General features: G+C 33.7%; 8 protein-coding genes, 1 long non-coding RNA gene and 1 other non-coding gene across 16 annotated transcripts; 6 read left to right on the forward strand and 4 right to left on the reverse strand.

The window, feature by feature from the left end:
- Nucleotides 1–6,114: 6,114 nt before the first annotated feature.
- On the forward strand, nucleotides 6,115–10,567 carry LOC108467812 (notchless protein homolog). 2 transcript variants are annotated; one of them, XM_017768598.2, is made up of 13 exons: nucleotides 6,115–6,667; nucleotides 6,945–7,026; nucleotides 7,149–7,238; nucleotides 7,554–7,679; nucleotides 7,879–8,006; nucleotides 8,193–8,392; nucleotides 8,597–8,660; nucleotides 8,802–8,912; nucleotides 8,996–9,133; nucleotides 9,234–9,376; nucleotides 9,460–9,514; nucleotides 9,943–10,026; nucleotides 10,129–10,567. In XM_017768598.2, exons 1-13 carry the CDS (start codon nucleotides 6,515–6,517, stop codon nucleotides 10,210–10,212), a joined length of 1,458 nt encoding a protein of 485 aa, XP_017624087.1. In that variant the 5' UTR covers nucleotides 6,115–6,514; the 3' UTR covers nucleotides 10,213–10,567. The 2 variants fall into 2 exon arrangements, with proteins under 2 accessions (XP_017624087.1, XP_017624088.1); XM_017768599.2 differs by having other exon boundaries at nucleotides 6,121–6,667; nucleotides 9,970–10,026.
- Nucleotides 10,568–25,672: 15,105 nt separating this feature from the next.
- Nucleotides 25,673–28,916, reverse strand: LOC108470234 (50S ribosomal protein L1, chloroplastic). The gene is made up of 7 exons (XM_017771516.2): nucleotides 28,387–28,916; nucleotides 27,749–27,928; nucleotides 27,598–27,652; nucleotides 27,145–27,272; nucleotides 26,885–26,968; nucleotides 26,210–26,335; nucleotides 25,673–26,080 (listed from the first exon to the last, which is right to left on the reverse strand). Exons 1-7 carry the CDS (start codon nucleotides 28,753–28,755, stop codon nucleotides 25,943–25,945), a joined length of 1,080 nt encoding a protein of 359 aa, XP_017627005.1. The 5' UTR covers nucleotides 28,756–28,916; the 3' UTR covers nucleotides 25,673–25,942.
- Nucleotides 28,917–38,037: 9,121 nt separating this feature from the next.
- Nucleotides 38,038–41,001, forward strand: LOC108468100 (protein RETICULATA-RELATED 4, chloroplastic-like). Its single transcript, XM_017768958.2, has 9 exons — nucleotides 38,038–38,586; nucleotides 38,668–38,883; nucleotides 39,073–39,141; nucleotides 39,228–39,359; nucleotides 39,473–39,526; nucleotides 39,616–39,660; nucleotides 40,289–40,428; nucleotides 40,522–40,647; nucleotides 40,744–41,001. Exons 1-9 carry the CDS (start codon nucleotides 38,248–38,250, stop codon nucleotides 40,790–40,792), a joined length of 1,170 nt encoding a protein of 389 aa, XP_017624447.1. The 5' UTR covers nucleotides 38,038–38,247; the 3' UTR covers nucleotides 40,793–41,001.
- Nucleotides 41,002–51,682: 10,681 nt separating this feature from the next.
- LOC108469730 (uncharacterized) lies at nucleotides 51,683–54,929 on the forward strand. The gene is made up of 5 exons (XM_017770742.2): nucleotides 51,683–51,961; nucleotides 52,068–52,403; nucleotides 52,704–53,615; nucleotides 53,990–54,223; nucleotides 54,375–54,929. The coding sequence occupies exons 1-5, from the start codon at nucleotides 51,944–51,946 to the stop codon at nucleotides 54,549–54,551; spliced, it is 1,677 nt and encodes a 558-aa protein (XP_017626231.1). The 5' UTR covers nucleotides 51,683–51,943; the 3' UTR covers nucleotides 54,552–54,929.
- An 816-nt stretch (nucleotides 54,930–55,745) lies between these two features.
- LOC108469731 (F-box/WD-40 repeat-containing protein At3g52030) lies at nucleotides 55,746–59,298 on the reverse strand. 3 transcript variants are annotated; one of them, XM_017770746.2, is made up of 10 exons: nucleotides 58,954–59,298; nucleotides 58,659–58,845; nucleotides 58,432–58,486; nucleotides 57,710–57,808; nucleotides 57,365–57,468; nucleotides 57,148–57,237; nucleotides 56,900–57,039; nucleotides 56,713–56,797; nucleotides 56,267–56,626; nucleotides 55,746–56,177 (listed from the first exon to the last, which is right to left on the reverse strand). In XM_017770746.2, exons 1-10 carry the CDS (start codon nucleotides 59,027–59,029, stop codon nucleotides 56,141–56,143), a joined length of 1,233 nt encoding a protein of 410 aa, XP_017626235.1. In that variant the 5' UTR covers nucleotides 59,030–59,298; the 3' UTR covers nucleotides 55,746–56,140. The 3 variants fall into 3 exon arrangements, with proteins under 3 accessions (XP_017626235.1, XP_017626233.1, XP_017626234.1); XM_017770744.2 differs by having other exon boundaries at nucleotides 58,659–58,853; XM_017770745.2 differs by having other exon boundaries at nucleotides 56,256–56,626; nucleotides 58,659–58,853.
- Nucleotides 59,299–64,163: 4,865 nt separating this feature from the next.
- On the reverse strand, nucleotides 64,164–67,387 carry LOC128279384 (uncharacterized). Of its 3 annotated transcripts, XR_008269441.1 has the most exons (3): nucleotides 67,024–67,387; nucleotides 66,262–66,339; nucleotides 65,821–66,150 (listed from the first exon to the last, which is right to left on the reverse strand). XR_008269441.1 is itself a non-coding variant. In XM_053018017.1 (2 exons), the coding sequence occupies exons 1-2, from the start codon at nucleotides 67,144–67,146 to the stop codon at nucleotides 64,236–64,238; spliced, it is 507 nt and encodes a 168-aa protein (XP_052873977.1). In that variant the 5' UTR covers nucleotides 67,147–67,387; the 3' UTR covers nucleotides 64,164–64,235. The 3 variants fall into 3 exon arrangements, 1 of the variants encoding a protein (XP_052873977.1); XM_053018017.1 differs by lacking the exons at nucleotides 65,821–66,150; nucleotides 66,262–66,339 and adding an exon at nucleotides 64,164–64,619; XR_008269440.1 differs by lacking the exon at nucleotides 66,262–66,339.
- Nucleotides 67,285–76,875, forward strand: LOC108468718 (putative disease resistance RPP13-like protein 1). 2 transcript variants are annotated; one of them, XR_008269439.1, is made up of 3 exons: nucleotides 67,285–71,626; nucleotides 75,415–75,499; nucleotides 76,534–76,875. XR_008269439.1 is itself a non-coding variant. In XM_053018016.1 (2 exons), exon 1 carries the CDS (start codon nucleotides 67,643–67,645, stop codon nucleotides 71,606–71,608), a length of 3,966 nt encoding a protein of 1,321 aa, XP_052873976.1. In that variant the 5' UTR covers nucleotides 67,285–67,642; the 3' UTR covers nucleotides 71,609–71,626; nucleotides 76,534–76,875. The 2 variants fall into 2 exon arrangements, 1 of the variants encoding a protein (XP_052873976.1); XM_053018016.1 differs by lacking the exon at nucleotides 75,415–75,499.
- A 13,919-nt stretch (nucleotides 76,876–90,794) lies between these two features.
- Nucleotides 90,795–90,901, reverse strand: LOC128280178 (small nucleolar RNA R71). The gene has a single exon (XR_008270358.1). It is a non-coding gene; the product is annotated as a small nucleolar RNA R71 (small nucleolar RNA).
- A 13,516-nt stretch (nucleotides 90,902–104,417) lies between these two features.
- LOC128296532 (uncharacterized) lies at nucleotides 104,418–104,971 on the forward strand. Its single transcript, XR_008287150.1, has 2 exons — nucleotides 104,418–104,519; nucleotides 104,744–104,971. It is a non-coding gene; the product is annotated as an uncharacterized LOC128296532 (long non-coding RNA).
- A 5,014-nt stretch (nucleotides 104,972–109,985) lies between these two features.
- Nucleotides 109,986–111,352, forward strand: LOC108468717 (DEK domain-containing chromatin-associated protein 2-like). Its single transcript, XM_017769585.1, has 5 exons — nucleotides 109,986–110,165; nucleotides 110,248–110,364; nucleotides 110,458–110,532; nucleotides 111,099–111,163; nucleotides 111,247–111,352. Exons 1-5 carry the CDS (start codon nucleotides 109,986–109,988, stop codon nucleotides 111,350–111,352), a joined length of 543 nt encoding a protein of 180 aa, XP_017625074.1.
- The last annotated feature ends 7,510 nt before the right edge of the window (nucleotides 111,353–118,862 follow it).

A 118,862-nucleotide genomic window follows, 5' to 3' on the forward strand; every position in this document is an offset into this window, starting at 1 on the left:
ATTTTTAACATTATTATTATTTCTAATAGGCGTATACTATGTAAATATTTTAGTCCTATAATATATATACATGTTTTATTATATATATTTCGTACATGTATCTTTTAATATTATATCTTTATATATGCAATGTATATATTTCTAATGCTATATTACATTTTTACATATTATCTTATGAATATATATTATTTTTAATAACTACATTATGCACGTATTTTAACGCTATATTATATATATATTTTAATACTATGTATATATTTTTATTCTTATTATTACTTATATATTTTAATACATACATATATTTATATATCATTATCATTGGTTTTATTATTATTATTGTTATTCCTGCTTTCAATACATATTGTATATACTTTTAATCTAGTATTATATGTTTTATATATATGTTCATTACTATTTCATGTTTACATTATTATTATTATTATCATGTTTAGTATCATATGCATTATTTTTATTTATACTATTATTATCGCATATACATTGCTAATGTTTTATATATTATTTGCTTCAGATATTCTTAACTTTTTATTATTATTTGTCTGTTCCGAATTTAGCCTATTTGTTCATATCTTTTTTCAACATCAATATAGTTTCCTTTTACTTTCTTTATCTAGAAATATTTTCATTCTTGTTTTTAACTAATTTCAGTAAATAAGGCAACGCGCCGATTTAACATTAAGCCGTTGATTTCATCGCTATGTTGGGTGAATATCATCGGCTTATGTTAAAAACGGAACACCCTTCTTAAAAAAAATTGAAATTTTAAAAATTCTCGTGTTTTGATCGGATCACGATTAAAATATAAACTGAACTCGTATTTTAGAAAATTAAGACAACACATGTTTAATAAAGATACCAATTTTGGGCGTCGCAAGGGTGCTAATACCTTCCTCATGCGTAACCGACTCCCGAACCCTATTTTTCTCTGGATTTTCGCATAGAGCCAAATTCGGCCTTCATTTTTGTTCAAGAATAAGTTTTCTTTTCAAAAAAAAAATGATTTATTAGGTGTCCGATCACACCTAGAAAAAAGATCGGTGGCGACTTATTTTCTCTTTAAAACTGAAATTCCATTTTCAAAATTTCAAATAATCGCCTCAATTAGTGACCCAAAGCAAAAAATTTTACGACGCTACATATGCTTTTGGGATTTAACCCATTTTGAGATATATATATTTTAAAATAATAATTTATATTTATCTTATTTAGATTTATATTATAAAAAAAATCCAAGATACACAAGTTAAGTAGTTCACCATATTTACCCTTAAACACTAAAAATTAAACCCCAAATCCTAGACCATAAACTCTAAATCCTAGTCCATAAGCCTACACCCTAAACCCTAAATATATATATATATATATATATATATATATATTACAAGGGACAAAAGTAATTAAAAAAGAATCTTATTGCTTACCTAAACCCTAAAATAAATTGATTTTTTGTCATTTTATCAAAAATCCTAACCCTTAAACCCTATTAGCATAACCCTTAAACCATGAATATTACTAAAACCCTAACTATAAAATAATAAACCCCAAACACTAAACTTTAAACCATAAACCCTAAACTCAAAACTCTAATCACAAAATAAAAAACATTATATCATAAACCTTAAAACCCAAAATCATAGACATTAAACCTTAAATCATAAACCCTAAATCATAAAATAATTTTTTTACGGCGTTTTTCGAAAAGTGCCGCTAATACTACTAAATCTCAACAAACGACGTCGTTTTAGTCAACTTTTTTATGGCGTTTTCTGAAAAGCGCCGCTAATGCTCGATCTATTGCGGCGTTTTCTAAAAAGCGCCGCTAATTCTCGATCTATTACGGCGTTTTTCAAAAAGAGCCGCTAATGCCGTCGTTTTGCTAAACTTTTTTGTGGCATTTTCTGAAAAGCGCAACTAATGCTCGATCTTTAGCGGTGTTTTTCAAAAAGCGCCGCGAATGCTCGATCTTTAGCGGCGTTTTTCAAAAAACGCCACTATAGCTCTATCCTTTTGCGGCGTTTTCTTACTAGCGTCGCCAGTGTACAACTTTTGCGGCGTTTTTGGTTCAAAAGCCGCTAAAAACGCCGCTAAATGCCTATTTTGCTGTAGCGTATCTTGCAAGCCATTGAACTGAATAAACTGCTGGATCATCTGAATTGTATTTGGCTTCAGTTCAAAATTGTTTGCAGCGACGATAGGTCGAACAATACTTGATTTAGCCCTAGTGAGATTGGGCTTAGCATAATCGTACATAGTACGAGGAGCAGGATTCTGATTTATAGGAATTGCGGCAACCACAGGAGGTAGCGGATTGTTCTGATTTTTAGCCATCTCCTCGGTAGTATTAGTATCATCCTCGTGTTCTTCCTCTATATACTTTAAGCTTCACCTTATTTCTCTACGATTTCTACGAGCTGTACTTTCAATTTCACTATCGAATAATAATGATCCTGACGGATTCCTTCTAGTAATAAACTACAGAAACCTGCCAGAAGCAAATAAAAGAAAATTTAGTAAATAAAAATGAAAATAAAAATAAAAATAAAAATAAAAATAAATTGCAACAAAAATAAAAATGGCTAAAGTAATAAAAATCAAGCGTTCCTAATATCTTAGTCCCCAGCAACTGCGCCAAAAACTTGATGATCGTTTTATGAATCACTAAACTAGACTACGATCGTGACTAAGGCAAGCGCACCTATCGAATGGTAGTATAGCTATGGTGAGTCCAGAATATCGTATCCACAAGGACTAAAAGTACTAGTATTAACTATCTTTCTATTATTTAGCCTAAAATAAAAGGGATTTGTTTTAACCTAAAAATTAACTAAACTAATTAACTAATGAATGCGACAGAGAGTGAAGAAAATAATCGAATAAACCAAAGATAAAGACAATACCCAAGGAAGAATCCACCTAGACTGCACTTATTATTTCGATTCTGAATCAAACGATTTATTCACTTGTCTTGATTCGTAGAAATCCCTAAATCATGTTAATATCTCTTTCAAGACTAAGAACAACTGACTCTAGGTTGATTAATTAAAATCTCTTTCTAATTAAAACCTCTATTGTCGCATTAACTCAATCTATAGATTTCTTTATTAGATTTTACTCTAATCCGGTTGATTTATGTCACCCTATTTCTAGGGTTGCATGCAACTCCGCTTAATTATGATAGATCTACTCCTAAACAGGGACTTTTGCTCGACTGAATAAGCACATCAACTTGAATTAATATCCTGAAAATATTAAAATAAAAATTAAGAACACATAATTAAGAACAAGAACAAGTATTTATCATTAAATTCAGAACATTAAATAATAAGATCCGTCTTAGGTTTCATCTTCCCTAGGTATCTAGGGAATTTAGTTCATAATGTAAAAAGAAGACATCTCAAATTTAGAAAAACAATAAGACATAAAAAACCCAAATAAACTTCAAGAGAAATTTGAATGGAGATCTTTAATCTTGAAGTGGATCTACTTCTGAGATGATTCCAACGGCTTTTTTCAAGTAATTTTTGCTTTCTGCTTTGCGTGTCTCCTTAGGTCTTCTTTTGGTATGTATTTATAGACTTTAGACTACTCAGAAACCATAAAAATTGACTTTTTTCGCGTATTTAGAAAACCAGGAGCGATATCGACATGGGTTGCCATATGGGCATGTGGCTAGCCCGTGTGTATCACATGGGCGTGTGCTCAGCCTGTGTGGAATTCGTCTTGGCCATGTGGATCTTTCAATCAGCCCGTTTTGTCCGTTTTTGGCCCATTTTCTGCTCTTTTTGTCCCCCTATGCTCTTCTAAGTAAAAAACATGAAATTAAAGGATTAAGAGCATCTAATTCACTAAATTATATGATAAATCATCCAAAAATATGCTAAGTATGGGATTAGAATGTGTTACTTATATGGTTTATCATCTATCATAATTTGGTTTAATTTGGTTATTGGTTTTTGATATATTTTATTTTAAAATTTAATTTAATTTTGACAAAATAAGTTTTTTTACACTTGTTGGGATATTATTTGATAAAATTTCAAAATTTTTTAAAAATATTTCTAAAAAATCAAGTAAATAAAAATAATCATTAAATTTTATATGGTTGTTTTAAATATATATATATTTATATAAAACTTTTAAGTTTCTTCCACCATTTTAAATATAAAATATTAATTTTTACATCATAAAAATTAATTAAATAAAAACAATTGGTTTAGTTTGAAATAACATAGTTTTTAATTTATATTTCATAAACTTTCAAAACATCTTAGTGTAGGTCAATTTTCAATTTCTCAATTTTTATTGTCATCCTTATTAAAACCAACTAATAACATAATCACAACATAATGAATTAGGCATTAGGAAGCATGTCATACCTGTAACTTATCTATAAAACTTAGACGTGTGCATGGGCCGGGTCGGGTCAGGTTTGGACCAAGCTTAACCAAAAATTGGGCCCGTTTGTTAGGTTCGGGCTTGACCCCTCCCAAAAATGAGTTTAAAATTTTGCTCAAGCCCGACCCTGATAAAAATGTTAAAACTTGGGCCCGACTTGGGCCTCCCATATTAATTTTTATATAATTTTAAAAATATCTAATATATCAAAATACTAAAAACATCAAAATATATATTTCCCAACAAATTGAAAATAAATATGTATACTTAAATAACACTAACATAGATGCAACTTAACAAGCAAATGCCTCTAAAATAATAACAAAACTAACAAATGTCTTTAAAATAATAACAAAATTAACAATAAAATAAGTTTTATACAATATCCAAATAGTAACAAAATAGTAGCAACATAATAGTAAAATAGTAGTAAAATAGGAGAAAATAATAAGAAAATAATATTTAAAAATTTAATGGGTCAGTCGGACCCGCTAAAAATACTTACACGAGGCCCGGCCCATTTTTTAAACTGGCCTTATTTTTTTGTTCAAACCTATTTTTCGGACCTATATTTTTAACCCAAATCCTCTCATATTTCGGACAGACCTTCAGACTGGACCAAATGGCCCGACCGACAAACAGTTGTAATGAAACCTCATAATGCAACCCTTTTATTCTAAGGGTGTGTTCTCCATTGCTTTTGGGATGAACTTTTTCTAAAAAAAGTACTTTTCTCTTAAAAGTAATGAAGAACACATATCATTAAGAACAACTTTTTAACTTCCGAGATGAGCTTTTTAGAGATGAAAAGCAAGAATTTTAGCTTTTTTAGCCAAAAAGCACTTTTATCGTTATTTTACCTTTTAACTTTACTTTTGACTTAAAATGTGTTTGATGCTATTATTTTGTGTTCTCTTTATTGGTTATTTAATATGAATTTTACAAATGTATTAAAAGCATTAATTAAAAATAAAAATATTTTTAAAATAATACAATTGTGTCAATATCTAATTACAAATATTTAATTATTATATTTAAATATTTAAATATAGTTTATATATTCTAATTAAATTTAATAAATAATTAAATTAATTACTTAGAAATATTTAAAATTACTATTATATATTAAAATATTAATAATAAGTTATAATAAATTATTTTTATATTTTTGCTAAAATATCATAATATTAACTAATTTGAACATTATTTAAATACATATTTATTACTTTATAATATCATATTTAAAATGGACATTTTACTTTTTAAAAGTACTTTTGACAAAGAATATCAAACACTTAAATTTTTCCGAAGCACTTTTTAAAAGCACTTTTCCACAACACTTTTCAAAAGTATTGCCAAACTGACCCTAACCTATTATTGACTACCCTCAGTAAATTAAAATATATGTCCGGTTTATTGGTACTTGGAACTTATAGAATGCGAGACATTTCCTCCTCATTAAAATCAATAGCATTTTTACTAAAACATTATAAGGAGTTATCAGAATTAACTCATCCACCAAAGACTGAGTCATAATCCTGAATAATGTTGCTTTCATTGTTTACAAAAAACTTGATGTGTGATACTAAACCCTTTTCTGCTTGCTCTCACCTGATTCTACCTCTCTTCCCGATTTGCCCCTTCGAAATGCTCACTATAAACGAAAACAACAAGTATGGGCTCAACACGCCACCGTGTCGTAATTATCTGCTCCGATTTATGATCAATTAGAAAAATTAAGCAATATTAACTGATCGTATGAACGATTGGATTGGGCCTTAATATAATCAACACTAGATCACATGGCAGACTGTCCATTAGCAATGATGTGATGACTGATGATGACAATTAAATTACTAAATCAAAGTTGAAAAAAGCATCATTTGAAGGGTTATATTGAAGGGCAAATGACGTGGCCACATCACCACAACCTACCGCCGCCCCTTTAAACCTCCGACAGTAAAACCCTTAACCCTAAAATTTCCCAATATCCATTTCCAATTCGGTAGTAACCAAAACCCCTAAATCTTCTTAAAACCACCTAGTCCCCTTCCGAAGCCCCCATTTTCATCACAACAGCAAACAGAAGGAAAAAGAGAAAATGGAGGTGGAAACAGAGCAAGGAGAGACAGGGAAAAGCGTGATGTGCGTATTAACAGACCCGGAGGGAACCACCCTTGGAGGCACCATGTACCTTCCCCAGAACGTCGGTCCTGTTCAGCTTCAACAGATCGTCAATACTCTTCTAAAAAATGTAACCTCTTTATATTGTCTGCTTCAGTGCTTGATATTTGGTTTTAACTGGTTCCAAGTTAATTTTTGTTTTTTCGTTTAATTTACGTGTGATGCATTGTACTCAAAGTTTTATGCAATTTCTTTTATATTTGTCTTTGAATTATTTAGAATTGATTTTTTTTTATCATTCTTTATGCCTGTTTTTCTTTCCAATGTGATTTAGTTTGTCATGATAATAAAATGCTTCTAGAGCTGCGAGAGTGATGAACTTTTCTATTTGTGTTTCCTTTCTTCAGGAGGAGAAGTTACCTTATGCATTTTATATATCTAATCAAGAGCTTCTTGTGCCGCTTGGAAATTACTTGGAGAAGAATAAAGGTCAGTTTGCGAGCTGATGAAGTGAATGTGTGACAGTGTTGCTTTCACTACTTGATTATTTTACATTTCTCAGTATCCTTAACCTACTATTGTCTGGTTAATTTGGATCATCAACTTTTCAGTTTCCATGGAGAAAACACTGTCGATAGTTTATCAACCGCAGGCAGTTTTCAGGATTCGTCCGGTTAATCGGTGTTCAGCTACAATTGCTGGTATGAGATTGATATATATTTCCTATCAAAACTTTATCAAACGAATGTTGAAATCATGGGTTTGCATGCTCAAGAAAGAAACAAGTTGCTTGTTATGTCTTGCATGGGCTCTTGATGTGATGATATCATCAAACTTCAAAGAAATTATTTTTTCTGATTCAGGCTCAGCTAATTTTCCTGTCTAAAAAGCAGTTCCGTTTAACTTATTCATATTTTTGTTTATATGGATGAATTAGGTATAAAATGTTTACTAACATTCCTTTAGCATAATTGGATTGGTTATCCTAAATCTTTGCTGTTGCTTTGTCACAATAGGTCATACTGAAGCAGTACTTTCTGTTGCGTTTAGTCCTGATGGACGACAGTTGGCAAGTGGCTCAGGTGATACCACTGTCCGACTATGGGACCTAAATACCCAGACACCAATGTTTACATGCACAGGTTAGAAAATTCATATTTGATACTGTTTTCTTAGTCAGCTTGACTGTAATGTTGTTTGAACACCAGAGAACTATTTACTCATACAAATGGAATTGGAAAAAGGGATGCCATGTAGAAATTCATGTTATTGTAATTCTTTGCACTCATTGTATTTATTTGCTTTATGATACTCATCTGTCTTCTGATTTTTTTTTTTCAGGACATAAAAACTGGGTTCTCTGTATCGCATGGTCACCTGATGGTAAACATCTTGTCAGTGGCAGCAAGTCTGGGGAACTACAATGTTGGGACCCACAAACGGGGAAGCCTGCTGGCAATCCACTGACTGTAAAGCCTTTACTCTTGAATAACTACATTATTTTTTTTAATAATTCAGTATAGTCTCTTGACCTCTTTAAACTGAAACTCTATCTCATGGATTTGGTAAAAAAGCAATGTAATAATAATTTCTTTGTGTTTATTCAATTGTCTTACTCATATAAACATGTTGCTAATACATGGATTCTGCTATAGGGCCACAAGAAATGGATCACCGGTATCTCATGGGAACCTGTACATCTAAATGCTCCATGCCGTCGCTTTGTAAGTGCGAGCAAAGATGGTGATGCCCGCATATGGGATATTTCCTTAAAGAAATGTGTTATTTGTCTCAGTGGCCACACACTTGCTGTAACTTGTGTGAAGTGGGGTGGAGATGGGGTCATATATACAGGGTACAATTTGTTCCGTTTCTTTGATTCTGATAATATTTCCTGTTGTCATTTCACTCTGTTCCATGAAAGTTGAATCTCTGTTTTCCTTAGGAATGACAGAAATAACAAGCACTTTGTTGATCATCTAGTCATCTTGTCAATTGACAGCCTTTATTTAAACATCAATTGCTTACTAATGATCTCCTTTTGTCAAACTGGCTGAAGGTCCCAGGATTGTACCATCAAAGTGTGGGAAACTTCACAAGGGAAGCTAATTCGTGAATTGAAGGTGATTTCTTGCATCTTCTAGAAAATTTCTGTCACGTTTATCATTAAACTGCTCATTTTCGTGTCTATACATCAAATTGCTACTGTATACACTTTGAAATTTCATATTACAGAATTCATTTGCTTGTGCTACTTCTTGTAGGGTCACGGGCATTGGGTTAACTCCCTTGCATTAAGCACAGAATATGTTCTTCGCACTGGAGCTTTTGATCATACTGGTAAACAATATTCATCTCCGGAAGAAATGAAGAAGGTAGTGTTATTTGGTGTCATAATTTCTTCCGTAAAAAATCAATTAAAAGAAATAAAGCAATTAAATTTCCTTATATAATTTAGGTTGCTCTAGAAAGATACAACAAAATGAAAGGTAATGCCCCAGAGAGATTGGTATCAGGATCTGATGACTTTACCATGTTCCTATGGGAACCTGCTGTCAGCAAACACCACAAAGTTCGGATGACTGGTCATCAACAGGTACAACATATGCTGCTGCTAACTCTGTCTGATTGTGAACCAAATTGTTGACTTCTTCATGCTTAGAAGTAAATTCATATATTCTTTTTGTTTTTTGCAGCTTGTAAACCATGTTTATTTCTCACCTGATGGGCAATGGGTGGCTAGTGCGTCATTTGATAAATCAGTCAAGCTATGGAATGGTACTACTGGAGAATTTGTTGCTGCATTCCGAGGTCATGTTGGGCCTGTTTATCAAATCAGGTTTGAGCTGTTTCTATAGTTTGTTTCCATGTTTATTTTCTTATGTCTTAGGATTAATAAGTATTTTGCATGTTGTTCTTCAGCTGGTCTGCAGATAGCAGGCTTCTTTTAAGTGGAAGCAAAGATTCCACCTTGAAGGTAACTCCTAGGAATTTTATATCTTTTGCCCCTTTTTTGGCATTCAAAGATAATTACAAATTGTTGAGATAGTTCATTAGGCATTCTTTTATAAACATACTTGCATACTCTAGTTTTGAGGTGATATAGAAACGAACCACATTAAAGTTAGATTTTCTTTGTCCTTTATGACTCAGTTGAGTGAGTGTTGTTTTGCCATGGCCTCATTTTTAGCAACGTAATCCTTCCTCATTCTGCCTCTGCGACATATCTGTCCTTCCTGCCTTACTCTCCCTCAGAGTCCCTCCTCTTCCTTGCACCACCAACCCCAATCTGCAGGCCTCCCTTAAAAATCTTGGTTCTTTCTCTTAATTAGCAAATGTGTATTTTCTATCTCTTCAATTAATTTTGTTTTGTTTCCTTGATTGTGGGCTTGTATGGAATGCTAGTGTAACAAGCATGTTATTCTTGTTAAGGTTTGGGATATTCGAACAAAAAAATTGAAACAAGACCTTCCTGGCCACGCAGATGAGGTAAGTTCCCTTGCTGGCAATAGCAAAGCCAAAAAAAATCATTGATATAGGTTTGCTGACGTACTGGTGACTAATCTTCATCCTCGATATACTTTTGGAAAGGTTTTTGCTGTTGATTGGAGTCCAGACGGTGAGAAAGTTGCCTCAGGCGGTAAGGATAGGGTGTTGAAGTTGTGGATGGGCTAGAAGCCTACAGATAAATGGAGCCTAAAGAGCATATCCCATCAAGTTGAAATATAAACATGTGGCGTTTGCATCAATGGCAACACCATATATTTATCTGATAGGATCAGTGATACGTGCAACTGCAATGAACCAGGATTGATTGGTAGGAACCTTTATGTGTGACATTGCAGTTATGCAGCCATTTATCACGGTTTTCAGGATTTCTGAGTGTATATCAATATATACTAGCTGTACGAAACATTGCAAACTGATGTAATATCTTTTTTGAAGTGTAAAATAGCCGATTGCTAAGGTTGGCGATTGACAATTTTTTAATGCGGAACCAGGGTAATGGTTGACACTTGCATTAAAGAAAGAGCAAGTTATTGAGAATGGTGAATACACTGAGAAAGAGTTTATCACATATCCAAAAGTGGGAACGCTCAATACTATAAGGTTAAAAGGAGATCTTTTCTTATATTTTTCCTGTTAGTAGATTACATTAACAGGGTTTGAATTCAGTCATTGCGTGCCGAATAAAGAGATCTTTTAATTACTTCCATCTGATAAGCTCTTCAAAATATTCCAACAGCGCAGGTTAGCCAATAATTTTGATACATTTTGCTGTTGATTGAAGTATTTTGACTACAAATGGTAATTGTTTTTGTATAAAAATTACTTCCAACAAAAATTATTATGAACATAATTATTTTTGAAAGATGTCGATTTCAAACAACAAAAGATGTTCTTGAACTAATTATTTTAGATGGAAGCTATCTTGAACATATTTCTTAAATAAAACGTTTTAAACTGCAACTATTATCAACATGAAGATAAAATATTAGAATCATGATTTGAGTTTCCTCAAATATCTTTTAAGTACGTTTGAGTGTTATGAGTCACGGATCAAAACCCATGATAGATGCACATAAAACAACTCATGGATGTCAATTAATTAAATAAGACTCATTTAACCTACTTGAATTGACCTCATTTGTGGAACATATGGAGAAATCTATATACTTGAAGCTTTAGTGATCTTTAGAGCTACCATAGTGAATATTTGTAATCCTAAGGGATAAGATGGTATAGTGTTTAAATCCCTCAAGATTCTCATCTTATAGATAGGCATTTTCTTGGTTGTCGATGTAATTTAAACTGCATTGTTGGATCCGTTGGAGCTCAACTATAAATAGAGACATTTTCTCTCATATGTAATCATCATTTGAAAATTATTTGAGACATTTACTCAAACACTTTGTGTGCACACATTCTTGTGACATTTTCTGTTGGTTCGTTTCTTTTTTGCTCAAGAGTTTGCTTCCGCTAAGTTCTAGTGCTTAGATAATATCCTTTGAGAATTGTCACCTTTTGAGAGTTAGACTGACTTAGGGGATTTAAAGTTAATTTTTTGCCTAAGACTGCACGGTTTATCAGACTAAAGTTCTAGCCCCGTGACAGTTGTTATCAAAGTCAATGTTCGTTGAGCCATAATAGCTGGTGTCAAGAGCCACGGTTCGTAAGGTGCCAAGTGAGATGACAAAAGAAGTAGATGATCAGAATGTCTCTATGGAAACTTGTAGGCGGGTTAAGAAAGCAAGCAGATCAAAGGACATGTTGTCAACTTTGGAAGGTCATGTAACACCCCTTACCTGTATCCGAGGCCGGGCTAAGGTACGAGGTGTTACCAGACAAACATACAAACATTAAACTAAAATACGAGCCATAAAATTTTATTCATATTTCAAAGCGTTCATTCTCTTACACATAGTCCCTTATTTGAGTTTACGGAGCCCAAAACATACTTTAGAAAGGGTTTGGGACTAAACCGAGAACTTACGATAATCTTGGAAATTTCATGCTTTAAGGCTCCACATGCCCGTGTCCCAAAGTCGTGTTCCATATACACTACCGAGACACATGGTCGTGTCTCTCACTGTGGAATATACCTAGGCTATTTTCCAAGCTTTGGTCAACCTTGATCTCTTACACACTTATACAAAATCAAAAGCATAAAACATGGTATTCATTTAATGATTAAACATCCTCAATTAAACCACAAACATAGCATTTGTATGTCATCATACATGTGTCTCTCATACTCATTTTACCTTGTTTATTATAGTACCACTTATACATTTATACCAAGATTATCATCTTACCAAATATCTTCAGCTTAATCATCAAGCATTCATATTTAAAGCTAGATCATATCTTTATAAAATACCACGATTCAGATGCGCAGAATAACATGTTTGCCTGAAACATTTCAATTCAATTCCATACCCAACAAGCATTACATTGAGACTAGTCATATATATATATATACATGTCATGATACATAACATTCTCTTTTTGTTTTCTTATAAACACATATCATTTATTTCATTATATCAATATTTCATATACCATAGTTTCCATGTATTCCACATATTTATTTTCCTCCTCCTCCTCTCCATTCCACATCCTTAATGTATATAGCATTCTTGTAAGTACGATTTCACAATTTACTAATAAATGTTCACATCAAACTATCCACACGAGTCATAGTCACTTAATTACTTATAATTCAAGCTACAGAACTCCAAATTAAGATCCGTAAATTTTCCCTGAAACTAGACTCACATATCTTTCCACCATAAAATTTTCATAATTTTTGGTTTAGCCAATTAGTACAGTTTATTCATTAAATTTTCCCCTATTTCACTTTCTGACAGTTCTGACCTCTCTTCACTAAAAAATAATTATCTCACAGTACAGAACTCGGATAATGTTCTTGTTGATTTATCTTTAAAATAGACTCATTATAGATTTTAAAAATATAATTTTGAGCCTCTAATTATTTTTTTCCAAATTTTTGTGATTTCCAAAGTCAGAACAGGGGATCACGTAATCATTCTGAATCAGTCTCACAAAAACATAAATATCTCAAAATATAGAACTCCTTTGCTTTGTATGTTTCTTTTATATGAAAATAGACTCATTAAGATTTAATTTGATATCTTATTCAATCTCTGATTCAATTTATACTATTTTTGGTGATTTTTCAAAATCACGTCACTGCTACTGTCCAAAACAGTTTTATTGCTAATTCACTCTTTCACACTTTCTTTGTATTAACCTCATTTTAACATACATATCACAAATCATTTTCACCACATTTCATACATCACAAGTATAGGCCCATGATCACAAGGTCACCATAAAATCATCCTCATGTATAACTTACTTGTTTATAACCTTACCACATCCTGGTCACTTAATGAACACATATTCACATAACCAAGTTCCTGCACTTATTCATCACAAAACTCACAAAGCAATACATAGAGAGTCTCCCGTTGAACACTTCGGATCAATCCTCGATACTTGGTGATTTCAGCACATAGCTCCACCCATCATATATTTCGACTCTCTTGTACACATGGTGAACACTTAGTACCACCCATGTGACCTAGCCAGCTTATCTCGTAGCTCTCTTGTCTACATGGTGTCCTTCACTTGGAACCACGCATGCACCTAGCTACATATATCCCAGTAGCTCTCTTGTCTACATGGTGTACACATAGTATCACCCATGCGACCTAGCTACATCATAATGTCTTGTAGCTCTCTTGTACACATGATGTGCACTCAAAGACTATACATGTGACCTAGCTACATACCATCTCAGATCATCCAATCTTTCCAAGGTTCAACCGAGATTTCTCTCTTTTCCAACAATTTCACCAATCAAGTAATTATCCACAAACATATTTCCAATATTTTTATAAAATATCATAATACAAGTAATAGTGATGTATTACTTACATATAAACTTACATCTCATTTAATATCAACATAATAACATTAAATTACACATTGTCTTATTAAAATCATATGAACTTACAATTCCCATAATATCCATAATCATAGAAATCACATTTATGTATGATAATTCAATGCACTTCATGTACCATAGACATATTTTTAAATCAATTCATAAACTTGGCACCATAATCATTTAATTTAACATAATTCAATTAATTTACTAAATTTAACTTTCAAATATAAATTACAAGATTATTGTTGTATTATTATCATACCAACTTACATACTTTCAACACCTTGGAGATCATAGTAAATATATCAATTTTACATTGAAACATGCATAAATTAATGCTTATTATACATATGAACTTACCTTGATATTAAAACAGCCATTTTACCAACTTTCCCAATTTTCGATTTTTCTCTCATTCTAGGTTCAAATCTCGTTTTCCGGGATCTAAAACATCATATTTTACTTATTTAATTAATGTACTATTCAAAACAGTCCTTAACTCAAACTTTGGAAAAATTAAAATTTTGCCCCTAAACTTTTGCATATTTACACTTTTGCCCCTAGGCTCGGGAATTAAACTTCATCCCTTATTCTTATGTTTTATGACATGATGATCACTTTTCCCTTCTATGACAACATCAAATTCTCACTCTAACATATACTTATGACTATTAGGTATTTTTACCGATTAAGCCCTTTTGCTCGTTTTCACTTAAAACCGAGTAGCACAAGTTGTCTAACATAATTTAAAACCTCATATTGTATCATAAAACACCATAATACACAAATTTTACCTGTGGGTATTTTTCCAAATATGAACCCTAGGTTGAATTATTGCTAGCATAAGCTAAATCAAGTTACTGGACTCCAAAACGTAAAGAACTTGAAAACGGGTTAGAACGGACTTACAATTGAGCTTGGGAAGCTTGAAAACCCTAGCCATGGAGTCTCCCTTGGTATACACGTCCATGGTGAAGAAGATGAGCAAAATTGGCTTTTAATTTTGTAATTTAATTCATTTTACCCCTAAATGACCAAAATACCCTTACTACTAAACTTTCCAAAAATTCCATCCATGTCCAATTTTTGTCCATAACTTAGAAATTGGTAAAATTGCTATTTAAGACCTCCTAATTAATATTTCAAATCAATTTCATACTAGAAACTTCTAGAATGCAAGTTTTGCAACTTATTCAACTTAGTCCCTAACTTCGAATTAAGCACTTTATGCATAGAATTTCTTCACGAAATTTTCACACAATCATGAAATCATATCATAGACCTCAAAATAATCATAAAATAATTATTTATATCTCAGATTTTGTGGTCCCGAAACCTCTGTTCCAACTAGATCCAATTTTGGGCTATTACAGGTCAGGTGCCCAATCTTGAGGAATCTGTGGATGGTATGAAGGAAAGCCTTAAAAGAATTGATGGACGCACCCAAAGTTGGACTCAGTGAAAGATCAACTCAAGGGACAGGTGACTAATATTCTTAATGCCAACATGGATGAGATGCAAAAGGTTCTCAACTCCACTGTAGGTAAGCTGACAAAAAGGAATGATGCTCTTGAGGCCATGATGACAACTTTGAAGCAGAAAATTGAAGAGCTCAAAGGGGAGCTTGTTCTTTGCAAAGCTAATGTGGGTAATAAGATGTAACACCCTCACCCAATTGGATTGTCAAATCCGGGTAAAGAATGTCACAAATGGACCCTATTTGGGCTAAGGACTAAATCATACACAAAATAAATTTTAAGCAAACTTTATTAAGTAACACGTAATTATCCCATACAACAAATTCTTTAGGTAACAGTTTACTGGTTCAAGTTTCTAGACTTCTAAGGTAACTATTTGTTTCCAAAACATTCGTCTCCACGACATAGTCTCTACCCCCTCCTATGTGCATGACACCAAACTAAGGATCGCCCCTCAATCTACCACTATCTAGCTAGGTCCCTCCTCGAGTGCCCTATTCAGCAAATCCTGAAAAACAAAAGTCAAACCTTGGAAGTTTAAAAAACTTAGTGAGTTTCTTCATAACTCAAAACATAGCCCACCTTACCTGGGTTCAAATAAATAATAAAAGATACAGCAACTCTTTGGTGGTTCTATTCCTATCACCATCATGCCTTATTCGAATAGTCACTGCGGACTCTTACCATTATCCTAATATCAATGGGCTTACTGTCACTACATCCCTTGGGATACTTATGTTGGGAAATGTGCTTATACTGTAAACATGTAACTGTTTTCTATTTATTTGAACCATAATAAATAAATAAAGTTAATTTCACATTTCACTATTATGTCTTTTGTATTTTCTGTCTTTTATATTTTGCATGCATAGTGAAACTGTGGCAAGTAAATATTAGTTCATTGACTGTCTAAAGTTCAAACTAAAGATAAGTGGCATTGTAAATAATGTTTACATTGCGAGAAAGACGACTTACTTCAGTAGATAATCTAAATGAATCCGTAATTCTGTAAAAGAATTAAAGTGAACATTTGATTCAAATATTGAGAAGGATTATTATATTATCTACAATTTCAATTGGGGAGATGGTTAGTCTTAGCTATCGGAGCAGTTGACTCTACAAGTAGAGACATAGATGTATTCATTGGTAGAATGATGCATTGGACCAGACCCAAGATGAATTAATTCTGAATCCATTTATGAATTAATTCACTTGTGACATTCATGGTGTGATTTACCTAAATCCCGAGTTAGTCACTAACCATGTGTATGCAACTCATATGCTTTGATATAAGTGGAAGCTTATGCTCAAAAGATGATCGAGCCCATAGTCGGTATGTTGGGCACGTGACTTGTGTATGACATGACTTTACTAGCACTAGTGGAATTCATAGCTCAATTAAAGAGTTAATATATCCTCTCATTGTCATTGTGTGGATTGATAAATATGGAACATGGTCACGGGTTGTTTGTTTTTGAACGAGCAATTTATCATGGTTATTTGTTGACAGTGATCATATTAATCATTAAAAAGACACAATGGTGACAATGATATAAAATAAGATTGTATTGAGTGAACTGATTTAACTAAAAGGAATCAATGATATCATATGAGGGCAACACACACATGACGAGGTCATTGGACAAAGCAGTTGGATGAATTGCTTTCATAAAGAGTATACAATAAGGAGTTTTTAATTATGGTACTTCTTGTAGACTCACTCTATGATTAAGTAATTGTGAATTATCGAAACAATGTTTTTGGACATAATTGCAATCACTAGAGCCTAATTATATATGTCCGATTGGTCTCTCTGCTAGCTCAACAAAAGCTCAATCGAACTACATTTGAATCAAAAGAAAATTCTACGACTTTGGGAATAATTTAATTGAGTCAATTAATTCGATGTGGAATTAAATTAGGTGGTCGTAAGAATTATTCAACTAGAGAATTTGATTAAATAATTTTCTTGAAAAATTAATTTGGAAAATCTAAGTGATTTTTGAAAAAATTAATTTTGATCAAGTAAAATTAAATTAATCAAATTAATTAAAATTAATATGATGTTTTTAGAAATTAATTTTCAAGTCATACAATTGGCCTAATGAATAATTAAACTTAAAAATTAGATCTGAAATCGTAAATTGGACCCGAGAGCCCAAAATCTAGACCTAAACTCAAAATCTGGTCGAATCGAACCCGATATGTGAAATTGGGTCGACGGTCCAACTAGTGGCTAGACCGAATTGGTTCGGTCATCACTGACCCAGATCGAACCGACAACAAAAACCGACTTAGGGTGCTGTAAAGGTGTCACACCTGTATTACCGAACACAGCAGTGCCAGCAACTGCAACAGTGGAGTCCCGATTGTCGGTGGAGGTTGGTCATAGGTGGTTGAGCAGTAGAAGAGTTATTCTCCTACTGAAACTCTACTAGAGAATTTGATTTCAGATTAATTATTCCAAAAAATATTATTTTAATATTTTAATATTAAATTAAATTTAATACTTATCTTAATAGTATTTTATTAATTTAATATTAAAGCGATTATTTTAATATTAAATTTAATTTAATGATACTATTTTAATAAGATTTAATATTAAATTTAATCTAATATTTTTATATTAATTTAACATTAAAGTGATTAAGTTTAATCATGGTTGAACTCTCTAAACTCTCTTTATATAAAGAGAGCATTGGGTTATCATTTACACACACTTGAATTCAAGAGAAAATTATAGAGAGAAAATTCTCTAAAGAGATTATTCCAAAAAAATTCAAAAGATATTTTTCTGATGTACAACTTGATCCAAAAGTTCAAAGAAATTGCAAAATTAACCCATTGGTAATTTTTGTGAAAATTTTTCTGATTCAAAGCGAGCCCATATTCGACAGACGTAAGCTTGAGGATAGCAGAGAAGATTACTCGGTCGAAGCGTTTATCCTAAATGAATCGAAAATATAAAATTTTGATTAAGTGTTTATTACTTTAGATATCACAACCAAGATCTTGTTTTTGAAAAAAATCTTAAACCCTTTTCTAACAACCTAAAAGGTTTCCTGCCACTCTGGCGAATTAAGTCGTACTTAGATTTAAATAAAGGTTGGATTATTTTTTTGTAATCCGCTTCAGTCACATGACTTTATGTTGAAAAAAATCTTGTTTGAAAATAGTTTTCTTGCACAATGGAAAATTAAAATTTTAAAAACGACCCGATTTGTGATATTTATAGCAATAAACCTTCATAAAATTTGTACTTGAGTTTTTGGATAAACGGATCCTTGATGTTTCCAAATTTCAACCAAATGATCTTCTCCGCTATTTTTATACCACAAACTGCTTTGAGTGCGAGTTCAAACCAATTGAATTAAAACACAGAACTAGAAAAAAAATTCTTCTTGGGGTGAAAATGAAAATTCTCTCTTCTTTAATAGAAACAAGTAAAATTATTATTCTGAAAAATATGCTTATAAGTTGAGAATAAATTCTCTCTACTTTTCAGTAGAATAACAATCTCTCAAAAGTTATGTTAATAGCTCTACCGGTGTCATTTATTTATAGGAAAAGAAGGTAGAACCCTTGTAGGGTTGTAAAGGTTTATTTCGAATAGAAAAACAACATCTCACTTAGAGTACGAGAGGGGTGAACGATTCACCCTTATATTTCTACTAGGGTTGTCGCATGCTTTATGTTATATGAGGGGTTTTGGGCCTCTCTCACATCGAGTCCAATTACGAGTACTTCTTGAGCCTTTTTGACCAAGTACTATAAAATATGGTCCAACCCAATTCAATTTTTCTATTTTCCAAAATAAATTTTAATATTTACATATTAAATAATTTTCCCATCCAAATTTACTCTAGTAAAAATTTTGACGATTTTACCCCGATAAAATTTTGACGATTTTAACCCTGATAAAATTTTGATCATTTTACCCCCAATAAAATTTTGACGATTTTAGCCCTGATAAAATTTCAAGAAAGTTCGTTCAATATGTCACAACTCAACATGCTCACTATGACTAAATTGTTTATTTTCATTTTTGAGCTTTAAAACAATCCAAAAACATAAATTCGTTCTTCCATCATTTTTTAATTAATCCTATATAGGATTGCAAGTTTTCATTTTCATTTCTATTTCTATTTTTGGAAACCTACATTCATTTTTAAATTATTTCATTTCTCCATTTCAAAGAAAACCATAATCATTCCTAAATGTTTTTCATTTTTCTTTTTCTATTCATTTTGTTCATTTATATTCAATTACGTAATTCATTTTTGGTTTCAACGAGCTAGCGAAGGGACCGATTGGACATATGTGGTTGAGGCGCAAATGATTCATAATTAAGTTCTGGCTTTTCGCCTATTAATTATAAACTCATTTAGTCATAAAGTCATTCCACTATAGTATTGTGACTGAGCTCTCTTCAACGATATACCATTATGAAAACAACTACTCAGTGCTCGTCCAATGACCTTGTCAAGTGTGTTAACCTTATAGGATATCCTTGATCTCTTTAGGATAATATTCGTTCTCCCAATATGATTCTATTTTATCTCATGGTAACCATTACATTTTTCTTCATGAAAAGTCAATCATTATCAAATAGTGATCAAGTCATCCATCACAAAGACGGACGACTTGTGGCCATGTTTACTTTTCATCAACCATGTAATGCCAATGAGAGGATATCATTTACCCATGTTTTAGGCTATGAATTTCACTATTGTAAATGACGCTACAAACTACAGAAGTCATACAATTAATGCACCAACTTTCGATTCCTTATCTATCTGAACGCAGGCTTTTACTTACATTAAAGTGTACGAGTCTGCCATCCACTTAGGATTTAGGTATGTCACACTATAAATGTCACAAGTGAACAAATCCATAAACAGATTCAGGATCTATTCTGCTTGGGTCATGTCCGATGTACTACTAGTCTAGTCAGTCACATCTATATCTTTATTTTTTTGGAGTCATTCGCTCCGATGCCCAAAACAGCGCATGTCCCCAATTGGACTTGATAGAGGACATATTAGTCTTTCAATCGATTTGCTCATTTTCGATTAAACTAAGGACATGTTTTAGGTTCGTCTACTAATACAATCTATCTTTTTGTACTACGATCTTACCATGTAATATCGCTTAGTATTAGTTAAACATTAAACAACCAATGAGCAACATTTGCTTCCATTTTGTTTTGCGTGCAAAAACTAAGTGAGGACAATAGTATAAAGTATATTAATAGTAATCAATGAATTTTTTTTATTAACCAATCTGTTCAAAAAATTACATGTGTATATTGACGAAAATACTACACTTAGGGCACCAGATCCAACACCTTACCCTTAAGCATAGCATACCTTTCTGTTACGACACACTATGACCCTCAGTACTCAGCCAACTATCATTAAATGACCCTTCAGGGTTCATGATTTCACTTATATTCGGTATCCCCGCCTAACTAGTCATTTAGCTAATACTTCACTCATGGTTTTCCCTTAAAAGAAATAGTCTTAACAAATACTACTGCCATTCCATATATCCTTCTTCGTCCATGGGTTCTAATCACCCCTCCTTTTCTCAGGGACTAATTGGTGTACATATGATACACCCTTAGTCAATACAATTTCTCTGAACACCTTCGTTGTTCCTTAATGGCGAATCATTATCTACTATCTTTAGCTAAACCATTTTTAATTTATCTGTACACCAGGCACCCTTAATGAATAATCTCCCATGACTTCTTCCTGTTGGGTTATTACCCATAGCTCTACTGACATTCATAACTGTTATTCTAGCAGTCCTTTCCCACTCTATATTTTCTTTTATTGGAGGATTTTTTTCACCCGTTGTCTAACTAGTATAAGCCTATATTTCAATTTTCCCTCTAGCATTTCTTCCTTAGTTTGTGGGTTGTCCCACGACTACTACTCTAATTTTTCACTTGTTTAACATCCCAGTTGACTCTCTATGCTGCCATAGTCGAGTCATGGTCTTACATGCTATACTCTCATGTTTAATGTCATGGTGGACTCCATTGGTTGCCATATTCTAATTATGGTTCTTCCTTTCAAGATCCCCTTGTTTATCGTCTCATTGGACTATATATGATTTCATAACGTCTTTTAGCTATGGTCGTACACAGTTTAACTCGTGTTTACAGTCCCAGTGGGCTATCAAAGGATGCTATAACGTCTTTCAACTATGGTATTAGTTTTGTTTACCATGATGATATAGCATTTTTCAACCATTGTTTTACACATTTATATCATGATGCTATAATATTTTTCAACTATGGTCTTTCTTATCCTTATCATGATGTCATAGTTTCTTTCAGCTATGGTCTTACTCATTTTAGGCATATAGTCTCCAATTGGTTTCATGGCCTAATTATGATATTTACTCTTCCCTTTTCTTTCCATCCATTCCTCTATTTTACTATCTTATACCTGGATGCTCGAACATCACAATGTCCCCTCTGCAAAGCTTAGAGTTCGCTCATCACAGGTGCACACAGTAACAAAATATGGCAGTATCTAACAGAGTCATCCCATTTTCCCTTCCTAACTTCGTTGAAACCTAGTAGTGTTTCTCTTAAAAACATTACATACATTTCCTAGAATGGCAAATACTCATAAACCCATGCAATCATTCAACATATTTAGCATTTCAAGATTGGAGCGTAAAAACTCATATAATGTTTTCTTACCTCCTCAGCTTATATTTTCTGATTGTCAAAGCTTTTATTCTCTTAGCAGCTAACCATGACAACCAATCATGGGTTAAAATTAATATTTTAACTTAACCCTAAATTTTCTAAAACATACAGAACCCTTGAAATGATTGTGGAAACTTTTAACCTTGGTTATTAAATCTTACGTACACTGAAGGATTCAGGGCTTTATCAGCTTACTGGATTCTTTATTTTTCTTGTTGGGCCTCATGATTATCACTCCATACAAAGCTTCCATTAACCATCTCTTCTTCAAAGCAACCAAGGAATAAGATGAATAAGATAGGAAAATGAAACAAATGGGGCAAGAAGTCTCCTGAGAAGTCATTTCTCAGTTATTTATAGCCCTTCCTGCATGATCTTCAACTGTGCATCATCTGCCCATTTACAATCATTTTATCCCCCACTAAGGAACTGACTGGTTCTAATTCAACCAAACCAGATTTGAAGCTCAACTATACTCAAACCAGCCTCTATATTTTCCATATTTTCTAGTAAAAACCACCAACTTACCGTCTTTTTTAATTTAACCCCTAAATCTTTCTAATTTTTAGGTTTAAGAGAAACCAGGTATGACATAAGATGTTGAGTGGGGCATCTAAGCATAAAACTATGTCCCCAAGTCGAAAAATTTTAAAGGGTCAAAGTCCACAAGGGATATAGACAACTTCTTATGGGGAATGGAGTAATACTTTCGTATCGTGGACATCATGGAAATTGTTATTAAGGTAAATACTGCATCTTTTTACTTTACTGATATCGCTATTTTGTGGTGGCATCGTAGGTCCACAGATTAAAAACGAGATGAAACTGCTATTAAGACTTGGAAGGAGTTTCAAAATTAGTTAACGGGGCAATTTTACCTAGCATATGCTGAGAATGATGCTCGAGTAAGTTGCATTGTCTTTCGTAACAAGGCACTGTTAGGGAGCATGTTTAGGAGTTCAGTGAACTGATACTTCAAATTTTCAACTTGGTTGAGAATAATGCATTCTTCTTTTTTCATGGATGGGTTGAAGTCGTAAGCCAAACAAGAATTGGAATATCAAGGGGTTTAAGAACTGACCAAAATCATGACCATAGCAAAGTATTTAATCAAGTTTGGTCCTAGAAAAGACAAGTTCAAGTCTTTCAAGCCTAAGAAAAAGGGCAATGGTGGGAAAGATGGATATGTTGAGAATGAGTGGTGGCAACGTGAAACCATATAATGAGAAGTGGAAACCTAACAATAAACCGAAGGAAAAGAAAAATGAAAATGAGCCAATGAAGCGCTTCTTATGTCAGAGGCCACATAAGATGCGTGATTACCTACAACGATCCAATTTGACTACGATCAATAAAGAGGAAGCAGAGTCAAATAGTAAGGCTTTAAAAGTCAATAAAATTCAATTCTGTGAAAGTGAATAGGGGTCGCAAGCAGAAAAGGTTGATGTTTGTAGACATTAACATTATAGGCCAAAAGGGAAGTTCTCTTGTTAATACGGAGGTATCAAACTTGTTCATATTAAAAAAAGTTGTAGGTAAAATTGGTCTCATAATTAACAAAACAACTAAGATGATTAAGACTGCTAATTTCAAAAGTCCCAATTGTGGGAGTAGCAAAATGAATTAAGATATAAATTGGTGATTGGAAAGGCAAGGAAAATTTTGTAGTAATTTATTTAGATGATCACGACTCTATGCTTGGCCTAAATTTCTTTGACCAGATTGATGCTCTTTTGGTTCCCTTTGTTGATTGCATTTGTATCTTGAGTTCTCGTCAACAAAAATATGTTGTGCTAGTGAGTCGTGACATAAGAGGTGGAGCCAAGACAATTTTGACAATCCAACTAGCCGATGATGTTTCTTGTGGTATGAACATTGACTTAGTAGATCAGAGTGATAAAGAGACCCCTTTAGAAATGCTATAGGTACAACAAACCAATATGAAGCCTGCTAAATTATCAATAGGGCTACCATCTATGAGAGAGGTGGGTTGCACATCAAACTTCATAAGGAAAGAAGTGACGTAAACTAGGCAGTCAAATAGAGTAAATGCGACGGGCGATGTACATCTCAAACACTTTTCTAGTGTTTTACATTCTGGCTAACCATTAGCTTAGCAAAGACACTTGGATTCTTTCAGAGATTTGAAACTAGTAAACGAGGGAGCTTACATACCAGAGTTAGCAATAGTACTCAAGGTTAACCTAATGTTTAATGTGGGCATGCCAGAGCCTATTTGTGTGGATCAAGGGGGTCTTATTTGAGGCAAGTTAAAATGGGGGAAAGTAAAAGTGGACTCTTACAATCAATATGTACTAAAAAGTGAAACAATTCGAGTTAGACAATATCGAAGGCATAAGCCAAGGCAAATGTTATAAGGGCAGGAACTATCTGATAAAGAGTGTAGTTGGGAATTAGTCGAGACATTTTGAAATGAGTTAGACCAGTGTCATTCCAAGCACGATGTCGCAAGTCGTGGATCAAAGCCAGTGACGAATGCTCACAGAACAGCCTACGGAGGTCAAATGACTAAATAGGGCTGATTTAACCTACTTGAACTGATCCAATTTATGGAACATATGAAAAAACTCATCTACTTGAAGCTTTAGTAGCATAGTGAAAACACTCTAGATATTTAAAGCTTCCATGAGAAATATTTGTAATCCTAAGGGACAAGATTGTATAATGTTTAAATCCCTTACGACTCTCATATTATAGATAGGCATTAATCTCGTTTGTCGATGTAATTAAAATTGTACTGTTCAATCTAGGGAATTTAATTATAAATAAAGGTCTTCCCCTTATTTATAATCATCCTTTAAAAAATAATTAATTACTTTGAGAACATTTACTCAAATACATTGTGTTATTTCTTATGGCATTTTCAATCCTTTAAGAATTCTCACATTTTAAGAGTTAAGTTGACTTAAATGGATTTAAAACTAAATTTCTTCTTGAAGCCGTGCAGTTTACCAGACTAAAATTTTATTCGTGTGACACTAAAAGCTTCTTATAATTTTCACACCTTGTAAAAGACAAAAAAGAAAAAAAAGAAATACATACATAACTCACCTCGGAATTAACAATCTATCACACGCTTTTATTGTAACAAGCATAACGTAGCACTGCATTCTTTTTGCCTTGAAGCTTTAATCATATTCATAACGGAAAAATGTCAAAAATATGCACATAAGTTACGTAAGCGCATTTTTATTTTTATTTTTTATCAATTGGAATAGTGAGTGGCACGTCCATACCCAGTAGCAGAGTAGCTTACTTTCCATTAAGGTTGCAAAGATTTATCGAAGTATAGACAAGATCTTTCAGAATTTGAGGAAATTGTTATTATCTACCCCGTGTCATCTAGAAAATAAATTGGGGGACTAAATTTTCCTGGGATTAGCCTACAATTTTAGATGTGCTTGATTTCATAGTATCTTCTGACCAAGAAAATTTTGCATAATCATTATCCTTTCTGATAAATAAGCTTAGCTTCGACTGAGAGATAAGAAATCAAGAAATAAATTGATGCCATTAGTCATGATGATACAAGTCCAAATCTGTATACAGAATGATAATCTGGCAAGGCAATGTATACGCAGAGTTTCACTTGGATTCGATCCCAATGGCCAATTCCATTTGAGCACTGCATGTTCTGACAGAATGGCCACAAAGCTGATTGAAGGGTCCAAGACATTTTCAACTGTTAGTGGTCATTATTCTTCAAACGTTTGATGGCGGCTTGTAATCAAGCATCTCCCTTATGTTTAACTTGATCGAAGGACCCATTGATGTGCATATATGTGCACTTTTCCAGTACACTCCTTTTGCACCTTTCGGCTTGTTTGTTTCGATTGATTTCTGTCAAATTAAGAGCAAAATCACATATATCTCGAGTTTGATTCCGGTTTAGAAACTCATTTGTGTTCAAAAGAAAGTAACGGAGAGCAAGAAGGTGAGATAAGTGCAAAGGGACGAAGTTTGACGTACTACTGCAGCAAGTAAGTTCACAAGAAGGTCATCTTCCAAGAAGTCTACTTTCCCGAAAGGTATGTGAACAATCCCAGTTTTATCAGCTCTGTATTCAACTTTACCCTTTTTGAACTCTTCTATAGCCTGAAAAAGAAAATGATTCAACGAACAATATAAGCTCCATTACCATTGCTGGCCACACCATGCATCATTCAGTTGCAAATTCATTTTTAATGTAAAAAGATCCCTAAGCATATTGTCAAATGCGGCGGTTCTACCCTTCTCTCCTCCATCATTTCCGTACTCCATTTGTGTTATTATTACGCATGAGAGATATATGAATTGGCTAATAACCGCCCCAAATACATGAATTGGAAGACTCTTGCTTCCCAATTTCACTCATCTTGTAATTCATACTGTGTCAAAAGGACATACTGATACGGATGCAAAGAAAAAATAAGCCATGATTCACATAGATGTAGGCATGCAATATGCAATGAATGCCAATTTATGATCCACAGACAAGCATTTCTTATGTGTGTAAATATTTACAAGCATAGAATCAGTTTACAGGCATAAATCTGCATAAATAAGATTCTTATATAGGCATAAAAAAGGAGCAAAGATCAACAAGAATCAATAGACTTGATTGAAAAAGAAAAACCTCATCAAAACATAACAATCAGATCTTACCTGAGGTATATTAGGTGTGACGGTACCAGCTTTAGGATTTGGCATGAGCCCTCGTGGTCCTAGAATCTTTCCAAGGCCTGCAACCTAGTTTAGAAGTCGGAAGATGTTAAAATAAAACCGATAATGAAAATTATCGTCATCTCTACCAAAAAGGAAAAAACCGTGAAACCAATCATATTGCTCACAACTGGAATTTGGTAAACAGAGTAACAAAATACACGATATATCTCATTAATTGAAATAAGAGCAGTAAGCTACACCTTAACCATCATATCTGGGGAGGCAATTAATTTGTCAAAGTCCATGAATCCTCCCTTTATTTGTTCAATCAAGTCCTCACCACCGACAATATCTGCTCCAGCATTTTTTGCTTCATCAAACTTTTCACCTGCAAACATATAATATTTAGAAAGTAAAAACCAACAAAAACGCAATTAGTTGTGTTAACATAGCCTCAGAAAAGAAAATTTTATCCTAATAGCGTTTTGATTAAGATCTTTAACTAGTATCACTCACCTAGAGTACATCATTTTAGAATGATTGCCAGCCACTAAGAAAATTTTAGATTTAGCAGTTCAGAACCTACTCGATCTATTACATGAATTGTAATTATCAATTATGTTTCTTTCGTCTCTAAATTTTAAGCTAGAGTTTCCAGACACACAAGCAAGTTACAACAAAAAGATCAGCATATGTCAAAGCACCATAACTACCTTGAGTAAGAACGGCAACCTTAACCTTTTGACCAGTTCCCTTAGGTAAATTCACCTGTAAGACAAAAGAAAAGTAAGATATTAGGCGTAACATCAACGGTGGGGGAGATCCTATTATGATATTATCATGTGAAAAGCCTGGAAAACTTACAGTTGCTCTCAGCTGTTGATCATTATACTTGGGATCGATGTTAAGGCGGAAATGGGCTTCAGCTGTCTCTACAAACTTTGTACTCGACATTTCCTTTAACAAAGATATTGCTGTCTTTAGATCATACTCCTTTTTGGTTTCCCTTAATTTTTGAATCTCCAAGAATCTCTTTGATCTCGTCTGCAGTTTGAACAGGAACAAGAAGTTGGAATTAAATAACTGAACCAAGTAAACATCACAATCATATGTAATTAGCCCTACATATTAACAAAATAATGTACAAATGAAACATAAGTAACCATTTCAGATAGACAATTGTTTCTTAAAATCAAAATTCTAAAATAAAAATCTTAAACCAAATTTCAAAGAAACTCAAATATGATCCTCAAAAACCAAAGCTTTCAGACAACACTATGAATACTGTTTTCACTAAGCTAGCAAAACCCATAAAGAAAATGATCTATAATAGTGAAATCTGACCCTGAAAAAACAAAACTTTTAGACTAACACTACAAGTTCTGTTTTATCTAAGCTATAAGCAAAACCCACGATGAAAATTATCTAACATACACCAAAAACTGTAACATCATTAAGAAAGAAAAGAAAGATAAAAATGCGAAATTCTAACATCCACATACTCTGTCTCTCTTAAGAGGCAACGCAGCCTTTCCTTTCTTGGGCTTGGGTGGAGCAGTAGCAATAGCGGTAGCGGTGCCACCCTCAGCTGCCACTCCATCATTTTCGTCGGTAGCCTCAGCCACCTCAGCCTCCGCAGCCACGGCAGCCATGACATGGTGCTTGGAATCTCTCTGGGGGTATAGATTAGCCCATTTGATGCCGGATTTTCCGTCTATAGAAGTCTTGAGAGCAAGTGGGTTAATAGAAAAGGTAGGCTTGTTGGACTTGAAGGATAGAACGGAAGGAGTGAGGGCTTGGGCGTGTACAGTGGATGCGGCAGCGTATGTTATCATCAACGATGATGAAGGTGTGGTGGTACAAGTAGCCATTGGCGCTGTTTCCTGTGAGAGCTTTTTTCTTTTACGATGTGTTGGGCTATCTATCTATCTATCTATCCATATTGAAAACAGAAGAGGATAAGAGATGTTTTTAAGGTCCAGTGAAGTTTCTCGATTATAGACCATAATAGCTGAATGCAAGTGCCATTTCCTTATTTATTTTGTGTGAAAAAATAAAAGGGTAAACTATCCGATTAGTCACTTAATTATAATTAAATTTTCATTTTATTCACTTAACTAAAATTTGGTACACTTTAGTTTTCCAAATTTTTCTTTTCACCCAATAATTAAGTAGCTAGTGGTGGCACTTTTTAGTTGATATAATAATTTTAATCCTCAATATTTATACTTTCTATCAATTGACCCTATTTCTATATAAAATGATAAAAATGATTTTTTTAATTTAGAAAATTCTAAAATATCTAAAATAAACAGAAAATTCAAAAAATAGATAAATGAGAGAAAATGAAAGAAAATTTATTTTCATAATAAGAGAAAAGAAAAGATTCGAATATAATTTATTTTTACAATTTGGGTTTTGAAAAATAATTTAAATGAATTGAAATTGAAAAAAAAAGGATTTTTGTGGTATATTTTGAATTTTGTAACTAAAAATGTATCAAAGTCAATTTCACAAACCTCTATCAATTTGAGTTTTGAAAGAAGTTCTTCAATAGTATGAAACTCGACTTAAAGATATTACTAATTTAAATCTATCTTGTTTTTAATTTACTATTGGATTCTATTAAATGATCATTTTATTGAATAATCTTTAAGTTTTATTGTAATAGAATCTTGAGTTTTCTTGTATGAATGTTAGCTTTTAATAATATTTAAGTTTTATACTTCACTAATATTATGTTAAAATTGATCTATTTTTAGTTGTTTTCATGATTTGATAGCAGCACTGAAGAATTGTTGTTATAATAACCTAGCAATAACTTAAAATTTTTATAATTTTATTTTTGAAAAAAATTAAGTTTTTTTTATTTTATATAAAATTAATGTTAAATTGATAGAAAGTAAAAAATCGAAAATTAAAATTATCATTATACCAAAATCATCATTCCAATATATTAATAATCAAATTGTAACTTTTAAGTTAAGTGGTCAAAAGAGAATTTCTCTCTAATTGAATGGCTAATAGTGTAATTTACCCAAAAATAAATAGATATTTCAGTAATAGACAATTAGTAAATTCTTGCTTGGCCTCGCAATTATTTATAATTTTGTAGTATTTTGTTTTTAAAACTCTAAAAATTGTATATTTTAAAAATATATAAAATATATTATTTTTAATTATAAAATATATTTAAAATATAAAATGACTAGTTGGTTTGGTATATAGCTTGAACAAGAGATTGATCCCATTGATAAAGTCTTTATTTTTAAAAGAAAAACTATATGCTTAATTTAGGTTAGAGCATAATTTCATAATATCAATTAATTTTTAAAATCAAATTTTATTAAAAATAGTATTTTATACTTAATCAAGTGGTTCCTGGCCAATAATTAATAATAATAATAAACTTTAGTCGAGTGGTTGAAATTTAAAAAAAAAACTGAATCAATCAAGTTAGATGAAATTATAAGGTGATTACAATTTCGATTTGGATTCAGTTTGTAGTAAATTATGATTATTACGTAAAATTTTAGGTTTATTTAAATAAAAAAAGTGAATCGGATATAAAAGATAATTAAATCCAAAAAATTTTACACAATAGTTTTAAAATTACAATAAATTTCATATAATATTTTCAAATTATTTTTATTAATTTAAATATATTATAAAATTTAAAAGTAAATATAAACCATGAAACAATAATTTAATTTAAGAAAAATTAAACCAAAATCAAAGAAAAATATGATAATTTATTTTTTCTTGATATTAAATATCATCATTTTTGATAATTTATACTAAATTACATTTCCTAATAAGACTTTAACATTATTGAAAAAAGGCTAAAGTTTTGGATGATTCAATATTCAAGTTTAAATTTCATGATTAACATATTAAAATATTATTGCAAAATTTATAATATTAATTACTATAAATTAAAAATGTTATGTAATTTCACAAAACATTATCCACAAAACAACTAAGATTTCAGCCATGGATTTGAAGTAGAAGTAGAAGTAGAAGTTATGGTTTAAAGAGAGCAGGGCGTCTAGATCAGGTGGGCCCAATAACATCGTGACTTTGTGCAAATGCTCGTGCTACCACGTGTCATCTCCATGTCCTTATCGGCAGCCAATAATCGCTGCGTTTTATATACTTTTTCCATTCCGCGTCAATTCCGACGAAAGAAGCAACATTTTGGCTTCATTTGTTTAAAATATTTTCTTTTGTTTTGTATATTTTTAAAATATTTAATAAATATTGTTTGAGATTTTTACTCTTAATTAAATTTATTTTATATTTATAAATTTATATTTACATTATTATTTATAAAAAATCACGACATAAATATATTTATTATATAATATGATCATTTAATTACTTTTTAACAATTAAAATTTACTTTTTAATAAGAAAATATTTGTAATAATCAATATCATATATAAATTTAATAATAAATAATTTTTAATTAAAACTTAATTTAAATTATATATATGAGAGTACATATTGACACATTAGAGTTGTAAGAGATAAATGAAGCTAAACATTTTTAAACAAATACTCATATTTTATATATTTAAAATATTCAGATTTTTATACTAGGTTAAAATATGTCATAAATCATTTACTCTTCATAAATTTGAAATTTAGTCCATGTATTTTTATTTTGAGGCTAGTTCTACTTTTTAAATATCAAAATTGTGTTCAATTGTTAGCATTATTAAAATATTTTGTTAAATTCATGTTTATTATAACGCCATTTTTAGTTACATGAATATCGAGTATTTTTATTTAAAATGTGACATCAACAAATTTGACAAAAAATTTTAATAATGTTAATAATTGGATTTGATTTTCAAATTTATAAAGTAGAGGACTAAATTCTTGAAAATAAAAGTATAAGGAATAAATTCTAAATTTGTGAAGAGTATATAGACGTTTGATATATTTTAACCTTTATACTACAAAACATTTACTATTAATATATTTATAATTGTGATAAATATTTATTATTAAAATATTAATATTGAATATTTTTAATAATATACGAAGAATATTATTTAAAACTATTGTTTTTAAAATTTATTATTTAAATAAAATTTAAATATTAAATAATTTATTGAAATGATAAATTATATTAATAATTTATTATATGATTAGATATAGATAATTAAATATGTATGTTTAATAATATTGAAAATTACAATATTTTATTAATTTTAAATATTTTAAACATAAAAATAAAATTTATTATTAATATAATAATATTAATCTTGACTTAAGTTAATTTTATATAAAAATAAATCATCCATAAAAGTTTTCTAAAAATAACTTGGGCTTTTTAGAAGGGTAAGTCTATAAATAACTTATATTTTGTTGACCAAACTATTTTCGTGAAAGAAATATAGGAAAATATAGAAAATATTTTTTGGAAATTATTTTCAGTGAAACAAACGAACTCTTTATTTAAAAAATTTTATTCATTATTTGGCCTCTAAACTATAACAATTTTTCATATTGGCATCTAAACTTTTTTTATTCCATTTTGGTACCTGAATTAGAATTCCGTTACACCTTTTAGCCCTTGTCATTATCAGTGTTAAAAAAATCAGCAACAAATCTGAACATACGTGTCCCCATTGGCCCCTGCCATTATCGGTGTTAAAAAATCAGCAATAAAGTTTATTTAAAATTATAAAAATTTTAAATAACTGAAAAATTAATAAAATTGAAAAACAATATTAATAATTGTAAAAGAAATTATTAAAACCTTTTGAAATTTAATAAAATTGTGAAAATTATTGTGGCATTTAATATCTAAATTAGCGCATTATCCATTCTAATCAGTATGCCTACCTCAAATTTCCATGATAAAAATATATTGAATTCTACTCGTTCAAAGAAAGCAAATAGCAAAATAATATAAAATTGCAGTACTTTTAAATTAATTCTAGGAAAAGTGAAGGAAATTTAAAAATAAAAATAAAATTTAACTCACCACATGGCAAGTGGACTCTAAGCTTAGTGAAGAAGGAATGATCATAAATACTGAAAACCCCAACTTCTCTGTTAACCATCCTTTAAAAACCCATCTCTCTTGCAAATACTTGATTCGTTTCAAAGTCATCTCCCACTGTTACTTCATCGACTGGTTATAGTCCAACGAAATGAATACCTTCGAGTTGAACAACTTGCTTTGCTTCATTAACCCGAACAACCAATCTCATTCCTCCACGTTGTGCCCATCTATCAACTTCCTCATTTCCTTAACGTCTAACTCGTAGTTCTCGAAAAGTTTAGGCGGTGAGTAGCTTAAACAAGCGTTCGAAGATAAAGGGTTTGGGATAGCAATGGCGGGGAGGATAGGAGGAGATGATTGGTGAGAATTTGGGTTTTTTGGAAAGCTCATTCCATTGTAGAATCTGGGCTTTCTTTCTCTCCTTGCAGAGAAAATTGAAGAAGAATAAAAGAATTTAATTTGTTAATTATTTACAATTTTTAACAACTATTTACTATTTTTAACAATTTTTTACAAATTTTAAATAATGTTTTATAATTTTTAATAATTTTTTGAGTAAATTACACCAATAATCACCCAACTTTGATGCAGCTAACAAAACAGTCACTTAGGTTTCAATTTAGTCACTCAACTTTCGAAAAATGATAAATCAGTCACTAACATTATCAAAAAATGACAAAATCAGTCACCTACTAACATTTTCCATTATAGACCTAACGGGACAAGTGACATAGCCAATTAACTAGCCACGTTGGATATATACATGTGGAAACCCACCCAATTTAAGAAGAAGTTGAAAAAAACCCTCAAATAACAGAAGAAGAAGAAAAGACTGTAAAATCATTAACGTTTTTTTCCCCATATTCTTTTTCTTTCCCTTAGTTGCTGCTATTGTGGATTAGAAACATCAATTAACAAATCAGGGTGTTGGGTTAGAAATCAATTTCAAGGTTCAAGGTTGGTTGGGGGGTTAAAAAATCAATTCAAAAATCGATTAACAGGGTTAAGGGTTAGAAATTGATTAGTATTTTTCATCTGCAATATGCATTTCACTTTGTTGTAAGATTTCCCATTTTAAGATTTCATCTTTTCCACTTTCTCTTTCTGGGTTTTATTCAAAAATAAGAAATTATTTGTCCTTTAATGAAGAAGATCTGATATTTTTTTTCTTTGTTTCCTATAAAACCCAATATTGAGATGGCATCCTTTTTGTGCTTAAACCCTTCTTCTTTATTTGGGATGCCAAAATCTGCTAAACCTAAAGATGGGTTTGAATCTAATACAGATTTATTCAAGATTTGTATTTTGTTCTTATTTTGGCCATACCGAGCGAACCTCATTTATCGTCCCTCTAATGTGATTGTTCTCATGAAGAGGTCACTTAGACCCTTGATAAGCATTCTAATGCTTGTTGTACTGACTGCAACCTTAAGCTGTTGGATTGTTGATCCCCGCTGCGATGTCTTTACTATTTCAACTGAGTTGGAGTCAACCAAGGTCCTAATCCAACCCCCACAAACCCAAATTTTTCACACCACTCTGCTTAAGTTTGCATCTATTGATATAGGTGAAGCTAAATCCAAGCTTGAAATAAAACAGCTATTGGAAAGTGACTTTCTTAGTCAAGGAAGGCAAAGGAACTTTGCAACTTCGAGGAGCTTTAATCATCATGATGCCAAATCTAGAAATTCTAATGTATTACTAGTATTATTCAAGTCCCCAAACTGGTGCAACTTTCTATTTTTTTCTCTTCTTCTCCTTTTATTCTTCTACTGCCTAAATCCTATGCTAAAAGGGGTTGTTTAAATTGGTGCTTTACACCCAGCTAGTCGATTAATGACAACAAGGAATCCGTCAACTGCCATGTCACTATTCCGTTACGTTTGTAACGAAAAATGGTTAAAAGGACTGTTTTGTCATTTTTGAAAGTTGAGTGATTGAATTGAATCTTGAGTGACTATTTTGTTAGCTACATCAAAATTTAGTGACTGTTGGTGCAATTTACCCTAATTTTTTTTACAAGTTTTATATATTTTCTTATGATATTTAATAATTCTTTATTTTTTTTTATTTTTTTAGTTTGATCAATATTGTCAACGCATAATCAACATGGTCAAAACTTGGTAATGACTACGCCATTGGCCACATCAACGGTTAATGGGGACACATGGTGTGTTTTAATTGATTGTTGATTGTTGATGGCCGAGGAGAAAAAGTGTAACGGAATTATAATTCAAGTATCAAAATGGGATAAAAAAATTTAAATACCAAAATAAATATAGTTCAAGAACCAATAAAAATATTTAATTCTAGCATATATATATAGAGAGAGAGGTGGATTGATTTTTAAAACTATTTGCCATAATAAGTATTTATGTTTTCGTTTTTGTATTTAGTTAATTGTATATTTTAGTACTTGAAAGTAATAATATTAATTTTAATATTTAATTTGGGTTTAGTTGATTTGATGAAAATTTAAAATTAACTAATAATATTATCATCAAATCAACTTTAGAATTCAAATTAAATTCTAAAAGGTTGTCAATATCATTACTTTTAGATATTAAAATGTATAATTTTTGCCAAATATAAATATCAAATTAAAAAAAACATATATACCTCTAAAAAATATTAAAGTTAAATACCAAATGATGTTTTACAGAAAAAGTCAAAGTAAAAATTTTTATAAATGACATATAACACTTTTAAAACTAGAGTAAAACATACAACGAATTGTTTCAATAGTTCCAAATGGAACAAAGTAGGTATAATGTAAAATTTACTCCTTAATATTTTTATTTTCTTATCAATTTAGTCTTAAAATTTTTAGTTAAGTTTGGCATTCAACCTTTTAAAAGAGTTAATCTATTATTTTTAATAGAAATACTGACTAAAATGTTAAAATTTTAAATATTACAGCCCACATAACATCCACACGTGCTCTATGCTAATTTCTTGATTAATATTTTTGAATTTTGAATTTTGACTATTTTTATAATTTTTAAATTATTTGTTGAAGTGACGATAAGACAAATAGTATCATGTCAACATAAAGTATATTTGGATTGACATGCACTTTCTTACCAGCATCACTAAAAAATAATGTTTTAATTGGCATTCCCGTTAAAAAAAAAAAAAAGCAAATTGACTCTTCTTGAGAGGTTAATGGTCAATTTTCCTAAAAAATGAATAAGGGTCAAACTAACAAAAGATATAAATGCTAAGGGCTAAATTTGATATTATGCCAATAAATATTATAAGCACTAAGTTAAAGATATAATGATAAATTTAGCTCTCAATGTTTACCTTTTTTTTTTTCAATTTGACTCTTTTTTTTTTGAGCTAAAATTGGTTATTAATCTTTCAAAAAAAGTCAAATTGCTTTTATTTAACAAAATATTGGTTAAAATGTTAAGTTTTTAACGATGTTGATGTGTCAACTAGCGCAGTAGCCCATGTGTACTTCATGCTAATATGATACTATTTATATTATATGTCTTGTCAATAAATAATTTAAAATTATAAAAATAAAAAATTCAAGATTTAAACAAAGTTCATAAAAATTTTAAAAAGACATGAAATATAGGAGAATTACCATGTAAGTTGCCATGTTTATAAATTTAATGTTTTAGTTAGTATTTTGTTAAAAAATTTCATTTTGACTCTTCTTGAAATGTTGATAGTCAAATTTGACTTATTTTAAAAGGTTAAAAACAAAATTTAGCTCAAAAATAAAAAGAGTCAAAATAACATAAAGGCTCAATTTATCATTATGCCAAAGTTAAATAACCTAAGTTAATCTAATTGAATTAACTAACAAAACCTTATTATCATATATTTTACTCAACTAATATGTAGGTAGAAGTATTATTGCTTTCACATCTTTTAGTCATTGGTAAGCTATAAACTAATCACATTAGTTATTTTTAGTCACTCACATAATTTTTTGTGATAAAGTGAAAAAAAATTTACGCTTATTTTAAAGAAGTTCAAAAGTTATTAATTATTCGTCTAATTACATATTCAAATTTATACTAATTATTTTAAAACAAATGTGATAAAATTTTCTTTTATGTCAAAAAAAAATTCCCTTTTAAAAGTACTTGACTTATGATGTTATAATTTTTTACTTTACTTATTAAAATAAAATTATCAAAATATCTTTTATGTAAAAAAAAAAAATTCCCTTTTGCAGATGCATACACATCTCACCAAATGTTTGATCTCCCAAGGCAAGGCTGTCTCAACTTGGGGAAGTGGAAAAAGATGGAATTCTTGAACCACCACTACTAATGCCTATTAATTATCAAAGAAGCCTGCAACATTTCTTAAACAATGGTTTTTTCATCTCTATGATCAACCTTGTTTATGTCTGTTTAAAATTTATTTAAAATTCGATTATTATATAATTAGACCTATTTAAGGGTCGAACTATTTATTTAATATTTAAGGTCTATTTGAAACTTAAGAGGGTTTCGATAAAAAAAAAAGTTAGGCTCATTTAAAATATGGATCTAGCTTGAACTTGACCATTCAGCTCTTGAATTTGACCCGACCTATTTTCTGATTTTATAATATACTTTGTTATATTATTTTTATATATTAAGTAATTTATAACAATTAAAAATTAAATTTCTAGTAATATATAATACTATAATGAAGACATTAAACAAAATGTTAAGTTGCCTAAATATAAAGTTATAATAAAAGAAAAATATATAAATTTTAAAAAATAAACTTTAGTTAACCATTAACAAATACGAATGAATTTAGACAAGTATAAAATATATTAATATCAAGTTTAAAGTGGACCAAAACCATTATTTGTGTGCTTATTATATTCATTTATAATATAATTATTAATTTATATTTAAAAATAAAAAATATATTGATGAACATGTTGATGAATACGAGTTTATTTAATTTAAGTCCACTCATATAATTTGAAATACATAAAGCAGACGGTAAATTAATTTGTAAGGGAATTTGAAGTAAGTAGCACTGAGTTGAAATGTGATATTAACACTATCGGTGACAAATAGATTTTTGTAATGCAGAAGAGACCTTATACTATAAGGTAATGATGATAATAATAATCAACGGTAATGGCATCGCAGGATGGCGCGTGTAGTTTACAAGTGTGTGAACAAAGTCAAGCGTAGTCTTTGCATTGCATCATTGTATTTCCACCTCAGATGAAACACAAGCAAGCGGGCAACCCTTCAACTTCCCATCCCACTTTCTCTTCCCTCTCCCATATCTCAAAGGCCAGAGTGAGCAAACAAACAATAAAACCTCTCTTTTTGCCTTGCCTTTCTTTCCACCCTCTTTGCTGTCCATTTCAATGGCGACCGTTACCTTTTCCACCCGCTCCTACTTTCTCCAATCGCCTTCCCATTCCCACGCTCACCATCATAGACAGCAGAGCTTCTCCATCACTTCCTGCAGTGTCAGCACCGCCAGCATTAGCACCCTCTTCACTCACTACTCTCATTCATTGAAGACTGTCTCCCCAAGTACCCGCAATAAACTCAACCCCTCCACCATAGTTTTCTCCTCAGGAAACGGCGGTATTGGCGGAACTGGCGGCCGTGGTACTGGAGGTGGCGGTGGAGGACATGACGGTCATGACGATCAGGAGAGGTCACGCAATAGATCCGAAGCAATCCTGGCTCTCGCAGATGTACATACACAACTATTTATATACACTGTTCCATATACATAATTATGCTTTTTACGTGCGAAATGTGATGTATATATACAGGCAGGGAGGACGTTTGAGAGTTTGCCCAAGGACGTAGCGGCGGCAATCGAGGCAGGGAGGTTACCGGGATCCATTGTTCATAGGTACTTTGAGTTGGAGAAGTTGCCTGTATTCAGCTGGTTGCTTAATTTCGGAGGGTTTAAGGAACGGTTGCTTGCTGATGATTTGTTTTTGACTAAGGTTGGCATCGAGTGCGGCGTTGGGATTTTCACCAAGGTTGGTAACATTATATTTTTCACTACAGCAATGATATTTTTCCCCTTTTTTCTCCTCCAAATGATTGCCCTTAGGATCCAAGATTCATAGCCAAACTATCCATAATTTTTGAGTTTGATCCCCCCCTTTTTTTTTTTTCTTTTTAATTCCTTTCTGGGATTTTCTCTTATCGGTTGGCGACTTTTTCAGAGCGCAGCAGAGTTGGAAAAGCGCAGAGAAAAGTTCAGGAAAGAACTGGATTTTGTTTTTGCCGATGTGGTATGACTGCATGAAAATAATAATAATAAACAAAGTTGAATAGTATAATTCCATTGGTAACACAAGATTGATTTCCTTGATTTCAGGTGATGGCACTAGTTGCAGATTTCATGCTAGTGTGGCTTCCGGCCCCGACGGTTTCGCTCCGACCACCTATAGCACTCAGTGCCGGACCTATTTCTAAGTTCTTTTACAACTGTCCCGACAATGCTTTCCAGGTTATCGACTATATTTGTTTTGACGTGTGTTTTAAGTTTCTTTTATCTATTAGTGCTATGTAAGCCACACATATTGTTTTATCTTATCTTGAGAATCTTCATTTCAAATGTAGGTGGCTTTGGCAGGAACATCTTACTCATTTTTACAGAGATTTGGTGCTATAGTGGTATATATTTATAAACTTTACTGTGGACCAACTCCATTATTTTATTAATTTCTACATGTTGTAAAACTTATCATGATCTTCCAATGCAGCGTAATGGAGCCAAACTCTTTGGTGTTGGAAGCGGTGCATCTCTGGTTAGTATATATAAACCCTAAACTCTGCTACTATTATCAGGCTTTGCATCGACAAGGTATTAATTTTAAATTGTTGCAACATTTTAAATATATTAGAATAAAACTATGAGTTACATTACAGTACAAGTTGGTGTAGATTGCTTACCATAACCTTTAGTTACAGAGCTGTTTTTGGATAATAGCAATGCGTGCCACCGAAAATAATGGACCTTCATGCTATTAAAGAGGAATCACGAATTTTATATTGACAATATATATATTATATTGAGAAAGGATTGTTATTGGGATACAAAAGTGCTTGTTGATGTCTCTCTAGTTTAGCTGGGTTGCGAGCGAGTGACCTTATTAGTAGCAAGCTAGGTTCACTGGTAGGCATATATGTAAAACAAAGGTCAATTAAGAGGTGTTAGAATTGAAATTTCAGTACTTTTTTTTTTATGCTTAAGTCAGTACAAGTAAATTTTCTAGAATGATAAGTAATAGTCAAAATAATTAGAGGTCATACCTCAATTAAAGTCAAATTCTAATGTTTACAATTGATTCTTAAAAAAAATACAATCTAAAGAATCAAAACAAACAAATTCCCATTTGGGTTCCATCATGCAAACTTACATCATTCTTCTTTCAGGTTGGTGTAGGAGTCACAAATACATTGATCAATGCACGAAAGGTTTTTGATAAATCTTTTGCTGAAAAAGCAGAAGACGTGCCCATATTTTCAACAAGTGTCCAGTATGGTGTATACATGTCAATATCTAGCAACCTAAGGTGATCATCATCTTCATCACAAGTCCATAAGTTCTGTATTATATACATCGAACAGGTGATGATACAACATATGCTTATTTTGATTAAACATAGGTACCAAATAATTGCTGGAGTTATTGAACAACGCATACTAGAGCCCTTACTGCACCATCACAAGTTCATTTTGAGTGCAATCTGCTTTGCTGTTCGAACCGGGAACACTTTCTTGGGATCTTTGATGTAAGATATACCACATCGGTTCAAGTCTTAAATGCTTGTATATATTTGGTGTTTGACACTGAAAATCTCTAAGAATTGCTTATAATGTCTGAACAGGTGGGTAGATTATGCACGCTGGGTTGGAGTTCAGAGGTCGAGAGAGTGAGTGATGAAGAGGTGCAGTAACTTTATTTGTGTCATTCATTGTTTTGAGCAAGTTAAATTTTGTTTTGCTTGGAATTTAATGAGGACAAGAGTTTTGTCATTGGAGGGTTTCTGGTTTTCATTTCCAATGATCTATTTAATGGCCTTTCCATTTCCTATATCAGTTGTTATTACTCTCCTTAATTTTACATAGTTATAATCTTCTGGAAATCACCAAAGCCGCAAATTGTCAATTCAGACAACTATATGTAACAACACAACTGCAAAGGATTAATATTAACCGCAGGTTGAAGACAACCTAAGGAAACTTCAATTATCACTTGACAAGATCTACCGTGTTGCATCAGGTTTTAAGCATGAAGTTCAAATAAGAAGTGAGTTTATGTTGAAAATTTTGAGATGTTAATCATCAAAGCAAAATTGCCAGACTGCATATGGCTTCCTCAAAGCAGAATATAACTGACCTGACGGATGCATCACCTATTTGAATTCCACAATGTTTATTACTGGCTAACACATGGTGCGCCATTTGCAAGGGCATACTATAATGCAAATGCAAGCAGAGTCTCAGCCAGATTGGCTGACAAAATCTGCGGCGTATTCTCTATTGATTGGATTCGAGCCACCAGATCACTAGCTTGTAACAGGGTCACCTAAATTATCAGAGACCCTAAACCAGAAAAATTATGAGGAAAATGAAGTAAAAGGTCTCCAAGGAGAATCAGGAATCAAAGTGCAAATACCAGAAAGAACTTGTAGCACAGGCAGTAAAAATGATAAAGCTGCTTCGCCTGGTAGCTTTATGTGATCTTTCAGTCCACTTAAAAGCGCAGTTTTGTCTTGGAAGAACTTCAACGGTTAAAGTCGTCCCTGCATCTTGATGGCCTAGAAAGTACAGCACTACCACGTTTTCCAGTTCCACAGTAAATGAGTTTATTTATATATATATATATATTTCCTTTGGTGTCTTACAATTGTTTTTTTATAGATTGAATGTTATCTATCTGATTTGTTTTCAAGGGAAAACATAATGCTACGATGAAACCTAGAGGTGACCCAAGATCACAAATAACTGCGACGGGGTGAAAGGCACCCACTCTTGCTAATAGTCATGGAAGGCCCAAACTATTCTATTGTAATTAAAAGATTGAATATAAAACTTTTAAAAATAATAATTGGAAGATCAACGTGAAGATTTATCCTCACCATCTAACAATTGTTATAATTATGATATTAAGGATTTAAATGACTCTTTTATAAATTCTTTATAATTCTTTATAAGTTTTTATGAATTTTATAACATTTTTTATTAATTTCATATTTATTAGAATTTTTATAATTTTTATAAAAAATATAATATTAAACTAAAAGTTTGATTAGTTGATTAATTGATTTTAATAATTAACGTGGTCAAAGTAGTTAATTAGTGACAGAGTAAGAATTTATTATAAAAACTCAATTAGTACTTTCATTTTTTCTTCACTGCCTTTTATACTTATAAGCAGTTAATAATGGTTTTGCCTCATCTTGTTGTGATTATTTTAGTTATTTCTAATTGACATAATAGATACGAAAGAATACTATTAGATATCTCACTTAAATATGTTAGATTTTATTAAGATTAATATTATATTATTATATTTTTAAAAGTTACATGTATAAAGATAAAACATTAAATTTAACCTTTATACTTATTATTATTTAATTTTCTGACTGAACCGAATATTAATTTAATTAGAAAAATTATCAAATTATTTTTACTTTAAAAGATAATTAATTTTATAAGGATATTTTTGTTTTTATTTTATTTAATTTTCAAATAAAACAACTAAAAATATTATTTAATAATAAAACACAAAACTAATAAATTTATGTGAAAATATCTTACCACTAGAGGTGAGCATGGGTCGGGCCGGGCTGGGCTCAATTAAAATTTTAGGACTGTTTGCTAGGCCCGGGCCAGGCCCAACCAGAAAAATGGGCCTAAAATTTTACCCAAGCCAGACCCAGATAAAAATACTAAAACCCGAGCCCGACCATTCGCCTATATTAATTTTTATATTTTTTTATATAATTTAAAATATATATAATGTATCAAAAATACTAAAAATAGAAAAATAAATATTTTCCAACAAATTAAAAATAAATTTTAAAAAGTATATATACTTAAATAACATTAAGATAGATGCAACTTAACAATCAAATGTCTCTAAAATAATAACAAAATTAACAAATGTCTTTAAAATAATAACAAAATTAACAATAAAATAAATTTTATACAATATTCAAACAATAACAACAAAATAGTAGCAACATAATAGTAAAATGGTAGCAAAATAGGAGAAAACAACAAGAAAATAATATTAAAAAAAGTAGATTTTTTTCTTTTAGTGTATTTGGGCCGGGCTTGGGCCAAAAATGCCTTACCCAAGGCCCGGCCCATTTTTCAAACGGGTCTTATTTTTTTTGCCCAAGCCCATTTTTTGGGCCTATATTTTTGCCCAAACCCTCCCAAATTTCAGGCGTGCCTTCGGGCCGGGCCGGATGGCCGGGCCCCTTGATCAGGTCTACTTACCATTCCATCAATAATCATTCCTTGAAATAATTTTAATATAAAATATTTCGAGATGTTATAAAATCTAGTATTTCCTAAAAAACAATTTTAACATATCAAGATGGATAAGCCAGGTCGGATAAATATTCAATTAAGAGTATATAACAAATTTTGTCATCCCTAATTATGAAGTTATACTCATAATCTTTTGATTTTTGTGAAGAATAATAACCATGCTTTGTCAAGAATGTTCTAATCCAAGTAGTCAATACCACAACGATGTACTCATTATTTTTTAACGAAATTAATATGTATTGATATCGATTTGTTTTGGTGTATTGTTTCTTATTTCGAATCTTCTTGAAAGATATTTAATATATGTATATGAAAATATTTATAAATATTGAATGAATGAGATTAAATAAATTTCAAATGTAAAACATTCAACAATTATATAAAATATTCGTCAATAAACTTTACAAATAAAAATCTATTATTTCAGTCGAAACAACCAAATTTGAGCAGAATGAGTTAATGCGATTGATACAAGCTGTACTTTTCATCTATGCAAACAAGAGAAATGGATATCCTTATTTACTATTGAAACAATGCACATAGATCAATACGGTTGAAATTGGTGCGAAATTGACTACTTGGTTCTAATTAAGGTGTTCAATTCTGCACCAGTTCCGATTGTACCAGTCTAATAGTAAATCAAAACATTCAAATATTTTTTTGCAACGGTAAAAACTCTAACATGTACCGATCATACTAACTCATTTTGGTCAAATTTGGTCGCATTGGCCAAAATAATGTACACAAATTGTTACATGAATAAACTTGAAAAAAACAGTAAAATTAGGGTAAACTTGTTGTTTAATTTATAGATGATTTATTTTTCCTTGTTTATTTTGAATTGAAATTTTTTTTGTGAAGTTTATTGATGAGTATTTTATATAATTCATGAAAATTTTGTATTTAAAATTGTTAGGTCCGGAAATACTAAAAGGGGGTGAATTGGTATTTTAAAATTACAAACTATTTTAAATGATAAGATGAATAGAGAATAACTTGATACAATGAATTTATAGTGGTTCAACCTCAATTACCTAGTTCCATTACCTCAGCTTTACACTAAGAAAAATTTCCCAATTCACTACTAAAATTGATTTCTTTCAAGGAGAAAGTATAACATTTGCAGCACTATCTTTTTCTTAAATTTTGGATAGAATCTTTCCCTCCTAGTTTTTATAGTTAAACTATAACTTTTTTAATTTTTATGTGTTAACTAAAACCCTGCCAATTTACAGTTGGTGATATGAAAAAGTAAACAAAAAGATCTCTACAAGGTGTGTGTTTACAAAAATTAGGCTCTCAAATAAATGAAAATGAGTGTGATAAAAGATCTAACAATAAGCTCTTAGAGATATATACAAGAGAAAATGAAAGAATAAAGAAATTGAATCTTTTCTTTTGACTTTGATGCTTGGATGTTCAACTCTTATATATTGGTGTGTCTTTGACTTGTATTTCTACCAATGAATAAGTTTGGATGTTTATGGTCGTTGGGGATGAATTCTTGTAACATCCTGATTTTAGGCCTAGTCGGAATAGTGGTTTTGCGACCACAAATCCAATGAGGAAAATTCATTTTTATTATATTTTTATGGTCTACGATTTCACAGAATGATTTCGTGAAAGTTTCGTTCGAAAATTTCGACGTTTGGGCACTCAATTTGGTCAAAAGGACTAAATTGTAAAAAAAGTATAAAAGTTGAGTTCTACATGTTAGAAGTGTCTAATTGTTATGAGTTTTTAAATTAAAGGTCCTTAAATGGTAATTAGGCCATTTTGAAGTTTGTGGACAAAAATGGACATGGTATGATAGGTTTTTAAAAGTTTTTCATTAAAGGCATTTTAGTAAATTAGTAATTAAATGAATTAAAAATGCCAAAATAAGCCAAATTTGCTCATCTTCTTCCTCATGGCCGAATTTTTCATGAAAAATACTATGGCTAGGGTTTTCAAGCTTTCCAAGCTCATTTGTAAGTGATCTCGAGCCCCGTTTTTAATGTTCTTTACATTTTTAATGTCCCGGTAACATGTTCTAGCTATTTCTACCATTATTTTGAGCTAAGGTTTGTGTTTAAAAATTTATCCATGAATGATATACATGTATTTTGATGTTTAATGGTAGAATATGAAGCTTGAAATTGTGTTAAACAACTTTTGCTAAGTGATTTTACGTGAAAACGGGTAAAACGACATAATCGGCAAAAATACCTAATGTTCATAAGTACATGTTAGAGTGAGAATTTGATGTTGCCATAGAAGGGAAAAATGATCAACATGTCATAAAACATAAGAAAATAGGATGAAGTTTAATTTCCGAACCTTGGGGAAAAAGTGCAAATATGCAAAAGTTTAGGGGTCAAAATGAAAATTTGTAAAAATATGATTTTTGGACCCGTATGAATAATGTGACTAATTATTAGGCTAAATGTGATTTTATAGATGAAGGAAATCGAGATTCGGGCTTAAATCGAGAAAATACAAGGTTATGGACTAAAATGGTAAATTGCCGTTTCTGGATCGAGGTAAGTTCGTGTGTTAATAATAATGCAATACCATGCATGAATTGTAATTCTCTATTGATATGGCATAAATTGTATGATTTAATATGTTAAGAGAAGTTGATGGATGGTATGTATGATATGGAAAAATGTAATGCTTGTTGTGTCATGTGAAATTGAATGGCAAGTTATTGTTACATGAATTGAGTGTTAAATTACTATTACCTGGGTTGTATGAATTGCTACACGGTTGTACCTGATGAGATTTCAACAAGTTTGTACGTAAATAATTTATCGATTCTTTTTATTTTATTATATTTTATTATTATATTTTATTATCATATGAAATGTGGCTGCCTATAGAATGACTATTTGTTGTAAATTGCAAATTGAAAAAGGACTATGAATAAATTTGTAACATGTTAGAAAGTGAGGAATCTCCCGGTTGAGCCTTCGGAATAGAAACGATACGAATGATCTATTGTGAGGTCACGTGTGTAGTACTAAGTGCAGGCTACTATGCGTACCTGATAACTTCGATCACGTGTGTAGTACTAAGTGCAGGCTACTACGTGTATCAGATGGTTAGGTCACGTGTGTAGTACTAAGTGCAGGCTACTACGTGTACCAGATAATTGGTCGCATGTGTAGTACTAAGTGCAGGCTACTATGCGTACTAGATAGCCTTGTCTACAAGTGTGAAAATATGTGCAGGCAACTGAGTATCAGTTATTATTCCGAAGAGTTCAACGGGAAAATCGATTAAGTAAAAATACATGTGAACATGATTATATGATGAATAAGTGCAGGTATATGTTTATGAAAATTATGAGCAATGTGCTCGATATTTGAGTGAACTTCGATAAGACAAAATGGATTAAGTGAAATTATGTAAGAGTGAATTTTAGTAGTAAAACAGTGTTGGACAGCAGCAGTTGCATGACTTTGAAAATTCAAAAAAAATTGTGTAAGTTGAATTAAATTTCAAAAAAATTATGGAATTAAATATTAATGAGTCTATTTTCATATAAAAGAAACAGGGGGAGCAAAAGAGTTCTATATCATGTGATATTCTAATTTTTGTGAGACAGTGTCAGAATGAATTCGAGATCCCCTGTTCTGACTTGGAAAAATTGTTAAAACTTGTACAAAAATAATTATGAGTTATATTTTATATGAATAGAATCTTCAATGAGTCTAATTTCAGGAGGAATGGATGGAAACATCATCCGAGTCCTGAAATATGAGATAAATAATTTTTAGTGAAGAGAGGGCAAAACTGTTGGACAGCAAAACAGGGGAAACTTTAATGAATAAACTGTACTAATTTGCTAAACCAAAAATTCTGGAAATTTTATGGGAGCAAGATATATGAGTCTAGTTTCAAGGAAAATTAACGAAACTAAATTTGGAGTTTTGTAGCTTCTGATATGAATGATTTAGTAACTGTAACTCGATAAAATAGCTTAACCTGAACATGTGTAATTGTACAATTATAGTGTTTTATCTTGAAAAGCATGTTAGTAATTGCTTATTAATTTCATATGGACTTACTAAGCATAAAGCTTACCCATCCTCTCCATTTCTTTAGTATTGGCAGGTCGGCTCGAGGTTGGAGATCGTCAGAGGCAAAATCACACTATCAAACTATCATTTTTGGGAGAATTAATTCAAATATTAGAAATATCAAGAGAGTGGCATGTATAGGAAGTTGGTTTGTGATATGTATTATTATTATGATTTTGACCATACGTATCAGTCTGCATTGAGTTATCGTATATGATCATGAGATGTGGTCCTTATCCATTATGGTTTATAAGTTTAATTAATCATGCCATGTCCTATGTTTTGATGTGATGATATAGTTAGCTTTGTTTGTTATGCATGATTGGTAATACATCAGGTAAGTTAAATGTAGGCTAGTGGATCATGAATTAAATGGAAATGAGTAATGTTGCCTTGAATATGGATGTTTAATGGACAAATTGGTAACTACGTTATGATGGTATAAAATGAGAATAAGATTTAGCATGTCTAGTTCTAATTAATGTAAGAATGTATATTATATACAAGATGATAAGCAAATATGTTGAAAGTGAATGACATGTTATTGCATGATTATGGATGTGTAAGTGCTCATTTATGTCACGTTATATGTCTTTGAATATGAGTCTATGCATGTGTTCGAAAAGTTTTGAATTAAATGAAATTTTATGGCCCGCTTTTCATCTATGTGTATGGTTAAGTTTGGTAATGCCTCGTACTCTGTTCCGGCCTTAGATACGGGTAAGGGGTGTTACAATTCTAGCCATTGAAAACATTAAATTTGAACTTAAAAATTGTCCCTACAATGTATGTCTCGAGACTTAACTGAAAAATAGTCGTTGGTGAGCCATGTTGAGATATGTAAGCCTATGTCTCTAGAAATGCAACCCTTGAAGTAAAACTTTTGTTTTAAACTTGCATGTCTTGAGATTTAGAGTTCTATGCCTTGAGACTTAACTACGAAAGTATCTTAAAAGCATATTGCACACTTTAAAACACTTAAATTAAAAAATATTGAAAACATATTTTTTTTAGTACATTGCAATTCTTTAAAAATGTTTTAAAGTTTTCAATCATATTTTTACCAAATGGCTTAAAAATAAATAATTAAAATTTATGCATTATATAATTGAGATATTAAAATTAACAAAAATAAATTATTTAATCTTATTTATTTAGTATATTTAAATAAACTTATACTAATGTATACAAATTCTAACAAACAAACAAACCAAAAAAAAAAAAAACGCATGTACCGTACCATACTACCTTAATTCAAATCTAGAAGTTGAGAAATGTTTCTTTCTTTCTAGAAATATTTTTCTTTTCAAGGTACATATAATGATTTTATTAATTTTAAATTTTATATTTTTTAAATGAGTCAATTTTAGTTTTTTTTTAATTTTTAATTTTAATCTTTATTTAAATTATAATTAAATTATAATTACTATTAATCTTATACTTTGTGTAGAATTATAGATTTAATCTATTTATCAATTTAATCATTCTTAATTTTTATGCCTTTTGAATTTCAAAATTTTAATATTAATACAAATAACAATAATAAATCCATTAACTAGCTCTTTTGTGTATAATACATGAAAATAACAAGTTGATATAAAGTTACTCGTGATAATATGTTTGTGACATATGTTTTTGAAAACAACAAAAAAACTTAATAAATTAAAAAAACATATCAAATACTGAAATTTTAATATTTGAAAAGTACAAAGACTAAAAATATCAAATTGAAGTATAATAATTAAATTAATAATTTAGTCATAATACAAGGACTAATAGCATAATTTAACCTTGAAGAAAATTAGAAGCAAGGTTGGATACGATATTGGGCATTGAATAATCCAAAGTTGCAGAATGAAGAAATAATGGGCATTACCATTTTAAAGTGGGCCATGAGGGTACGTTACCCTCGGCTTCTTTTCCCTTAACCAAAAATAAGTTAGATCATAAAAAGACATGACCTGACACGTAGGATAAGTTGAAGTGGATCCAAGTCATCCAAACTTGAACCCATTTCCCATTTCACTGTTGTCAACGTCGCCTAAAGCTATGGTGGGGAAACACACGCGCCAACATTCTGCCACGTGAACCGCTTTTGTAGCATATAAAACTGTTATTACTGGAACACCAATGATGTCTGCATGTCAGTAGATCCTGGGGCCCGTATCTCTCTATCTGTAACATAATATTTGATACATTTAATACAATTAAAGCCTTAGAACAACAGTTTTAAGTTAAACAAAGTATTCACGTCACAACTTTTTTAGATTCGTTCTTTCATCATGTACCTATCTTGGGAGCATCTATTTCAAAAAGCAACATTTTACCTTCAAAATTACTTTCCCTTTTGCTAGTGCTAGGGATGGGTTTCTTTTTCCATGATTCCATTTGCCTACGTATAGTACAGATTTACCATTATATGTTCATCAAGTTTTGTTTGAATAAAGTCTTATTGAAACTATGTTGTCAAGGACGTGGGACAACAAGTAAATGATCTAATGCCACAAATATCAGACGGACATCAAGTTTGACACGCTCAAAGCAGGACAAGGTGAGAGGATGAGTCAATCTTGAGGCATTTTGGGTTCCAAAGCTAAAAAAAATAAAAAAATCACGTGAATAAATTCAGTATTCATCAATTTCCATCTTTCATTCATTCTTACTCAAATTACTAACTTACACTAGAGAACAATTGAAATACCAACTCCCACCCACCTTTAACTCATCCCTCTTTCCTGTAGTCCACCTTCACAACCCAGTTTCCAACTCCAAACTTTCATTAACAGTTAGAACCATCTCATGCTCTATAGCACTAAATGTGCTTTCATACAAGTCTTGATTTAGTGAAGTTATATATTTTTACTATAGTAAAAATGTAATTTTAATAATTTATAGATAAAAATTTCAAAATTTAAGGGGAGCTCCAGCCCTGCAGAAATAAAAAGATAAACCTGTTTTACAAGTAGATTTCTGTGTAATGGGAGGGAACCTACTCTCTGGTGGAACATTCATTGGTGAGAGAGTGTTGAATAATGGATGGGCCACAATCGTGGTACATAATAATTTCATTGCCTATTGCCTAATGATGAAAAAGCAGAGCAACCCCACAATTAATGTGACTGGAAAACGTAGAAACAAAAGAATGGTGGAGGAAAGATGTGGGGGAAGGAATTAATGTTTATTGTGAAAGAATTCCACACCTTATCTGGGCTCACCATAGGTGTGGTGTGGGATTGTTGTTCCTTGCACGGCCTGTGAACTTAATAAGGATAAATAATACTTGTATTTTCTCTGCCACTTGTCTACACTATTTTGTGACTACTCAAACTATTATTTCTTTTCTTCTATTAAATTATGATAATTAGGTAAATATATGAATTCCTTTTACAAGTTCTGACACATGCCAATTTATTTTGCCATCTCTTTAAGAGCCAGAGTCCATCAGTTTGAAATTCACAGTCAAACCAATGACAATAACAGTAAAAATATATTTACCTATAATACAAATTTTATCACTCAATTACTTATTTATTTTAATTCTTCTAGTGTCTAATTCATTTATAACATCAACTTAATTAAGTGTTCAAATAACTAGTATAAATATACAATTAATAAAATATGTATGTTAAAATAAAAGCGATAAAAAAAAAATCAAGATAAAATTTTTGTCAAATAATAAAATTAACATTTTATTAATACAATTGATGTGGGTTTAAATATCTCTATAAATATATTTTTATTAGTTTTTAAATAAAAATTAAAATATTTTTACTAATATAATTTATCTTAAATATAAAATATATTTTATAATTTTTCTAATTTAATGTTTGGTCAAAACATCACTCCATCTAAATCATCACCTTAAATAATAATATAAATTACATGTGATAAATTTGTGTAAATTAAAAATACTTATATGATCTAATATTAATATTTTCGTTCAAAAATAATATAATATTATAAGAACTTTTAAGAAATAATAAATTAAAAATGAAACCCGAGCCTCCCTCCGGGGTTGGAGTTCTTGCCTTCTTCGGACTCCATGGAGGGGTAGAAAGGTAAAATAAAAGATGCGGTCAAAAAATGACAACGGTTGATTTAGGATTCAGTGCTGCCCACGCTCTAGAATAGAGCGTGGGCGGTTATTAAAAGAACAAGGTGGGTACGCCTCAATTGAAACATGTGGCAAATGGCAAAAACAACAATGGCATAGCAGTAATGGCAGTAAAGTAACCTTCAGAAAAAAAAATAATTTTTTTTAACAGTCAAAATGCATCACCCCCCAGAAAAAAAAACACTAAGACATCACCTACCAACAAAAAGGAAAAATATTACAATGTAGTTACCTGTATCATACAAACCAAAAAATCCAACGACATAGATAAACACTTCACGTTTTCGGATAGTCACCCTTTCTTCGTCTCCGCCGTCTCCTGAATTTGACGTCATCATCGCCGCCATGGGTGCCACTGAACACGTAAAACTGTTGACTCCCCTTTATTCTTTTCTTCTTGTTTTCTTTGGAAGGCAGGCGGGTTTTCCTTCTTGTTTAGTAATTTACCTTTTTAGCGGCTTTGATGCAGGTGGTGGAAGGCGAAAATAAGGAAGGAAGGAAAGAAGATGGAAAAGAAAGGGTGGATGAGGTGGTAGAGGAGGAGAAGGAGGGAGAGAAATTGGACTTGGAGAAAGGACCAGTTGGAGCTGTTGTTGTCGAAGACAGCAAGGGTTTAGAGAGATTTGAAGACGAAAGAGACCATTTTCATGTCTCAATGTTGCAGAGGTTGAACCCTACAAATCCTTTAAGGATTGTCATTAATGGTGGTACTAGAGTTGCTACTCCTTCCCCTTCTCAGTCTTCTCGGTTTCAGCCTACTCCTCCTCCTCCTCGTTCTCAGCCTCGTTCGACACCGACCCCACAAGTAAGCCCTTTCAAGAATCCAACTTTGGGCACCTTCCTTCTTACTAGAAGAAGGGTTTTCTTTTTTTTTTTGTGGGGGAATTTTCAGTAAAAAAGTAAAGCAAAAGCTTATTTTCAGCTAGTATTTAATATGAAATTTATGTCATGTTACTGAAGTTAGAGACATGCATCTTAAATTCATGAAATAAATGAGAAGGGAAAAAAAATTCATCCTATGTTGTAAGAATTTCTTGAAATTGCTGCAGAAAAAAATCAGTAATTGACTTCAATTTTCTTGGTTATTTTCCCCTTCTTGTGCCAGCCATCAGTGACAACACTGAACTCAAGAAGATTCACCAACAAACTAGCCCTATTACTGTACTTGGTGCATAAGGTTGCGGCTATAGCACTAGTCTGCTTTCTTATATTCAAGGGAATCCAAGGTCTAATAGATGGATCCAACCCTGCAAAACGAAAAGAGGAAAGGGTTCTTAAATATTTGTTGCCACAAGTTGAAGCTGCATCTTTACTAAGCATTACTCTTGCATTTGCTTGGCAAAAGGCTTTGCGGGAATGGCCTCAAATCATGGTTTACTTCATCCTGTGGTGCACCTTCTTCATGTCTTTATCAGCTGGCATCCTTCTGGTTTGCTTCCAAAAGCCCGCCACAGATGGTGTTGGGGTTTGCTTTATTGCCTTTGCAATTGGTAATGGTTTGTATGCTTGTTGGGTCTCCCAGCGAGTCGGTTTTTGTTGCAAAGTGTTGCTGAAATCACTGGAACCGGTCGACAAATTCCGTGATTTGAACCAACCAGCGTATTGGATGCTTGGGGCTGGATTCTTGTGGATGTCCCTATGGATCTTGGCTGTAGTTGGGGCCTTGAATTTCTACTACCCAGCATTGGTTATAATTGCATTACTCTTAAGCTTGTGTTGGACAACTGAAGTGATGAGGAATGTAGTTAATTTAACTGTTAGCAGAGTGATTGCTTTGTATTATCTAAGAGGAATGCAGTCTAACACTCAGTTTTGCTTCCAAAGAGCCTTGACCCGGAATCTCGGAAGTGCTTGTCTTGGTTCCTTATTCGTGCCAGCAATCGAAGCCATGAGAATTATTGCCAGAGGCTTGAATTTGCTTGAAGGAGAAGATGAATTCATGTTCTCTTGTGCTCATTGCTGTCTCAACGTTATGCAATCCATCTTCAGATATGGAAATGGATGGGCATATGTACAGGTAGTCAAACAAGTCATGAACTTCCCTTCAGAATTACTTTTGATATGCTTGGATTAGTTGCAGGGTTCATTCTCAAGTACCATTATCTTCATTCTTCAATGTTGTCATTAATTGTTGAGATGAATTTTGGGTCAAAAGGATCCATTCCAGTCAAATGTTTTTATGTTTATCTTTTACTTTTAAGAACTAAGGCCATTTATGTATTTCTCAACAACCTATTCCTTTTTTATCTTTTTATAATTTGAGCCCTTCCTGTTTTGGATTACTTGCTTTTCAATCAACATCCGAAAACTGGTTTTGTTTGTGGTCCATGATTAAGGATTAATGTTAAACTACGTTATTAACTATTTAAAAACCAACCCTATTAACTGCAGATAGCTGCCTATGGAAAAGGTTTCGTTAGGGCATCACAAGATACTTGGGCACTTTTTGAGAGGGAAGAAATGGAACCCATTGTAGATTCTGACATGATGAGCGCGATTTGCTTCCTTACAGGCGTTTGCAGTGGCTCGATTTGTGTTATTATGGTGGCTGCTTGGACTGCTAAAGTCCACCAACCATTCACTGCCACCATCTCCCTCCTTGCATTCTTCATTGGATACCTCATGGTTAGCATCTCCTATAGGATTATTCCCATTTTTTAATTAAGAAATTGTGATTGTGCGATCAACTTGCATAATATATGTGTGCATGTTTGTTATATGACTCAGCTCCATGATTGATCTAATTTAAAATTTATTATAAAATTGGCATTGACAGACGAGGATCGCAATGGCATTGCCCCATGCATGTGTGAGCTGTTACTACGTCTGCTATGCTGAAAATCCTGAGAACCGATTGTTTGATAAAACAATAAAAGAACGTCTGGAGTTGATTAAGGCTGGTCGGGATGTGGTGGTGCCGACACCTCGTGTTCCCCGTCGATTTACGAGATAGCCACTGCTGGTGAGAGCTAAAAAGAGAAAAGTCTACGATTTTCCTACACATGTATATACGGAAATTATGTAGGAAAATGGGCCATACTTCCAAAATTTAGCAGGCAATGGTCAGTTTCAATGGGGGTGGCATGGGGACTCAAATAAGGCCAACTACTCTCTTGAGGTAAAAATTAATCCAGGGTGGCCCTGGTGGCTGGCTGGTGACGAAAGGCGAATTTTGAATGTAAAAAGCTTAACCATCATTGGAGTGTGGAGAGCCCACTGAGATTCCAACCTGCAAAGCTACAATGACAATGTTTATTTTCGTCATTTTCTTGGTTGTATTTATAATGATAATATTTTTTCTGCATATACGTTTAGGATATCACGTTAAAAATGCTCCAATTAATTTATTACTTTCCTACCTACCATTATTTAGTTGAATTTTACTACTACTTCTATCACTTCCAAGCCTTAATTAATTAGTCTTAATGTGAAAGGAAGGGAATATCATGGGTGGTACAAAACAAGGAGTCAGCATTATAAAATAAGCAGCTTCATTAAATTAATTGCCATACCAGAGCTATAATATGGAAACTCAATCAAATCAAGATTCAAGGCAATGGGATGCCTTTTTTCTGATCTCCGGATTTTGTCTATATAGACTTAAACAATACAAGTTAACCGGATTCTTGTGGTTGTGGAATGTTAAAAGTTCTATTTTATGAGAATAGCATCTTTACTTTGGGGGGTCGGGGTTTCACTATCAGGATGTGTCAATGGATGCCATTGTCAACATATTTTTCTTGTGAAAATGGAGTTTGATTGAACGTTTGAAAGGGATCGTTAGCAATTAAGGATTCCAAGTGTTTTCCACTAATATCTACGCTATTATCCAAGGTGGTCCCATAGCTCTCACCTGCTACTGCTACTGCTAGTGCTAGTGAGTACTGAGCACACAAGTTTTTAACATTTTTTTCTCTTTCGAAAACTACAGCTTATATTAAAAATACTCCTATGCTAATTCTATTCAACAGTTTTGGATTGAATCGATGTGCATGTTTTGATGAAGTTACATGTGTTGGGGGGTAAAAGAAACCTAAAGGGAAAAAAAAGCATAACTTAGATACATACATATGCATTCCTGTTCTTTTTTAAATATTCTATAATCATGGGGAAAGAAATCAATATATATATACTTTTTCATAACTACTTTATATATTTTGAATGAGCATGTGATTAAAAGAAATGATGTTATTTGCTACAGCACATGTTCCATCGTATCAGAATGAGTTATACAAATTCCTCTATTGAACTAACATAAATATCTTTACATAAATAATAAAGAAAAGGAAGCTCTCATCATCAAACTGAATAGCAATAGATTCTAAGTCATTTTTGTAAGGTAAGGACTAAGGAGCTATAACTGTCAACTTTGGCTAACATTAACATATCTTTTGAAAGAGCCAAAATAGACCTTACCTAGACGTTGTTACAATCTTAGTTGAAGCTTCCTCACTCATTGGACATGAAGGCAAGGCCCTGTAATTTCTGGAATGGGATTGGTGGCGGGTCACATCATGAGGCTCAGCAGGAGTTGTGGGAACTCTACCTGCTTGGAAGATCCACCCAGATAACGAAGGAGCTGCATGGTTACAACGGAGATTGTATCTCAATTCTGATGGGATAATAGAGATATACAATTAAAGTTGATAAAAACAACCTCTCGGTTACATTTTGAATTTCCACATCCTAATGTACTTGCTATTATGCGCAGTGACAACTTTTTTCATCCCAACTGACAAGCATGTTATGGGAGGTCGACATGTTCTAGGTATCCGGTCAACTTCGGCATCTTCTGGTAGCCTTATTCCTTTCTTTTTCTCAATGAAGGCGTGCATATTTCTAGTGGAACTTATTGGCCTCTCATCATCTATGAAACATCTTGAAAGAACTTCGCCTGTGTTCTGATTTAAAACTCGAAGCACACCATCTATTCCACCAACAGCCAAGGTTGAATTATCACTCCGCAAGTGGCTCAAGGAATACAGAACATTTGAACTTATTCGTGTCTCCCACAAAGATTTCATGGTCCTGCATATTCAAGAGCAAGGTGATTCAACCACTCATTTCTTGTAATCTCCATATGACTGTATCTACTAAATTGCCAATTAACATACCTAAGGTCCCAACAATATGTATATCCAACTGTTGTCCCTGCAAACACTAAATGAGAACAAGGGTTGAAACACAGGGTCCTTATGCCTGTAAGAATAAGAATAAATTAGTTTCACACTTCAGATGCAAAAACCAACAAAAAAAAGTGATGTTAAATGCAAGATGTCCATAAGTTTTTAATTATCTAACCTGCCGAGTCAGTTGGCCTCAGTCTAGCTACCCGCTGATCGGATGCAAGATCGGATATTGAGACACTACCAAGAGAGCTCCCACTGAGAATCAACTCATCATCGCTCAGAGCTAAGCATGTTACAGGGCCAGCATGCATCCTACAATGTAGAGATCAACGAGCAGCATTAAACAGATTGCTTTCAACATCAGAATTCAGAAGAGAAGAAAGAATGAAACATATAATATTCTACAAGCACAGTGCACACTTGATAATTCGTGAACATGTCCGGCTGTACATGTCAAATACACGAGCAGTTCCATCCTCACATCCAATGACAGCATCAGGATCAATGTACCTATAGCAGAAAGGTATTTATTTTTCTTGGATACTAATTGATAAATGTGGTGTAAGAGTGAGATTTTAGACAAGAATATTTTTTCCAGACAATTCTGTCAATAAACATAAAGGGAGCATTTTCATACCGCACACATAAACCTTTTGAGAATGTGCCTTCACGCGAGGGAAATATACTTCTTTTCCCATTACGTGTCCATATACCGACACGGCTACCAAGCAAGCCAACAATCTGGAAGGAAGAAATGCATAGAAATAATTCAAAAGAATTTATGTTACCAAATCATCTGAAAACATTCAACATGAGCAGAACTAAATTCTTAATAAGAGCAATAGATGTTTGAGACCACTTGCATGCTAATCTACGAGATATGGTTGGAAAAAAGAGAGGATAGTGATGAGCAAACAAGGGGAATTAGAGACTAGGAGAGACACTAAGCAGCTAATCACAAAAAAAAAAAGAATGAATTTACCTTGCTCTCATCGAAATCAAAGTCCACTAGGAAGGCAGTATCAGGAATGTAATATTCTTCCTCACATTTGTAGCTGTCCAAAGACCAAAGACGCATGACCTGGTTAAGTTGTTTCCAAGTAAAGCATGAGAAGACTTAAGGGTAAAGTAAAAGCCTCTCACACAAAAGAAGGATAAAGTTTACTATAAAAAAAGGCATCCATATTAGTTTTAAATAGCATATCATGATTCATGAAAAACTTGGAGCAGCACTTTACTTTTTATTGACATTGATTTGGCTTTATTGGAAAACTAAAGCTTGCCTCAACTCGAGATTAGGATTCCAAGCATTACTTTGGGATTGGGTTTGGAGTGCCTAGTTACTATTAATAACATCACCAAGTAGAAAGGCAATTTCCAAAAAGACGTAGATGTTCCACATCTGCCATGTCCATAACTATATGGTTTCTATATATCCAAAATAATCAAATTGTGACATTAAATATTCCATAGTCAATTACCCAAAATGCGTACTTGACTCATTAAAAGCACGGAATTATCTTTCTGGTACTAGTTTTCAAATTTGAGTAGAAGGGATAGCATCCGTATTGGATGGGCTTATCACATGCACATGAAACTGGCATGAATAATACCTTTTCTTTTGATGCATGAGCAGGGTAATGTAAGCAGGTGTGATTAAATTGAAAGAATTGACATGAAAAGGATTATGCAACAAAAGTATACCTTGTCACCAACGCCAGTAAGAAGTAAGCCCATCTTCATCCGGCACTGATCAACCCTAACAGAATGCAAAGTTAGAAACATTCAAATTTCAAGGCCCCAGTTTCAACTATCTTTTGCAATACGATAAGCAGCAACTACAAGTTAATTGCTTTGGAAAAGTAAATTGGTATTCAAAGGACATGCATTTCAACAAAAAGAGTGGCGGGGAAACAGCAATGAAACGTTACCCGACTGAGTGAGCTTTCCACTGATGAATGTCGATGCGACCTCTTTGTAAACATAGCCTATGATACTTCATGGCTACTTCTTGTAGACCAAATTCCATTGATTTCCGTTGCACTGAAGAAGTAGACTCACCAGAATCCCGCCGCAGCTTGAAATACAATACTTGCAATAACTCAGACTTTCTAATGACTGCATTCCTTAATAAAAGTAAAACAAAAAAAAGAAGCAAATAAGGTAAAATCCTTGAATTTAAAAAGAGAAAATGAGAGAGCAGAACCAGAGAGAGAGAGAGAGTACCAGGATTTGCAAACGGCAGTGCAGCGAACGAGGTCGAAGACGTCGAGGAAGGAGAAGATGATACAAAGGATATCATGTTCGAGCCACTCCATCCTTGTCCCACCTCTCACGCCACTTCTTCTTCTCATCGCCGTCGAACCGCCCGACGGACCGTGTTCCATATTTTCGCCTCGCTTATTAAAGCCCTAAGACAGAGAGAAGAGAAAGAAAGAAATTGAGAGTTGAGATTATAACGGAAAATGTCCAAATGAGAAAGGCACCGTTCAGAGTAAAGCCGAATTCGGCTTATGAGGCAGGCTCTGGAGTCTGGAGCATATTAGACCTTTCCCATGTCATTTGGGCCAAACATGCAACTTTTTTCTGATTTTTTATAAAAATAACCAAAAAAAATTAAGTAATTATTAAAATCACTCATTTTTTAATTAAGCACGAAAATAATCTAAAATCTACAGTAAAAGTTGACGAAGTCAAAGAGCTTGATTCAAAAATTTCTATTTTCTGCTGAAGCCAATTCATTTGGCGACACGAGATTGCTTGATACCTTATTATTTTTTTTTTAACTTTTGTCCTTTTTTTTTGACTTTTTTTTAAAATTTATCTTTATTTTTATTTATTTTATTTAATATTTTAAATATACATTTCAAAATTTTTAAAATTAATAATAAAATAAATAAGGATAAAGAAAGAATGAATGAAGGACAAAAGTTAAAAAAAGTTTAAAAAAAATAATAGGGTGTCAGGCAATCTAGTGGGGCCAAATGAATTGACTCCACCAAAAAATTAAATTTTTTTTTAAAGTCCTCATATTTTTAGAAATTGCAGTATTTTTTTAGTATTTATACAAGTGGCGCCATTCTACATAGCTTCACTAAAAAATTAATTTTTTTTCTTAGTTGCTGACGTGGCATGTTGGTGGAGTCAAGCTCTTTGGCTGTAACGCCCTCACGCCCGAGACCGTCGCCAGAGTCGAGCTTGAGGTGTTACTAAACTTAATTCATTAATTTAATAGCTCAAACAATTTATTTTTAAAATTTTCAAACAAGCTAGCCAACTGCATCACAGTCGCTTAAAAATTCATATCTCGAGTTCTGAAACTCGAAATTAAGATCCGTAAATTTTTCCTGAAACTAGACTCATATATATATTTACTAATTTTTTTCTAGAATTTTTGGTCGAGCCAATTAGTACATTTTATTAGTTAAAGTCTCTCCTGTTTCAGGGTTCGACTACTCTGATCCCTGTGTATTACAAATAAGATATCTCCCTGTACAGAGTATCAATGACTATGCCATTTATTTATTATAAAACTAGACTCAATAAGGATTTCATACATGTAAGATAAAACTCCTAATTGTTTTTTTTAAAATTTATAGTGAATTTTTAAAGTCAGAACAGGGGATACAGAGATCACTCTGACCCTGTTCCACCAAAACTTAAATATCTCACAAAATATAATTCATATACCTGTTTTGTTCCATCCATATGAAAATAGACTCATCAAGCTTCAATTTCATAACTTACTCATCATTTAATTCCATTTTTACTATTTTTAATGATTTTTCAAATTTACATCACTGCTGCTGTCAGATTCTGTTTTATGGCAAATTTTACTTTACTATATATTTTCATGGACTAAATAGCATTTTAAACATACATAACATCAAATATGACTTAGATTGGCCATTCCAATGACTAATTAGTTACAAACCCTTTTCTTGCCAAACCATAGCCATATCATAAAATCATTTACACAAAGTGAGTATTTTGCCATACATGCCACATTCAAAACACACAAGCCATTTTACCAATTTAGGCCTTCGGATAGTGTGGACGAATCTTTGACCTATCCCGATTCTCAAGTCAGCTTGTCAACAACTACAATGAATGAAAAGAAGGGGGTAAGCATAGATGCTTAGTAAGTTCACATGCAAATAGCAAGTAACATAATCATGAAATTCCACATAAAACATCATTTGCATAAACAACACCAAGACATTCATGTTTCATTTGCATTTAATATCTTTCTACGATTTCATCATACCAAGTTCTCAACCTGAGGATTTAAGCACATACTTGTCAAATTTTCTCATTCACCACACTTACCAATATGTCACCTTCGTTTTAGGCATTCTTCTCATTCACTTAAGATTCACCCGTTGAACACATCGGAATATAATTCGAATACGCGGATTTTATGAACGTAAGTGCCATACCCGCAGCTAGACAAACTCAATAGCCTGTGGAACTTATGTAGCCAAGCTACCATGTAACCCGCCCATAAGTGAACTCGGACTCAACTCAACGAGTTCGGATGCCTAGTTACATCTCACGAACTCGGACTCAACTCAACGAGTTCGGAACTCAAGTATCCTAGTGACATGTCACTTGTATTCTAATCTATTCCTAAGGTTCAAACGGGCTTTTTCCTCGATCTCACATCTTTGCCGTCTTCCACGAAATATCGGAACCGATACTCGATGATAGTTCATACTCATCAAGTAATTCACATAATTACATATTATTCAACAATAACCACAAAACATAACATTTCATGATAATAATAAGCATCATATCATATAAACAATATTAAATTGCTCAAAATGACAATTATGTTACTACATTTACACATGAACTTACCTCAATACAAAATATTAGCAATCGAGCCCATTCTTCGTAAACTTTGTTTTTCCCTTGATCGCGACTTGAATCTCGTTTCTCTTGATCTATAATGCCAAATTAATCTTATTTAATACATACATTCATCAAAACAGCATTTAATACGAACTTTGGAAAAATTACATTTTTGCCCCTAAACTTTTGCATAATTACACTTTTGCGCCTAGGCTCGAGAATTAAACTTCACCCCTTATTCTTATGTTTTATGACATGATGATCATTTTTCCCTTCTATGGAAACATCAAATTCACACTCTAACATGTACTTATGACTATTAGGTATTTTTACCGATTAAGCCATTTTACTCGTTTTTGCTTAAAACCGAGTAGCACAAGTTGTCTAACATAATTTAAAACCTCATATTCTATCATAAAACACCAAAATACACAAATTTCACCTATAGGTATTTTTCCAAATATGAACCCTAGGTTGAATTATTGCTAGCCTAAGTTAATTCGAAGCTACGGATTTCAAAACATAAAATCATTAAAAGCGGGCATGAAATCACTTACTATGAAGCTTGAAAGTTGAAGAAACCCTAGCTATGGCGAGAGGTAAAATTCGGCGGCAACAATATGGAGAAGATGATCATTTTGTGTTATTTTTCCTATTTTATTTCATTTAATATACAAATGACCAAAATGCCCCTATTACTAAACTTTCCAAAAATTCCATCCATGCCCAATTTTTGTCCATAGACTTAGAAATTGGTCAAATTTCTATTTAAGACCTCCTCATTAATATTCCAAAGCAATTTCATACTAAAAACTCCTAGAATGCAAATTTTGCAAATTATTTGATTTAGTCCCTAATTTCAATTTAAGCACTTTAGGCATAGGATTTCATCACGAAATTTTCACACAATCATGCAATCATATCATAAACATCAATATAATTATAAAATAATTATTTCTATCTCGGATTTGTGCTCATAAAATCACTATTCTGATTAGGCCCTAATTCGGGATATTACATTGGCTCTACCAACTTTTACTGTAGATTTTAGGTCATTTTCGTGTTTAATTAAAAAAATGAGTCATTTTGATAATTAATTAAATTTTTTGGGTTATTTTTATAAAAAATCCCTTTTTTCTTCATGAAAAGTTTATATGAAAAATTTTCCACAACTTTTTCATCTAAGGGTCCGTTTGTTTACATGTAAAAGGTTTTACAAAAGCATTTTCCTGTGTTTGTTTCATCTAAGGGTTCGTTTGTTTGTACTTAATTTTTTTTCTTAAAGTAACTCTTATATCTGTATCTCTGATTAGATATAGTAGCATTAGAAGCGATTTAGGAGGCACCCACAGATAGCCGTTTATCTGGTACCATCAATAGTGACCATCTGACTGATCATTCATGACCTGCCACCTGCACGCCTCACACCACTTGCAAGGGGAGCCACATTGCTTTTGGTCACTCGATACAGATTGTCCATGGGGACCACTAGAAGATAACAACCTCGTACTATCTTTATACAAGAAATGTCAAAGCAATACCCCATAGTACTATACTTGACGACAACTAACATATAACAAACTTGCCACCTAGCCCACCAACGAGCAAGCCACTATTCATACTGTCAATGACATGACACTACTAGATAAGAGGGTCTTCCCTTATATATACCCCAAGACATAGATGTATGATGGATCTTTTCTCATTTTCTCACTTCAGCCTTTCACATGTTTACTTAGCCTTTTCTTACTTTCTCCTTGTTGGAAAAATATGTTTGAAAACAATGTTTAGAAGCACAATGGAAATTTAAAATTTTCTTTAAAAAATCTAGCCGTTGTGATATTTATAGCAATAAACTCTTTACCCGAATTATATTTATGTTTTCAAATTAGGCAGACTTAGTCGTTCTTAACTTTCGACCACTTGATCTTCTCTACTGATGGTTACAAAACTAATTATAAATATGACAACCTATCGAACAATAGTATAGCTATGATGAGTAAGGAATATCTATCCATGAGGACTAAAAGTACTAGTAATTACAGTTTTTCTATTATTTAGCCAACAATTTGGGGTGATATGTTTTAATCTAAATTTACTAAACTAATTTAACTAAGAACGCAATAAAGAATGAATCAAAGAAATAGTAGAATATTAACCAATGAGATAGACAATATCTAGGAAAGATTCCACCTAGACTTCACCTATTATTATCAATCTGAGTTAAACGATTTATTCACTTGTGGTTTTGATTCGTAAAAATCCCTAAATTATGTTAATATCTCTTTCGCGAGTTAAGAACAATTGACTCTTAGTTAATTAGTTGAAATCTCTTTCTAATTAAAACCCTTATTGCCGCATTAACTCGATCTATGGATTCCCCTATTAGATTTGACTTTAATCTTATAGGTTTATATCGTTCTATTTCTAGAATTGCATGCAACTTCACTCAATTATGCTAGATCTACTATTAAACAGGGACTTTTCCTCACTGAAGTAAGCACATTAAACATGAATTAATTTCCCGAAAATTTTAAAATAAGAAATAAGCATACATAATTGAGAACAAGAATCAAATATTTATCGCATAAAAACAAAAATTAAATAAAAGAATTCATCATAAGTTTCATCCTCCCTAGGTATCTAGGGAATTAGTTCATAATTCTGAATGAAAACATCTCAAAGTCAGAATAATCACAAGACATAAAAAACTCAATAAAACTTCGAAAGAAATTAAAAGGAGAGTCTTCGATCTTGATAGAGACCCATTTCTGAGTTGATTGCGATGCTGTTCTTCGAGTGTTTTCTTCGATCTTCTCTGATTGCCCTCTTATGTCTTCTTCTAATGGGTATTTATAGACTTTAGAATGCTTAGAAAGCTTAAAAATTAGGTTTTTCCTCATATTTGGGAAGTAGGATGTGAAATCGACACGGGATGGCACATGGGCGTGTGTCCAGCCTGTGTGGCTCCTGAAAACAACTCTATTTGTCCAATTTTGGCTTGTTTTTCGCTCCTTTCGCTCCCAAATGCTCTCCTAAATATAAAAACATAAATTTAAAAGATTAGAAGCATGAAATTCGCTAATTTGCATAATTAATCATCCAAAAACGTATTAAGAATAAGATGAAAACATGTTACTTTTATATCTTATCATCTATTAAGCTCAATCTCAAATTGATAAAGTGTGAGCTCTATCAACTCTTTATAACAACCAACATCTATTACAACATTTCATTATAACAAGCTGGTTTTTATGTTTTATTTTTTCTATCTATACCAACTTTTCATTTATAACAATAACAATAACAACTTTACTAAATTAGTTATCTAAAACATCCTATTGTCTTACATTTTAATAAAAATAATTCTATTCTTACATGAAATAAAAATAATTTTTACTTAAAGTATTATTTTAATAAAATATTTAAATTGTATATGAAAATATATTAATTTTAATTTATTAAATAAAACAGTCTTTAATAAAAAATTACATTTATAAATTTTACTAAAAATGCAATCTAAGTCTCATTAAGTAATAACATTATTAATACATTTTAATTTTTAAATTTAAAATTTAAAAATTAAATACGATCTAAATTTTAAATGTTGTTAGAAATGTCTCAAATATTATTATAGGTGTATAAAATTATCTTTTATAATAATTAAAAATAAAATAAATAAATTTTTTCCTGTTTTAGTTTGGTAATAACCTTCAAACCATTCATATCAAAATAATCAATTTCTTTTTCGAGGCTTTTCGGTTTAAACAAATGGCTTAACTTTGAACATTAACGTAAAGGTATAATATAATTTTTACTTGAATTTGATAATTAGGATTATTTTTATATTTATATTTTTGATTATTGAATTTGGTATTTAGATTTATTTTGGTCATTTAACTCAAATTCTGTCGAGATTTGATAAAATAACCAATGTTACTAGAACATGATCAGATTAGATGGGCCGAGAACTGATTGATTAACGGTTCGAACAAATGGGTTGAATCAATTGACTCGAACACTACTTGAAATTGGTGAAAATAAAAAACCGAAACAAAAATTGACAGTTGAACATGTTGAACCGATTTAATAATTTTTTATCTTTTTGATTTTTTTTAGATTGTTATGAATTTTTAATTATTGTTGGTCCAATGGTTGAACCGATCAATCTGATTGAATAAGAAATTGATGGTCTAACCTATTCAACCACCTATCCAATTATTAAAACATTACATGTGACACTCTAAAATTGTTCCACTTTATCACATAAAAATTTATATAAATTTACAATTTTCAAGTGACTATGTGACATGATCTTAGAGTGTATCATGATCAAACTTTTATAATTTTCAAATTTAAAACCAAAATCGAAGTGAAACTAGCCAAGGGAGAAAATATATCATCCCTATTGACAAAGCTACCAAAAGTTCATTTCACCACTATCTGGCCATTCCAGGTTTAGGGATTACAGCTACTTTATCATCACCATCACTGGAAATCGGATACAAACAAAGTTTCCATACCTTGCAGGCTCAACCTCATAAACAAAGACCATCTAATATCGACCTGCAAAACCTCCAAGGGATTTATTATTGATTACAAGTATTTAAAGCTGAAAACTAATATTTGACTGAACCAATTAAAAAGAAACATTCTTTTTTTGAATAATTTTAGTACCCTTCATGTAATATCTCAGCAGTATCGTGCATTCTAACTCAAACTCTAGGCTGTCTTGTATCTGCTACCTTGGGTTTCCTTTCATGTTTCCACTTGTAATTAGTAATTGCCACTAAAAAAAATCTTGAAACGATTTAATAAGACCGACCGCATCATTAATCTTTTATTTACTGAACAGTTTAGTTGACTTGGAAAATTTCCTCGTCAACATAAGAAAATGGGAGGAAACTGCATGAAATGGAGGATTCAAGGTAAATTCTCATCATTCTAGACAAGTTTTCTCACAACCTTTGATTTGATCCTGGCTCTCATCTATGCTGAGATATTTTCAGTATTTGTATGGCATGAGACATGAACTATGGAAGGATGGAATTTGAGAATGATATTAACTAACAACACATATTTTGCCATTTCACCTGTGATTATTATTTACTCTAACTCAATGCTAGCACTTGATCTTCTAGATAAGAAAGGGATTCAAACTGGAAAGCTCAAGAGAATAGAGTTAGCAGGTTGAAGACTGAAGTGTACAAGAATTCCTTTTCCCAGACTATGTTGTTCATAACAGGATTTTTAGTGCCAACCAGTAGCATTATTGTTTTTTTTTGTACTTCTGGTACATGTTGATATCAAATTATTTTGATATATTGTTTTGAATTTACCATATCTTTAAAAATATTTTTCATATATTAATTTACATACCCGTAGGGTACATTTTAAAAATAAATAATTATGACTAGATGTTTAAAAATATTTACTTACCTTACACATAGCTGGAAAAAAAATTGGAATACAAGGCTTCATTTTTCTGCACTGAAATTTCTTTGCTCTATCTTGTAACCGGAAGGAAAATTCTGCAGATGCATGAACCGTCCGGACTGCCATCTTTCCACACTTTTTCTACACCAAGCAAATCTCCTTTAGCTTTAATTATCTATCCATCCAAGTAACTATCAAAGCAATGGGTCTTTTTTCTTCTAATAAAATGAAAACATGGAAAGGCAAAAGAATAATATGGACCAATCAATGAAGTTCTACTTTTGTTTTTGTCGTACATTAGTGACGGAATCCAGGCTTCTTAACTGCAAGTGATGGGTTGGGTTGATGTTTGTGAACCACAGTTTATAAAAAGATATCTAAACCATTAGTCATGGAGGAAACTTCCTTCCAATTCTCTCATCGTGGGACCTTTTGACAAGATGTCAAACTCACGAAGGAAAAGAAATAGTGTAGGAAACTTGGTGCTTGACTTACAGTCAGGACATGAACTTATCTCACGTCTTCTTCTGTTTCCGATAATTATTCTCTGTAACCTGTACTGGTTTCGTCTTCAGTTTCAAACTTGATCCGCTGCTTGTTTTGTTTCTTCGAATTACAAATCATGGAAGCCGTTGCTGCAGTTGGAGAAGCTTTTTTCTCTGAAATGTTTGAGGCGTTACTCACCAAGTTCAACGCTTCTGACTTGATAAACTTTACTCAGCAGAAGAAGGTTTATGCTGAACTCAAAAAGTGGAAGAACATATTGCACAGTATCAACGCAGTTGTCGCTGATGCAGAAGAGAAGCAAGTAATGGATAGGAGTGCTAAAATATGGTTGAAAGAATTACAAGACTTAGCTTACCAAGTCAAGGACATATTAGAGGAGTTTGATTACGAAGCTTTGCGGCGCAAGTCAACAGTGAAACATAGTAAGGTGAAAAAGCACTGCTTGAGAGGTTTGAAATGGAGTGGCGTGTTTAATGTGAAGATGGTGTCAAAGATAAAGGGGATCACCACAAGGCTGCAGCAGATTGCAAGTGAAAAGAACAGCCTGAGACTTGGAGATAATGTTGGAGGAAAGGCACACAAAGCAAGAGATCATCAAAGACTGCCCACAACATCTGTAGTCAGTGAAGTCAAGGTATTCGGCAGGGGAAATGAGAAGGAAGCAATACTTAAATCGTTGCTGGTTGAGAAAACAAGTGAAGATGATATTCATGTCCCTGTTATTAGCATAACTGGCATCGCAGGGATTGGCAAGACCACACTTGCTCAGCTGGTTTACAATGATAGTAAAGTCAATGAATTTTTCGACTTGCGAGCATGGGTCCATGTCTCAGAAGATTTTGGTGTCACAGAGATCACAAAAGCCATTCTACAAGCTGTCAATCCTAGCATTTCTTGTACCACCGACTTGAATTTGTTTCAGCTCCAGCTAAAGGAGGAGTTATCAGGGAAGAAACTTTTACTTGTCTTAGATGATGTACGGCTTCAGAACTACAATCAATGGAGTCTCCTTATCCGTCCTTTCGAAGTCGGGAACTCGGGGTGCAAAATCATTGTCACCACTCAGGATCAAAACATTTCACAAATAACAGGTCCCTTAGTCCATAATACTCCTTTGAAAGAGTTGGCAGATGATGCTTGTTTGTCAATTTTAGCTTGCCATGCTTTGAAAAGCAAAAATTTCAAACGCCATCCACATCTGAAAGAAATTGGCCAAGAAATAGTGAAGAAATGCAAGGGGCTACCTTCAGCGGTAAAAGAATTGGCAAGCCACTTGGGCGCCAAGCAGGTATACAAAGAGTGGGAAGCTGTAGCCAGGAGCAAGATTTGGGATCTACTAGAAGAGAAAGGGGGCACTGTTGCTGCATTAAGATGGAGTTACCATCACCTCTCCTCTCATTTGAAGCCATGTTTTGCTTACTGCTCTTTAATTCCAAAGGGCTATGAATTCAATAGTGATGAGTTGGTTCTGTTATGGATAGCAGAGGATTTCGTGCAACCGAAAGGGCATAAGCAACCGGAAGACTTAGGTCATGAGTACTTCTCCGATCTGTTATCAAGGTCATTTTTTCGGAAGTCAAATAATAACAGCTCGTTGTTTGTAATGCATGACCTCATTATCGATCTTGCTCAATCTGTTGCTGGTGATTCCTGTTTTAATATGGAGCATGAACTGCACATCGATGAAATGGCTCGTCATGTTTCGTTCATTCCCCGCCGATACGATGTCTCACAAAGGTTTGAAATCTTCAATGAGAGGAAACACGTACGATCTTTCATAGCACTGCCGACACCATGTCAGAGAGGAGGATATTGCTATTTAAGTAGTAAGGTACTGTACAAATTGCTGCCAAAATTGAAGTGCTTAAGAGTGTTATCCTTGAGTGGCTATTTCATCGGAGAGCTATCGAGTTCAATTGGTGATTTGAAGCTTTTGCGGTGCCTTAATTTGTCTAGAACAGCAATAAGATTGCTGCCTCGGTCAGTTGGTAATCTTCACCACCTACAAATGTTAATATTAAACCAATGCAAAGAACTTACAGCTTTGCCTGTTGAAATTTGTGGACTGAGTAAATTGCATCATCTTGACATCCGAGATACTCCGAAGCTACAAGAGCTGCCACCAGGACTCGGAAACTTGACCAGTCTCCGGGTATTGCCCAAATTCATTATCGGGAAAGCTGGAGGGCTGGCATTAAGGGAGTTAAAGGATTTGTCTCTTCAAGGTCAGCTTTCCATTATAGGGCTGCATAACGTGGTGGATATTCAAGATGCAAGGATTGCCAACCTAAGGCAAAAGCAAGGCCTGAAGAAGCTAGCCCTTGAATGGAGCAATGATTTTAAAAACAGAGACAACCAAATGCAGGAGCAGGTCCTTGCGTTGCTGGACCCTCAAAAAGATCTCCAATGGCTGTCCATTTCAAATTATGGAGCTACAAAGTTCCCTTCTTGGGTAGGGAATCCTTCTTTTGCTAAAATAGAGCAGCTAGACTTCTTTGACTGCATAAATTGCAAATCATTGCCATCACTTGGGCGACTACGGTCACTCAAAAGCTTGAACATAAGAGGCATGCATGCAATGACAAAGTTGGGCCCTGAATTTTACGGGGACGGTTTTCCATCTTTGGAGATCTTGAGGTTTGAGAACATGACAGAATGGAAGGAATGGATTTCATGTGTTGGTAGCGTAGAAGGTTTCCCCTGTCTTCGTGAGCTTATACTGCACAACTGTCCTAAATTAGCTGGAACGCTGCCAAGAACCCTCAGTTCCCTGGTAAAACTAGATGTTCAAAACTGCCCACAGCTAATGAGTTCACCTTTAAGCTCCACATGCTTACGTGGATTAACCGTGGAGGACAGTACTAACGTAATCCTTCCAAGAATGGTCGGTCAAAACACCATCACCAAATTGAAATTTAAGGGAATTTCAGGCCTTACCTGCATAACTGAGGAGCTCTCCAAGGCCTTAATGAGACTTGAAGTTCTAGAGATTGAAGGTTGCAGTGCACTAACGTGTTTGTGGCAGAATGGATCAGAATTAGAAAACCTGCCTTGTCTAAATAGTTTGGTAGTAAAGAATTGTCCCGAGCTTGTATCCTTGGTTGGAGAAAAGCAAGGGCAAGGACTATGCCTACTCTCATCTCTTAAAGATCTCAGGATTGAAAGCTGCCAAAAATGTGTGTCCTTGCCAGCAACAGGGTTGCCTCATACCCTAAAGTGCCTCACAATCCTTGACTGCAAGGCTCTGGAGTCATTACCTGACATGAATGACAGCAATTCCAACTGCTGCCTTCTTGAAGAGTTAAAGATTGTAAGCTGTCCTTCCCTGAAATCCTTCCCGGAACCCAAATTGCCCTCGACACTCAAGAGCTTGGGAATCAAAAACTGCAGAAATCTAGAGTTCCTTCCTGGTGGACGAGTGCAACGTGATGGCAATGATAATTGTGCACCGCGCCTTGAATATTTGTGTTTATCTGATTTTCTTGCTTCAGAATCCTTATTGGAAAGTGTGTTGCCATTACTAGATCTTAAAGTCCTCCGGCTATCGAATTGTATGAATCTCAGGGCCTTGCCAGACCATATGCCGAACTTCAACTCTCTTCAAGAACTGAGTTTATCAGACTGTGTGGCTCTGACATCCATCCCAGAGGGTGGTTTGCCGCCCAACATAACTTCACTCGAGTTCCATAATTGTGAAAAGCTGAAGCAGCCAATGTCAGAGTGGGGCCTGGAAAAACTCAATTGTCTTACAGAAATCAAGATTGTTGGTGCATGCCCTGCTGCAGATACTGATTCATTTCCAGCTGAGAGTGTAATGCTTCCTTCAACTTTAACCAGTATTTGCCTGGAAAGCCTTGAGAATTTGGAATGTCTATCCTGGGAACTAGAAAACCTCATGGCTCTCCAAGAATTGCAGATTAAAGGCTGCCATAAGCTCCAGTTTCTACCAAAGACAGGCCTACCGGTCTCACTAGGACGGCTATGCATCTCCGACTGTCCTGTTTTACGAGACAAGTGCAGAAAAGAGAAAGGACAATATTGGTCCATCATACGCGACATCCCTTGCCTTGAAATTTATTGAAAATACATGGTAGATCAGGTATGATGAACTTTAATCACGTTGTCCAAGCTCCAGGCTGTCTGTTTTTGGAGACTGATTATATTATACCTTTACGTTAATGTTTAAAGTTAGCCATTTGTTTAAACCGAAAAGCCTCGGAAAAGAAATTGTTTATTATGATATGAATGGTTTGAAGGTTATTACCAAACTAAAACAGGAAAAAATTATTTATTTTATTTTTAAATATTATAAAAATATAATTGTTATACACCTATAATAATATTTGAGACATTTCTAACAACATTTAAAATTTAGATCATATTTAATTTTTTTAATTTTAAATTTAAAAATTAAAATGTATTAATAATATTATTACTTAATGAGACTTAGATTGCATTTTTAGTAAAATTTACAAATGTAATTTTTTATTAAAGACTGTTTTATTTAATAAATTAAAATTAATATATTTTCATATACAATTTAAATATTTTATTAAAATAATATTTCAAGTAAAAATTTATTTTTATTTCATGTAAGAATAGAATTATTTTTACTAAAATGTAAGACAATAGGATGTTTTAAATAACTAATTTAGTAAAGTTGTTATTGTTATTGTTATAAATGAAAAGTTGGTATAGATGAAAAAAATAATCCTAATTATCAAAAGCTGCCTGTTTTTGGAGACTGATGTACATATATGAAACGTGGATAGGAGAGAATAATAATCTCAATTTATCCAAATTCCAAAATAAAGTTCTTGTTGATAAAATGAATAATTTTCTCTTGTATATTTAATAGAAAAATTTGCATGGCTATTTATACTAAAAGGGTAGGCCTAAGGAAACATAATCAGTACATTAAACTGATAATGAGATTAGTTGAGATAAGCTGTCAACACTCCACCTCAAGTTGGTGCATAGATGTCACACATGCCCAATTTGCAAACCCAATTATGATAGCTTCTGTTGTTAAGTCCTTTAGTAAATACATCAGTTAATTGTTTGTCAGAGACTACATGACTTAAGCCCAAGATGTCGGCAGTCAACTTTTATTTGATGAAGTGTCAATAATTTCTATGTGCTTTGTTCAATCATGTTGTACTGGGTTTTAGGCTATACTGATGGCAGCCTTGTTGTCTCAATATAAGGATAGTTTTCCTTTATTTGACAAATTTAATTCCTCCATAACTTTTAATAACCATAGTAGCTTGCAAATGCCTTGAGCCATGGCTCTATATTTTGCCTTAGCACTTGACTGAGCAACCACACTTTGCTTCTTGCTTCTCTAAGTGATTTCCTCCCATAAATGTGCAATATCCAGATGTAGACCTCATATCATCCAGAGATTTAGCTTAATTTGCATCTGTAAAAGCTTCTATCTGGAGATAACCATGTTTAGAAAAGAGGAGACCTTTTCTTGGGGCAGACTATAGGTAGCATAGAATGCGAAAGACAGCTTGCATATGAGACTATTGAGGATCGTGCATAAATTGACTTACCAAACTAACTACGTATGCTATGTCAGGTCTAGTGTGTGAGAGATAAATTAGTCTACCAACCAATCTTTGATATCTTTCTTTATCCACTGACTCTTCTATTCCAGCTTGCAACCTATGATTGCTTTCTATAGGTGATTCTGAGGGTTTGCATCCCATCATACTTGTCTCAGTCAAGAGGTCTAGGATGTATCTTCTTTGAGATATGAAGATTCCTTTCTCTGATCTAGTAACTTCCATAGATATTTTATTCCAAATTCTTGAGCCAAACATTGTTTCAATCGAGCCATTTCTTCCTCACCGTTTCCTATCATCCCTATGTCATCAACATATACAATAAAAAAGAGTGATCTTACCCTTCTGATGTTTAACAAAAAGGGTATGATCAATATTGCTTTGTTGATAACCAAAAGTGATCATAGCTTTGCGGAATCTGTCAAACAATGTTTTGAGAGATTGTTTTAATCCATACAAGGCTTTTTTCAATTTGCATACTTTCTCTTTCGTTTTTGTATTATCAAATCCAAGAGGAGTCTCCATATGTACTTCCTCTTTTAAGTCTCCATATAGGTCTGGATTCTTCATATCAAATTGTTGTAGGTTCTAATCAAGGTTGGCTACATAAGATAACAAAATTCTGATGGTGTTCATTTTGACAATAGGGGCAAACGTCTCTTGATAGTCTACTCCATAAGTTTGAGTGAAGCCTTTAGCAATCAATTTGGCTTTGTACCTTTCAATCGAAGCATTAGACTTGTGTTTCAAAGTAAACACCCATTTGCATCCTACCAAATCCTTATCTACCAGAGGAGTTACTAGCTCCCGAGTCTCATTCTTTGCTAGTGCCGTAATTTATTCAACCATAGCTTCTTTCCACTTGGGATCTTCAAATGCTTTTCGCTAATCTTGTGGAATAAACATAGAGGACAAATACAAGATAAAGGATTTATAGGGAAGGGACAATGAGGCAAAAGAAATAAAGATATATATATATATATATATATATATATATATAGGTGTCTAGTATAGGGTCTAACACCTTTTCTTTGGGCAATTGGTTTATCTAAATCATTAGGGGTAACTCACCAAAAGAGAAAGATTCGGGTAACTCACTAGAAGAGAAAGATTCTTGGAGGTTGCATGATGGCTTCTTCTACTCTAAGCCTTTTTGAATACTTCTTTAAATCTGGTTTGTCCAAACGTCCAACAACATTTTTTTAAATAGTGTGTCGTTGAAAGCACAAAAAATAACCCATCCTTATGAAATCACGAAAAGAATAGTCTAAGGGAAGTAGGGTCAAATCCTTAGGGACTGAATTTCTACAACTTCTTATTCCTCGAAATTCTTGGCACAGTCATGCCTAAGAAAAACAGTGTACCTGGTGTAACAGCCCGTTTTCAGTAAAATCAGAACAATGATTTTGGGACCACAAATTCGAGTCAGAAAGAAAAATTATTTTAATATTGTTGCATGGTTTGCATTATGGTAGAGAATTCTTATGAAAATTTCGTTACGAAAATTTTATCGATTACATGTTAATTATAGAAAGGACCAAATTGCATAAAATGCAAAAGTTGAGTTCTAGTAGCTATAGGTATTGAATAGCTATGGAGTTCAAAACTTGAAGTCCTTATATGACAATTAGACCATTAAGAGAAGTTAGTAGATATTTTTGATGATTCATCCATGGAAAAATAAAAAAAAGAAAATGATGAAATTGGAAAGTAAAATATGAAAAGATGAAAAATAAATAAAATAAGAAAATATCATCTTTTTTTTTATCATCTTTCCTAAATAAAATCTATGGAAACCCTAGCCATGGAGACTTGAAGAAAGAGAAAACTTATTTGGCCAAATTAGGTGAGTATTCAAGTCTTATTTTTAGTAATTTTTATATTTCCGATATCGTAATAGCTTAATTTAATTATCTCAGGGATTAATTTGCAAAGTTATCAAGGTACTAGGGTTTTTCCATGGATGAATATGTATGAATTATGAAATTTATGGTAGAAAATAAAAAGTTGTTAATAGATAAACAACTTTTGTAAAATGAATTTTTATGAAATTGTGATTTAGGGACTAAATTGTAAAGTTGTAAAATTCATGAAAAAAATTCTAAAATTTATGAAATACATGGGCTGTAAATGTTATATGTAAAAATTAGCTAGGCTTGGAATAAGGACTAAATTGCACGAATTTCATTTTTTGATCCTAGGGACGGAATTAGAATTAATTAAAAGTATAAGGGCAAAATGGTACTTTTGCATAATATGTGAATTGAGTTGAATTGAATAAGAATTGTACTAAATTGAGTTAAATTTACTCGTATAGATCCGGATAGACCTAGTACGGAGTTAGATCGAGGAAAAGAAAAAGTGTTAGATTAGTAGATTTCTGTATACGAACAAGTGACGAGGTAAGTTCATGTAACTAAATTGTGTACATTTATATGTTTGAATTGAATGTTATATTTATATATGAATTGTGAAATTGTTATGTACATGAAATTGATTACATATATGACAATGCCCGATAAATGTCAAGTCCCGTTTGAATATATGAAATTCGATGGATACAAAATTTCCCGTATTAGTTGTGATTCTGCATATGTTGTAGACATAATATAGCTCTTACGAGCATTCTTTTATAAGCCCTCTTGAGCTTCTTGTTATATGGTACCTGCGAGCATCCTGATCGGTATTGATCCTGCATGTGTTGCGGACATACTGTAGCTCTTTATGAGCGTCCTATTATATGATTGGTATTAATTCTGCATATATTGCGGACATATCACAGCTCTTTATGAGTGTCCCGATATAGGCTCTTTGTGAGCTTCCCGATGTGGCTTGCCTGAACATCTCGATATTAAGCTATCCGGAGCTTCTTGATAATAATCTTGGGAGTTACTTGTTAAGCTTACATAAGGTTTTTGCTTACTCTTATGAGATTCCTGATATAATCAGATAAGCTTCCGATTACATGGCTCATATAAGCTTCCTGTTATATGGCTCGAGAGAGAGTGTTTCCTGGTTATGTAATCTAATGAGTACCCCTGAATATGAATTGATGGATTACAATTTTGTACACTTTAAGTGTACTACATGTGTATCCATCGATACAAATAAATTCAACTGGCAAAGTTCTGACATGGCTAAACTAAACTTGATATGATTTATCATAGAAATGTATATGTTATAAGGAAATATGATAAGAAAAGAATATGTGTATGAAAGTTATTACATGATGAGCTCATTCATGTTTTTTGACAATTGTGTGAATTATAATGACTAACATGTTTTGATGAAGTTGGGTGTTTAGGCTATTAGCCAAACTTATTTGATGCATTTTGCATGTTTATTTTAATAAAAATGAATGGCAAGTTAAATTTCCAATTATACGAACTTACTAAGCATTATATGCTTATTTTGTTTATTTTCCTCTTCTTTATAGTGCTCGGAAGCTCGTAAAGGTTGGAAGTCGGTCGGAGCATCATCACACTATACTTCAGCTCGTTTTGGTATAAATAACAAACTTATTTTGGTATAATGGCATGTATAGGTTAAATTGCCCAATGATAGCATGTATATGGTTGGTTGTAACTAGCCATTGGAATGACTATTGATGGTATATTTGATGTTTATGTAAGAGGTTATATCATGTTTAATATATATATGCTTGTTATGATAGATTGAATTTTGATAAACTTATATGATTATACAAATAGGTAAGTTTGAAAACTTAAATACATGTGATGATATATCATGTATAAGATTGGTTTTGGCTTGGTTTTAATGTCTTGAATTGGTTGGTGAATGTATATAAGTGTTATTGTAGGTTAAAGGTAAATTTGGGTGAAAAAAGTGGCCTTGAAAATGGCCTATTTTTGTCCACACTGGTAGAGACACGGGCGTGTGTGACACACGGTCATACACACGGGTGTGTGGTTTGGCCGTGTGTCCCCTGCATCCTTAAAATTAAAAAACAGAATGCCCAAATATTTTCACACGGGCAGAGACACGGGCGTGTGTCTCAGTCGTGTGTGACACACGACCTAGTACATGGGCATGTGGCTTGGCTGTGAGAACCTTGCACCTAATTAGTGCAAGTCAATATGCTCACATGCCTAGCACACGGGCTATGTGACCCAAGCCAGTAGCTACCCTAATTTTAAGCACAGGCTGGGACAAGGTCGTGTGCCTTACATCAAATGCCCACACAGCCTAAGACACGGGAGTGTCACTTGGCTGTGTGAGCTACAAGGCCTACCCACACGGGCGTGTGTTCCCTGCTTCTAAGAAAAAACTTGAAATTTCGTGAAAAATTCTCTAAGTTTTCGATTTAGTCCTGACTTGTTTCTAATCCATAAATTAGGCCTCGAGGGTCCATTTAAGGGACAATATGATTGAATATGATTGGATTCGGTTATGAATAGTAAATGATATATGTAAACTATTTTTAAATCTGTAAACTCTGATAATGCTTAGTATGTAACATCCTGATTTTCGGGTTTTTCGTGATTCGTGATTTTTTAAGTAAGTTTCTAAAATTTGGCATGTGATTATGGAATTCATAATTTGGGTATGTAAATGGGCTTATGGAAGGGCCATGGGTTGGCCAAAACCCGGTAGAATTTTTAAATTTTGGATTTAGGAGTTAGGGGTTCTGGCTAGGTGCCCTTATATTAAGTTGTGGGTAAAATGTATCACAAAAAGAGCTTTGGTAAAGTGGCAAGGGTGACGCCACTAAGCTCCTAAAAAGGTGGCGTGTGGAGCATAAGGAAGACCTGGATCGATTCCTGTGTTGGCAAATAAGAATATTTATTTTATGTGCGGGAAGGGTAAGTGTTGGAACCTAAGTGGATTCTCAGAAGAGGAGAGTTGGATCAAGTCAAATGCATAGATTAAGGAGGGATAAGGGAGAGATTTTAGGATTTGAGAGAAGGATAGAGCTTAGCCGATTGGAAGGGGTTAGAGAGGGATTTCGACAGAGGGTATTAGGTTAGCAATTTCGGCATTAGGGTCTTAGTCATGCTGCTTTCTCTTTGGTTTAGTTTTTCTCTTCTTTCTTCTTCCCTAGCCGAATCTTCCATCTTTCCTCTCATATTTTCTCCTTTTCTTTTTCAAAAACCAGCCCATTACTTTCCTCTACTCATTTATTATTTCTTTCCTTAATCTCTACTTCTGCCGAAATACCGCAAAGCCGAAATCAGTGAAGATAGGGGGTGCCGATTCTTTGTGACCAGCAACCTTTTCTTTCCTTTTCAATTGTTGGAATTCAATTCCTTTACCTTTTAGGCATCTGGATTCAAGAGGAGAAAGACTGTGGTAAGTGCTCGAACTCTAAACAATTCCTAGTGTAACTTTTGGCCAAAAGCCGAAACCACTCTAGTTTAGGGAGGTGGCCGAATGTGGGTATATGCCTTATGGGGTCTTCTTTTAATATTTTTGTGTTTTATTTAGTGGAGGTACAGCAAGGTGTAGTGTCAACTTGGAGTAGCTTAGATCACCGGAGTGGCTAGACCTAGTCATCAATCGCGACAAGGATAAGATTCCTAAGGCCATTATGGATGGTGGCCGAATGTGTAAGTATTAGTATTAGGTGATTTTTGGTTTGGTTCAATTATGGGAAGCTAATTATTAATGACGGATTATAGGATAAATCGTGTAGGAGACCTTGTCGAGGAATATCGCCAAACAGGTGTGTAACGAACCCTTTTTCATAGCTTAAAGCGATAAAATGCCAAAAAGCCGAAATGCCAGAATTCTGGCATTTCGAGGACTTGTGAGCAAGCGAACGCTCACTAGTTAGTTAGAATCGATGAGATGATGATCGGGAACAATGGAAACGGTAAGGACGTGTTTTTGGCATTCACGGTAAGTTGGGCCTCGAGGGGCTAAAATAGGGCCCAATAGGCTTTCGGGGGCCCATTTGGGTAAATTGGTAGAAAACGAAAATCTGTTAAATTGCATGTTAAGACTGTTAATACTGTTATGGATATAGGCTAAATGGGCCTAGATGACAAAATCGGCTAAGTAGGGCCCATTAGGGGTTTTAGGCCCAATAACTCGATTTCGCTAAAAAAATGGGCCAGAATCACTGTTTGCACCCATGAATTGTTAGTAACCATTAATGAACATGGAAACCCTAATTTTTGGTAAAATTACAAGGTTACCCTTATAACATGGAAATGACCGTTTTGCCCCTAGGTAAAAATGACCATTATACCCCTAGGGTTTATGTATGAATTTAATACATGGGATTTTGATAAACATGGTATGTATGATATACTCATGACATGTATGATATGCACAGGATATGTTTGATATGCCCATGATGTAATCATAAATGCATTGGGTTGGGTTTTTATATGGATGGAGGAAGTGCAAAAGGGCTTATGCCCCAGTTATTAAAAGGGCTTATGCCCCAGTTATTAAAGGGCTTATGCCCTGCTTATTAAAAGGGCTTATGCCCTGCTTATTAAAGGGCTTATGCCCTAGTTATTAAAGGGCTTATGCCCCGCTTATTAAAAGGGCTTTTGCCCATTATTAAAAAGAGGCTAGGCCTCCAGGTTATATGATAAAGCAATATGCCGCCAAAGGAGAGTTATGGCGGGTAGGTCGAGTTAATCCCCACATGGTGTGTTGGTTAGTACGGTGGAGAGTAGCGGATGGTGGGTTGAGTAGTCTCCCAAATGGGCTTGCATTCTTTCATTGACATTATATGTGATATTGAAATGGGCCTATGGGCCATACTGCTTCTGATAAAGGCTTCGCCCAAGATATGAAATATGAAAAGGGCTTCGGCCCAGTGTTATGAAATATGAAATATGAGAAGGGCTACGGCCCAGTACATGTTGAGATTGGATTTGGGCTTAGGCCCAACAGGCTGTTATTGTTTTGGGCTTTGAAAGGGGCTTGTTGCACATCGAGTTTCCAAACTCACCCCCTTTCCTTAACCTTGCAGTGAGCCTTGATGTGGGACTTGGTAGGAGGGGATTCAGAGTAGCCACGGTGATCGCCTTTGGACCTTTAAATAAGCGTTGGTTTTCATTTAATTTCCTTTAATTATTATTTATTTTTGGGTTGTAATAAGGCCATTTTTAACTTTTCTTTTATTTCTTTTCGGGATTATTTTATTTTTAATAACTTCAAACCTGGTTGATAATTGTTCAAATGGGCTAGACTTAGGACGTGTTTTCAAAGCGATACTTGTTTTCAAAATATCTCAACGCCACGATTAATCGATTTATCAAAGACATCCACTTAAACAAAATTTAAACTCGATATAACAAAGTGTGGCTATGGTTGTGGGCATGTCTAGGATTGGATCCAAACAAATAGCTTAGTACTTAAGCAGCCTTCATGGCTCACCTCCTCTGTCTCGGATACCTACCTGGTGCTCAGGTTCCGTACACTTTGTTAACTCAACAAAATATATGGTTATTAAAACACTAAAATAGAACGTGGGTTTTCAACTCCAATATGGCACGTCAGATTCGGCCATAACGTCTGGGCCGGGTTTGGGGTGTTACATTTAGTGGTATCAGAGCCAGGTTGCAACAAGTCGGCTGTGGATTGGGTTCAAAATTTTTTTCGAAAACTTAGGCCTAAGAAGGGTATTTTTGGAAATGGTTTTTGAAAATTCTTTTCAAAGATGTTTTACAGAATATATATGTTAAAATGGTCCAAATTTTTCTGTTTTAAATCAAGAGTTCAAAATAAAGGATGTTTTCAAATCAAAGTTTTCAAATTTCTATTTTCGGTGATCAAAAACATAGTTTTCAAGTTTTAGATTGGAGAAAGAAGTGGCGCACTGAATCCCCGGCACCAAGTCTGTAAGTATATTTTCTATACGATATATGATAATGATATGATATTATGAATAGTACTGAGACTCTACTATGATACTGTAGATAGGGGAAAACTATGAAACGGTAGAAATGAGACTGTAGCTAGACTATGACGATGCGAAAACAATTCTTGAACTGCTACATTTCCATAAGACATTTTCTTAATAAACAGTGGAACATTATACTAATTTCATAAAATTCGTAAATCAGATAAGCTGATATGAGTACAAGAGGAGTTCGTGGACGAGGCCGCGGACGTGGTCGTGAAAGGGTGCAAGTTGAATCTTCATCCTCAAGGCATAGGCCAGTTGAGGAGCCATCTGTGCCACAAGCAACGGAGACTGGATCTTATGATCGGGCTGCGGGGGATGATGCTTTGTCCCAAGCCATGTTAAGGGTTTTAGAAAGAGTGGTTGGAGCTAGTACTGGAACAGTGAATAGGAGGTCTATATCGGAGCGACTCCGGGCCAACGGGGCAGAAGTATTTAGGGGTGTATCTGGAGTAGCCCCAAATGTGGCAGAATATTGGCTAGAGGCAACAGAACGGATCATGGACGACCTAGACTACTCAGTGGAGCAAAAGCTGAAAGGAGCTGTGTCACTGCTACGTGATGAGGCATACCGATGGTGGATCACCGTAAGGGAGAGTACCCCAATTGAGCAAGTAACTTGGGAATTGTTCAAAACTGCTTTTAAAGGGAGGTATGTTGGAGCAAGCTATGTGGATGCTCGTCGGAAGGAATTCTTGAATCGACTCGGGTGATAAGACTGTGCGTAATATGAGGCGAAATTTTGAGGTCGAGTCGATATGCTAGTGGGATAGTGGCAACTGAATATGAGCGCAGTGTCTGATTTTGAGGATGGTCTCCGCGATGAGCTTAGGATATTGATAGCTCCACGAGGGAGCACGGTTTTGCTGCATTGGTAGAGAAGGCTAAGATAGCCGAGGAGGTGAAGCTGACTGAGCGACAGAATCGTGAGAAGTGATTCGGAAAGGTTGTGAGGCGTACTTAGCCCTTGTAAGTCAAACGAGACTTGAAGAGATAACGGTAGAGTCGGTTAGGACTATTAAGGAATTTCAGGATGTATTCCTAGATGAACTTCCTGGCCCGAGCAGAGAAATCCATTGCTCCTTATAGGATGGCACCAAAGGAATTGGTGGAATTGAAGGCTCAGATTCAGGAATTGTTGGATAGAGGGTTTATAAGACCAAGTGTTTCCCGTATGACGCAGATCGCTCAGAAGAAGAAAGATGGGACTATGCGAATGTGTATTGACTATCGACAGTTGAATAAACCGACGATCAAGAATAAGTACCAGTTACCAAGAATCGATGATCTGCTCGATCAATTAAAAGGAGCTTTGTTTTTTAAGATCGACCTTCGGTCGGATATCATCAATTAAGAGTTAAAGAGGGGATATTTATAAGACGGCATTCGTGACTCGATACGGCCGTTACGAAGTTTCGGTAATGCCTTTTGGACTAACTAATGCACCAAATGCATTCATGGATTTGATGAATCGGTGTTCCAACCATACTTGGATCGGTTCAGTAGTCGCTTTTATTAACGATATCTTGGTGTATTCGAAAATGAAAGAGAAGCATGATGAGCATCTTCGTAGTAGTCTTTGCAAGTGTTAAGGAGAAGCAACTTTATGCAAAGTTTAGTAAGTGCGAGTTTTGGTGAAGGAAGTTACCTTCTTGGGGCATGTTGTGTCTGCCGAGGGATCAAGGTGGACCTCGAAAGATTGAAGCAATTTTGGAATTGAAGCCACCAAGTCGAGAATGAGATTCAAGTTTTTGGGGTTGGCGAGTTATTATCGGAGATTCGTGGAAGGATTTTCGTGTTGGCAAGACCGCTAATCTAAACTTATAAGGAAGGGAGCACCTTTTGTTTGGACAAATAAGCAGCAAGAGGCTTTTGAGAAGTTGAAGAAGGTTTTGACGGAAGCGCCAGTGTTGATTCAGCCAGAGTCTGGTAAGGATTTCACTGTGTACAGTGATGTGTCACATGTAGGTTTGGGCTGCGTGTTGATGCAAGAGGGTAAAGTGGTCACTTATGCTTCACGACAGCTTAAGCCACACGAGGTGTACTACCGGACGCATGACTTGGAATTGGTAGCGGTAATCTTTGCACTTAAGATATGGAGGCATTACCTGTATGGGGAGAAATGCATCATCTATATGGATCACAAGAGTCTTAAGTACTTGTTGACTAAAAAGGAGCTGAATCTTAGGCAGCGAAGGTGGATAGAGTTGTTAAAGGACTATGACTGTTCGATTGAGTACCATCCAGGTAAGGCGAATGTCGTGGCTGATGCGCTAAGTCAAAGGGCTGTGACAGAATTAAAGGCGATGTTTGCTCGTCTAAGTTTGTATGACGACGGAAGTTTGTTGGCGGAGTTACAAGTGAGACCGACTTGGGTAGAACAGATTAAGAAGCAACAGTTTGAGGACAAGTCGTTGGTTTCCCGGTTTCAGCAAGTTAAGAAGGGGGAGAATCCGGACTTTGGGTTAAATAGTGAGGGAGTTCTTTGTTTTCGAGGGAGAATTTGTATGCCGAAGAACTCCGATTTGAGATTGATAATTTTGAAAGAGGCACATAATGGACCTTGTGCTATGCATCTAGGAGGGAGTAAGTTGTATCGCGACTTGCGAGAGCAATATTGGTGGCCGGGGCTTAAGCGAGAAGTGATCGAATTTGTAGGGAGATGTTTGATATGTCAACAAGTGAAGGCCGAGCATCAACTACCTTCGGGATTGTTACAGCCGGTAAAGATACCACTTTGGAAGTGGGAAAGGGTAACTATGGACTTTGTAAGTGGGTTGCCGTTGACACCTTCTAAGAAGGATTCGGTTTGGGTGATTGTGGATAGACTCACGAAATCTGCTCATTTCATACCTGTCCGAACCGATTACTCACTTCAGAAGTTGGCCAAATTGTATGTGGTGGAAATAGTACGGTTGCATGGTGTGCCAGCGTCGATAATTTCAGACCGAGACCCAAGGTTTACATCTCGATTTTGGCAGAAGTTGCATGAGGCATTGGGAACGCGATTGGATTTCAGTACGGCTTTTCACCTTCAGTCGGATGGGCAGTTAGAGAGGGTTATTCAGATTTTAGAGGATACGTTGAGGGGTTGTGCTATTGAGTTTAGAGGCAGCTGGGAGGACCATATGCCATTGGCGGAGTTCGCGTATAACAACAGTTACCAAGCAAGTATTCAGATGGCTCCATATGAGGCACTATATAGGCGAAGGTGTCGTTCGCCTACTTATTGGGCAGAATTGGGGGAAAGGCAAATACTTGGACCAGAGTTGGTAGCAGATACTGAAGACAAGATTAAGGTGATCAGGAATCGGTTAAAAGAGGCAGCGGATCGACAAAAGTCTTATGCGGATCTGAAGCGTAAGGATATTGAATATGCGGTAGGGGGCATGGTCTTTTTGAAAGTTTCGCCTTGGAAGAAGATTTTGAGATTTGGTAAGAAGGGTAAGTTGAGCCCACTGTTTATTGGGCCTTATCGAATCATTAAGTGGATAGGGCCGGTGGCTTATCAGCTAGAGTTACCTCCAGAACTGGATCGCATTCACGACGTTTTCCATGTGTCCATGCTAAGGCGATATCGTTCTGACCCAACTCATATCGTGCCAGTTGCAGAAATCGAGGTACGGTCGGATTTGACCTTTGAAGAGGAACCTGTGCAAATACTTGATCTCGATGTCAAGGTGTTGGGAAGGAGGTCAGTTCCGTTAGTGAAGGTACTTTGGAGGAACCATGGCAAGGAAGAAGCTACTTGGGAGACCGAAGAGGCAATGCGTCAGCAGTACCCTCAACTATTTGGATCAGGTAAATTTCGAGGCCGAAATTTCTTTAAGGAGGGTAGAGTTGTAACATCCTGATTTTCGGGTTTTTCGCGATTCATGATATTTTAAGTAAGTTTCTAAAATTTGGTATGTGATTATGGAATTCATAATTTGGGTATGTAAATGGGCTTATGTAAGGCCCATGAGTTGGCCAAAACCCGGTAGAATTTTTAAATTTTGGACTTAGAAGTTAGGGGTTCTGGCTAGGTGCCCTTATATTAAGTTGTGGGTAAAATGCATCACAAAAAGAGCTTTGGTAAAGTGGAAAGGGTGACACTACTAAGCTCCTAAAAAGGTGGCGTGTGGAGCATAAGGGAAGACCTGGGATCGATTCCTTGTGTTGGCAAATAAGAGTATTTATTTTTATGTGTAGGAAGGGTAAGTGTTGGAACCTAAGTGGATTCTGTAAGAGGAGAGTTGGATCAAGTCAAATGCATAGATTAAGGAGGGATAAGGGGAGAGATTTTAGGGATTTTAGAGAAGGATAGAGCTTAGCCGATTGGAAGGTGTTAGAGAGGGGATTTCGGCAGAGGGGTATTAGGTTAGCAATTTCGGCATTAGGGTCTTAGCTGTGCCGTTTTCTCTTTTGGTTTAGTTTTTTCTCTTCTTGCTTATTCCCTAGCCGAATCTTCCATCTTTCCTCTCATCTTTTCTCCCTTTTCTTTTTCAAAAACCAGCCCATTACTTTCTTCTACTCATTTATTATTTCTTTCCTTAATCTCTACTTCTGCCGAAATACCGCAAAGCCAAAATCAGTGAAGATAGGGGGGTGCCGATTCTTTGTGACCAGCAACCTTTTCTTTCCTTTTCAATTGTTGGCGTTCAATTACTTTACCTTTTAGGCATCCGGATTCAAGAGGAGAAAGACTGTGGTAAGTGCTCGAACTCTAAAAAATTCCTAGTGTAACTTTTGGCCAAAAGCCGAAGCCCCTTTAGTTTAGGGAGGTGGCCGAATATGGGTATAAGCCTTATGGGGTCTTCTTTTAATATTTTTGTGGTTTATTTAGTAGAGGAGCAGCAAGGTGTAGTGTCGACTTGGAGTAGCTTGGATCACCGGAGTGGCTAGACCTAGTCATCAATCGCAACAAGGGTAAGATTCCGAAGGCCATTATAGATGGTGGCCGAATGTGTAAGTATTAGTATTAGGTGATTTTTGGTTTGGTTCAATTATGGGAAGCTGATTATTAACGATGGATTATAGGAGAAATCGTGTAGGAGATCTCGTCGAGGAATATCGCCAAACAGGCGTGTAACGAACCCTTTTTCATAGCTTAAAGCGATAAAATGCCAAAAAGTTGAAATGCTGGAATTCTGGCATTTCGAGGACTTGTGAGCAAGCGAACGCTCACTAATTAGTTAGAATCGATGAGATGATGATCGGGAATAATGGAAACGGTAAGGACGTGTTTTTGGCGTTCACGGTAAGTTGGGCCTCGAGGGGCTGAAATAGGGTCCAATAGGCTTTCGGGCCCATTTGGGTAAAATTGGTAGAAAACAGAAATCTGTTAAATTGCATGTTAAGACTGTTAATACTGTTATAGATATAGGCTAAATGGGCCTAGATGACAAAATCAGCTAAGTAGGGCCCATTAGGGGTTTTAGGCCTAATAACTCGATTTCGCTAAAAAAATGGGCCAGGATCACTGTTTGCACCCATGAATTGTTAGTAACCGTTAATGAACATGGAAACCCTAATTTTTGGGGTGTTACATAGTAATCCTGTTTCGGTGACGGATATGGGTTAAGGGTGTTACACCTGGAAAAAATAAAAAAGGCAGAATTAAAAATATGGACGAATTGAAATTGTATGAATTGAAATTGAAATTGTAAAAAATAAACAGAATTAAGGAAAGGGATTCTTCAATTTAAGGGATTCCAGCCTCTTGTTATCTCGATCCTCCTCGGGTTCAATACTAGGCTTTTAGATGATCCTTCTTATGACAGAATAAACCAGTTATAGTGGAAGAGGATGCCTACGACCACTAGCTCCACTTAGATTTTATCCTAAATTTAGAGGAACCTGACTCTAGCCAACTGTCACTTTTGTAGAGCCGTCTTACATTAGATCACCACTTCTCAATAGCGAATCCCACGCCATTTTGTCTCTTGGGCTTGATAACCTCTGACACAGTAAGTTAACGACTGACTGTGCAACCTTTCCAAAACATACAAAGCGGCTAGCTTTGCACAAGATGAAAAGATCACTTTTAGAAGGACATGGATGGAAGCGTCAGTCCCATAATGCAGAGAAACAATGAATATTTGTTGAGAAGGCTAAGTGCGGGTTCTAAGCCTCATGAACTTTTTTTGGGGGAATCTTGATAACCTTTGGCTAGATGAGTTTAGTGGCTCATGCTTTTCGGAAAAAAATAAATATGTTTAATAAAATGGAATTTTATTGAAAAATAGAAGGAACAAAAAGCTAAAAGCTTTAGGGAGAGAGAGTTTTTACAGAAAAGATGAGTCCATATTTATGTCACTCTATCCCCTATTTATATTACATAAAAAACCTAGTTTGTTCCTATTTAAGCTCTAAAAGATAAATGAGATAAAATATGAAATTATATTTAAATAATAATCCTAACAATAAATTTAAATAGAGTTTTATGTTTATAAATCTATTTTTTGAATTGTTGCCCCCAAGTCTTTCACATTTTGTATTTTTGGCACCCCTTCTTTCCAATTTAGCATGCTGACTTATTTTATCTTTAAATTTACGCTTTTTCCCCTAAATTTTCTTTTGCCTTCAATTTGATCCCTACATGATAAAAAACCATAAAAAACACAATTTAGTAGAATCATACTCAAAATATATATGCAATTAACACATAAAAGTATGTCATTTTAGAGTATTATTATATTCCCCCTACTTAGCCCATGCTTGCCCTCAAGTATGGTTCTTATCCATTATGTTATTTAGATTTTACCATGAAAGAATTATCACTCCAAAGTTTTAAAAAAATTAGGCATAATGCAGATGAAAATAAAGAGAACCTTTAGCTTGCTTTAAGTAAAACTAAAAAACTTAAACACACAAAAATTAAATCGACTTGCATTATTTCATGAAAATTAGGTAATTTACTAAACTTACCAAGACACCTATTTGTTTCCACCCTTAGTCCCCAAATGCAATTTATTATTAAATATTTTTCACTTGTATTTTTTTTTCCTTTTTTTTCCCTTTTTATTGTTTTTCCTTTCTTAAGAATATATTGAACCTTTTGGCGCGAAGAGGGTTGACAACCAAGCACCCTACCCCGATTACTTAGCTAACATACTCCTAATTTATTATATTTATATATATGTTTTTTTTTGTTTAAGAATGCATCGAACCTTTTGACGCGAAGTAGGATAACAACCTAAGCACCCCACCCTGGTTACTCAGCCCAACACAATCTTAAATTTTTTTTGTTTAGTTCCGGTTAGTGGAGTTTTACCTAACACGTCACACAACTTTTTGACGCGAAGTAGGATGATAACCCAAGCACCCTACCCCCGTTCCTTAGTCAGTCACATTTTAAGCTGTGCTCAGAACTATGGAAGTATCAATTTATTATTATTATCATTTTTAATGAAACAAAATCTTAATTTTAGAGGACTAGGAAAAACAATCAAGTGTCAAAAATAAGTTTCGATAACTACGTAGCAATCATGAAAATAAATTTAGCATACAATTGTATTAAGTATCCTCTTTGCATTTAGATTTAATCGATTTTACTATAAGCAAGATAGGGTTAGCTTTATTAATCATAATCATTTTATCTTAATAGAAATAAAACAGTGGAGATGAAATCAAACTAGCAAAATCATAACTAACTTAGTAGACAACAATCATGCTGGCAGGTCAAATAGTCGGCAATTCCTAGTTAAAATCTTGGGCATGAAAAGAGGAAGAATATTCTAAAAAAAAAAAACAAATGTGGGCAAAAACGAGCACAAGGCAGTTGATAAACCGTAAATTATACATATTTTTATCCCATGTTTAATTCATTTTATGGATGATTTCTCATTAGAATTGGTGAATTCGATGCTCCTAATGCTTTAATTTCATGTTTTATACTTAGGATAGCATAAGAGAGCGAATGGAACGAGAAACGGGCCAAAAACGGAGAAAATGGGCCAAAGTACTAAATCAACACGGCTTGGACCTCTTCACACGGGCAGACCACATGGCCGTGTCAATTTGGCAGGCTCAAACACGGCTTGAAGTAATCGAACACGGGCGTGTCACACAGACGTGTTCCTGCTGAGCCCAAGTTAAGTCCAATTCAGAAAAGGCCACTTTTGAAGGCTCATAGGCATTCCAAAGCCTATAAATACACCCTAGAAGAGGAGAAAAGGGGACACACAGAATAGGGATTAAGGAATTGCTCCAAGGAAGCCGATTGATTCATCTTAGAAGCTGGATTCATCATCAAGACTGAAGATCTCTCCTCAATTTCTCCTCAGGAGTTTTGGGTTTTCTTTATGTTTTGTATTCTTTATTCTTCTGAGATGTTTTCTTATTTAGTTATGAACTAAAACCCCAAAATACCTAAGGGGAATGAAACCTAAGACGAATCTTGTTATTATTTTCTGAATCGTATGATAAATATTTAACTTGTTCTTAATTATGTGTTCTTAATTCTTGTTTTAATAACCTAGGATACTGATTCAAGACAAGCTCTTATTCAGAGGAGGAATAGACCCTGTTTAAGAGTACATTTGTCATAATTAAGCGGAGTTGATTGCGCGCCTAGACATAGGGTGACAAGATTTTTCCGGATTAGGGTGAAACCTAATAAGGGGATCTATAGATCGAGTTAATGCAACCCTTGAGTGTTAATTAGAGAAAAGTCTTGGTTATTCAATCTAGGGATTAGACGTTATTAGTCTTGAATAGGGATAATAACATAACTTCGAGATCTTTACGGAACAAGTTGAATGAATAAATCGTCCGATTCGGAGCCAGAATAACAAGTAAAGTTTAGGTGGATTTTTCCTCAGGTATTGTCTTAAGTCAATCGATTTTTCCTAAAAGCAATTCCCCAATTCTTTTCTCTGTGTGTTCTTTGTTTAGATAATTAGTTAATTAAAACAAAACCCCATTATTCTTAGGCTAGATAATAAAAAGACAGTCATTACTAGTACTTTTAGTTCCTTTGGGTTCTACAATCCGGTCTTGCTAAAACTATACTACTATTCGATAGGTACACTTGCCTACATCGCGATAATAGTTAGTTCAAGAATGAGTAATTATAAATATTTAAAACCTATCATGAAATAACAGGATCAAGTTTTTAGCGCCGTTGCTGGGGAACTAAGATATTAGGAACGCTTAATTTTTATTACTTTAGCCATTTATTTTTCTTGCAATTTAATTTAATTTTTTTATTATTTATTAACTTACTTTTTCCTTCTCTTGGCAGGTTTTCATAGTTTATGACTAGAAGAAACCCGTTGGGACCATTACTTTTTGACGAAGAAATCAATTGTATAGTACGTAGAAACCAAAGAGAAATAAGGCGAAGCTTAAGATACATGGAGAACGAGCAAGAAGATGATACTCAACCCCCAACCGAAAAGATGGCTGAAAACCAAGGCAATCAGCTACCTCCTGCAATTGCGGTTAATCAAAATCCTGCTCCACACATTATGTATGATTATGTTAAACCCTCTTTAACAGGAACTGAATCGAGCATAGTTAGACCTGCTGTAGCTGTAAATACTTTTGAATTAAAACCTAACACTATTCAAATGATACATCAATTTGTTCAGTTTGATGGTTTGCAGGATGAGGATCCCAACGCTCATTTAGCCAAGTTTTTAGAACTATGCAATACATTTAAAATCAATGGCGTTTCTGATGATGCCATTCATCTTTGGTTGTTTCACTTTTCATTGAGGAATAAAGCTAAACAATGGTTGAACTTGTTACCACGAGGGTCAATTACTACTTGGGAACAAATGACCGAAAATTTTTTACTAAAATATTTTTCGCCGGCTAAAACAACTAAATTACGTAATGATATCTCTTCTTTTGTGCAGATGGATTTAGAAACACTCTACGATGCATGGGAGAGATACAAGGACCTTTTGAGAATGTGCCCTCACCATGGGTTAGAGCTTTGGCTCTAAGTACAAACATTTCACAATGGTCTGAATCCTTCGACTCGGCAAATGGTTGACGCGGCGGTGGGTGGAACCATCAATAATAAAACACCGAAAGATGCCTATGAGTTTTTAGAGGAGATGTCACTGAATAACTATCAGTGGCAAGTCATGAGGATAAAGCCAACAAAAACAGCCGGTGTTTATAACGTCGATTCGGTCACCATGCTCTCTAATAAGGTAAAACTCTCAAATAAAAAGATTGATGATTTTCTTAATTCTTCACAGGTTCACCCAGTAATGCAGTGCGAAGCAAGTAGCGGTGGAACAAACCATTCGGAATACCAACCTTATGGCTACAACATGGATAACGAGCAATTAAACTACATTGGTAGTAATCCTCGACCTCAAAACAATCCATATAGTAACACTTATAATGCAGGTTGGAGGAACCACCCTAATTTCTCGTGGGGTGGTCAAGGAAATCAAAGACCACAACATCCTCCGGGCTACCAACAACCACCTTACCAACAGGAAAAGAAGCCAAATCTTGAAGAGATGCTCTCAAAGTTCATATCAGTGTCAGAAACCCGTTTTCAGAACACCAAGACAACACTTAAGAATCAACAAGCGTCGATCCAAGGGCTCGAGACTCAGATAGGCCAGCTTTCCAAACTAATCTCTGAACGACCACAAGGTAGTTTGCCAAGTAATACCGAACCTAACCCAAGGGAACAACTCCACGCAATTAATATTCAAGATGACGAAGGAGTCATTGAGCCTGAACTAGAACCGAGGCACGAAACTGTGGTAAGCAAAGGTCAAGGTGAGGCAGATTATAATAAAAACAAACCAGTGACTGTCGAATATACACCTCGTGTGCCATACCCCAACGCGATAAGGAAAGACCGCTCAGATGAACAATTAAAAATTGCATATTAACTTATCGTTTATTGAAGCTCTGTCGCAGATGCCAAACGCAATGAAATTTTTAAAGGAGCTTTTAGCAAATAAGCGAAAGTTGGACGAGGCGTCGCATGTGGAGCTGAACATAGTTTGCTCAGCCATTCTCTAAAATAAACTATCCAAAAAAATAAAAGATCAAGGGAGTTTTACGATTCCTTGCTTAATTGGTAGTTTAGACGTTAATTATGCATTGACTGATCTAGGGGCTAGTATCAACGTCCTACTTTACAAAATGTTTAAGCAACTAGGTCTCGAGAAACCCAAACAGACTAGGATGAGCATTCAATTAGCAGATAAAACTATAAGATTCCCTAGGGGTATTATTGAAGATGTGCTAGTTAAAATCGATAAATTTATATTTCCCGTTGACTTTATTGTTCTAGACATAGAAGAGGATATCAACACTCCCTTAATTCTAGGAAGGCCCTTTTTAGCAACTACTAAAACCATCATTGATGTTGGCACAGGTGAACTCACACACCGGGTGGGAGACAAAACAATCACCCTTCAAGCTCACAATTTTGACAACATATCAGGAATTGAAGGTGATCATTTAAACTATTCTACTAAACCTAACAATATGGTGTAACCTAGTTTGCAGAAAATGAGTCTGAAGGAAGCACACGAGTCGTTCTCAAGCAATAGTAGAGGACCTGTTCATGAAGATCGAAGACTACAAATCGAGGAGCTCGATGAATGGCAGACGCACAAACTAAGAACACTCGAAAAACTAAAACTACGCTAAAACGAGCCTGATACCTCTCCAAATCAACTTAAGGTTGGTGATAAGGTCTTATTAGATGCCGCAGATCCCCACATTGTCACTACCACATCGAATGAGAAAATCCCTCTAACGGTACTCAGTATTTTTTTCATTCAGTACGGTAGAGGTGAGTCATCCCAAGTTCAGCACTTTTAAGGTAAACAACACCTGCTTAAAACCTTATTTTGATGAGATTGATAGCAAGAATGAGGAGTATAAACTCCTCAAACCATCATGACCATTCACTGAAGAGGTAAGTCAAGCTTAGACTATAAATAAACGCTTCTCGGGAGGCAACCAGAGCACTAATAATATTAATTTCTTTAAATTTTGGTATTTACCTCCTAACTTACTAATAGGAATCTTGAATACAGGTGTTTTCACAGAGACACGGCCAAGTACACGGGCGTGCTTAAGGCCGTGTGAAAACAAGGCAAGGATTTCCCCAACACGGGCTACGATAAAATGCCACGGCCGTGCAATATGGCCATAGTCGAGCCTGCCAAAACAACACGGGCGTGCCATACGCCCGTGTGGATGAACCGTGGGCGAACCTGTTAAAACAACACGGGCGTGCGACACGCCCGTGTCTAACACTCGTAGTCAAACCTGTCAAATTAACACGGGCATGGGGCTTGCACACACGGGTGTGGGAGAAGCGAACGAAGCTAGACACGACCGTGCGACACGGCCGTGTGAACTCACACGCCCGAGGAACACGGGCGTGTACTAAATGTCAGACGGGCCCAAATTTGAAACTTATGAATCACACGGGCTGAAGTTGGGGAACACGGGCGTGTGCCATGGCCATGTGCCCCAAAATCTATAAATACCTTGCACTATTCACTTTCTTGACCATTCTAAAAACCCTAAACCTAGCCGCTGCAACTCCACACAGTCCCACTGCCACGCCTGTGCGCTGCCTACAACTCCATTCTCGATGCCCACTCTCTTCCCTTTGCGTTTGTTTACTCTTTTTTCTTGTATTTCACTGATTTATAATGCTATTTATCATATTAATCTATGTTTTTCATGTTATTTCCATATTGATAATCACATAAATTTCATTTATCAAACAAGTTATCACCTTTCTCATGTTTAAAATCTTAATGATTCCTACACTTCATGTAATTAGTTAGAAGTAAATATTCATGGCTAGGATAGTTGAAATAATCATGCATTTTGTGTTGACATCTCTTTTCATTCATATAGTATTTTGCATTCCATTCCTTGCCATTTTTACTTATATCACTATGCTCATGCCACATCGAAATGGGTCATTAAACTTATTGTTTTAATTTAGTAATTGTGGCTGAATATATTCATGTATTTTCCTTTTCGAATTTAGTCGCATTCCTTTTATATATTATAAATTGCCTACTCATCAGAAAGACGGATTGATGTTTCCACTTGCAGGTACACAATGTCGTCTTCAAAAGGAAAGAAAATTGCCGTACCAACCTCGAAGAAGAGGAAGGGAGAGTTATCTTCCGCGGGTCCAACTGCAGAAATTTGTCACCCTCTCCTGCAGTTCCCCCGAGCGCCCCAAGAAGAACTTTTTCAAATACTTCAGGCCCGACCCTTAATTGCGGGCCGCTGCATCGACTAGGCTGCTATAGAACAAGTTCAGATGGCTGACGCGATTCGGGCTCTCTTAACCACTGACCGTTGGGAGTTGTTCTTCGGGATTATCAAGTCAACATACCTCGAGCTCAAAATGGAACTCTACTCAATGTTCCATCTTCAGACCGTAATGACACGGTACGATGATTCTGGCACGGTCCAGTTTCGCTTAGGTGAGTTAATCCGCCAGCTAAGCGTCCCAGAGTTTGGTGCTGCACTAGACTTATATACGGAGGAGTTCAAGGAGGAGAATGAACAACATGCTGTCAGTCGCTACATACATTTCTTTCCCTCGAAGTGCTAGCACACTTTGGCCCCTAGCAGGGCCTCCTACAATTCTAGCCGCTCTAAGGCATCAGTTCTCCCACCATCTATAACGCCCCAATTTTCGGGAATTCTGTGAATGTTGGTAAAATTTCATGCTTTGATTTTGTCATTTGTGAGTGAAATTATGAAATAGGACCTATGTGAAAATGTTTGAAAATGCTATAGGCTAATTTGTAGTGGCCAAATAAATAGTAGTGCAAAATAGGAGGATTTGCATGTCAAACCTCCTATTTTACATGAAGTGGCCGGCCATCATGTTGTTGTAGACAAAATGTGCACTTGATATCCATAATTTATGGTACAAATTGATACAAATTGATAATGGGTTAGGTAAATGTTCCATGATAATGGGTTAGGTAAATGTTTCATGATAATGGGTTAGGTAAATGTTCCATGATAATGGGTTCGGTAAATGTTCCATGATGGAAATTTCATGTCTTTTGTATTAAAGAATTAAATGAATGAAATATGAAATTTTATTAAAAAAAAATGGGTGAAAAGAACAAAGTTTTGTCCATCTTTGTTCATCATAGCCTAAAGTTAGAGAAGAGAAATGAGAGGAGAAAGCTCTTGAATGTTCGGTCACTTGGGGAAGAAAATTGAAGGTAAGTTCATGGTAGTTTGCTTTTATTTTGAGGTTCATGAGTTCTTCTTGATTCTATCTTAACTCTTGAAGCATATTTTGGTTTTTAGTTGTGTTGTGAGCGTTTAGTCATGAATTAAAATGAAGGAAATGGTTGTTGTTTCATGTTCTTTTGATGAAAAATGGAAGATAGGTGAAGTTGAGCCAAACAAATGAGCATGCATGTGTCTTAGATGCTAAAGGGAAAAATCGGCTAACATGTTGTGCTTTAAAATAATGAAATGGAGATTATACTTAAGTAAAATCATAGATATGTGATGATTGATTGGTGATATACATGTTTAAATAACATGCGTGCAAGGTATGTGTGAAAGAGTGATAATCTGCTTGGGAAAGTAGCAGTAACGTGACTTTGGAAAATCACCATAAATTATGGGAGATGAATTAAAAGCTGAATAAATTATGTAATTAAATATTATTGAGTCTAGTTTCAAATGAAATAAACAAGAACATATTTTGAATTCTGTACAATGAGAAATTTGATTCAGTAATGAAGAGTGGTCGATTAGTCAAACAAGAAACATGGGAAACTTTGAGAAAAATCGGTATTGATTGGCTAAACCAAAAATTCTAAAAATTTTATGGATAAAAGATACATGAGTCTATTTTCAGGGAAAATTAACGGCACTTATTTGGAGTTTCAGTAGCTCAGTTATAAATGATTTAGTGACTGTTGCTCGTGAAGACAACTTGCGGTGAAATTATGATTATGTGGTAAACAACGACAAATTTTTTTAATGAATTGCTTATTGATTTCTTATAAGCTTACTATGATCTGTCGGTGTGGTTGGCGAATATTGTAAGGGGTTAATCGTAGTTCGTATTTGAATAGTTAGATTAACGTGTTAGTAATCCAATTGTAGGCGTTCGTGTGTGGATCTCGTCAAGATATCGTCATAAGCAAATGTGTGTAACTAACACCCTCTTATAGACTAGATCGGCACAATCGAAAAGCCGAAATGTTTGAAAAATCGGTATTTTGAGATCTTGTGAGTGTGTGAATGCTCATGAGATTAATAGTTTGATGTATATGGTAAATTAAAGTGATAAGACTGCAGAGTGCACGATTCCGTGCATTTCAATATTTTTGGGCTTAATGGGCCAAAAACGGGATAATGGGCCAACGGGCCCAAGTTGGTAAGAAAACGCGGTAAGTGTTTCTGATCGTACGTAGATGGCTATGTTATGTATGAAAACCTTAAGAATAGTGAAATTACTTGAACACCCCTATGTATGCAAAATTACCGTTATACCCCTAAGGTTTTTTTTTTCTGAAAAGCATGATGTTTTGTTTCTGTATACGTATGCCATGACATATTATTTTTGTTACATGGGGACATGGGTTATATTATGGAGGAAGCGTCCTGGTGGCTATGCCACAAATATCTGATCTGGTGGCTCTGCCACATATATCTGTTCTGGTGGCTTTGCCACAATTATCTGTATCTGGTGACTCTGTCACATTATCTGTTCTGGCAGTCATGCTGCAAATTCTGTGGTGTGTAGCGGTTGGGTGGGTCGAGTTGTCTCCCCACACGGTGTAAGGATGGTACAGGGGTGTATACAGTTGGATATGGTTGGGTTTCTGCATAAACATGTAATATCTGCTACGCTACATTATGGGCCTATGGGCTTTGTTCAATTCATTCTAGGCTAAGGCCAACTTATTCTATTTCGTGGTTTGGTGATATAGGCTATGGTTGGGTTAATTTACATTGAGTTTCCCAAACTCACCCTTTTTATTTTCATCCACGCAGTAATCCCCAACCATAGTGGGCTTGGAGTGTGAGGGAATTCGAGTGCCACCGCTCGAAAGTTTGATTTTCTCCCGTGAACTGGACATCTTTTTTTACGTTTGAAGTTTTGGGGTTTTAAATGTAATAAGGCCGCTTAATTATTTTTGATGGTTTTAATATGTATTACTAAGATAGGTATTACTTATTTTAACTATTGAAATTGGATAGATTTAGGCGCGCGTTTTCAAAAACAACAATTGATTTTAAAATAACACTAAGAACAAGCAAAGCTTAGTAATGAAAGTATTTTCCAAAATTAATCACTTTTCCTAAAATGACTTAATCAAATCAGTTTCCTAGAAATATCCATGACGTTAAGGTGTGGCAATGGCGGTATGCATGTCTAGGATTGGATCCGAAGGGAGCTTGGTACTTAGCGGTCGATGGACTCACCACCTCTTTTCGATTTCCTACCGGTGCATGACTTCCATTCACTTTAACCTATAATGAAATTATCTTTTAAAACACTAAGTAAGTTTTTCTGGATCAACAATATAAAATGTTTTGAACGCTTCGATGTGGCATGTTGGATCCGGTCATAACGTCTTGGCCGGGTTTGGGGTGTTACACCATCCATGAGGTACTTACACGCTATTTTAGTTCACACGATTACAGAGAGGCGAGAGAGCACTGGTATCGTCACTACCCAAAACATCTACTTCTTATGGTGCATGTCACAAGGGCATGTCATCGACCTTGCCTATTTCATCGCTCTTGCGATTCAGCACTAGACAGAGCGGCATAGGAAGGGGGTCATCTCCATTGGCCCCTACGTGACTCGGCTGGTGCGACTTTTCGGGCTCCTCAACACCGTGGCCCAAGAATCATCCCTCACCCTCATCGGCCAGATGTCTCCACAAGGCATCTCAAGCATGCTTAGCATGAGGATGATCGAGAAGCGCCAAGGAACTTACCCTTCCCAATATCACCTCGCTTAATCTACCAAGGAATAAGCCTACAAGGACATTCCTGATATTGTCCCCCCACAGCACGAGGGCCCACCAACTCAGCCACCACCACCCTCCCGTCTAGTTCATGCGACGGCTTCATATGCTAACATCTCTAAGCGCCTCACACGATTTGAGCAGCAGTGTTTTCAACGATTTGACAACATTGATGCTACTTTACAGCAGATTTGTCAGCACTTCCACATCTCATCGCCAGTCCCACCTCGCGAACCATCCAGCGATGAAGATGTTTAGAAATATTTATTTCTTATATTATGTTTTTAATTTTTATCGAAACTATTTTTTATTTTTATTAGATTTTAGAAATTTTATCTTTAATTATTAAATTCGGTTATCTTGCTTGATTATGCATGTCGAGACCACACCATTTGATTTGGTATATCAAAATGATTACGGCAGTTAGGATTAACCCACTCATGCCATGAAAAGCCTACCTCCACGATTAACCCCTAGTAAACCCCCTTGAACCTAACAAGTCATTTCTTGTATTACCGTTAATTTTGACCCTTAACCCATTATTGTTGAAATCCCCTAAATTAATTTGATCCCTATTTTTGTCGAGATTTGAGTTGAAGAAATTGATTAGCTATGTCTTGTTTGTAATAAGTTAGCCTATGTATTTAACTTGTTCTTAAAAAAAAAAAAACTATGTATACATATCTGTAATTTCATATTCTGAGAGAAGCTCTGTTGTACGCAAATGAAGACTAACTCTTTTTCTAGTTAGGCAATTTTTCAATTCAATCTCGATTCTAACCCTTTCTTTCAGCTTGTGACAACACCCCCTAACCAAGCCGTACTACAACCCTCTAAAGACCTTTTGATTGATGTATCATCTTAAATTATAGTGGTGGAGATTTGATTTTCATGCAAGCCTATGGTAATGACTTTTCATTATTGACTATTGAGTGGTTCAATTTTTTTCCTTAAACACCTCGAGTGATTTGAGTGAATCTTTAGTGAGGATGTGAAACTCTGTGATATTTTGAATCAAAGGTAATTACTTAGATGCAGAGAGACACCTATGTTTGCATGATTAAATACTTAACATGGAATGTTTGAAACTTTTATGTTCTTTTAGTTGAATTTTCAATGTATGATTACCTATGGATTATTTTGAGATATTATCGATAATAATTATAAGTTGAGGAGAATTTATTTTTATTATGAGTTGAGGATTTTGCTTGAGGATAAGCAAATGCTTAAGTGTGGGGGTATTTGATAAACCGTAAATTATACATATTTTTACCCTATGTTTAAATTCATTTTATGGATGATTTCTCATTAGAATTGGTGAATTTGATGCTCCTAATGCTTAAATTTCATGTTTTATACTTAGGAGAGCATAAGAGAGTGAAAGGAACAAGAAACAGGCCAAAAATGGAGAAAATGGGCCAAAGTACGAAATCAACACGGCCAGGACCTCCTTACATGGGCAGACCACACGGCTGTGTCAATTTGGCAGGCTTGAACACGGCCTGAAGTAATCAAACACGGGTGTGTCACACGGGCATGTCCCTACCGAGCCCAAGTTAAGTCCAATTTGAAAAAGGTCACTTTTGAGGGCTCATAGGCATTCCAAAGCCTATAAATACACCCTAGAAGAGGAGAAAAGGGGACACACAGAATAGGGAGTAAGGAATTGCTCCAAGAAAGGCGATTGATTCATCTCAGAAGCCGGATTCATCATCAAGACTGAAGATCTCTCCTCAATTTCCCTTCAGGAGTTTTGGGTTTTCTTTATGTTTTGTATTCTTTATTCTTCTGAGATGTTTTCTTATTTAGTTATGAACTAAAACCCCTAAATACCTAAGGGGAATGAAACCTAAGACGAATCTTGTTATTATTTTCTAAATCGTATGATAAATATTTAACTTGTTCTTAATTATGAGTTCTTAATTCTTGTTTTAATATCCCAGGATACTGATTCAAGACAAGCTCTTATTTAGAGGAGGAATAGACCTTATCTAAGAGTACATTTGTCATAATTAAGCGGAGTTGATTGCGCGCCTAGACATAGGGTGACAAGATTTTACCGGATTAGGGTGAAAACTAATAAGGGGATTTATAGATCAAGTTAGTGTAGCCCTAGGGTGTTAATTAGAGAAAAGTCTCAATTATTCAATCTAGGGATTAGATGTTATTAGTCTTGAATAGGGTTAATAACATAACTTAAGGATCTCTACAGAATAAGTTGGGTATGGCTGGTTGTACCGTAGTTAGCTCCGTAACTCAAGTTGGGATGATCTTTCCACCCTCGGTTATAAGTATTAGCATAAGGGTCACCACAACATATAAATGGTTTCTAGTATCGTCACATAAACTAGGAAATGCATTAGTTGTATGTTCGGGTGTTGTACAAATTCCGTATAGTCAGGTTGGTCTTATTTTTATTGCAAAAAGAGAATTCATAATATTAGTAAGTCAATAAACATTATCTTCTAAAGCTGAAATACTTAGTAGGTGAACCCTTCTGGGGGGCTCAGGATTGGCTAAGAATTGCTGAGTATTTGCAGCCATCATGGATATCAAGTTCTTTGCCTGTTAAGGAGTCATGTTGACAATTGCTCCTCCACTGGCAATAAGCCCTAATAGAAGTATTGGAGCAGAGACTGTTCTGTTATCCCATGTTGTAGGCAACTTGCACATAACTTCTTAAATCGCTCTTAATAGTCGTAAAGAGACTCCACATCTTTCTGCCTTATCTCAACGATCTCCTTTCTTAACTCAGCTGCACGCGATTCTGGGAAAAAACTGTTGAGAAACAAATGGAAAAGATCAGTTCAAGTTGTAATAGATCCAGGAGGTAGATAAAACAACCAATCCCTAGCAGAATCTGCTAGGGAAAAAGGGAATACACACTATCTGATTTGATCCTCAGTTACGCCCTGAGGTTTCATACGAAAACAAACGATATAAAACTCTTTTAGATTTTTGTATGGATTTTCATTTTGTAATCTGCGGAAAGGTTGTAATAACTAGATTAATCCTGGCTTCAGTTCAAAATTAGTATCTATAGTAGGATACGCAATGCATAACGACGGTTGTTCTATAGGAGCTTCAGCCAATTACCGAATCGTTTGAGCCATAGATTGATGTGCTAGATTTAGGTTTTTGTTAACCCTAGCGTTAAACACTTCTTCTGGTAGATCAACTCCTATTTTTTCGTTTTCGAGTGTTTGAGTAGGGCTTTTGTTAACTTTAGATTAAACTTCATCGTCTGCTTCTATTTTTGACAGTGGGTTACTCTGAGTCCCTACCACATCTGACTACTTTTTACGTAGCTTTGTTTCCTTACAATTAGCTCTCGTAGCCTTCTCTATTTCTCAAACAAATACAGGAATACCTAGAGTAGATCTGGTCATAAGAAAGAATTAAACAAGATTAGTACGTTACTAATCCCCGACAACGGTGCCAAAATTTAGTGTGTCGTTGAAAGCACAAAAAAGAACCTATCCTTATGAAATCACAAAAAGAATAGTATAAGGGAAGTAGAGCCAATCCTCAGGGATTGGATTGGTATACCTTCTTGTTCCTCGAAATTCTTGGCACAGTCATGTCTAAGAAAAACGACGTGCCTGGAAAAAATAAAAAAAGACAAAATTAAAAATATGGATGAATTGAAATTGTATGAATTGAAATTGAAATTGTAAAAAAGAAACAGAATTGAAGAAAACAATTCTTCGATTTAAGGAATTCTAGCATTCGGTTATCTCGATCCTCCATGGGTTCAATCTTAGGTTTTTAAGTGATCATTCTCATGACAGAATAAGCCAGTTATAGTGAAGAGGACGACTATGACCACCAGCTCCACTTAGATTCTAGCCTTACAATTTAGAGGAACTTGACTCTAGCCAACCGTCACTTTTGTGTGACCGTGTTATACTAGATTATCACTTCTCAATGGCGAATGCCAGGCCATTTTTTCTCTTGGGCTCGACAGCCTCTGACTCAGTAAGCTAACAAACCGACTGTGCAACCTTCCCAAAACAAACAAAGCAGCTACCTTTACACAAGATGAAAAGATCTATTTTGGAAGGATATGGACAAAAGCATCAGTCCCGTAATGCAGAGAAACGATGAATATTCATTGAGAAGGCTAAGTGCGGGTTCTAAGCCTCATGAACCTTTTTTTGGGGAATCTTGATAACCTTTGGCTAGATGAGTTTAGTGACTCATGCTTTTTGAGAAAAAACAAATAAGTTTAATAAAATGGAATTTTATTGAAAAATAAAAGGAACAAAAAGCTAAGAGCTTTAGGGAGAGAGAGTTTTTACAAAAAAGATAAGTCCATATTTATGTTACTCCATCCCCTATTTATAGTACATAGAAAATCTAGTTTGTTCCTATTTAAACTCTAAAAGATAAATAAAGATAAAAGCTGAAATTATATCTAAATAATAATTCTAACAATAATCCTAATAAAATTCAAATTTAAATAGAGCTGTATGTTTATAAATCTCTTCTTTGAATTTTTGCCCCCAAGTCTTTCACATTTTTTTTATTTTTGGCACCACTTCTTTTCTATTTCGCATGGCCCATTTTATCTTTAAATTTACACTTTTTACCCTTAAATTTCCTTTTACCTTCAATTAGGTCCCTACAAGATTAAAAAAACCATAGAAAGCACAATTTAGTAGAATCATCCTCAAAATATATATGCAATTAACACATAAAAGTATTTCATTTTAGAGTATTATCAATTTGGTTTGACCAAACGTCCAACAATCTCTTTTTAAACAATAGTCTCCCCCTGAGCAGTAGCTTCTCCTTGAACAATTGTGTTTTTTGGAACAATAGTCTCCCCCTGAACAATAGCTTCTTTTTGAACAATGGTGTTTTTTGGAATAAGGTTTTCAATAGTTACCAAGTCAAGTATCACTTCTTCTCTCTCATTGTTCACCCATTGAAGAGGTGATTGAGTTGTACCATAATAAGGCTCAATTTGTCTAAATGTAACATCCATACTAATGAAAGTTCTTCGTGAAGGAGGATGATAATACTTGTAACCTTTTTGTGTTGGAGAATACCCAATGAACACGCATTTAAGGGCTCGTGGATCTAAGTTGCCTGTTTTTCGATCATGGACATAACAAACACATCCAAATATCCTAAAAAGAACAGTATAATTATTTTTACCTTGTAAAACTTGCAAGGGACTTTTGAAATTAAGGGTTCTTAGTGGTATTCTATTAATAAGGTAGGCAACTACAAGAATTGTGTCCCCCTAGAATGGTTTTGGAAGGTTCATGGAAAACATTAGAGATCTGATGACTTCTAGCAAATGCATGTTTTTCCTTTCAGCAACTCCATTCTATGAACTAGTACTGGGACAAGTTGTTTGATGAATTATCCCATAAGACTCCAAATATGTATCAAAATTGTACTCTGTACCGTTGACAGTTCTAAAAACCTGTATCTTAGCATCAAATTGAGAACAAACCATTTTATAAAAAAATTAGAAGCATGTAAATACATCATTTTTTGATTTTAGCAAAAACACCCAAGTCATCCTAGTGCAGCAATCAATAAAAGTAACAAAACACCGATTACCAGATAATGGCGTATGTCGTATTGGTCCCAAACATAAGAATGAATAGTCATAAAATGAGTATTACTTCTATTTTTTCTCAACGGATAAGAATTTTTAGTGTGTTTAGTAAACTCAAAAGCTTCACAAAATAATAAATCAAATCGAGTCTTTGAAAAGAATCCAAAATATAACTTTGCCGTAACAAAAAAATGACGGGTGTCCTAACCGCTTATGTCACTTCTATAATGACCCAAAATTTTAGGGGTATTAGAAAGTGTATTTTCAGGACTCTATTTTCGTAAAATAGATTCGTAAATATTTATTGAAAATATTTACGAAGTTAGTTGTGTCGTTAATTAGGTTTTGGCTAGGTGAATTAGTTTGAATTAAGGATAATTAGGTGTAAGGACTAAATTGAATAAATGGTGAAAGTTTAATTATAAATTAAAGAAAAGTAAAAGGGACTAATTAAGCAAATAAACCATAAATTGACAATTGTATGGTAATAGTAATTTACATGTGTAATAATATTATACATATACTTGTAATAATTATATGTACTTACTTATTATTTAAGTAAATATTATTATATTATATTATATTATAATTATAGAATAAAAGAAATAAAATAGAAAAAGAGAGAAACAAAGAAACAAAACAGAGAAAGAATAGAAAAAAAAAAGAAAGGAGGAAGAAAAGAAAGAGAATTAGGGATTTTAGGGCATAAACTCAGAGCATATTTGGTTGGAGGGCCTATGAATAGATTCCAGTTTAATTTGGCAGGCCCACCACTGAACATTAATTTAGTTGGTTGTAATGCTATTACAGCCCGAATCTATTTAGGGTGTATTACAGGAAAATGTTGAATAGCCATTCCCTTCCCTCACCACTGAATAGCCATTCATTTCGGTGCGAAGTAAAATTTTTTTCTCCCTCTTCAATTTTTTGCCCTCACCTCTACCTAGAGAATGAGGAAGCACTAGAATATCATCTTCTCCCTCGGTTCATGGGTAACTTTCTTTTTTTCTCATCTTTATGTTTCCCTCTTTCCCTTTGATTGCAGAAAAGACCTAGGTCAATCTATTCTTCGTTCTTTCTTTTTTTTCTTCACCTTTTAAGTCAATAAAACCCTTTGGTTGCAGAGTTGCAACCTTTTTTTTTTTCTTTCTCCTTCTTTTCTTTTTTTGGCTTTTTCACTACATTTCTGATTTCCCCTTTTTGAAATTTTTGGTAGTTAGAGTCATCAAAATGGAATCAAGAGATATCAAAATGGGGAAATCTAGGACTTCGAGCACAAAGTGGCGGTGGCAACGAACTTGCTGGTTATTTTAGGATTGGATGGTGGAACCACTTCTACTGTCTACATTTGTATGTCAATTATGCCTTTCTCTGATGCCCTTCCCGACCCTCTTCCTGTTCTCACCCATGCCATTGCTGGCTACTCCAATCATAACAGCGTCGACGGTAATTTCACTCATTCTCTCTGAATTTTTTCTATTTATTGTTATTTTTAAGCTTAGGGTTCTAATCTTTATTTTTCTTAGTTGGAAGTCAAAAACAATAAACTTTTTAAGCATTTAATAGAAATAGTTTCATATTCGAATAATCAAAGCAATGAGGATTAACATTTTGTGAAGAAAAAAAAAGGCAGTATTTTGCTTTTATTGGCAGCATGATTATGTGAAAATACTGAAGTTTCTCTTCATTAGAAACTTCTAAAGAACTAGTGAAAAAGAGGATTAGATAGTGCATGAAATGTTTGATATTTGATTGTGGTTACACGAATTATCATTCATTTGCTGGATAAGATAAAAGTAACACTTTACCATCTAGTTTTTGTTGTTTATTTTTTAATATGGTTAGAATGTGGCAGAAAGGAAGTGATGGGGAAGAACGTTAATGGCTTCCATGAAAGCTAATTTCATAATTTATGGAAACTCAAAGTTATAATATATAAAAGTTAATCAAACTATAACTCTTAAAATATGGTACCTGCAAAGCGAATTAGAATAATAATTAGATTTGAAAAATAATTTAAGCTATGATTATGAAATGGATTAAAACTAAATTATGGTTTTGTATGGTTCAGCTTTTAGGTTTACTTTTGGACACTAATTAGTTTTATTTCCCCCCTGAAAATAAAGAAAACTTAAATTCTATATATGTAAAGTGGATGTGGAATTGAACTATCTGTGTTTGTTTGATGAAGTTGCCGGTTTATGATTTTTTGATGAAGTTGCAGATTGATTAGAACCAAATTAGGTGTTTTTTTAAAGCTTTAATTGGATCAGATTTTGAGGGAGCTTGCTCCTTTCCACTCGTGCGCATGACCATTTGCACTTCCTGCTACTCATTTTTTAAATCTTGTTGAGATAGCTTTTCAGTTTTTGTTGTTTATTTCTTCTATTTTTGGCTCTAAAATAGACATACTGTTAGTTCATGCCATTTTTTTAGATGTCAATTTTTTGTACATTACAGATATTGTGGCCAGGGAAGCATTAGATTGAGTTATGGCAGATGCACTTTCAAAATCTGGTTCTAATCAATCTGCAGCATAAGTTTCATGTCTTCTTTTTACAATGGCATTTTAAGGATGCCTTTTTTTCTTATTCCTGGAATGCTTATAAGTTATGACTCTTTTTGTGTACTAGAATACTGTGAGAAATGTGTCAAGCCTGAGGATGTTGTAGGAGTAGAAGAAGTGAAGTCAAGTGACGAAAAACTGAGTGAAGATGAATATACTGCCTCGGATGATGAGGAAATCGCCAAAAAACAGATCTTTAGGCACATATTATGCCCTGCGTACTCGCTACGAAAATTGTCTTGTGTTGTACATGATGTTCAGCTCCAGGAAAATTCGAACACGACAGAACTGGGGAACATGTGGAAAAATTCCTACTTACCCCTTTTTGTCATTACTTTCTATGGATGTTTGTGTAAATTAATTCACTATCGTTCAATAATTCAAGTATTTATCCACTGCTGAGACTTTAAAAAGTAATTCTCCCATATCCTCCTACTCCTTATGTGCCTGCTTCAATTATACTACCGTTTATTATGCTTTGTTAGTGTTCATTTACACATTGATTGACCTAACTTTGGTGATAACTTGGTTGGCTGCCAATGGAATTTATATCTCCCATGTCTCCAACACTTTATGATGGAATCCATTTTGCATGGCTTTTGATTTGGTCTACAAATTTTTGGTTGGTTAGGGTAGTCTCATAGAGAAGTTAAAACATGGGTTTGTTTGGTGTATAAATGTTTGATATTTTTCATATATATAAAAATGAGAATAATTATTGCTTTTGGATCAATATTTGTAATTTTGGCAACTATGATCCCATGAGAATATGTTATGATTTTTATTAATTCATATTTTAATAAAATTATATTAAGAATGTTATTAAATTATATATTTTTATTTTTATTTAATTATACTTAGTAATAATTATATTAAAATATGATTAAATTATTTATTATTTTAATAATAATCTTAGTAAAATTTAATAACAATAATTTTGTACTTAAAATAAATTTATTAAGGGTACTTTAGTCATTTCAGCTTTTTTTCTTATGCTATTACAGCATCATTTCATTCAACCAAACATAAGAATACCATTACAGTTCTATTCCATTCCATTCAACCAAACAATTGAATTACTGATTACAGTTCTATTCCATTACAACTCTATTCCATTACAATTCTATTCCATTATAGCCCTATTCCGTTACAGCGAACCAAACATGCCTTCAAATTGGTAAGCCAATTTAGTCCATTTTCTTATAATTTTGATGTTTTAAGAATCCTAGAACAAAATACTAGATTTATGTTAAAATTTTAGAAATTAGTGGATTTTTAGATGTTGTTCATGTTGAATAAATTGAAGTATTAGGGTTAAATTGATAGAATTTCAAGTTAGAATAGAGAAAATGATTGAATTGTAAAATAAATTATAAGTTTTGAGTAATAGCACTACAGCAAAATAGGTTTTTAGCGACGTTTTTAGTGGTGTTTGGATAAAAAAACCCCTATAGATCGAGCATTAGCGGCGCTTTTTAAAAAAGCCTTTATGGGTTGACCATTAGTGACGTTTTTTGAAAAACGCAGCTATAGGTCAACTATTAGCGGCGCTTTTTAAAAAAAGCCGAAAAAAAGTAAGCTTAATGCCATCGTTTTATGTTGAGCTTTAGTAGCATTAGCGGTATTTTTTGAAAAACACCGCTATAGATTGAGCATTAGCGGCGCTTTTTAAAAAACGCCACTAAAGGTCGACCATTAGCGGCTTTTTAAAAAACGCCGCAAAAAAATTAAGCACAACTGGTTTATTTATATTAATTAAAATACAATTTATTTTTAATTGAATACTTAAATTTTTCAAAAAAAATGAAAGGTAGAAAAATTTGAAAGTAAAAACATAGAAAATTATTTGTTAAAAATGAAAAAATTAAAATACTATTATTTAAAATAATTTTAATTTTTTTGGGTATATTACTGATTGTTTTTAATTTATATATTAAATAATTTCTTATATAATCGTAAAAGAGATAATATTAATTTTAAAATGTTGAATTAATTATCATTATAGTTTAAGGTTTAGGGTTTAGGGTTTAGGGTATATGGTTTAGGGTTTAAGCTTTAGGAGTTACATTTTAAGGTTTATGGATTATGGATTTAGGGATTATGGTTTATGGTTTATGGTTTAAGGTTTAAGGGTTAATGGTTAAGGGTTAATAGTTTAGGGTTTATGATTTAAGGTTTATAGGGATAGGGATAGGGGTTTAGGTTTTATATTAATTAGTGTTTTTTAATTTATATATTAAATAATTTCTTATATAATTGTAAAAGAGATAACATTAATTTTAATATATTAAAATTATGATTATAGTTTAAATTATTTAAGAGATAATAGATAAACTTTATATATATTAAATGATTTAAGATTTAAGGTTTACTTGAGATTTGTTAAATGATGAAATTTTGTACAATCAATTAATGCTTTTATATTTAAAAATATTTAATCTAAACCATTTCATATATATTTAAATATTAGATTTAAAAAATTAATAAATAAATAAATAAAATAATGATTTATATGGATAGGTAACGATATAGTTAGGGTTTTGGGTGTAGGTTTATAGTCTAGGATTTAGGATTTATGGTCTAAGATTTGGGTTTTGGTGTTTGGGGTTTAAGGTTTAATTTTTAGTGTTTAGGGGTAAATATGGTGAACTATTTAACTTGTGTATTTTGAATTTTTTATAATATAAATCTAAATAAGATAAATATAAATTATTATTTTAAAAAAATATATCAAAATGGGTTAAATCCCAAAAGCAACATGAACAATGGTTTAGTGTGCAATCGTATACATGAACTTTAATTTGATCCAGTTCTTGTAAATTATTAATACAATTATTGATATAACATCATTTTATATTTATCTATTGCATACATAAATATTTATATTTATTCAATATAAAAATATATTGATGCATTTATTTTTTAAAATGTGTATGATTAAATCAAAATTAAAGTTTTAACTATACATTTAAACCACAATTAGAATTTCACGTCTACAATTATACATTAAACTGAAATTCATATATAATTCGAGATGTATCTCTATCAAAATTTAGGTGTATACATATAATTAAATGCCATTTATATAAAAATCTAAACAAGTAATGCGGACCATACTTAAAAGAATAATGCTTGTATTCTTTGTGTCATTTTGTATTTTTTAATTCATCTATTTCATTTTATTTCATTAAAGTTTCCTTTTGTATTTTATATGTTAATTTAAAAATTATAAAAATATTCAAAAATAATTTAAAATTTAAAAATAAAAATAAAAAATAAAAACTTAAAAACTTAATATTTTAGTCCATATTTCAGTTAAAAAGTTCAATATTCAAAATTAAAAAAATTCCAAAAAATGATAATCTCAGCACAAAAATATTGAAAGAAAAAATAGAAAAAAATGTTAAAAATGGAAAAAAATAAAATTGAGCAATGGTGACGTTTTTGGGCAAAACGCCACAAAAAGTTGAGCTATAGTGGTGTTTTTAGTAAAAATTTGAGCTATAGTGGCGTTTTTGGTGAAAAAGCCGCAATAGATCCCAGAATTAGCGGCGCTTTTTGAAAAACACCGCAAGAGGCCATTATTTTTTATACCAAAAAAGGGAAATCAAAATCTCGCTCGTTACTCCCTCTTCTTCTCATCTCTGTTGTGCGCCCTAAACCTCGCAAATAAAAGTTTGTACTTATTTCTTTTTCCCTTTTACTCTCAAAATTTGCCCCCAAATTTCTTATTTCCAACAACACCAAGATCACACTTCTTTTTCCTTTTTATTTCACTGCACTGAATTCACCCACCATAGCTACTCCTTTTCTCTCGATCTGTTAGGGTTTCTTTTAATTCTAGGCTTTCAAGGGAACATACAGTTTCCTTTTAATTTTACCGGTGATTTCTATGGCGACAGAAACGCTAGATGACAAGAAACCGGAGGAAGAGGAGGTGATAGATAAAGAAAACGAAGAAGGAAGTAAGGAGGTTTTGGAGAAACAAATGGAAGTTAAAAAGAAGAAGAACGAGGAAGAAGAAGAAGAAGAGGAGGAGGAAGAGAAGAGGGGGAGGAGAAAGAAGAAGAGAGTGAAGATGAAGGGACTAAAAAGGTCAAAGATAGTAGTAGAAAGGGGAGTTCTAGAAATCTGGTCAAGATTCGGCTGAGAAGAAAGAGCCAGTGACGCCTAGTAGTGATAGGCCTACAAGGGAAAAAAAAGTCGTAGAAAGGTATTCAGCTCCTTCTGTTGCATGGTCTTCCTCATCTAAAACTCAGTTAATTGAAAAGGTATGCTTTCTTTTCTGGGGTTAAGGATTTGGTTTCATTCAAGTCATTTTCTTTGTGTTATGATTGTTTTTTGAACTTTGATTTGCTTTTCAGAGTCATGGTACTCAGCTTAAAGATATTCCCAATGGTATACATCTCCTCTCTTGCTTATTTGTTTTTCCCCTTAAGGTTCTACTGTATGTTTTCTTTGAATTTCATGGGATTGGATTGATTGTGGTTCTATTTGTATTCAATTCTGGGTCATTTGAAGTAATGTACTTATTTTCTATTTGTTGGTGTTTTAAATGATATGAGTGTTGGTTATTAGTTATGCATTTAGATCCACTTTTTAGAAAGCAGAACAATTAGTCTCTATAAAACCTATCAATAAAGATGCGAGTAAAGACATCTGACCAATGCAAATTTGAGGTTAAACTATTTGGTATGCTGAGTCTGCCTTTCAATAAAGATGTTGAGTTTATACAAGATCTTAAGAGCGATAAAGATGTTGAGTCTGCCTTGAACGATATGAAAGATACTGTATACTGAGATCCAATGTGTTACAGATGAAATTAAACAAAATGTAGACTCAACCCTCCTAAAATTCATTTTACAAATCTTTAATTTTTTTTAAAACATGCTTTTTTGGTTTCATTTTGAAAGGGGATGTTCATGGATTAGACCATGAAAATTTTGAAGACACCAAATCTGTTCTACTTGTTGACTTGAGATGATTTCAATATGTTCTTTTACAGGGAAACTGGACCTGGGAACATGCAAAACTTAAAGATAGAATGGAGACTTTACAAAGAGACCTGAGGTACCCCCCAATTGCTTCAAATTTTAGATACATACAAGGCATGCATCTTTCTCTTTTAATAAAATAATTAATTATATTTCTAGGCATTACGAAGGAGAAGATATCCAGAATTTGAGTCTTAGAGAGCTTCAAAATTTGGAGCAACAACTTGATTCTGCCCTTAAACGCATAAGATCCAACAATGTTTAAATCACTCCAACAATATATATACTAAAACATTATTTTCCTTAGTGTAAAAGATTTTCATGATTTATATTTTAAATTGGTCTAATATTTTATCGTATTGATTAAAAATAGCATCTCAACCACATAAACAATTAGGGGTGAATTCAAAAATCTTTTAAATAGACCATTTTTCATTTTTGAAGAGTCAAGTCCCTGCTAGCCTTTAAATTTGCCCCTCTAGTTAAAATTTTTTAATATACTCAAAATTCGAATATCAAGTCTTACTTTTGTATGAGAAGTTATGCATGCATGCATATAATTTTGCTTATAATTCTGCAGCAACATAACTTGGTTGTTGATAATGTTTAACTCGCAGAATCAACTTATGGTTGAATCAATTTCTGAGCTTCAGAAAAAGGTATGCCATGGTTTCTTTTATAAATATCTAATTCCTGAGCTCATTTTAAAAATTCTACTAAACCAAAAATGTCAAAACCATATTTCATTGTATTATTTTAACATATATTGTGCTTTGATTTTTTCATTATTTCTTTTTAAAGAATCCGACACCTTATATTAAAAATATATCAGACATAATATAGGATATAATTCTCTAATAACTCTCCAAATATATGAAAAATCTCATATTCCTATCTAATACGAATCCAGTCTTATAGTAATATCCAAATCCAAGTAGCATATATATATGAAATTATGAACTTGAGCTTGCTTGATTTGTTCCATATACAAGACAAAGCACTGCAAGAACATAATACCAATAACAAGAAAGATTGATATAAAGCTTTATCACTCTTATCAATCACTTACCAACTCCTTGATCACCATGTTTGCCAAAGGTAAAGTCATTGATTATATACATAAATTCCTCAAAAGGTAAAAGAATACCAAAAATCTCAATATTCAGCTTGCTTTTTTCTTTTTCTTGTCATGAACAGACAAAAAATGTGATGAAGATGATTATATTCTCACCTACCAGGACAAAGAATGAGAATGGCTGATTGCAGGTGATATTCCACGGCAGTAAAAATATTTTTCCTTCCTTTTCTTGGTTCCTTACTCTAGTTTTCTTATTACAAGCAACCTTTGCAAATAATAGTAATCATGGAAGGAGTGCAAGAAAAAAACCATAAATTTATCCGGCATTTATAGACATTTGCAATCCTTTTACATTATCTTCTTATAAGAAAAAACTTTAATCATCTTAACATATTGGACCGAATTTTAAATACATACGCAAGTTAAGGTTAAAATTGAATTTATGAATACAGTGTCTAAATTTGGATGAATTAATGTTGGTTTTGCAGAAATTTTGTTAGGAGTGTGCATCGAATAGAGATAGTTAGGAACTGGGGTTGGACATTGGAGTTTGATGGGATTTGCAGTCTACTTTTATAAGAAAAATTTACTAGTTTGTACCAACTTTAGTACTTTGAATATCAATTGTTCCTTCCAATAAGTACGTAGTTTGTAAAAAAAGAAAAGAAAAGAAAAAAAACATGTAAAATGAATGAAGCAGTCGTAGATATTCTAAAAAAAATGTACTTTAACACTGTTAAGTGTTCTCTTGTTGCTTTTACTAGGTTAAGAAGCGAATGAAGAAGCCTATCTATGTCTACTATCAATTGGACAATTTCTACCAAAATCATCAGAGGTATATCTTTTTTACCTTCGTTATAAGTTTTGCACTCCATTATGTGCTCTATTGCATGCTGGCTGATCTTTAAAATGATGTTAAGGATATCCTTTTTTTCATTAGCAGACATCATGCAATATTTTAACTAATACTATTAGCATTTACCATATGCTTTTTACATGAATCCATATGACTTTTGGGTTTTATGGAAGTTTGTATCTCTTAAACTGGAATAACAACCATCAGTATGAGTTTCTATTAATGTCCTCTAGATATGAAATCAAATAGTGTTGAATTATATTGTAAAACCACTGAAAAATGTTTGTGTCCTCTTAATATCAAACTCTAGAGTCTAGAATCCAGGCACCTCGGTGTGGATAATAGATTGTAACTAGATTGTAACTAGATTTATCTGCCAAAGTGACGATGAATCTGATCATTTGGTTTTGCATCCTTTAGATATTGAAGGTGCGGCAGAGGATTCAATCTCTTCAAGCTGGAAAAGCCAAGACTTAGCACTTCTTCAAGTGGAATGTTATTTAATGTTGCATTCCATGGTCATTCATCTTAGTCAGAACTTGAATTTTGTGTTATGGAAACAGGGTTTTGTAGCTACCTTGTGTACTAGCTTCTTTAACCATAATGGTTAATTATTACGAGTTTTGTAGCTTCTTTTATAATTGGTCGAGTTAATATAGATTAGATGAGCTGTGAGGTAGATTGCTCATTTTTTAAATATAATATTTAAATTCTAAATTTAAATTCATTAATTTTATATTTAGTTTTAAAGTTAAAATTTTAATAGAAAATTTAATTTAATTAATATTTTATTTATCCTTAAAAGTACATAGTTTAAAGTTCAAATTTCAAAAATAAAACATAATATAATATTTTTCATAGAAATAAATATTATGTAATTAAAATATATTTTTTAAAGGTCATGTTCTTTAGCGGCGTTTGTGGGAAAAGCTCCGCTAAAGGTTTTTTCTATAGCGGCGTTTTTGAAAAAACGCCTCTAAAGGTCATATTCTTTAGTGGCGATTGTGAGAAAAGCGCCGCTAAAGGTCATGGTCTTTAGCAACATTTGCAGGAAAAGTGCCACTAAAGGTCATGTTCTATGGCAGCCTTTTTTTACATAAACGTCTCAAAACGTTAGCGGCGTTGCCTTTAGCAGCGTTTTTTGCGGCGCTCGCCGCAAATAGTTTTAGTAGCGCTTAGCTATAGACCCAAAAAAAGGCCACTAAAAACTTGTTTTACTGTAGTGTAGGGACTAAATTGATAATTTTCAAAATTTAGGGTTTTATGGTGAAATTATAAAGTTGAAATTAGTCTAAAGCTGAAATTGAATAAGATATGAAATTAGTTTTGGAAGAAATATAGTTAGTCTTAATTTAAGGACTAAATTAGAATTTATGCAAAAATTGAATATAAATTGAAATATTCAATTTGAAATTGTGTAAATTGATGATTTTAAATTGTTTAAATTTCCGTAGCTAACGTTGTGTCAGAGACCTCAGCTAAGAAGGGAAAAGACAAAAGTCAACGAGGATTAGCTCGGAAACTATGGCTTGTATTTCTATAATCCGAATCTAGTAATTGTTATTTGTTGTGATTTAATTAAATGTTATGTTAAGTATATAGGGTGAGTGTTATTATCTTGATATTGAAATGAAATTATAAGAATTTATGATTGGTGTGGATTTTGATTGAAATTGAATTGAGAAATTGAAATAAACCCTATTAACTGTATCGGGCTAAGTCAGATATTGTTGGCATGCCATAGGATTGGAAGAGTTCAGGGACCACTTCGACCACAAGTCGATGATACATTGGGTGTCAAGCATTACTTCGGATAAATTCGATAAGGTACTGGTTACCAACTTACTTCGGCATGGCCGATGAGACACTGAGTGTCAATCTATTACTTCAAATTATCCGATGAGGCACTGGGTGCCATACTGGTGTGTTTTGGTTGGATCCTTGTATCCGTTTTAGTCTGAGTCGCGTTAATAGGGGTAAATAAATATGTTGGCCGATTGATTGATATTTGATGATATTGAATATGGATTGGAGTGATCAATGAAATGAATTGTGTAATTGAAATGCATGAAATTGCATGAGTTATGAGCTCATGAAATAAACATGATTATTGATAAAAGATGTGTGAAACAAAGTAAGAAAAGCTATTTGAGATAGCTAGAATTGAGAAATGGTGGTTAGTGTATAAATTGATTTATTTGTTAACTAATGTTTTGTAAGATTAAATGTACATGTTTACTATGATATTATTTTAAAGTATTCGAATTATAGAAATACCACTAAGTTTATACTCAGCATACGGTTTGTTTTCTGTACGTAGATTAGGTTAAAGTCAGATCATAGAATCAGTATCCAAAGCCGATCCTGAACTCAAAGTGGTAAAGTATATTTCTTCTTAGTAATGGCATGTACCTAGGATGTTTAAGTTGTCATTTTGGGAAGTGAATGTAAATAATAATACAAGATGATATTAGTTGTTGATACATAGATATATGTGATATGTTAAGGCTTAATGTGGAATGTTTAAGTTGTTGCACAAGTGAATGAATGAATAGACAAAATTTGAGTTAAGTTGGTATAGTTTAGAAATTGGTTTGATTGATGATTATTTGGATTGTTTTGATAATATAAGTAAGGTATCTATGATGGTTCATTGATTAGGCACTTAGGGTGCCTATTTTGAAAAGTTTTAGAGGTATTTAATTGTGTTTTAGATTGGTTGAACAATTGGATTTTGAGTTGTTTGTTGTTCAAGATTTGCAGGGTTAGTAATATTGATGTAAAAAGCTCATTTTGAGTTCACATGGCCTGGCATACGGGCGTGTGACCAGACCGTGTGAGACACACGGCTATCACATGGGCATGCGGTTTGGCTATGTGTCCCCTGCAACTTAAAATTTTCAAAACAGAATGTTCAAGAATCCCCACATGGGCAGAGACACAGGCGTGTGTCTTAGCCGTGTGAGGTACACGGCCTAGCACCCGGGCGTGTGACTTGGCCGTGCGATGTAGTCAGAGAGTTACATGGGGTAGAACACAGCTTGAAGCACAGGCATGTCAGAGGGTTACACGGGTGTGTCCCTTGGTCACACGGGCGTGTGTGCCCTGCATCTAGGAAAATTTTGAAATTTCTTGAAAAATTTCTAAGGTAACCGAATTGGTCCCGATTTGTTTCTAACTTGTATTTTGGGCTTCAAGGGCTCAATAAAGGGAAAATATGATATAATTATGAAGTGTATGATAAATTATTTGTTTTATGTTTGTTATTGATTGAAAAAGTTCGGTAATGCTCCGTAACCCTGTTTCGGTGACGGATAAGGGTTAGGGGATGTTACAACTTCATTATTTCTTGGTTGATAACCTTATTACTTCCAAAAAAGACTTGAATAGATTCACTACTGCTCTCCAACATATATAACCCATCATGCAATCTACCACTGCCAATCTTCTTTCTTGTCTGAAGGTCCTAGAATACACAATGATCTAGAAAACCTCAATTTTGTAGTTTAAGGTATTTGTGATGAAACTAACAGATAAAAGGTGAACCGAAAAATGAGGAACATGAAGTACAAATGATAGTTTAATATTAGGCGTATAGTTGACAGAACCGGATCTAGTTACTGATGGTCACTAAACTAACTATAAATACGGCAAAGGCAAATGCACCTATCAAACAATAGTATAGCTATAGTGAGTAGAGAATATCGTATCCACAAGGACTAAAAGTATTGGTAATTACTGTTTTCCTATTATTTAGCCGATAATTTGGAGTGATGTGTTTTAATCTAAATTTACTAAACTAATTTAACTAAGAACGCAACAAAGAATGAATTAAGGAAATAATTGAATATTAATCAATAAGATAGACAATGCCCAGGAAAGAATCCACCTAGACTTCACCTATTATTATGAATCTGAATTAAACGATTTATTCACTTGTGTCTTGATCTGTAGAAATCCTTAAATTATGTTAATATCTCATTTGAGAGTAAAAACAACTGACTTTAGGTTTATTAATTGTAATCTCTTTCTAATTAAAACCCTTATCGCCGCATGAACTCGATCTATGGATTCCCCTATTAGATTTGACTCTAATCTGGTAGATTTATGTCGTCCTATTTCTAGGATTGCATGCAACTCCACTCAATTATGCTAGATCTACTCTTAAATAGACATATTAAACATGAATTAATATCCCGAAAATATTAAAACAAGAAATAAGCATACATAATTGAGAACAAGAATCAAGTATTTATCACGTAAAAACAAACATTAAATAAAATGATTCATCATAGGTTTCATCCTCCCTAGGTATCTAGGGAATTAGTTCATAATCCTGAATAGAAACATCTCAAAGTCAGAAAAACCACAAGACATAAAAAAACTCAATAAAACTTCAAAAGAAATTAAAAGGTCTTTAATCTCGATGGAGATCCATTGCTGAGTTGATTCCGATGGTGTTCTTTGATCGTCTCTGATGGCTCGCTTATGTCTTCTTCTGATCGGTATTTATAGACTTTAGAATGCTCAGAGAGCCTAAAAATTGTGTTTTTAATTATGTTTGGGAAGCAAGGTGCGAAATTACCATGGGCTGGCACATGGGTGTGTGTCCAGCCCGTGTGGCTCAAACAGGCGTGTGGAAATGCCCAGGCCATGTAGCTCCTGAAAACAACTCTATTTTTCTGATTTTGGTTTGTTTTTCGCTCCCAAATGCTCTCTTAAGTATTGAAACATGAATTTAAATGATTAGGAGCATCAAATTCACTAATTTGCATAATTAATCCAAAAATGCATTAAGAATGTGATTAAAATATGTTTTTTATAGCTTATCAATTACAAGAGTAAAAGACCCATCGGTTATCTTGACACTTTTTTTTGTTTGACTTGGGAAGTAGTTTAAAAAAATTTTAGTGGAATCTGTAGTTTAAAAAACTTTTAAAGGAATCTATCATGTATCTATTCGCACCAGAATCAATAATTCATGAGTCAGTATTAATATGAGTAGTAAAAGCATTACTTGACTTTAAAAAATTGGATGTTGGATTCTTTTTTAATTTTGCTATTGTTTTTCCCTAAAAAGAAATGCACCATAAGAGCCAATAATAGCAAGGAAGGCAGAAGAAACACCAACAAAACTAATGATGGTCATCAAATAATCAAACTTAACGAATGTGAGCAAGTACAACAAAGTTGTAGTGGCGCGTAAGAGCCACGTGTAGGTAGTTTGGTTACTGGATTTTGAGGTTTTGCTGGAGATAAGACTGCGGCTCTGTTGAAAAGGATGGTGAGAAAAAAATAGGCTGAAAAATGAAGAGTACCAAATTGAATTTTCTAGGGTTTGGAAATTTCAAAAAAATAGGCTCTCTAAATCTGGATTCTTAAGCTCTTGATAGCATGTTGATAATATGAATCCTTTTCTCTTATATATTCAAGAGAAAATTTTACATGGCTATTTATATTAAAAGAGTAGGCTTAACTAAGGAAACATAATCAAAACATTAAATCAATAATCCCTAATGAGATTAGGTGAGATAAGCTGTCAACAATTCCATCTCTGCAAATGTGTGATTTATCTAAAACCCACAATTAGTATCATTTCTAGCTTAGCTTAGCTCGTGCTTCATAATTTTTTTTTTCAGGTTTCTTTAAATTTTACTTTTTTATTGTGGTGCTCAAAGTGCTTGTTAAGTATTACTCCTATTTCACATAAATTTGAGAAATAATGTTCAAGTTAAAATCTGTTTATTTGTTTCAATCCAACTCTCATTAGTCAAATTATTTTATTATTATTTCACTTATGAATTTAACCTATAAATAGACTTTTTTACAACCGAATTTTGT

This window comes from Gossypium arboreum, chromosome 8, assembly GCF_025698485.1.
Source record: "Gossypium arboreum isolate Shixiya-1 chromosome 8, ASM2569848v2, whole genome shotgun sequence".
Taxonomy (NCBI): domain Eukaryota; kingdom Viridiplantae; phylum Streptophyta; class Magnoliopsida; order Malvales; family Malvaceae; genus Gossypium; species Gossypium arboreum.

Bases quoted from the DNA above. Each gene is read 5' to 3' on its own strand.
- LOC108469731 (XM_017770744.2), bottom strand. From the start codon at position 59,114: ATGGAACACGGTCCGTCGGGCGGTTCGACGGCGATGAGAAGAAGAAGT. The intron at 57,040-57,147 runs GTGTGCACTGTG...TCTACATTGTAG, and splicing joins ACATGTTCACGAATTATCAA to GATGCATGCTGGCCCTGTAA. The intron at 56,178-56,266 runs GTAACCGAGAGG...GTAACCATGCAG, and splicing joins AGGATGTGGAAATTCAAAAT to CTCCTTCGTTATCTGGGTGG.
- LOC128279384 (XM_053018017.1), bottom strand. From the start codon at position 67,146: ATGGCAGTCCGGACGGTTCATGCATCTGCAGAATTTTCCTTCCGGTTA. The intron at 64,620-67,023 runs GTAAGTAAATAT...TTTTATATTTAG, and splicing joins TTTTTCCAGCTATGTGTAAG to GAGAGCATTTGGGAGCGAAA.
- LOC108469730 (XM_017770742.2), top strand. The intron at 53,616-53,989 runs GTAGTCAAACAA...TATTAACTGCAG, and splicing joins ATGGATGGGCATATGTACAG to ATAGCTGCCTATGGAAAAGG. The intron at 54,224-54,374 runs GTTAGCATCTCC...TGGCATTGACAG, and splicing joins TCTTCATTGGATACCTCATG to ACGAGGATCGCAATGGCATT.
- LOC108468717 (XM_017769585.1), top strand. From the start codon at position 109,986: ATGGCGACAGAAACGCTAGATGACAAGAAACCGGAGGAAGAGGAGGTG. The intron at 110,166-110,247 runs GTGAAGATGAAG...TCGGCTGAGAAG, and splicing joins GGAGGAGAAAGAAGAAGAGA to AAAGAGCCAGTGACGCCTAG. The intron at 110,533-111,098 runs GTTCTACTGTAT...GTTCTTTTACAG, and splicing joins TATTTGTTTTTCCCCTTAAG to GGAAACTGGACCTGGGAACA.
- LOC108470234 (XM_017771516.2), bottom strand. From the start codon at position 28,755: ATGGCTACTTGTACCACCACACCTTCATCATCGTTGATGATAACATAC. The intron at 27,929-28,386 runs GTATGTGGATGT...TTCAAACTGCAG, and splicing joins TGCCTCTTAAGAGAGACAGA to ACGAGATCAAAGAGATTCTT. The intron at 26,081-26,209 runs GTACGTCAAACT...TTAATTTGACAG, and splicing joins TGAACTTACTTGCTGCAGTA to AAATCAATCGAAACAAACAA.
- LOC108468718 (XM_053018016.1), top strand. From the start codon at position 67,643: ATGGAAGCCGTTGCTGCAGTTGGAGAAGCTTTTTTCTCTGAAATGTTT.
- LOC108468100 (XM_017768958.2), top strand. From the start codon at position 38,248: ATGGCGACCGTTACCTTTTCCACCCGCTCCTACTTTCTCCAATCGCCT. The intron at 39,360-39,472 runs GTTATCGACTAT...TTTCAAATGTAG, and splicing joins GTCCCGACAATGCTTTCCAG to GTGGCTTTGGCAGGAACATC. The intron at 39,661-40,288 runs GTTAGTATATAT...TTCTTCTTTCAG, and splicing joins TTGGAAGCGGTGCATCTCTG to GTTGGTGTAGGAGTCACAAA.
- LOC108467812 (XM_017768598.2), top strand. From the start codon at position 6,515: ATGGAGGTGGAAACAGAGCAAGGAGAGACAGGGAAAAGCGTGATGTGC. The intron at 8,393-8,596 runs GTACAATTTGTT...AACTGGCTGAAG, and splicing joins GATGGGGTCATATATACAGG to GTCCCAGGATTGTACCATCA. The intron at 10,027-10,128 runs GTAAGTTCCCTT...ACTTTTGGAAAG, and splicing joins TTCCTGGCCACGCAGATGAG to GTTTTTGCTGTTGATTGGAG.